Here is a 141,865-nt window from a genome sequence, read left to right as displayed (position 1 = left end):
AAAAAAAAAAAAAGAAAAGAAAAAAGAACAGAAAAGAATAGCTTTTTACCCTTGAATTCCAAAGCAGAGCATTCTCAAAATGAAAAATGCCCCGGCTCTTGTGTGCGTATGCTACTCAGAGATGACTGTTCACATCAGTGTGGCCTGCATTAGACCATCAGATGACTGTTCACATCAGTGTGGCCTGCATTAGACCATCAGACGACTGTTCACATCAGTGTGGCCTGCATTAGACCATCAGATGTCTGTTCACATCAGTGTGGCCTGCATTAGACCATCAGATGACTGTTCACATCAGTGTGGCCTGCATTAGACCATCAGATGTCTGTTCACATCAGTGTGGCCTGCATTAGACCATCAGATGACTGTTCACATCAGTGTGGCCTTCATTAGACCATCAGCAGAAGACTGTACAAACAGCCGAGGCAGAGCAGGATTTGCTGAAGCAGGTCTGTTGCTAGCAGAGGACCCACAGGCATGTAGCCCGCTTGCCATCACTGAATCACTCACACACACACACACACACACACACACACACACACACACACACACACACACACACACACACACACAGACACACACACACACACGATCCTGATGACTCCAGCAGATCCTTAGGTGTTTGGTCCTCCTCTCTTTTTCAACCAGAGAGACACCTCATTCATCTGGAATGTTAGGACCCAACAAAAGACAGTGTGTGTGTGTGTGTGTTAGAGAGAGAGAAAGTTAGAGATAGAGAATTAGAGAGGGAAATAATGGGGAGAGAGAGAGAGAAGGAGAGACAAAGAGAGCGAGAGAGAGTAACAACTTTTTCCCCCCCAAAAGGTGTCAGAAATAAAACTGTCAACCAAGGAAATTGCATGGTTGGAGTTGAGGAGAGAACGACAGGGAGCAGAAGATGCTCGGTTTAGTGGAGACGGGCATCTGCTAAACAAGCAGACGGCGGAAACGCTGAGAAAGGGTAAAAGATAAAGCCCTGACACTTCTCTAATTAAAAGGTGAGGAGGTGGAAGTGCTGGTGGGGAAGGTGGAGCAGAGACAGCCTACCCTAAAATAGGGCCCCATCGACAGCAGGATAACCGTCTGTCAAAGTGTCGGCTAGAAGTCTGTTTTACAATTAGAGCAGAAGCTCTTATGAGGGTGAGAAGCCATGACATGGAGACGAAAGAAAAAAAACAACAACACTTAAAATGTATGAGCCCTCTCTCTTATCACCCCGCTGGCCTCATTCCCACCGTCTGTCTGTCTGTCTCTGTCTGTCTGTCTCTGTCTGTCTGTCTGGGCATCAGCGGTGATCTGTAGCCTGAGAGGCCTGGCCGTAGCTCCTCGCTCTAGCTGGGAGATGACACCGTGGGGGAAGAGGGGGTGGCTGAAGAGGGACCTGTCCTGGCCGTGTACACACAGAGACACCTGCAAACACAACACACACACACACAAGGGTCCAGCAGCAGCCTCAGGCCATTCCACAACTCTGGGCCACTTTCACTAACGAGGGACCATCACTCACCCACTCGGTTCATCCGCAAGCACCCAAACGTGGGAGGTAGGAGTGTGAGAGAGAGAGAGAGAGAGAGAGAGACAGAGAGAGAGAGGGAGGGTTTAAGGGGGTGAAGTGTGTGTGCAAACATGCATTTGAGCCTGTAGGCAGGGGGACCAGCGGAGAAAGGACAGAAACACACACATGCTGAGAGGAATACCAATGTCACGGCCCCCGGCTCATGTCGTTTGACAGACATGTTTACACCTAATATAAAAATGCACCGTCGCCGGCCTGCCAAAACAGAGGGCGTCCAAACTGAAGGATGGCAGCCTAGTTATGTATCCATCTATTTCATCTATCTGCACCGGCACATCCGACGCCAAGTCAAGAGGCTGGACATGCCTCGGTGAGGCAAGAAAAACAAAAAACAAACCCGTTTTCAGACGTGACAGTCTAGAGACCAGAAGAACATAAAATGTCTGACATGCAGTGGGGGAAATAACACCAACATGCAGCAAGTTGTCTGGGCGCTCCACCAGAAGCTGTAGGATTTAACGCAGCATTCTAAAAGCTTATGTTTCATTTAGTCACACACACTAAATACACCTTGCTCAAAATCTGATTAAACCCTCACAACCTTTCAAATGAATCTTTTTTTTGTGTGTGTGTGTGTGTGTGTGTGTGTGTGTGTGTGTGTGAAACCACCCACGGCAAGGTTATGTCAGTGCTATTACTCTCCCTACTCTACAATTAAGAGTAGCACTTGGCAGTTGGGGTTGAAGAGCCCTGCAACTGTTCAAACACAGATTGGCAAACTGTGTATGACAGATGACAATGTGGGAGGCGTGCATGCACACGCGCACACGCGTGCTCGCTGGAAGGCACGCTCGCTCGTGCGCGGGTACACACGCAGACACAAAGCCTTCAAATCACAAGGCTTTAATGAGCAACTCACGCAAATAAGAGAGCTGCCTCCTGTGTTTTATGCGCTTGTCTGTGCCACAATAATGTTATCTTCAAGTTCTCTTCTTTATCAAAGGAGACAACAACGCGCTTCATGCTGTCATGTCAGATACAGCGCTGCCTGAAGAACAAAACAGAGATTGCCGCTTGCACCCCAATGCAGACAGACTGGAAATCTGCACAATGACAACGCCTGACCTTACACATGGACCAGGCGTACACTAGCAGAGAGAGAGACACAGAGAGAGAGAGAGAGAGAGAGAGAGAGAGAGAGAGAGAGCAGGGTGGGTTGGGTTAATGTGAAATCCAGTCTGGTATCTGTGAGTTGTAAATCAGCAGGAGGCCGTGGTACCCCCCCCCGCCCTGAAGGGACACTAGAGTTTCATAAGCACTAATATTTCACATACTGTAGCCGTAGAGCAAATGTGCTAGAGTAAGAAGCCAAGAAGAAACCAACCTGACACATAGCTTGCCCTATGTTGAGGGTCCCCAGAAACGTTTTGACAATATTTCTGTATTGGCTGGTGTTTGGGCGGGGGGTATGCAACCTCAACATAGCTGTTACACACCCACAAACACAAAATACCAGTGGGATATCTCTGCTCAGTCGCAGAGTGGGAAGCGGTTTAATAACAGTCGCACCGAGGCCCATCCTAGAATACGAGTACAGTTGGCTCTCTTGCTGGTTAGTAGTCTAAACTGCGGCTGCCTGGCAGCGTGGAGAGCACCAGCATTGTTCCTGCTGGCAGAGGATGAGGAAATGAAGATGGAGTAGGTTGATTTCATTTGTGAGCAGGTGCATCCATTTTGTGCCCATCGCCACCCCCCCGGCAGCCCCCATCTCGTCTCTTTCAGTCAAACGCTTATCAGAAATTGGACACCCTCCGGTGACAAATTGAACCTGCGATTAAAGGCGGAGAGAGGAAAAGCTTTTTAAAAAGCTGCCGATTTGGATCCGAGGCTGTCCTCACGTAGGAATCGGATGTGGTGTGTTTGCGTGTGTGTGTGTGCGTACACGTGATAGAGCTGACACCGCTGCCCCCCTTCCTCTCATCCTCTCTCTCCAGGTGTTCCCACGGCTCGCGTTTCTGCTCCGAGAGCTTGGCAAACAGATCCTAATCAATGCAGCTGTTCCTCCCGCTAAGGAGGGCAGCGTGCGCACACACGCACGCGCAAACACACACACGCAAACACATCTTGCACAAACCCTGACCGGCTGTAAGATGGAAGTCACTGTAATGCCAGTGTGATTGCCCCTTGGGAGTGTGTGGGTGCATGTGTGTGTGAGAGAGTACTCTGTGTGCATGTGTGTGTGTCTCCCCCATCTTGGCCCTCCGTGCCCCGCCCTGGTCAGGTCAGTGTGGAGTCTGTGGACCCAGGCGGCTGAAGCCAACCCTGGACTCTTAAGAGGGTGGTGCAGCACCACACACTGCGTCAGCCAGCCTGATTTACCAGGGTCACAGCAGCTCCTGTAGGATGGGCTATGGGAGTGCAGAGGCCCTTAAATCATCCTAAAAGGGCTTAACACACACACACACACACAGACACACAGGAACAGCCACCACTGTTGCAGAGATTTATCCACCTGGCCATTAGACTACCCAGCTTCCCACATGTACATAAATACACACAGGCATAAAGGGTAGCGCATCCAAATGTGATGAGAGATGTGTACAAGGTTAGCCAAGACCGTGGCTCATTGTTGGCTACGACGTCGTCCTAGCGCAGCCGCTATGACGAATGGTATCGCAGCCGGGATGCCAAGGTTCATGTATTTACGTGCCTGCCGGGGTGAATACAACCCAATACAATTACATCCCCTGTGCGCATGTAGAGCAGGGAAGGTCAGCCGCTCCACGGCAGCGCTGACATTCAACCCGGCCTCCACAGAGACCCCCCCCCCCCCCCTCTCTCTCTCCAGGCCCGGGAAGAAAGGAGCCCTTTCTCTCTGGGCGAGCAGGGAGAGTGCATAAAGGTGTGTCGCCAGGGGCAAAGAGAGAGAAGGACATTTAGGTCTCCCTTCATCTCCTGTGTGAGCCCGAGCGCCCCCACGCACGCACACACACACCCCAGCAGGCGTCAGCCCCACGGACTGCGCAGCCGGCCACTCTCTCTGAGGGGAGCCAGGCAGGCAAACACGGGGCCGGCATTGCAAACATCTCACCCCTGTGTCTGCATGGGAACATCTGGCCCTCCCAGGCTCTCTGCCGGGCAGGCAGAACACCCACTCCACACCGTCCGTCCATCAAACACAGCCCCCTCTCTCAAATACAGCTCGAGCCTAGCTAAAAGCTCCACTACAAATCGGGAACACTGAATATTTTATGCACTTTACGTACTTCTCTCTCTCACACCTTTCCCTCAGCTGTCTCGTGATTAAAGACTGATGAGGCATGCTCAAAGGTCTATGCAATTGAATGCAACATTAATGCACCCTGCAGCAAATTTCTGGTCATCGACCACCCTCTCCATGCAATAAGGACAGAGGCATCAATCAGGCCGCGATAGCCGACACCAGACATCCAGCCGACGGAGTGGGGGGGGGGGGCTTTGGAGCTCATGATGAATGGATCTCTCTGATAGGCTATACTGTGGCAGCCCGTGTAGGACACATGACCTTTAACAAAGTCCTTAACAGCTCCTCGCAATCACCACGTGAAGCACCCACCCACTCAGCACAGGTGAAGAGGGGGCGCTCAAGCCAGTGTGTGGGTAAACAAAGAACAGTGAATGTTTGTATATGATTCTTTATGTCTTCATTTATGTTAAGATATTTTTTTTCTTTTATATCAGACATTTTGGTAGAGGAATGTTTCATACCTGACATGTTTCGATGGAGAAACTACTTCATCAGCTGATAAAGACGCGTCACACAATTCCATCTGTGTGACACCTCAGAAGAAGACGGAAGTTTCTCTGCGTCAGGTATGAAACATTCTTCTACCAAAATGTCTGATATAAAAGAAAAAAAATGGATCTGAAGAGAACAGTGAATGTGTGTAAAGTCAAAGGCGCACACTGCTGCTGAATGATGTGTGGGCAGGTAGTTTCATCTAAACAAAAGTATCAGAGAGGCCTCTAGCCATCCTGTCAGCATCACTGCTGCCCCTGTCTGCTCTCTTTCTCCACCCTAGGAGGCTGGGAGCAGCCTTCAGGAGGTCTGCTAGTCCTGCTAATTGGGATCTCTAAAGAGCAGACTCATTGGCCCCACATGTCGTACGGGGGGGGGGGGGGGGGGAAGCAGGGATGAGGTAGGTAAATTAATCCTTAGGGTAGGGGTGTGGGTGGCGGTGCTATGCCCTGCTCCTAGTCACACAGGGACAGGAGAGGGAATGATACAGGTGATTTAGTGAGGTCTCAGGCTTTCTGCTTTACACAGACCCTGGCAACAGACACCCATATGAGGCCCACCGATGACAGCTACTAGCGTTTCCTCTCAGTAGCTCTCTCCCAGAGTAGTGATGCTGAAGGACAGCGGCCTGGTTAACGGCGCCATAAGAGAACTGGTGCGAGCAGGAAGGTTTATGATGGGCAACAAAATCTACCAACCCTCTACATACAAAAGTACATTGTTAAATGGCATTTTTACAACATACAATAATGAGGTAATAAATGGAGGACTTAAAAAAAGAAAACCCATCCCAACAGCCAAAGCATTGAAATGATGAATGAGAATTCATTGAGGGAAGGGTACAGGAGGGTCTGCAATTAATTTGCTAATCCGTCCATCTAATTGCATCTCACCTAACAAAGAGAGACGAGAGTGGGACGGGCATTCAGAGCCAATGGAGCATGTTGTTGAGGGTGTGAGTGTGGTTCTTCTTTAGAGCTGGGGAGGCCAGGGGGGCAAGGGCCCTTCGCCCTGAAAGCCTGGCCCAGGTTGAGTTGAATGGGTTCAGACCAGGGCTCTGCTCCACACAGGCAAGACTAATCCCTTTAAAACCACAGAATTTTAACTACCCATGACTGATTAACCCAGGCCTTCAATTCTGCATTCATCTATTAGTTCAATCAACTCTCTTACACTCATATTGAAGTGTGTGGGTGGCAGTGGTGTGTGTATGCGTGTGACAGGGGACTGTAAAACAATCCATTCCGGGGAAGTAAGGAAAAGCCAAAAGGACATGTTTTTGCTTTTTTTTTGCTGCGATTCTCAAAATGCTCTCACCAGAGTTCCTGCAAACCAGCTGTCGCGAGCGATTGGAGGTCGGAGAATTCCTGCCTCTGGAGAATTCCAATAGACAGCGTTGACAGAAAGTCAGCAGTGCCTTGGTGTGTTCGCATACCACAGTGGTATGTTGGTTCTTGCCAGCTTCATGGGAGTAAGGAATTTAAGGCACTCTTCCCTGAGTGTAAAAAAGGTTACCAGGAAGATTAACCCAGCTTCCTTTTATAGCCCCTGACAGGAGGTTAAATCACACATTACAGCGCCTGAACTCCCTTGCAGTAATTAGATCAGGAATATTACCCACTTTTTTCCCTCCAGTGCTGTGCACTTGATCAAAGCCTAATGATGCTGTCTGTGAGTGATGAGCTGGGCTGGCCGAGTCTCCCTACAGGACAGTCTGTCAGCCTCACCTCCTCTAGAACACAGAGGAGCACGGAGCATAGAGGGGGACTAGAGGGGGCTTTAATGCTTGCCACAAAGGACCATCTTAAAGACAATGCATTCCGACCGAAAGCTGTCCAACTTCACATACGCCTAGTTGAAAAGTTCAGATTGGGCCTAGATAAAAACGTCAATCTTTTTAAAAGATCTTTTTGTCCTCCTTGGGGCTAAGGACTCCGTGTCTAGCCTGTTTGTTTGTGGACGCAGTAAGGAGAGATGGTATGCAGTGATGGTGAGGGAGATTACATGCTTTGGAACGTACAGTATCCTTATCTATTCCTCCAAGCCTACCTGGTCCTCCTCCAAGCCTACCTGGTCCTCCTCCAAGCCTACCTGGTCCTCCTCCAAGCCTACCTGGTCCTCCTCCAAGCCTACCTGGTCCTCCTCCAAGCCTACCTGGTCCTCCTCCAAGCCTACCTGGTCCTCCTCCAAGCCTACCTGGTCCTCCTCCAAGCCTACCTGGACCTTTAAGCTCAGTGTAGCTCTCAGAATCACTTGGTGTCTTATGGGCTACTTACTATTAATTACACAAAGCTGACAGGCGGTGCTAGCCACTGACGCAATGAGACCCTGGGACATCAAATAGAGGAAGACTAATGGTTGCCTGTGACCGAGCTGCGGCCCACTGGAGCTTAGGCTCCAAGCGCTTTCAAATTCCAGGCTCCTGCTTCCCCCTCCTCAGTGACATTCTGCTAGAGTGCTTACTTTACTTCTGGGGCCATTTCCTAAAGTGAGTAATACTAAAAGGTTGCGCACCAGCATGATAGTGGTTGACATTTTCCTTCTCTAATTCAATGCTTCCTTTGTTAACAGAGCTCTTTTATGCCACAGCACATGTACGCTACAGGCACATCAACTCTCCCATACACAAAATCTCTCTCTCTCGACTCTCCCTCACGCGCACACACAGCATGTAGGCGGACTTAATGGACAATTTAGTAATTTGCTCCGGAGCTCGACAGGCACAGACAAAGGAGGAAAATGGCAAGAGATACATACGCCAATCATTGATTGCTGAAAGATGCTAGACAAAAGAGCACAAACAAAACCAGGCTGCTTTTCTTCCCCGTGGCATGCCTCAGCTCGAGCACAACCATCGCCCTGACATAAAGGGGGTCACTGAGAAAAGAGACTCTCACAAGGGGTCTGAACCCATCTTAGCCCCATATAGTAGTGGGCTAGTGGCACAACGATATAGAACAGGAAGCAATTGCACAATTCTAAGTAACGTGGAACCATTAATTACTCAATAGATTGGCCTACATTTAGAAAAATCATAGGCTACACAAAGGTAGCCGACATGGTTTGTCTGTAAAATGTAGCTTAACCTAAAAGCAAATCTACTGCACTGAAAGACTAAATGGCTCAATGTGTTCTCGTTGCAGGCCTATGCCCAAACAGCTAACGACTGAAAACAGTTTAGTATTGGACAAGCTAGAGTATTCACCTTTGAACTGTAATTACCGCCAACACCCCCCCCCCCCCATGGACATGCGGACACGTTCCAGGAAATGCAGCCAGCTGAAGAGTACAAATACATGGTAGAGAAGAGACGTAAACAACATAAGCTGAGCCAAGCCCAGCACTCTTGTTTACTGCCTCTCACAGTGCAGTTCACCTCAGTGCTTCAGCTGGCAGTATTTCAGCATGCGGAAGAGAAGGGCTGCAAAAGCCCATGTACAGACGGTTCAGTCTCTGACTAGCTAGGGTGTTAGCACAATGTAGGTGTCAGACTGAAAGCCTGTCTGGAATAGCAATTCAGCTCAGCGCACACTTGAGGTCGAATTAAAAAAGTGACTGTTTACCACAGTTTTCTGACAGTTGTTAATAATAAGGCTAATGGCTTCCCAAATTGCTGCTAGGCTAGAAACCTTTTGGATGCCATCAGTAAAGGAACAAGTCACATTCTGAGCTGGACTCAAAGACCCATTGAATGGCATGCTACAGATTAGCCTGTGAAGGTCCCCGTTTACCCTACCCTTTCAGCCGTTTTCAAAACAGGAAGACTGTCATCTGGTCACTTCTCAAGGCACGGAGACACCATTCACTATAGTCAACAATGGGCTCTAAGAGAACCGGGGAGTTAGGCTGTATAAAGGCCTCCATTCTGAGTGACTCTTTCTCTCTAACACAGCGACGAGTGCATACAGAAAAACACACCCACACACTGAGGCCTTGCGAGGTGGCCGCCTATGATAAACTGAACGGGTCACGGCAAGGTGCCATGACAATGACCACACTCACCTCACTACCTAGCTGTGTCTTTCTCCCTCTGCTTTCTGCTCCCTCCCCACACCAGTACTCAGCACTCAGGGCATGCCTCTGAGCCCCTGACTGCTCAATCAGGCCCACAGAAACACTAGCTCTCTGTCGGCTCAGATAACCGCTTTATCACTTGAGGGAACACAACAGTATGATACACAAATCTCTTTTCTAATCTCTTTCATACTTTTATTATGTCCATGGCTAAGATTACAAAGGGCAAAAAAAAAAGCCACGCTTATTTTTCTTCTCATGACTTTCCACAGCACTTAGTTGAGGACAAAATAGGCTACGTGAAACACTGTGGACTCAAATCTACACGTGATTTTAGTAACAAAAGTTCAATTCATTCGTAGTAGAAGGCCATTGCCATAGTCTCCAATGCTCCCCACCCTAAAATACTTACCAATGGAAAAGGGCAGCCTATTTGAGAAAGCATGCCAAAATGGACACACCAGACTGTCCAAGGACAGAGATTTGTGGTCAAGAAGGCCCAGGCAGGTGAAATTTAACCAAAGCACCTTTCGACCCAACCACGTTGAAGCCTGTATCATATTTCAGTGACTAAGCCCTAGAATCACCTGCTGTTATCCTCAAGTTGTCAGGCTTGTCAGAAAGGCACTCAAACTCAAAGACTAACTCCAGCATCAGGGTCCGCTAGAGAGTTTCAGGTATCGGCCTCATCAAGCCATGGCCACTTATCTCAGGCTAAACGGTTTGAATCCAAAAATATGAAACAGAGCACAACATACCTCTCCTCACACTGTATGTACAACGCCTTTAGCTCACTTCTGTCCACATCACATGATCTTCCCACAGCTTTAATGTACTCGGTCATCCTTTCTGACCCAGAGGACTACATCAAGCTCAGAACCACTCTGGTTCAGTTGCCAGCTTCTGTAGGGTACTTAGCCACAGACCTTGGAAAAACCAATGCCGCAAAAAGGTGCAGACCTGCTAATGGCATATTTTAGGATGAGAATGATGTGCGACTCGCCTGGCAACCTCTCATTACGAGAGCCTGGTGACGGGGGAAGGGGGGGTGGAGTCATAGGCGGGTCACAGCAGCCTTATCTTGTGCCATAAACAGATAAGAGTATCTGCCTGCTCTGCTCCTCTAGGAGGGTGCATTAACAAGCCACATATCCCCAATCCCCAGTGCCTCTGCAGGGAAATCTAGCTACCCACATCGGACAAATGCGGCCATGTTATCCTGGGCTAGTCCTTGCTGCTGTTGCTCTGTTGTTGTTGATCAAATAGGTAAAAGGCAGTAAAGTGGGTCTAGATTCAGCCATGACTCTCAAGCTGAACACAAAGCAACTTCATAAAGCCCTGTGGTTGCAGAGGTGGTACGTGTTGTTTGAACACTCCCTAGCTTTAGTCTGGTTTAGTGTGGAGTTTGACAGGATTTCCAACAGGCTGATTTTAGCTGCTGGCTAAACATACTAAATCTGACAAAATGTTTCAAAAGGTAAAGAGAAATAATTAAAATGATTGCAGCCCAATGTTGAAACTTGACACCATCTATGTGTTCCAAACTAAACACCATGAAACAGCAGAAGCACACAACCTCAGCCCAGCAAGCCAATCCTCTGCTCCGAAAGCCATCCAGGAGCCCGTCATGTCACCAGCGCCTAATCTGGATGTTTCAAATAAAACACATTCTTTAGACCCGACCTAAGCTCTTCAATGTGATTCACAACACTGCCTAGTCACAAACTACACTAAAACACCTGCACACTCTTTGAAAACTCTAGTAGTACGGCTGAGGAGTCACGCTGTGGCCTGCCTGACAGCCAGTCTCTCAGAGTGTGGAGAGGCTGTGTGGGAGAGTGGTTTGACAGCTGCACTGGTGACTGAGGTCTGAGAGGTGGACAGAGCAGACAGAGCGTACCTCAGAGAACTAGCTTCATCCTGCTGTAGCAAGAGAGAGGGGGGAATCTTGTTGTGCAAATGGTGCATGCATAGGCCTTCTCCAAATATGCTAGTTGTGTAAAAGAAGCAGGCCAATGCAAATAAAGTGTGTTATGCACACGAATCCAAAGGCAACACCTGCAAGATACTTAGCCTAACATTCACAACCCCCAGGTTTGAAAGGAAACTGTAAAATGGAGTGTTACGTAGCTGAATTGTTTCCAATTTCCAATTCAAGTTATGCCTCTAAAAGGTGACATTAAACGGCTGGCTTTGAATAAAACAAAACGAGAGGCAGCCAAGTGATTCATTCCCGCACAGAAATGATCACATCATAAAAATATGCTGGTTTGCCAGGCTATTTCACAGTAAACAAGCACGGAATCATAATTGCTACTAATAAATTTATTTTAATTAGTTTGCAGTGAATTAATTCCCAACAATAGCTGAAGCATCAGAAAAGGCTACTTAAGTTCTCTTGTTCTTTCTTTGTACCTTGTGATCTGTTATTTCATAGCCTAGCTCTGGAGTCTCCAAGAAATAAGGTACTGCTTTGATGTAGCCTAATGCAGTTTTATTGCTGCTGTCTTCTGTATATCGAGATTCAATACATTCTGACCTCATTGACAAAGTATTTTGCAAAACAGTCCCATTCCCTTCATCTCTGTAGGGTCAACCATCCTCTGTCATGCCACTGACATAATATTTTGTTGGAGTATCGGTTATTTTTGTTAGGGTCACATATTCACAGAGGACCCAGGCTCAATGGTTTTCCAGATACAACCCACATCTGCATTTTGGTATCATTTTGCCCACAAAGGCACAAACCATTTAATATTGGACATGATGTGCCTTAAGTGGTTTGCCGAAGGAATCCAATCTATTTGTCCTTTGCAAGTAATACTTTCCAGTGGCAGGACAATTAAACATGAACATTAGGAGAGAACTACAGTTCTAAGCCTGCGTGGCTTGCAACAGAAGGCTAATTAGCACATTTAGGTTGCCATGCACTATGCTTTGCACACTTGAGAACAACAGTGCCTTCTCGGGGAGAGCATAATCCACCCTCTCCATAATGAATGCATTGTCACACTGCTTTTTGGAGGACCAATGACTTTAAAAAGACAGAATCTCATTCATAATTTAGGTTAGTCTAATGAACGTGATAATAATTAAACAGAGAATACTTCGCCTTTTTAACACTGTTTTTCACACACTGTTCATTCCACCGATCTAACAAAAAGAAATGGCATCTAGGGTATCATTAGTGGCGTTTATCTGTGGTCCAGCTCACATTAACAAGAGAAAACTGTCTGGGATTAATTCATAGCCACTAATCACGTAATGGCTCTTCATTGTGATGAGAAACATAGCACCCAGACATCAAACTGATCCTTACACTATTCAATAATTGCACCGCGTCGAGCAGCCTGCGTTTCTCGGGAAACGAGGGTCTGAAATGTAATTATCCACCCTTTGGAGAATGTAGGGCACGACAGCAACTGCGCAGTGATGTAAAACTGCACTCGGGCGAACTAATGTCAAGCTCTCGTTTTTGACGGAGTAAGCAGAAGATATCACACAGCAGAACGATTAGATATGTCGTAAATTAAATAACTGCTCTCCCGGTCGGAAAGAGAAATTACACTTTTAGACTTAACCAGGACCTATTGCTAAACAGGACCGGGGTAAGTTACACTAAATATTAAATCATCATGTGATTATTTATGCGTTTTTGACATTTATTGGTGCCCCCCGAAAAGAAAATCACCCTACCACCACCACGACTATTACCATGAAAAATGTCAATGTTGCACCCATGGATAGGCTAATATTCGTTGTAGCAGGAACGACGACACAATAGATAACAGACGATAAAGCAAACAACAATGGCAAGATTGTAACATCAAAGTCATACAGTACTGACCATCCCATAGAACTCAATGCTTCACCACAGGCTTGGATAAAATTTCCGTAAAAACGTAGCTATCAAAATCCCATTTGCTATAAAGGCATGGTACATTTCCCAGGATTGCAGCAGCAGAAACCATCTAAATACCTAACTAACTGACCCAGACCTCAGGTGGCACACAGGCACAAACATCTCCCTCTGTCTCTGAGATGAAGTAGCCTACCAACCACTCGTATGGATGAATACGTTTTTATATCAACCCGGAAGTCACATGTTGGTTCTTCCCCATTGGATCTAGGTCGAATCAGAAGACTGCAAGCAGTTTGCCAATCGAATAGCGAGGAGTCTTAAGAAAAGAGGGGAGCGAGGGACTCCGTGCTCGGGTCAGGCGGCCGGATGAGCATGACGTCTCAGACTAGTCCGTGTTATACGAATATGATAGTGCTCAATACTGAAACCAGATTAATTGGGAGATAGTATCTCTCGGGCAAAGGGAAATAGGACTTCCCAATGCGAAACAAGTTCACAATGCATGTTTTTCAGAAACAAAATTTCACAGTTGTCTCAAAGCTTGATAAGATTTAGACCCACAGCATTCGTTGCTGATGGTAGAGCATTCCAATGCCAGGAGCTCCAGCCCCCATATCGCACATGTCTGTATGGCAACATGGTTGATGGCCTAAGCAGAATACCCACGTGCCATTGCTTCAGAACAATATCAAAGTGTGATTAACTACACACCGGTGTCACGCAAATGTCAACTCCAAAACTGTCATGTCATATGCTCTCCTCCACAAGACACGCCACCACTACTGTACTACACTACCACAGGTAGATGCATCAAGTCATGGCTTGTTTGAAACCAAATTAATGATATCCTTGGCTGGGCTATCAATTCATGGTAAGTGGATTTTTATTAACTCAGACCTGGGCCTAGAAGCTAATTGATGGCATTAGATGCACACAGTTCCCATGCACTGAGATGCTGAGACGTTACAACACTGCAGATAGCAATAGCTAACGCACAGCATCCTTCACGAGATGATCACTGACAGTCTGTGACAAAACGCATACTCGACCCCAAACAACTAATTTGAGAAACAATGCTTCCATTATGGCAAACTAGAAGGCTAGTTCCCTGAATAGTATATGGCTAGCTAATGGCAGCAGGTTAGCTGACTGAAGCAGAGGCAGCTAGCTAGCTAACGTTAGTATGTGATGACTCCTTTGTTGCCGTCTCAGCCTGCCTTAAATGTAACGTAATACCAAATTACATCCTTCCAACAACAGGTATTAAACCTCGCCTCGGTTTGAAATACTTACTCTCCATTTACCTCTGTCAAAGGCATTGCTTAGAACATCGTCATGGTTTGGCTAAAAAGCAAGGACAGATTTCTTTTTGCTGTTATTGCCCCTGCAGGCTGCGTTGCCGAATCACTGCTGCTGTCTGCGGCAGCGACTTACAGCGCATGCGCGAAGGTTGGTTGCGTTCAAGATACCTTCATTGATTCATTTTGTCCAATCAAAAGACACGTTTTAATTTTTGTGGTAATCATACATGTTTAAGTTGATGGCATGGATAATATTAAAGAATGTTGGTCCAAAAAGAGTTCCTCTGAACTTACTAGCTGTTATTGAGAGTGCTAAAATATATGCAGCTATTTTAGTAGGCTATACATAGAACGCCCCCTGTCTCAGGACCCGAGACTAGCCTACCCATTGAGTACGCGCGATTTGAAGGCTGGGTGGGTCCCGGCGGGGAGCGGACGGGTAGGCGGGTGCACTCAAGTTTTCGTCCCCGGCAACAGTCGCCATATGGCCAGATGAAAACTGGTGGCAGGATCAGCCTGTATGGAGGAGTTGAGCCTGGACAACTATGATGAAGCACATGGCAAAATAGAGTCGAACGTTTATTTTCCATGTGTAACAAGTAGCCTAGCTCTGGGGTACATGTAGCCTAGGCTAATTGTGAATGATCAAACGTCTAGCTAAAAGTAGGTCTATCAGTTCCAATATTTGGCTTGCATATTTTAGATAGATTTGTCATTTTCCCCGCAGAACAATATTCGTCGCAACGGCTCCTCGCCTTTCGATTTTAGCAGATTTCTCTATTTCTCCGCCCTCGGCGCTAACGCACGTCGCCGCCGGAATACAAAATGTGCGCACCTCTGATTGGTCTCCATTCATGGAGGTAGTCTTAATTATGTCCATGGATCTTAAGATGTTCCACTCAAAAGAGTAGCTTAGCAGAAAAATATGACTGTATTTAGACTAGATATACACTACTTTGAATCAGTCCCACGAAAAGAAAGGTGGATGGTGGAATATATACTCAGATTTTTAGAACATAAATAGCTTATTATCAATCATTCGATCTACCACAAGAAAATTAATCTATATTATTCCCAATGAGGACAATAATAAAAGTAAATGTATTATCTTATTGACAATATTTTATTTTTATCATAAAAATAACACGCATACGGTTTAATCTCTTCGACAGAGCAGGACATTTTCAAAGAGAATAATCAACATAGACTTCAACCTTGCTAATCCACAGCCTATTCATGTGTGTAGCCATTATATGGTGATTATCTGGGAAACAGCTAGCTATGTATCATTCTTCCTACCTAAAAGATGTGTCCATGAAATTATTACAAAAGAATCTACAGTCAGAACTGTCATTTGTTTTTTTGGGGTTCAATTGTAAGTAGATTGCACTTATATAGCGCTTTTATCTAAAGTGCTCTACAATGGCCTCTCATTCACCCATTCACACGCCAATGGCGGCAGCTGTCATGCAAGGTGCTAGCCTCCTCATTTGGGAGAAATTTGGGGTTGAGTGTCTTTCCCAAGGATACTTTGACATGTGGACAGGAGGAGGCAGGATTTGAACCGCCGATCCTACGATTATTGGATGACCCACTTTATCTCCTGAGCCACAGCCCATATATGTCTGTTGAATAGAGACACATGATTGTCAGAGGTTCAGAACTGTTGGTTATGGACAAGTTGTGACACAACTGCATAGAGGTCCAGGTAGCCCAGTGGGTAGGACATAGAGGTCCAGGTAGCCCAGTGGGTAGGACATAGAGGTCCAGGTAGCCCAGTGGGTAGGACATAGATGTCCAGGTAGCCCAGTGGGTAGGACATAGAGGTCCAGGTAGCCCAGTGGGTAGGACATCTGACCAATGACCAAAAGGTTGCAGATTCGAGACTAGGCATGGCCAAGTGAATTCCCATTAATCATTGTCTACTGTTGTGCCCTTGGTCAAGGCACTTAAGCCCAGCTCTAGCTCATAATTATAGAAGAAGCAAATGCTAAATTACCACAAAATATATTATGGGGGAATAGGAGTGATAGATAATACTTTAAAAAAAAAAAAAGAATAAAAAAAAAAAGAATTTTAATCTGGCATTCTCATAAATCAAAATGTCACTCTGAGGACAAGTGACCAGTAAATTGGGAAGGAATTCATGTGACCAATAGATTCAAAGCTTAGGTTGCAATCTAGACTAGACTGTTACAGTAGTGCCCCTAGACAAATCAAGCCTGCAATCATTATTTCCCACCAGTGAGAATGGGCAGAGCTCTGAAAGCCCAATCACACACAGCGTCTGGGGTTTCAGCGGGTGGGGAAGTAGTAGCCGCAGGCTTCATCAGGCAATAATACAAAGTTAACGACGCAGAATGGTGTCTTTCTCCTTTCCCTGAGAAAATGTCAATACAGGATGTTTAAGAACGGTGTTCCTAATTACAGTTTTAAAATTCTCTGCTGATGTGATTGATGATTTTGAACGGAAGAGTTATTGATCCACTTCACAGACAAGCCACATTGATTGATTCCAAGTCTAGAATGCATAAAAACTTTTTTCTCACCAGTGAGAGAGGGATTTCACCATCAGAGCATCAATGTGGCATAAGCTTGTTTTTCTGGTAAAGCATCCATTGAAGAACGTGTTGGTGAAGGCTTTTAAAGAGGATGTTCCAGCTGTGCAGAATGATGCTACTTACTGCGGTCATCTGTAATGAATTGGATTGAATACTCAAAGCATTGTTAGGCATTTTCCCCACGCTCATGTCTCATAATTTCATCATCTTATTCCATGCCAGCAGCAAGGTTGACAAAGTCACTGGAGCAGCTGCCTGTTACTGCACATCTAATACCAGTCCTACTGCTACAACAGCCCTTGACTAATAGCAGCCAAACAAGCCACACCATGTAAATTTGACGTGACAGCAGTCGCTTACCACCTGGAGTAACCTAGAGAAAAAGAAAAATCCACTGTATATTCAGAAAACATTTTGGTCCCTTAGTCTCTGATTTTCCATGAAAATGAAGGAACATTTAATGCTACACATAACACTGATTTGATACTACACATAACATAGATTCATGTAAGATTCATGAAGATAGAACCAGAGTATAAAGGAAAGATTTATATCACTGTATTTCCACAAGCACTTCAAAAGGCAATATGGGCTACTGTTGATGAATGGTCTGCAGGTACAGCCTTATTGTCCTTTTTTGTAAGGGCCCTTTCTGAAGGCCAAAAGTTAATGCAGTCATAGAAAGTACTGATGCACACTCCCACGTGAAATGGCAATGTGAGAAAAGCCCTGAGGGAGCAAAGGCCTTGAATGAATTTGTGTGTGTGTGTGTGTGTGCGTGAGAGAGAGAGAAAGAGCGAGAGTGGGAGTTCAAACATTACTGATCCTTAAATATCCTTTAGTCTCTGGTTCAATTGGAACTCTGCAGTGAGTGTCTGCTAAAAGCTGTGTTTTTGTTGCTCCTCCTTTTCGACAGTGCTTTCAGAGTTCGATGATGACAGATTGTGAGCTACCTGATATCCTTCATCATCATCCCCAGTGGAGGTGTTTGTTCCGCTCTGAGCGAATCCTAGAGGACTAACAAGCAGCCGGCATGTTTGATGGACTACGGGGAAACATCTGCTCTTCCTAGCATTAGAGAATGAGAACAACCCAGAACACAGTGCCACTCAACTACAAATGCAGAACTTCACTTTGAGATTAACCTTGCAAAGTTGGGTTAAAATCACATTGTTGCTTGCAATCTTGCTATCTGAGCCACTGTATTGTGTTTCTGCAAAATAAAATGTTGCATATTAAGCACAGAGACCCAGAACAGAGACTCAGAACATGTCAACTATAGTGTGTCACTATTGTATATACTGTGTTTGGTGGGTAACATGATGTGGGAAATAATAAAAATAATTGTGAATGTATCTGGTACAGAAGCTTACTATTAGTTGAATAGTTGGCAACTTAGTTTCCCTTTTTACTTTTTATCAATTGTAGATTCAAAAAAAATCTTTTTGCACTTTTTTGTACTTTTTGTACAGTTTATGTACTGCAAACTGAGTGTGCCTTTTTGTGCCTCTTTTGTGCCTTATTGTACTACAGTACCTCCCTTTTCTATGCCTATTGTGCCTTTTTGTTAGGCTGTGTTTTTTGTTTTGTATTATTGTATGTATTTGCTGCAACAAAATAATTTCCCTTCAGGGATAAATAAAGTTGGTATCTATCTATCTATCTGTCTGTCTGTCTGTCTGTCTGTCTGTCTGTGTCTGTCTGTCTGTCTGTCTACTTTTTCAATCATGTCTAACATGTTCTCTTGACTGCTTCACACTGAAATTGTTTACATGTAATACCATCCCGTTCGTGCTCGTGCACCCTGTCAAAGACGTCAGAGCACGTAGACCTCATCATATCACTACCCCTTTAAGGCACTAGAGGGCAGTGGAGCCACAGATGCTACAAAAGCGCTGTATGGACGCTCTTGCAAAGGCAAAACATTCGTTTGTTAAACCAACATGTCTGCGCTCTTTGGACAATGTGAAAGTAAATAAGCACGCGATGTAACCTTGCGAGTTGGATAGTCTCTTAATTTATAGATGTATATCTATCACATTAATGGCTTTACGTGTGTACAGCTCGATTATCAGAAAATCGCTCTGTTTTTCAAGAGTGTCTAGCTCGTCTGTGCCACTCGAAAATGCGTCACCGTTTCTTGGAATGGGTTAGTTGGCTTTTTTATGTGTATTATCTAGGCTACTGTAACAAATCATTCAACAATCATGAATAATTATTAAGCTAACTAGCATCTCTATTTTCTTAACTGTGTAGTCGATCTTCTCCAACCATCACATAATTTAGGACTAGTGCTAGTTTGAACCAGATAACTGTGTTTAATATTAGCCAGAATCAAAACCATTTTGAGGTAGGAACACACATTTTAACATACCCCTATGCCAGCCAACGTTAACCCTGTGAACTTTATAGCTAGTAAGCCTATTGAGCCAAAGCAAAATTATTCCTGCGTCACATAAGACTCGTTAACGTTACCTGCTGCAGCACTGTCAGATTAGTCAGATCGATCTAGATGATGTGTCTCTTTCAGGAGGAGGATGCACTGCCCGCCGTGCATGGAGGAATGACGGGATCGGTTGCCGCTTCACTCCTGTCTGTTTTATTGGATCGGATGCGTTTCTGAGGAGACTATTGAAAAGCAAAGCGACGGAGACAGATGGCAGCCTTGATCACTGTCCAGCCTCAGTTCCGCCCGACATCGGTAATCATCATAACACTGCCTCTGAAAACAACAGGGCCGGGTTACTGAACATGCATTCCAGACATCTCTCACTGGATATCCATTAACAGCTCTTTCATCTAATATACAAGTATGGCGTTTTAACCTATCGTCGTTGCATACTGTTCTGACAACCCTTCCTATTTTTTCAGGTGAGCAAATATCATTGCTGGTGAAAAAACCAAATCAGCCAGCAGACCCAAAGGTTTTAAAGGTTGCCATAATTGGTGCCCCAAATGCAGGGAAGTCCACCTTGTCCAACCAGCTTCTTGGCAGAAAGGTAGTCATCTTCCCCTCACCTGGACTTAAATTAATTCACCGCTATAGGCTACAAGGAGTGACTTTGATGGTAATTCTTTGCTAATGTCAGTTCTGATAACCTGATTCTTAATAGGTGTTTGCTGTTTCCAAGAAAGTACACACAACACGATCGCGTGCCCTTGGTGTCCTCACAGAAGGTGACACACAAATTGTAAGTGTTATTTGCATCGATTCCTGAATTTCATGTTGTCCAGTGTTCAGCTCACATGACGTCACCTCACACAAACCTGTCTTGTATCCATTACATATCTTTCTGTGTGTCTCTCTCTCTCTCTCTCTCTCTCTCTCTCTCTCTCTCTCTCTCTCTCTCTTTCCTCTAGATTCTACTGGACACCCCAGGAATCACCACTCCATCAAAAGTCAAAAGGTGATTTGTTTCCTTTTGTTTGTGGTGAACTGCTTTTGGCATGGCCGGCCAGGACTGTTAATCTACAAGTTGGACATTGACTGTATGTCCTCCACAGGCACCAGCTGGAGAGGTCTCTGCTAGTGGACCCCTGGAACACAGTCAAGGAAGCTGACCTCGGTAAGACATGACCCCCTCAGTGCTCATAACGGTTTTTAGGGAGTGAGTGCTAGACTCATTGAATACCTTTTTATTGTGCCATCATTGTCTATGCAGTGGTTGTGGTAGTGGATGTATCTGACAAGTGGACGTGCAACAAGCTGGACTTTGAGGTGCTGAAATGCCTGGCCCAACACCCAGCCACCCCAGCCATATTGGTCCTCAATAAGGTATTGCTTCCATATCCTAGGATATGCTGACAACCTTTTCTTTTCTTTGACTAGTGATAATTGTGTAATTGACTCCTCCTTCCTTCAGGTTGACTTGCTGAAGAATAAAATCAGGTTGTTGGAGCTCACAGCAGAGCTGACTGCCGGTGTGGTGAATGGGCGTAAGACACCGGTCAGGAGCGTGATCAAGCCTCCCTGGGCTGACAAGCGGCCAGTAAGTGCTGCGAAGACACCGGAGGCTGATGATGAGGAGCCTGATGTGGGCTCTGAAGATGGCGGCGAGGCCCAGTCTGGACTGAGCAGAGAGCAGCTGAGGGCCCTGAGGATCCAGCAGGGCTGGTCTCACTTCAAGGACGTGTTCATGCTCTCTGCAGTGGACGGGGAGGATGTGGAGGCTCTGAAGGTAAGGCTAGCTTTTCAGCAACAACAATAACCAGAAACTGTAGGTTCGTCTGAATGAGTGGTCGATCAGATTTTGTTGTTTGTGTTCATTGGTTCTACAGAGGCACCTGGTTGAGGAGGCAAAGCCGCACCCGTGGCAGTACCACAGCGAGGTCCTTACTGACCAAACTCCTGAGGAGGTCTGCACCAACATCGTTAGGGAGAAACTTCTGGAGTATCTTCCCAAAGAAGTGCCCTACACAATGACACAGGTTGGCTATACACGCATACATTAGACAGTACACCTTTCAACTCGCATACAAATGTGATATATTTTTTGCATTGTGCAATGTGTTACCATCCAACAGCTATCCAGTCAATGGTTTATAGTTGTCATGGCAGTAATACTTACATTTTTAAGGAATATTTAGGAATAGAAAATCATGCAAGATTGTTTATATTTCTTATCTCCCTTTCATTCCAGTCCATTAACCTGTGGGAGGACAGAGAAAATGGGGAACTGGACATAGCAGTGAAACTTTACGTTATGAAAGAAAGTCAGATGGTAAGTGTCTTGTATTTCTCAGTCCAATTTTCAGCATTTCATCAACATACAGCATGTTCCTAGTGTTGTGAAAGTTCTAGCTTTATAACTAACCTACATCGGAGTAAGACGGCGGTGGAAGGAGACCAGAATGAGAGGGAAGCTACAGGCACTTGCGCATGTACAATACTAGTGGGCTCCCATCCTCAGTGGGTGTGGCCTTCCCATGGCCCTAGCAGTGTGTGTATAGATTCTGAGGAGGTGTATTCTGACTGCCCTGCCCCCCACACGTCTATGTGAGATCTCTGTCCCGTCACCCTGATATGCCCAGTCCCACCTGAAGTTGGGAGTGTGCTCTTTGGTGAATATGTGTGTGTTTTTTGGAAGTCTCCATTTTTAATGTCACAGATGAATGTGGACCTCCATCTGCAGTGGTGCCGTGTTCACTGATCACAGATAAACATCAGAACATTGAGTCACTCTGACCTGCATGACCCAGACTACTCTCTCTGGAAGTGTAGAAATGACTTATTTATTTGATAAATAAAGAATAAATTAATTCTTAATCTTTAGGTGTTTAACACCCTATCCTAACATCCCACGATGTTCCCACTTTCAGTGTGTGTCCTAACCTATCTACCTCTGTCAAAATAATTAAAACAGCGGTCTGAGGGAAAGTCTTCTGTGAGTCAAAATAAGGAAGAAAAAGAAGTGTAACAGACTGTGTGGTGCAGCATAGTGGAGTGTCTGTTCTAATTGTTTTGTGGGTTGGATTTGCTATTGTCTGGCTTCTCTGGTCTGACAGATCCAACAGACAGCAATTTTGCTATCTGACATGACAGAGTGCATTAGGATATGGTGTAGCAGTTACAGTTACTCAACATCCCGTACAAAGCTTCTTATGTATTTTCTGTTTTTTATTCTCATGCTAATAGAAAATGGTGATTGGCCAGGCAGGCCACATGGTTGCCCGGATCGCCAAGGAGGCAGGGGAGGACCTGAGCAGTGTGTTCTTGAGGGAGGTCAAACTGAGGGTCTCGGTGAAGTTGAAGAACTGAAGAGAACTGAGAGACGGGGATGATGATGATGATGATGATGATGATGGTCCAGGCCTGCTAGTGAGACGGAAACGGACACCTACGAACCCATCCCTCACAGGTACTCTTGGACAGACCTGAGGCAGAACTGTGCTACAGATTGGAGCTTGGAGAGCTTATTACTCAGCTTGAATGACTCGTGGGGAAGCATTTGACTCACCCACCCACTGCAGCCTCCCTCTCTTATGAACCAGCTCCCAATTACTCCTCCCGTCATTTCATTGACGGGTGATCAGATCCCTGCATAAGCACTGCTCTTAAATGTTTTGTTTTTATTGGTTCTCTGTAACCACATTATTTTTTGAAGAATATGACCTGCTTAAGACAAGCTTTATTTAAACTAATTATTTTGGCGGACGTGTTTTTCAATTTATGTAGATTGTGGTGAGGAATACAATGAGAGCTGTCGAAAGTATGCTGGTTATATCTTTGGATTCCAGAACCTTTCACTTAGAGTAGCTGTAGTCCTCTGCTTACATGGACTGCTGATAATTGAACAGTGACTAGCACAGTCATGTGCTGTCAAATGTCCCTGTTGTGCTATCCAGCCCCTGCTCTTTCCACACGCTCAACCACCCCTAGCCCGTCAGCTGCCCTTAAAGCCTATCTTTTCCCTCGAGCCTCTCCCTCACTCTCTATTCACCTCTTATCTTCTCCTTTTCCCCTGTTTCTCTCGCAAAGCCCAATCCCTGGGGACTGAATTGTCTCTTTAATGGAAGGCAAAATGGAGCACTAACCTGCCTGTAAAAATGGGTCAGATAATGGTGATTAGATTCATTTCTCCTGGCTGTGAGTTTGTTCTGCGGTCACTCTATCCAGGGCATCTTGATGAATAACAAGCCTGCGCCCTGTGGCCTTAAGCAAGGGCAGAGAGAGCTGGGCTAGAACTACAGTAGCACTAGCTAGCGGAGGGCTGGGCTAGAACTAGCACTATCTAGCACTAGCAGAGAGCTTGGCTAGCAGAGAGCTGGGCTAGAACTAGCACTAGCAGAGAGCTGGGCTAGAACTAGCACTAGCTAGCAGAGAGCTGGACTAGAACTAGCACTAACAAGGAGAGAGCTGGACTAGAACTAGCACTAGCTAGCAGAGAGCTGGACTAAAACTAGTGCTAGTGTTAGCACTCTGGATATGTGTCAGCCTCTTAGTACTGCTCCTCCCTACAGCTCCTCCCTACAGCTGCTCTTCATTGATTAGCCAGGCAGTTACAGTCTGAAGATCCCTGTTTAGACAAACCAACTGCAGTCCTAAAATTCATAGCAGCACCTCTAAGAGTGCATACAAATGTGTACAGTACATGTAGCCTACTATTCTATTTGTGATAAATATGGGAAATAAAATTATTTGAAACTATGCTACCCCGGATAAGCGGATGAAGAAGATGGATGGATGAAACTATGCTATGTTTGCTATGTCAACAAAATAGTAAATTGGAAGATTTTGATTTGAGTCTTTATTTTACAGTCTTCTTTAACCACATCTCACTTTGGCAACTTAAGCATTAAAACACAACACTTAATCTTTAAGTACAGCTGGCCAAAACAGAATGAAATGGCATTTCTGGATCATCATTAAAGTGAAAACATTAATTTAAATAAAATGTACAAAATTGTAACAACAGTTGACCTGTTATTTTAAGACGCCCAATAGAAGTTTCCTCATTGTGTTTCCTGATGACTGTGAGCAGAGGCAGTATAACCCTTACCATTACTAAAAACTCAGTAATGGTAACGGTTTGATTGCCCCCCTCTGGCTTCCAATGGTCAGAGGGACCCCCGTCTGAGTCTGCTGATAATGACTGGGGGTGGAATGAAACCCTGGATAGTACATCATCTATACTGTAGTGTCTCTATAACGAACTTACAGTATATGATGATATCCTGGCCAGGGCACCAACATCATGTCTCATATATCACCATCTGGAAAAAATACTCCTGTAGGAACAAGATGGGGAAAGATTGGTGTCAAGTTGCATATGCACAAAGAACCAAAATGGACAGTAATGGATTCCAGTACATTTGAGAAAGCTGTCAGAGAGATTATTCACTGAGGGGTCAAGTTGCTATACACCTAGAATAACACAATAGTCACAGCAAATTGCGTATCAAATACTCCATGAGAACTATGAAATTGAACATTATCCATTGAATTGATTTAAGATACTCAAATAGAATGGTGAAACAACATTGGTTGAATAGGATCTATAAGAAGTGCAGTTAAAAAAGTTTCCAACCTCATGGGACCATCATCAACTGCTGTTCTGGCTACGACCCCTAACCTCCCCTGATTAAACCCGTCAAATTAGGCCGGGTTGATAGCCTCACAGGTTCATACCAACTGGGCTAAGTACTCACCTTTGCGTCTGGGATCCTTTCCTGATCTTAAAGGAAGTGTTAAATAACAGCTTGATGATGCTTTCTTCCAGCATGCTCTGTTTATGGCCTCCATGTCTCCATGCTGTTCACAGCCTCCTGACAGCTTGAGCTGAGGTGCCTCCCCGGCTCACCACTTAAAGGCTCCCAGCTCATTTGCATATGGTGATGACATCAAGATTGGACTTCTTATCATGCTCAAACCCATGTTGGCTTCAACCAATAAGGAGCCTGCCCCCCTATCTGTCTCCAAACAGCAGATGCTTCACATGTTGCTGCTTTGCCCCCATTCAGTCATTCATTCATCCTGCACTTTTGATAAAAGTTATGATCAGAGATATTTTAACACTGATGCAACTTCTTCCTAATTTGGCTTTGGAAACATTCACTGTAATAATATGGCTGCTGTCTAGTGCATTTGAAGATATTGTCCTTAACTACTTGTTGAAAAATTTAATATTCTGACTTTTAAGATAAAACCAGTAATAACACCTATTGGTTCAGAGAGAATAGAAAAGGTCAACAGAAAAAATAATGTCTTGAAAGTGTCCATACTTTGCAGACTGTGTGTTCAATAAACTTAATACGTTAATCAGACTTAATAAGTTAATCATTGGTTAATTCCAACTGTATATGTTTCGTAAAAGTGTCATTGAGTCTTCTTGCTATTATGAAATTGAGTTCTACTGACATTAGATTTATGCAAGAAAATAAAGTAAATGGCTTTCTGGATGATGCACGTGTTTTGGGTGCCAGGGTTTGGGGTAAGGGCCGGGTTATGTGGGGGCGACAACTTAGCTCAGTTTCCATAGAAACAGGCTCCCAGTTTGGGTGGGGGTGGGAGTGCTTGGGCAGAGCGAGCAGATAAAGAGGGAGAGCCTATCTGGGCGTCGCCACAGGGGGGCTTGGTGTCCCTCCAGCTCTTTATCAGTGGTGGAAATAAATGGACATTTCTGTGAATTCTAGATTGCATTCAAAGAAAATGAAATTTCTCTGGCAAGCCAGCTAGATATATCTCAAAATTAATTTGTATCTAATATTTTTTATCTACTGTAAATTTGTATCTGATTTTGTCGTCTTTTATGCTGTAACATTGCAGTTTCCCCTCAGGGATCAATAAAGTACATTACTATTACAACAGTAGATTTTGATCCATGTACTATATAGACCCCACTCCCACATGTTGGGGTACAGACTGTAATATAAAATGTCTCTTTGAATAATTATTTCACACTTTTTTACTATGTTGAATTGTATCACAAGTTATTATTCCAAAATGTGTCCTGAACCACAGATACATTGTATCTTTTTGCACTAAATTTGATGTCATCAAAGAAACCAAGAGGTGTTTGACACTTCAGAACATGTCTGACACAACCAAGCCATCCACACCTCTATCCAGACCAAAGACAGATCGGTGTTCACTGCAGGGGAGACGTGTCATTCTCCACACATCTCTCCACCGACACTGTCTAGGGAGTCCATACAATAAAGGAGCTGGAACAGCTTCCTGTAGTAAGACAAACCTGTGACAAACTGCAGTCAGGGGGTGAGAGCCTGAGATTAGGGGGGTTGAGGTAGGGAAACCCCAGTTATTCATGCCCCCCACCCCGACCCCCACTTCTCACACAAGATGTAGATCTGCCCTAAACTGTGAAGAGGGGTGGAAAGATCAAAGTGGGACTCTGATTGAAGTCCCTGCAGTTCCCACACACCTCTCCCATATGTGAGGGAATGTTGGGGATGCTAGAGTAGACCTGGTCACATCTTAAGTGCAGATGGTAGGATGCCTGGTTGGAGTTTGGAGTAAATCATAACAGCATTGAAGATTCAAGACCATGTTTCTGCATGAGGAGAGGCCACTGTGTGACTACTCATACCCATTTAACCCTCAGCCCAAGAACTATGCTTATTGTCCACAACCAGGTAGGTTTCATTCGACATGACTATAGGCCTTTAGAGATAGACATACTTTTAGTTAATGGTTATCTATCAGTCACCACTCTTCTGTAATGACCTGAGTAATTGCAGACTGGTTTAGTTTAGTTCAATTAAAGTCAATAGCGTTTTTGGAATAAAGAAAACGTTTGCTGTACATAGATTGGAAGGATACGGTTCACCTGGGACAGTCATGGGACGGTGGTGTGGCTGGAAGTGAGACCGAACTGTCATCCCTTCCAGTCCGGGTGTCTCTGCAGGGCCGTGAGCTTTGGGAACAATTCAGAGACTTGGGTACGGAGATGCTCATTACCAAAACGGGAAGGTAATAAATAAATCTACGTGCAATTATTTCTATTTCCGTATTTTATGAGTATGAGTATACACACATGACCCAGTTTAATGTAATAATGAAGCGTCTACATAATTTCGTTGGTCTATATTTTCTTTAGATATGTAAGCTAGCCTAGCCTACTTTATGTTTGTCTGATTGATTGCAATTACTTTAAACAGTAAACAGACAGCGACTAGTCATAATGCCCTGACACTCGAGTAAGCTAGCCGCTAGACTAAAGATAACAGAATACATGTCGTTGTATTACTGCATAGGCGGATGTTTCCGAGTTGCAAAGTCACAGTGACGGGGTTGAACCCTCGGGCGACGTACGTGCTGATGATGGACATGGTCCCTTTTGATGATAACAAGTACAAGGTATCTCGTCCTGCCCCCGTTATATGATCATGTAATCATGACTCTCTCTCTCTCTCTCTCTCTCTCTCTCTCTCTCTCTCTCACACACACACACACACACACACACACACACACACACACACACACACACACACACACACACACACACACACACACAAAGGCCAGCTTGTAGCACCAATAAGAAACGAACTCATCCAACTGTCATGCCTTTGCAGTAGTGGAGATGTAACCATTTGTCTCTCCCCAATGTCCTCTGCAGTGGTCCAAGGATTGTTGGGAGGTGAGTGGTATGAGCGAGCCTCACATGCCCAACCGCTTCTTCGTCCACCCAGACTCACCCTCGCTGGGGGAGAGGTGGATGGAGTACCCAGTCTCCTTCCACAAGCTCAAGCTCACCAACAATACACTCAACTCCAATGGCATGGTAAGACGCGTGACAGAATAGTCCAGAGACTTCAAAAACGATATTGCCCCCTAGACATGGGGTATTTTTCTTTGGGCTAGTGGTGTGTGTGGATTCCCACCTATCTCCATTGTTCTCACATGGAAAGTTTGACACTTTGAACCTCACCTGTTACACAAAGGGTGGATATTATAGGCTACTTAAAGAGACACGGCTGCTTACTGTTTACAGCTTTGATAAAGAATACAAATACACTTCCATGTCTGCAGGTAATTCTCCACTCCATGCATAAGTACCTGCCACGCCTGCATGTAGTCCAGTCCTCGGGCCCCTGCAGTTCCTCGTCAGCAGGCTACCTGCGCTTCATCTTCCCTGAGGCTGCCTTTTTTGCTGTCACTGCCTATCAGAACACTGAGGTAAAGACACCTGCATGGTCTATGTTCTATGAACTCCATGTTTGGTTACAACATTGGTCAATACAGTTTAATCGTTGCTAAAACGAGTGGGATATGTAGGCTACTTCCAGATGTTGTGATATACCTCAGTGAAAGAGTTGGTTTGGCTGCCATCTTGAGGTTGAATATGCACACTGCATTCATTATTTTTCTCCCTGCTCATGCACACTAAATGTACTTTCTCTATTTCCTGACAGATAACAAAGCTTAAGATAGACAACAACCCATTTGCAAAAGGCTTTCGTGTCAATGGGCTGAACACAAAGAGGTGAGTCCTTTGTATTCCAAATGTGAACTCTTTGAACTGTTGTTGAACTCCACAAAATAATCCACTACTGTGACTCTTAATGACATTAACTGCACTTGAATTACTTGATGCACTACACTTCAATAGATGGTCACAGAGGCACTGGGTAGACAAAGAGAAAGAGAGAAAAGTCAAAGAGAAATTTTAATTAATATATGTTCTTCTTCTTCTTCTTATTATTATTATTTGACCATTATGCCCCTAAGAAAAATAATAGATTGACAACTTTCCTTTACAGATTCAGAGAAAAGGATAAAATTATCTCTAACCAACATGTGGATGGACGGCAACAGATTAAATCTTCAAATGGTATTGTTAAAAACACATAATTCATAATTACATTTTATGTCCTAGATACATTTTATGTAAAGTTCTTTCTTTTAGTGCAAAGTAAAACAAAGGCTAAGTTCGAATTTTTGAAAATGAGAAAGAAGGAAAATATCCAGCAGGTGTATTTTCTTTCCTTTCATCAGATCAAGATAACTACATTCTGTCCTTTCCACTCGTTCTCCTCAGCATCCAGACCTGTTGTCACAGACGATGAAGATGACGTCACAGTGTCCAGCTCAGTGGATTCCCAGGAAACAGAGTGTAGGCTCGACAATGCCTCGTCATCGACTGCCCCAAACCCATTCATCTCTGCCTTCATGAACCGGGGGGCCGCAGCCCAGCCCTGTCGCCAGGAGGGGTGGGCCCATGGCCATAGGACTCACAGCTCTTATAGCATGCACCCCGCCAGGGATTACAGCAGGTAGGCAGGTATCACTTCAGTCTTGGATGATGATACCACAACTGACATGCGTCTTATTTCAAGTACGTTATATGACATTGCATGATTTATATATAATTTTTTTTATGTGGATCTTTTCAGCCCTGTGCATTCTGATGCCAGGGTTACAGGCTTTCCAAACATCGCATCTCCTCTCTTGTCACACACCATACTGGGCCAGACACACACAGGGTCTGTTGGCCTCAGAAGACCCCCACTACAGAGCAGCAGAGCAGGGGGACCACCTCGCCACCCAGGCCTTTGTGCTCCAGACCCCCCACAACACCACCTCCCTCCAGACCACCAGGTAGAGCTCCAGCAGCAGCAGCAGACTGAGTTTGACCACCCCCACCCCCTGCCCCCCAAGGTCAGCAGGATGCACCTCTCTGAGAGCGCCCTGCGCTGCCTGGAGAAGACCCCCGTCTCTGACCCTGGCAGCCCCTGGCCCCTCAACGACATCCTGAACAGGATTCACAGCCGGGGAGGGGCCTCAGCCTCCGGGAGCCCTGGGAAAGCGCTCCAGGCCCAGTATGAGAGGCCGGACAGAGAGCTGCGGACCCAGCCCTACCCAGCAGCACTGGAGCCTGCAGGACACTTCCTGCCAGTCCAGAGCATGGGGCTCTTCCAAAACAGCCTGATGGGCTCTGTGGGGCCCCTGAGGGACAGCCATGTGCACCCCAGAGCCCCCTCCTCTCTGGAGTACCCCTATAAGACACCTGTTCCTGACTTCATTTGAGGATCAGAATGGGAAGTGAAGTTCTATGTTAAACTTGAGCTAAACTGGTGTGTTTTGTTATTACAGCCATAAAATACATTCCTTCTTACTGTGTTATACATTGTTCAAATGCATATTCTTTACTGACAGAAAACTACAGTTTGCAATATAAACTGTTATTAATACTCTTTACTCAAGATACAGTATGAAGTACAGAGGCATTTTCAATAAGAAACATTACACTGGAAAGGTGGTACAGTTTAACATTTATTAGAGGGCAGCACAGTAATACTTAGGACAGGAAGATTTGAGTGTCACATGTACACATGCTGAAATATTTATTCTGGATTAAATATTCCAGAATAACAGTCCAAGAGATCCAAAACCAACATATTCACGTAAACACATTAGTTTGAAGATACGTCTCTATGATGTGTGATAAATGTAAATATTTTATATACTCTATATATAGTTAAAGCTAAGAGTAAAGGTATAGGCCTACAATGTTTGGTCTACAACTGTATTCTACATCACTGTTGATTTTCTGAAAGCTGCCTCTAAATGACAGTACACAATCCAATGAATGATGCAAATATGGCACAAAATATAAAGGCCAAAAAAAAGATATTGGATCTGAGTTTCCTGCAGAACTGGCCCTGTATATTCTGAGTGGATATTTCCCTCTTTACAAATTTCCTGTACAACCAACCATATACTAGGGCTTTACAATAGGCCAATTGTACTAAAATGTGATCAAACAACTTTGACAAAACTATGCCAGTGTAACAGTTTGAACCTTCTTTCTGACTGTTTATGGAAGGTCTGCGGGGTGAGTTAGTGCAAAGTGAAAGGGGAGAGTTAGTGCATTCATATCTGAAGTCTATCGGCTATGAGGGGAATGGTTCATCTGTGGCAAATTGATATCAAACATTTTAAGTCACATTACTTTATGTTACCTTCATTAAGCTTTAAATATAAAATTAGTTGATGAACGACGCCAATATAGACCACTGTATCGCCACTGTATTATCTGAGCAGGGGTCATAACCTTAACGACATGCTGATGTCATCTACAGCCATTATGGTACAACACTCAACTGGAGCTTGATACAATAAAAACACAAGAAAATATATATAGATTAAATGGTTGACAATATCCATTAGACCAGATATACCACCAGGTGGTAGATTAGTATAAAAAGGTAGGTTACTCAAACTTGAGGTCAGAGGTTCTGAAAAAGGAAGAGACTGCCATACAAAGCTCATTTTTCCATTCCAAAAGAAAAACCAATGCAAAAATATATGAAAAAACAACGTGTCAATGTTGTTGTCTTTGTGAAAATGTTGTCTTGCAATGAAAACTGGTTGTGTAAGGAATGTGGCACAACTAACAAATAATTGTGACTAATGGCCATCGAGACGTCTAGAACAGAAAATGTTGTGGCGTTACTCTTACTAGAAGACAGCAGCACCTTGTAGAATCCTTTGAGTAAGGAGTCACATGTGGAGGTAAAACCCAAAGTTGAACACCTGACATTACTCTGAACAGTTAAGCTGACATTACATTGTACAACAGTGACCACTGATTGACTACAAAACACCTACATGTCAAATTACATTCTAATAGGACAGGAAAACAGACAAAGGTGAGATGTTAAAGCTCCGTGTTTGACCTCATCTCTGAGATCTGTTGATCAAGGTAATCCATAGATGGTCTGAAACCCTCACAGGACTCCTAGGTCTTTTAAGGCTAATATCAACAATGCATGGCTTTATACAGATACACACACACGCACACACTGCTACTGGTTAGAAGGTGAAATAAGGATATGGGGACAACATTTCTACATCTGCCATTGAGTTGTAACAATAGACAATAGAATAGCCAAGCAATTACTCTTCCTAAGGTGTGGGCACTTAATTAGTGGACAGGCACTGCACATTAGAATGACACAATGGGTGATGAGGAAATACTTCAATTATGTAAAATGCTCAAAAAAATTTCAATATAAAAGAATGGGGCGTAAAAGAGGAAAATAACTGAAGATGGGTGAAGACAGTGGGACATGCAGATGGTCTGGTCCTACAGAGCTAAGGCAACAGGACGATAAATGCGTCTTGACCGTGTACATACAACTCTGGATTCAAGTGTTCTGAATCAAAGGCAGTTGATATAAAGAGTGCATAATGTAGACACATTGGGATCACAGCCAATAAAACGGTTGTTTTCATGCTTGGGCATTAGTCAACTTCTGAAGCAAGGGGATCTGTGGAGAAACAACAACAACAATAATAATAATAATAAATGCATTTTATTTACTTTAAAATACAGAGACAAAGAATAAAATAACTATAATACAACTTTGTTAAAAAAGCAATGTAGAGTAAAATGGGTTAAATCAAGATGCATAAGATTAGGGATACGATATTAAGAGATAAATAAGGTTAAAGATCAAATATTATGACGCCCAAGTCTAAAAAGAGAAGAGAGTGGGTTAGCTGACTTTATAAGGAAAAAAGGAGAGTCGGATGGACAATGAAGATGTCAGATCAAACATGAAGAGAAACATGTTGGTCAGTGTTGTAGTCGAGTCCAGTGTTGTAGTCAAGTCACTAAATCTCAAGTCCGAGTCCAAGTCCCCATTACCTGAGTCCAAGTTGAGTCCCCATTACCCTAGTCCGAGTCCGAGTCATCAAGGTCGAGTCTGAGTCGAGTTCCAAGATACTCTTCCGTGCTCCACTCTGGCACAGTCATAGAGCTGACCTACAAATAAAAAAGGAAAAAAATACACTGACGAGAGTCCTCGTCTCCAACTTCTGAGTCCGAATGCAGACAATGCTTGAGTCCAAGTCCGAGTCATCAGTGCTTAAGTCCAAGTCGAGTCACAAGTCCTGAAAATCAGAACTCAAGTACTACAACACTGTATATTAGAATGATTTTGCTTTCACCGAAGAAGTGGAATGCATGTAACTGCAGTGCATTCATGTGAAACAACCTCTTTACATTCAACTGATTTTCATGGAGTCTAACAGTGCCCCACTCACCTTAGTCAGGTCCACCCCTGTGAGGGCGTTGACGGACACGGGGAGCTCAGCCAATAGGCGGGTCAACTCCCCAGTCACACGGCTGCTGTCCCCGCTCAGGATGACGATCTCATTGGTCCGAGCCAGGGGGGCGGCCACTTTGGCTGCGATCTGTATAAATACAATCATGATATGATCTCAGTAACAGCGGTAAAAACTTTAAACTGTGAGAAGTTTATCATCCCAGTACCACTGATACATGCGTTTGTTTGCGCGTGTGTGTGTGCGCGGCTGCTTCACTGACGTTGGGAAGGGCCTCGAGGACCAGGGCAGTCTTGGCTGCCTCCCCGTACTGCTGGTAGGCCTCAGCTTTCAGCTTCATCCTCTCAGCCTCCGCCTTCCCCACCACCTCTATGGAGCCGGCCTCCGCCTCACCAATGCAACGGATCTTCTCAGCTTCCGCCTGCGCTAGCAGCACCTTCTTAATCCTAGACAAGGGTTCGGAGAGCAAGACGGGAGAAGGGTTGATAAACTCAGACGACAAAAGCTATATTGTGTCCTCATTACTACACATCCACAGTCAACGTCCCACGTTATTTGCACCCAGAACATTCACAGTTTGACTCCTTTGCAGAACACTGCTGGAGCCGCGCAGGCTTCCTCACTTGTGTCCCTCGGCCAGCTGCTGCATCTTGTAGGCTTCGGCCTCGGCGGGCCTCTTCACCGTGGCGATGAGCTCCTTGTCCGTGCGGAGAATTTCCTTCTCCTCGATGGTGATCTGCTTCTTCCTCTGGACCACCTCGATCTCGATCTCCTCCAGACGGATCTTCTGCTGCTCCTTGGCCGCCTGCAGCTCGTAGGCCAGCTGAGCCTCAGCTTTCTGCAGGGGTGGGGAAAGTAGGGGTTGGCGGAAGCTCTTTAACATTTCACAATTAGTGAAGACGCTATCGATGCGACGAATGCTCCCGGTCTGATACCTTTGTGTTGACTTCTTGGTTGAAAGAGGCTTTCTGCATTTCCAGCTCTCGTTTAGAGTCAGCCATCAAGGTGTCTGCTTGGAACTTCGTGTCCATCATCTCTTTCTTACATTCAGCTTCCTGTAGGGGAAGGGAGGTGAACGAGTAGAAGGATGAAGAGGCAGAGTGGCTAAATGTTTTCAATAGTGTGTACGAGTAGCATTACCTTTTCCGTTGTTTCCATCCATCCATCCATCCACTCCCCTTACCCTGATCCCTGCATCTCTCTCAGCCTCGGCTACTCCGATGTCGGCATCTCTCTGTACTGCAGCAGTCTGGGCCTTCCCCAGGGAGCTCAGGTACTCCACTTTATCATAAACATCCTGTCAGGGAAACACCACAACAGTCAGCGTTGTCACTGTGGAGGTATTAAGAGTGAATAGCCTCCAAAGAGCTAAAACAGGAGCTAAATCGTCCCTCCCAGGCCTAACCTTGATTGTGAAGCTGAGGATCTCTATGCCCATGCGGCCTACATCGGGAGACGCCACCTCCCTCACCAGGCTGGCGAACCTGTCTCTGTCCTGGTAGATCTGCTCCACAGTCAGAGTGCCTGGAACACACAGCCTGCATCAGTGTGGAAGATTTTCACCATAACGATGACTTCCTACATTTGTCAACTTGAGGTCAGTCTAAAGCCGGGCTCAGACTACAGGATTTTTGGGCCGATTTATCCCCGATTCACCCCTCCCGACAATCGGAGGAGAAATCTGGTCTGGAACGTTGGTCGGGGCCGATGATCGGCCCAGATTATCTTGTAATGAGAGGGGTTCACAGATCCAATCTTATACCTCCCGATCGGCTCGCAGACCCATCAGAGCGGCCCCGATAATATCAAACGTTTGATATTTAAGATTATTACGTCCCGACTTTACAAGTGAGACAGCGAGACCAGTGATTCGTTGCTCCCTCGGGCACGATAAGATCCTGTAGTGTGTGATGAGCCGTTATTTTCAAATCTTGCTGTGTGTGCTTGTTTGAGATGCGCAAGAAGAATATCTGTTAAGATTCTCCTTATGTGCGTGATGTAACCCGATTTCGAAATTGCTTAGGATCTTAAATATCCTGTAGTGTGAGCCCGGCATAAGGTAAGTGAGTGCTTATTTTTCCTACTCCAACAGTTGTCTCTGTCTGTGTTCATTAATATCCATACCCAGGATAGAGCGTAGGTGGCCCTCCAGCGTCTGCAGGATGACACTCTTGATCTCAACGACAGATTTCCCTAGGAACTGCTCACAAGCATAACCCAGCAACTCATCTTCAGTCATCACCTTCACCTAGAAGGATGGTGGAGGTGTACATCCGTCATCTGGGAGAACACATGCCTTTTCCAACATACTGTGCACACAACCATTTTTTTTAATGTAGAACTGAACTTTAGCAAATAGTTGGTAAATGACATTAATTTTCTTGTTCTATGTGTCTTTTCCAATATCTCCAGTGGAAATGTATCACATCTTTTGGGATCATATTGTGGAAAATCACAAGTGACTTGTCTGAATAAGACTAGACTGCCATGGACTTCACTGATTAGAAGTGAAATGTCGATTGGCCAGGAGGCTGATCTAGGGTGTGGATTAGGCTGGGGATCATTTTACAGTCTCACTCTCCAGTCAAATCCAGTCTGAGTCTCTTTGAAACATCTATCCATACTAGCTAATTAATCCTGACTTTTATCTCAAGACTTATACATCTATGCTTATTAAGGTCGAGTTATAACTAAATTTCACCACATACATAAACATGCATTATAACCATAGTTACAAGATCATGGGGTCTTGTAATAAGTTAGTTGAAGTTAAACTGGGGATAAAATAAGTCAACAGAACGGAGGAGATACTCCTTACTGGCTCTGACCAAGAATTCATCTATAAATGTTATTGACAAAAAAAGAACAGAAAAAGGAATCATTCTACTAGTAAACAAAAGAATGGACGGCCCAGGGGTCTCTGAGCTGTAGAACCATCTGCAGCTGAAAGGAAAGAGAGTGAGCTGGTCCCTGAGGTGAGAGGTCTGGACATAGAGTCCAATACAACATGCAGGGCTAAGGGGAACTGGCAATCATTCCTAGACGACACAGATTATAAATGCCCACAGACAAGACAGACAGGCATCCAACCAGCAGGCCACCTCACAGAGACAGCAGGGGGAGCTGTGGTGAGGCCAGCACTGGAATGTGGGTGCGTGCCATGATGATCCCTCCCCTTTGGACCTTTTCCCACCCATGGCTTCCAATTCCCACCCCCAGTTCCCCACATCGCAAGCACTGTTCCTCTGGCATGCTCTTGACATGTGATCATACCGTACTAAGTCAAAACAGGAAGCTGTGAAGACAGGATATGTGACTTTAATCCACAGATTCCTCTCCTGACTTCAATACTTATTGTAACAAACAATTCCCAGTGATCTCTTCCACACTGGCAGCTGCGATTATATGGATAAAATGGAAGCCTCGTCTTCTTTTACAGCCAGAGAGTAAGGTTGCCAAGAGACAAACTCACTCCACCAGTTTCACAAACACAGGGTTGCCTGTTGGATCTTTTAATTGGGCAAAGAAAAAGAAATATGATCTACATCAGATGGGTGTGTTTAAGGTAAAATGCAGCGCCCAAATACAGCGACAAAATGATTTGCACACAGTCCTATTACCTAGTCCCTTTGTATTAGCCCACATAATAAATAAGTAGTTTACTTCTACTTTAGGCCACATAAATCCTGTTTCCACAGAAACCTGCACAAGGGGCTTGAGAATGGTGCAAACAGACCCGTGATGAGACTCTCTGGTCATGACAGTGTGCTCATTGTGGGCATGCCAGACTGACAGGCTGGGAGAGGAGGGCAACACACTCATGAACATGGGAAGAGAGAATGTAACTGGGATGAGAGAATGTAACTGCTGACAGTGGCACCCTGGTTGTATTCCAGAAAATAAATATCATGCAACTGACAAATGAGAGGTAACATCATCAATGGATCATTTGAAGTAATGGCGATTACAAAAGAAACAGAAAAATGAAGAACAAAAATTAAACTGATATTGAATTGATCTCCATGACATATTATATCTAAAATCAGAGGTAGGTCAAACTTTCAGTGCATACTAACAGTGGAGAGGAAATGTAATTATGATGTTGAAGGCTGAAGAATTTGGCACAGAAGGAGAAGAAACAAAAATTAAATCAACATCAGAACATTGGGAAATTAAAAATACATGGAAGAAATGCATGTTGGGATGCAAAATAAACATGACAGGCTTGACTCAGCTGCCTTGAACCCCTGCCAGGAGGACACCATTCAAAGCAGAATTGTCTACAGGTTGGCAACATTCTCCGCCTTGACATGAGGGTCAATAATTCTCCACAGTGGTTAACAGACATCTTTTAGATTCATTATAGACATTACTACAGTAGGGTAGAAACATTGTTTGAGATCCACTGACCTGCTCATAGCACAGGCTAGACCACTCACATCGCTGAAAGACTTACTCAGAAAGCTATGTGTGTGGATCCCAGGTTGATTCAGCCCAGGAAGATGAGTGTTTACCTTTTGTTAACCATTAATGCTAAGAACAAACAGGTCATGAAGCAAGCGAGGGGGTCACTTCTTCAGGAGAATGATTGACCCTCGGGTATGGCTATAGCACCTTTAATCCCAAGGGGGAGCACAGTGGGTGGGAAAGACAGGGGGAGGAGGAGAGGTGGGGGCTGAAACCCGCCATGAGCTGAAAGAGGCATTCCCAGAAGATGTGGTGAATTACCTGTGCCACACCAGTGACAGTAATAGCTACACCCTCCGCTGTCTCTACATCCTCACACTTGGGCTGCAGGGTCATAATCTCAAGGGTTATCCTGTGGAGAATGTGAAAAATAAAAATAAAAATTGGCATGTTCTGAGGGGAGGCAAATTAAAAGAGGGGCAGAACACAGGAGTGAAGGATAAAACAAAACAACATTCAAGGGCTCCAATGCCAGGACAACAGGGTGTAAAGAATGCTTTTCTGAGAGCACATACGACTGGCTGCATTTCTTTCTTTCTTTTAAAAAAATAAAATAATTAAAATTTGCTTATTTTTTGGGGGTCAAAGCTGGGATATTGCCATGCAAACCTTATTAGCGGCCCTTATTCAAGCATTCGTTTTGGGTACCCTGTTGCCAAAGCCCATAGGAGTGACGCAAAGGTTAGCTGTGTAGCAAAGCACATATAGGGTTAATGACAGCTGACTCTCTCTCCCTTCCACTGCAGAGGGAGAGAAGGACTTGAAGAGGGAAAAACAGAAACGCACATTTGTTATCGTTAGCCTGTTAGTTTGTCCACCTATTCGCCTCTGGCTCTGCTTGGTCTCCACCGTTCCCTACCTGTTTTCTCTACTTTGCTTTAGCGATGCATTACCTGAGCCACCCCTGTCACATCCAATGGGACACCCTCCGAGGTTTCGATATTCTCACAGCGACAGAGGATGGTCATAATCTCCAGAGACAGTCTATGCAGGCAGGTGGGTGGGAATAGGAGAGGCAGGACAGTGAGTAACAGCTGTTAGTGTATCGAGGGGTCAAGGGGATGGGAGAGGGGGTAAAGACACTCGTAAACGGTCAGGAAGAACCAAGACTATCTAGTTTGCTGCGTTCTCATCTGGTAGCACTGCTTGTACAGTCATAGCACCGCTGGTCTAGACTGGAGCCAAAAACCAGGCCCAAGGACACAAAGCCTCAATGCTGGGTTGACCAGCAGCATTATTGGGCCCTCACTCTGAGATTAGGGCCATGTAGAGATTACACAAGAATGTCTGCTCAAACAAGACCCTGTATAATTTCCAGTATGACTTTAAGGCTGATTCTTGGTTAACATAGAGAACATAGCCTGAATTGCCATTTCGTTTCACTTCATTATTCAGTCTGAAAGTGCTCCCATTTAAGCCATTTTCCGAGATGGGCGTTGCCAAAGAGGAGTCCTCAGTCCTCAATTAGTTCATCCCCTAGCATTTGTCATCACATTCAAAGGACCCTGATTGGCCTGGTTGGAATTCCAACCGAGAAATCACTCTGGACGAGAACAATACCAGACCCTGAATCACATTTGGCAAATTACAGTGGGTGTGAGATTCAGGGGCTGGAGCCAGGCTATAGAGAACCTAGAATTATTACTAACTGCCCAAACCTTTCGAAGCCAACAAAGCATACTTTACATGATCCCAATCTATAATACAAATAATAGCAATATTGATCAGTTCTAGTTTAGAGCTGAACCACTCTCTAATGGCGCTCCCAGTATTAGGCTCCATCTTGGAAAGGGAGGTGGCTGAGTGCCGCATCATTCAAGAGTCCTCTCCTCCCGGATATCCCTGGTCTCTGCCTCCCATCTGAGTAAGTGCATCAATGAGTCATCGGGCTTGGACACAAACAGCATTACTGCATCACTACCGGGAACTCAGACCTACCAAGCCTCTTAGTCCCGCCCCTTTCAAGGGTCTTTTATCGCAGCCAACTAACAGCTAGTGGAGACTGAGGGGACTCACACGCTTGCTGCAACAGAGAACAGCCACCCCATTCCTCATATCATCCTCCTCTAAGACATCGTGGAAGGGTAGCATTTTGGGGTGGCAGACTGAAAGAGGCCCATTGCAACAACTATAATCACTTTCTTGAGAGACTCTGCAAGCAGAATATGCCTTGAGACATCCCTTTGCTTGATTTAGATAAGATTAGATTTCAGAGGCGTACGTTCAAACATCCTAGCGACCAGACAAAAGGCTGTTATTTAATAGCCATAGCCCTGGAGTTAAAGGTAGTCAGACACAGACACACTGGGGAAGAGACGGGTGAGATCAACAACACCAGGCATGGCAAGGCAGGTTAGCACAGCACAAACAAAGAGAGAGAGAAATAAGAGGGCAACATACACCAAACACATTCAATAAAACAGGAATAACAATACAAAAGTGGCAATCGTTTCTCTAAAATTCGACTTGAATAAATTACATTAATACGATATATAGGCTAATCTAAGACATAATATATGACCACCATACATTCTATCCTGTTTCCATTTGATATAACTGGTTTGCCAACATCATATTTTGCAGCATCGTATATTTTGATTACTGGCAATAGTAGAGTGTAATGAACTGAACGTGACCTTCTCTAACCTGATGTTTGTGTTTCCAGTGCTGTACTGGCACTTTGTGGGCACACTGAGGCTGCGTTCAAGAGCAGCTGACTGCTGTGACGCAATATGTTTACACGTTCACACGTAAACATTAGCTGCTAATGGCATTGGACAATGTTTAATTCATGCAGGTGAAAATGTGATTGTCCAGAATCCAGCTCAGATATCTGTCAACTGGGTGAGTACAGTATAGTTACACTGAAGTTGATCAATGGGTGTGTAAAAACGGTGAGGGAATATCCAGGATTCACTGCCACCCAAAAGAGAGATTCAGGATTCAGGCCTGAGGCCATGTAGCTTACAGTGCCCTGCCGCCCAGCCGAGGCCTCAGAGTGATAGGGCTTACCTCTGGGTGTCAGAGATGAGCCACCAGGCCCAGGCCCAGCCTCCCACCACGTAGGACTTCTCATCTGAGCCACAGCAGCCACCTGTGGAGGAGCAGATAAAATGCCTGGGTCTATTGACGGCCATACTTTTTTGTCGCTTTTCCACTGCATTAAAAATAGCAATTCAACTCGACTCTCCTCGATTTTTGGGGTTTTCCATGTTATGATAACATCGCTGAACATGTCATTGAATACTATTTTCTCACAGTTTCACCCTTTACGCAAATATTCTGGAGCTCCCATTGACGTTGACGCAGGGGGCGTGGAATAGGCGTGAACAGTGAAATAAAGAAATGTAATGACTCCTTGCAATAGTAGCATAAATGTTATGATGTCAATGTATACTACTGTATTTCCTCACTGTTTCTCTCATTGCACTAATATTCTGGACCTCCCACTGACATTGAAGCAGTGTGGGCATGGCGTGGTCTTGAACGCCTGAACTCCGGAAAAGTGAAAAAAATAAAAGCGAGTAGAGTCAAGTCAAGTTCTTGAAAATGTGGTGGAAAAACAGCATTGGTTTGGTGAACTGAACTAAAATGGGAGGAGTAGATCTTTGTAGTTAGAAAAACTAGGTCATTTAGCTAGTGCTGCAACTGTGCTACAAAATGTGGGCTAAAACGAACCACAAACACCCGCACACCATTTTTTGTGGCATTTACTCAAATCTAAACCTTCAACTTCCTAGAGTAATTCTTCCGATTAAATAATTAGATTAGCCTATATGGTATGAAGGGTATGTCAAACAGATTCAAACTGATGAGAAACCAGAATCAGATAGGCGTGCTTGCACTCACTCCCAGATCAGAGGAAACTGAGTTTATCTGAGGTTGGCACAGACGGAAGAAAATATTCCACTCTGGTGCAGTACAGCCACTGTCATGGTTCAAACTGACTACCACAGAACAGCGCCATGGAGCAAAGCTATACATTTGATATGTTGTTGTAAAGCTCTCAAAGTGTTTATTGTTGAATGTGGAGCCTGCATTACAGTGTCATAAAGTGGACAATCAGTAAAATCAGCTGAAATGCAGTGCTATAGCCAGCATGCAAACATACTCAACGCTCACAGCAGCACTATGGGAGTTTTATCTGGGAACTGACATGTGACATTCTCAGCTGTCAGGACACCCTCTCTTTCTCTCACACGCTCGCTCGCACGCACGCACACACTCAGATAAACACATGCGTATGCGCGCACGCACACACACACACACACACGGAGGGGGCCAGCTTGTCTTTACTGCAAATAATCCCAGACTTGCTATTATCGTGTAACATATTGTGCTATATCTTACTTCAGAGGCATCGAACTCAGTACGGAATTTGTCTATTTTAAACAGTGTTGCCATCACACAAAATCTCAGTGAGTAATCATGTTTGGAAAATATACTAGTGAATAGTGATCATTAGATATTGGAAATAGGCAACTATTCAAACAGCACTCACATATGAAATAGGGCTTTTAATTCAAATAAAAGGTATAATTCTCCTTGCTGCTTTTTATGTTCTTTTATTGTGTGACAAAACCAAAGACAAATGTCCAACCTTGGTTGGCCAGTTGTATCTTATCTTATTATTTGCATGATGCCTAATGCATATTGCAGACCATGCAGGAGAATCCCAGCTGTATAAAGTGAAGGGCTCTTTCTGTCTTTATGTGCCAGTCAGTAAGCATATTGAGACAAATGCCTTTCTGCACCGCTGCAGAAAAGCAAACAACCCAACATTATTATCAATCTACAGTAATCTTCCCATTTTTGAAAAACAAGACAGAAATGAAACTAGGAAAGGGTGTGGAGCTGAATGGACCCAGTGTTTGTAGCAAGCCTATGGTCTTGCCTAATCCATGAGCGAATAGACTGATCTATTGCCACAGCTGCTCTACTTATCTGCTCAGAATATTTCAGATGCAATAGGCCTACTCCAAATACTACAGGCCTCCAGTGGAATGAATTTGAAGAATTCAATTCACCGCACCCATAAAAACACGTCAACTTTGCTTTGTTTGTTACCGTTGACGTGCCATGTGGAACAGAAAAAGCAGTACCAGACAGCCAATAAACAAACAAATTATTAATAAAAAATTGCGAAGTGCAGTGTCATGAATGCATTGACCCCACTTCAGTTCAGTTTAGTTGACCATTTACTAAACTACGGGATATGACATTGCACTGGAATGGAACATGACCAACGTCCTTAGGCCTACAATCTAACATCCAGCATCCCTACAATTTAAACACAGGCCCATATTTTCTCAACTGGCCACAAATGCAGGAGCACTGACAAGATGATATTTAGCATCAGTAGTATGCATGCAATTATAAACGTTTAGTGTAAGGACTAGGTTTGTTGTGGAAATGTTTGTATGTGCAATGTTGATTTGTATGTCTGGATGACATGATTTTAAATAATTTTCATGTGCGGTGGAGATTGGAAATACAGGCCCAGCGGACTGCACGGATATCGCTCGATAACGGCACAACAGGCACCTCGCTCATGATGCTGATTCCTCATGTAGCCTACTGTCTCCCGATGTAGGCCTACAACATGTAATCAGTAACGTTAGGTAGCCTAATACAGTAGGCCATGTGCATGGCCGTGATATCTAAATGCAACTACCGTAGTAATAAACAGATTACAACTACAGTAATCAAAAGATTAAAAGCATGCGGTTAGCAGTCATTACTGTGCAGGCTACGTTAGTACTACGACGGACGATGTTTTCGTACGAAAAATATATATCCTAATGGTTGGAGAGTTAGAGTGAAAAGAGCGGAACGTAGCTTACCTGAAACCACAATGGCTTCGTTTGGTCCAACTGTGTGACAGTTTCCCATTATTATTTGTTTCTGAATCCAGACCAAATCGTAGGTTATTCAAAAGTGTTTCCCAACCGACGACAACCTCGCATCAACAGTTTTCTCTCCAGCAGGCTTCTGCCCCTCCTCCTTTCAATGAGCCAAGTCCCCTAGCCCTGGATTGTCCAAAATGGAGAAGCTTGCTTAACGCATCAGTGGTAGATGGGCGTTGTGGCGTGGGATAGATATCATGGGGGTGGTTTTCGTATTCGTATATATTGTGTCACAACCTCCAAATCTACGAGGTCGATTACTAGTAGGCTACTATTAAGAACAAAAACAAACAACAGTTATTATTCTAAACATATTGCATTAATTCAATGTGTAAGTGGAAATGGAAACGTGGATTCCACGGGCGTACGTTTCATGCACCACCCAACATACGGACAACGGGGCACCTTCCACGGGGGCCGATATGGGCCAAGTGGGGGTTTTTCGCTCCTGAGCCTCCAAATTAACGGGTTGAATGGGCAGCTGCCGGTTGGAGCCGGTGGAGGGCTGTGCGGTGCACTCCCATGTCTGCCGCCTCTGTTTTGACAGGACATGTTTGCAGTGTTCGTTAAGTCGACAGCTTTCTGTAAATAAATCAATGGAGGCTAATTTATTAATTAATTAAACTAATGAGCAAGCGCATTAGACTACCTATGCTTGACTATATACTACCGTATATGACACTTTATGCCAGTCCAAACCATGAATGTATTAAGATAACTGGATACAGCATTGAAAGGTGGGTGCCCATTCATTCCAATGAGTTGCTCACCTGGGGTCAGCTCTATGTTCCCACAGCCCAATGGTCCCACAGCCCATTGGTCCCACATTACTAAGACTTACTAAGGCTGTGGGACCATTGGGCTGTGGGACCATAGAGCTGTGGGACCATAGAGCTCTGGGACCTTTGGGCTGTGTGGGACTATTGGGCTGTGGGATCATAGAGCTGTGGGACCATTGGGCTGTGGGACCATTGGGCTGTGGGACTATTGGGCTGTGGGACCATTGGGCTGTGGGACCATAGAGCTGTGGGACCATAGAGCTCTGGGACCTTTGGGCTGTGGGACTATTGGGCTGTGGGACCATTGGGCTGTGAGACCATTGGGCTATGCACATAGACATGCTCCCGCTCACCCAGCATATGAAACATTTTGAACATTTTGTAACACAACAGATTTCTATGGCGTTTAATTATTCTCAAAACTCTCTGACACTACAGTAGCCTACAGCGGGCGTACTGTAACGACACTCGCCTGTGTCTAAATTTGCACACTGCTCGTTTCAAAAATTAGCTTACACGAAGCAAAAGCCGACTTTTGAGACTTTGGAGGCGGGATGGAATAGACAGTTCCTCCTTTGATTGGTTACACAATAGCTGTGTTCGAAACCGTTCCCTAGTGCACTATATAGTGCGTCCGCCATTTTTTTTTGTAGTGTTCGAATTCTCAATGGTAAATTTAATTCACTATATAGATAGTTAGTAACTAACGGTTTCGAACACAGCTAATGACTGAGGATGAGGATCTCTGCTCCTTTGATAGGCTGTTTGATTTGATCGCTGACACTTGTGAAAGGTATTTTTGATTAAGTGCTATTATAGTTGTTTAATACAAGGCCTGTCTATTTAGGCCTAGTTAAGCTTCAATACTGCTGTACACTTTGTACTTTTCCAGAACACATACAGTAGTACGCATGAAAAGTTGTTATTATCTGTGTTCCAGTAGCAGATAAATTGACTGCCAAGGACACACAACCTCACAATGAAAAGCCTGTCTGTGTTGCAGTAAATGTAACTTAACAGAGAACACCTTAATCACATCGGCTGAATGGAAAACGAAAGTAGTAAGCTCATAGGACAAGCATTAGATAAAAGTTTCAACCAATCAGGTACTCACACATGTAGTCACGCGCCAATGTATTGTGTGGAATAGTATATACAGAACGTTCCGACTTGAGTCGGCGCGCTTGCCCAGATACCCCTTGTGTCTCTGTGTAACCGTCCCTTTGCTGCAATTGTAAGGTAATAAAGTATGTTTCTTTTACTCTACTCTGTTATATTTCGTGTCCTCATTTGACAAGGTTGTGTGATTGTGTTGGTCCTAAGGGAGGAGAACCCTGTGGTAGGCTACTGGTGAATTCAATCTGAAGTGTTATAATAGTACTTTGTGAGTGTCCAAATGTCATAGGTCAACCGAGTCCAGCCACCACACACTGCAGTTGCCTGAGACAGAACCGTTGAGTCTCTCTATGACGTTGGCCTGAGAGAACATCCGTCATTCAGTCATTGGCTATGGTTGCCCCATGGATGTATGGGTTGTCCATACCAGAACCGTTGAGATAGTTGCGACCCATGGTTGCGACACTCCCATAGACTTCTATTTTAATTGTGGAATGCGGAAGTAACGCGTGTCGTGGGGCTACTGTACCTCATGGGCCTAAAGTTCCAAAACACTACTGTATAGTTCCAGAGTGGAAGCCTGGTCATTTTCAGTGTTTCTGGGGCACACTCGCTGGTAAATTGATGAAATTACTTTATTTATTTTTACATTTTTACACATTCGCAAACCTCTATTCAATTTACAAATGGTATTTTATGTAGCCAGCTTTAGCTAGATAATGTTTATCACTCTTTAAATTGGAAGTGCCGTTAACTAACATAAGCAACGCTTGCTAGCTAACATAAGTTACCAGGATGTCAACTGGCCTACATTCATTTAATTAGTCATTTAGCAGACACTTTTATCTAAAGCGACTTACAATAATTGCATTTCAAGAGTTTTGCTATTCTTAGGGTGCTCTGCGGCTTCACTATGATAGTGGCACTACATTTTTTTGGGGGAAATTCTGCTTTCTAAACCTTACCCACACTAACCAAATATACCATACTGTATACAGTAATACAGCGTAAGAATAGCCACTGAATTAGAGTTATTGTTTAAGTTGGCTACTATGGGACAAAATGGTGATGGATGACTTATCATCTTTATGTATTTGTGGGCAATACATGGGATGAGTTCCTTCTTTAACAGGACACCTATCCTGCTGGTTATTTCGAATGCTTTATTGAAATAAAGTTAAGCGTTGAACTAAAAACAACAGACAGTATGTGTATAATTTTCATAACATGTGTGGAACACATGTTCCATAACATTTGTGGAAGCTCCCCACTCAACTGAATGGACCATAACTACAGAGTCATGCAACATAGCATATACTAAATGTAGGGTAAATACAGACAAAAACAAACAAACAGATAAACCACATATGTGTTTGTACTACTAGTACTATATTATTACACAAACTCAGTTGTACAGGGCTAGGTCTCAGATCAGATCAGTTATACAGTTTCAGACATGTTTGCTACAGTAGGTTGATGTATGATAAAATAACATCACAGACACAATCCAACAGCTTGTAAACAACATGATAATCTACGATAGGAGCAAGATTGTGTAAAGCACTCATGTGGGGAGCAAGATCTGTACATGGATTCCCAACAGGTAAACCTACTGTATGTAAATGTGGGCCAGTCAGAGGGGGAAGAGTGTGATTTCAGTATCACCCCTACACAGGACAATGAAGCACTGGTTTCTGCCATGCCTATGACAACATACAAGTATGAGTGTGTGTGTGTGTGTGTGTGTGTGTGTGTTCAGCTCAGTGTACAGGTCACTCCAAAACATTATTCACGTTATGAAAATCCAGTCCAAATTTGAGAATTTCCCTGGACAATGTCAACCATCACTATGTTTTGAACATGTACCGTTGACCTACTATATAACACCAGCAGAGTGTTTATTAATTGATTTTCTTCATTCAAAGTCCTTGATTACACAGGATATGTTCTGAGGCCCCTAGTTGGGCCCGTAAGTAGTGAAGTTAAATACTAAGGTACACATGCAAGCATCAGTCTTCGTCGCTGCTCCACACATCTTCAAAGGCAGAGTTGGACCTGCCACCACCGACCTAGCATACAAAAACACACTTCAATATTCAATTTTAACTCAACTCATACTACACTCAACATCCATTACCCCACTAAACAGATAAAGGATACTTGTTTTTGCACCACTAGGTTGATACTAGGCAATTCAGAACTGTGTGTGTGTGTGTGCCATGCTGTTTAGAGTTGTGACTCTAAATTCACGACAGCATAACAAAGTAATGTTGTCAGTAGAAAGCCACTGGGACCCACCCTCTTACTTACAGTAGCACATGGAACAGTAATGGGATGACTTGAAGCCATGTCTGTCTAATTATGTAGCACCTAATACCATTAGTGCATAATTCATATTAAATGTGATATAGCAACTTACGATGTGTAGGATTAAGAATGATGAAGAGTCTGGTGAAGTGGTGGAGAGGAAGAGATGGAGAGGCTGGTGGAGTGATGGAGAGACTGGTGGAGTGATGGAGAGGAAGAGATGGAGAGGCTGGTGGAGTGATGGAGAGGCTGGGGTCTAGCAAAGCCTGCACAACAGAGACCTCTGCATGTCCTAGGCCCACTGCATACTCTGTAAGGGGCTATACAAAAAAATCATGACCAAAAAAATCACAACCAAAACATTGAATCAAAGTAAAACAAAAAAATTTAATCAAAGTAAAAAAAAAAACAGAAAAAAAAAGATTTAAGCACAGCAAAACTCCCCTTCCCCCAATCCTCTCCCTCCCCAACAAGGAAGATACGAACGATGCCGCTACCGCTGCAAAGCGCTGTTGACGCGAAACCATGGGGGGGTGTGTTTCCTGTTTCCGCTGGAGTGAGGAAACCAATCTCCCCCTCCCTCACATCCTCTCTCCCCTCCCCTCCAATCCTCCCCCGCTCCAATCCTCTCCCAACAATTACACTTTATGGGACCCAAAACCCATCCTCCGAGTCCTTGCAGGTGCATGTTTCAGATGTAGACCCATGGAAGCTTCAATGTCTGTGTCCGTGGCCTTGGAATTAAACCTCTTCACATCAGCTGGAAAGAAGGCACAACAAAATCACATTGTTACAGAGAAATTCTGGTGTTGCACCTCTGCATTTGGTTACGTATTCTCAAGCACTCATTTCATGCTCATTTCATCTTCACTGTTATGAAGCATTTTGGGCTACAATTCTTGTGATGAAAGTTGCTATAGCCTACACAGTTTATTAAAACAAGCCCATAAAAACTGCACAAGCATTGGGCATCACCGATCACAACTGAAAATTATTAACCCCCATCAATGGACCACCGTCTTTTTTTTTGGCAGTGGAGGGGGGGTTCAAGTGAGGACGCCCTGGATGTGTCTGGGAGGGACGGTGGATCGGTTGATCAGATGTGGATGTGCCTGGGAGGGACAGTGGATTAGACCTGGATGTGCCTGGGAGGGATGATGGATCTGGACTGGCCTTGATGGTGGGGTTCGACATGCATGAGGCAATGAGGACAGGTGGAGTCAAAGATGGTTTTGACCCCACTGCCTCATGCATGCCATCATAGAAGCTCCAAGTAGCAGGGGGTTCCTCTCCCTGGTCAGTCCCAGAGCCAGTTGGTGGAGCTCTCAGCCCCTCAAACAAACTGGCATGAGGTCTCTGCAGCATCTAGAAGGCTTTATTCATGTTATGTGAAACAAATTTACCGTGTACTTCTTTAAATTCTCCAATTTTTTGAGGCCTGTTTTGGACTTGCCTGACCCTCCAGGTTCATTCCTTTGATGAAGCTGTTAAGAAATATGTCCGGGAAGATGGTTAAAATGTTATGGTCAGAATAATCGCACAATACACATGAGTATTACTGTGTGGCCCCTCCAATCATCATCTTACCAAGTAGGCCTATTTGTCAAGTCCTAGTAATGGGATACAATCACCCATTCAAAACAATTAATCTTCTTTCAAGGAATCTTAAACATTAAATGGAGGAGTTTATTTTTGGTTACAAAACAGTCTCATTTTAATGTGGGTGAATCTACATTACACACACTTGTTTATGTGTCCATTTTCGACAAATGTCTTTTCTTGTATGTAGTTTATTTTTAGATTGTTATTTCATGGTCGGGTCGTTCAGAACTTCCTTGGAATGACGAAACGATTTACTGCAGTAGCCTACGCCAGGGCTGGACTGGGACAAAAATTAGGCCCTGCCATGTGGCTCAGACCGGCCCACGACAATCGGTCGGACACCGCCCATCAACATCCTGGCAGTCTGTTCAATATGCATATGATGCAAATCTACCATTCATGAAAACCCCTAGAGCGGAGTAAGTGTCATGGACAGATCAAGTATACCAATGCAAGTGTGGACCAGTGTAGGCTACTCACTCACTGTTGACTTACTCCAAGGTGATGAGACGCGGCTGCTGAGCAAACAATACCCATACTCAATACTGTTAAGTAGTTGTTTATAAAAAGCTCTGGTTAAAGTCGTAGGAATCTCACCTTATTAGGCTACAGGAGCATCTTCCTCATGAGGTCACTCTTCTCAGCTACCCTGTCAATGATGGCATGGTGTCAACAGTATCTTCATAGACGTGCACAGTAAGGTGTTTATCTTAAAGTGAATTATAACTACAGTACAAATATATTAAAGTGCACATAACTACAAAAAAATAAAAACATATTACTAGAGAAAATAACAGTTAAACAGCTGAATGCTAAACAGCTGAAAAGAAATTGCAAAAGCATTGCTGAAAATGCATAGGGAATGGGGGAAAATGGGAACTAACAGTCCACAACACAGATTCAAGATGTTAACCTAAAATGTAGTCTATGCCCTACATTTGTAGTTACTAACATCAGAATACACAGACTCTAAGCTGTGGTTAAATTACTTATGTAGCTAGCTACAACAGAAAATATTTTCATTTCATCGTCTCTCACTCCCAGTCAGAAAATGTCAGCTAGCCGCGATGCTAATTTTCGCTATGTTAAACTCCATTAACATATGCTTAAAATGTTAACGATCTAAAAGTCCTATTATCCGTCTGTAGGCTACACTCGCGGCTCACATTCTCCCCGCTACGATCGGCTTGTTGGTGCCTGGAATATTGTGTGCAATATGGCTGAATATTTATCAGATTAGGTAGTATCAATAGTATCATTGTACTGTCCCCGACTAGCTGTGACCCAAGGGGGCGGAGCCTAACCAGCACGCCACTATCCACGCCACGGGCCCCACAACTCAGCCCCTGAGTGGGCTAGAGACACACGGTATTCACTGGTGGAGTCAGGTAGGTGGCCCAGAGAGGGTTACACTGTCCCCAACCAGCTCTGACCTGAGGGGGTGGAGTCTCGCCACCATGCCACTGTCCACGCCATGGACCCCACAATTCAGCCCCTGAGTGGGCTAGAGACGCACGGTCTTCGCCGGTGGGTGCATGGAGATTGCCTGGTCCGTAGTAGTTCTAGCAGTAGCTGTTACATACAGCTGCAGCAGCTAGCCCACCTCACATTTTCTCCAGGAAATGTACTTTTTTTTAGTTTATAATGATGTTGATGAAGTTTAAAACCTTGTTTACACATAGGTTTTGCTGTTTTAAAAGATACATGCAGTGATATGAGGCGCCACCTATTGTTGAGGACCAAATCATTTGTTGACTGATTCTTGATGAGATAATGAATTCCTGATGTGTGGAAAATTATGTCACTAAATCCCACTGTGATTGCTTTTTCAGTCAGTGAACAGGAAGCAGAGCAACCCCTCTCTGTTTGATCCCCTGATAGAAGAACCTCCTAGGTGAGACCACACTACGTTGCTCCGGTAAACCGTATTCAAGCTGTCTCGTCTAATTTGAGCTGTCTTATGAAGTTCCTGTTTTTAACATACTCCCCCCCCCCCCCCCCTCCAGATGTGTAGTGTTCTGATCTACAGTCCCAAGTACAGGTAAGACCCCGGTGGCGCGGGTGCAGACTAACAAGTGTAGGCAGGGAAACATGTATTCAGGGGTGGAGGTGTGTGCTCTCTGAGCACCATTTCTAGTTTTATTTATTGGATGTTAGCAGGACTACACAAAAACTATCAGACCGATTTTCACAAAACTCGGTGGAGGGGTGAAGCATGGGCCAACTAAGAACTCATTACATTTTGGAGCGGATGCGACCCGAGAAGGGCATCACAAAGCCGCCCACACACGGCCGCCCATTCACCTCCATTCATTTGTGGGACTTAAGAAGTGGCAAAATGGCCATATCTCGACATGGGAAGATTACAGAAACAGGGTTTAGGCTGGCATAAACCTCTCAACCTAATAAATATACCAAACATATCCTGCAATACCAAACATATCCTGCTCACACACGTGTGCGCGCAAAAAGCCACTAAATGCATTCATGGGCTGAGGTCTGTGCTCTTTGCGCACCATGTCTAGTTGTTCTGTGTTGGCATGTGGCATAAAGCACAAGCTAGAATTAGCCACTTTACCATTTTACTGAAGTTGCTTGCCTCAGGCAGCAGATGACTGTGCACCAAGGCGGTGATGAGGAACCTGAGTGCCCACAGGGCAAAGCTGCAGCTTCTCTCCCTCTTGGAGGCCTTAGCAGAGGAGTCCTTGAGGACCAAAACAATTCTCTTTCATTTTGAAAGAGAATTGTCCTTTATCAACTCCTTTTGTCCTCCCTTCATCTGCCGTTTTGCTCTGGTTCTCTCTCCTCCCCAGGTTCTATGGAATCTGCTGGGTACTATGGCCTTTTGTGCTCCCAAGCAGCTGTCCTCCTGTCAGCCCAGCATCGTACCCAAGCAGACTGAGGTGTGAAGCCTTTAGCTTAGTGGCCAAGCTTGATATTAAAAGTCACATGATGCAATTGGGGCCAAAAATACTTTTTCCCATAGACATACATAAGTAACGAAACAGCTGGGGAAAGAAACAAAAGAATCTGAGTAGCACTCAAAGCATTATATCTTAGCACTGTCCTGTCTAGTCCTTGCACCCTGTCTATTGCTGCCTATCCATCGGTGTTATGCACCAATTGACCAGAACAAATTCCTATTATGTGTAAAAACCTACCTAGCAATAAAATCTGATTCTGATTTTTTTTATTTTATAAAATAAATAAAAACGACACAACTATGCATAGCAGTATACAGTGCTAGTACAAAATGAAACTAGAAGGGCAGTTTTACGTATGCCCCATGGACTTCCATTGTAGCCCAGTGAGAGCCTGCATAAAAACTGCAGCTATCTCAATACTGGAACGATCAGTGAAATTATGGTCTCCGTGTTTCAGTTTCATGATAGACAGACCACAAATAGGGCTAAATATCCAAAATAGCACACTACCCCTTTAAGATGGTGAGTATGCTCATGTTTATGTAGGCTACCTCCCTGCCAAACTGGTAATGCTCTACTGCCACCCTGAGGCAATTGTCTGCCAATATAATGTAAATGTAAGATATATGTGCCTTACCTCACGTGTCCCCCACCCCAAAAACAACATGGTGTCAGTAAGTAGGCCTATGACAACTCTGTTGGTGATCAAAATTGTCAATCCACTAAAATGCCAAAATATCAAGGAACCATGATCCACGTTCAAGAGTAAACCTAGGTGTGTAATGACAATGAGTGCTGTAATGAGTAAAAGTGTTTTCCCTAAGTTAACCATTCCCCTTTTATCCCACCCTCATCTGTAGTCTAGTGATTGCAAGGATAGCTAAGGCATGCATAACCTTTGGTATACCTGAATGTGGTGAGTGTTTATACTGTATTTGGAACTTGTGTTTGATCATCCCTGTGTATGTACAGTAGGCAGGTAGGTAGGCTACCTGTACTTTATTGATCCCCGTGGGGAAATTACAGTGTTGCTGCAGCAAGAATAGCCTACAAGAAGCACAGTCAAGAATAATTAAATAAATATAGGCTACAGTACATAGGCCAAAGGATCTAAATATAGATGTTTAAACAAAATGTTGTCTAGGATGCCTAGTTAGTGCAAACATGTCTAAGTTGTCTAAGATTCAAATATCTAGATATCAAGTATCCAATATCAAGAGTCTCGGTCGGTAGGTACTGTAGTGTCCTGTACAAGAGCCTTAGCACCCTCAAAGCTGATCATTGTGTCCAGACAGTTAGGGGATGAGTTGAACAATCTGATGGCAGCTGGTAGTACGAAGGTAGCCTGGTATGACCATCCCAATCTAGTGAAACAGAATGTGAGCTCGCGAGAACGGGATGGTCGTACCAGGCTAGTACAAAAGAGCTCTGGAAGCACTCCGTTAAGCACCGGGGCAAAATCGGCCTATAGCCGAAGGCGCTCTTCTGCTTTGTCCATGATGGTCAACAGTTTGGCCAACATTCGCCTCTCCGCCACCACAGTCACCGAGTCCATGCTGACCCCCAGGATAGAGCCTGCCCTCCTGATCAGCTTGTCCATCATGTTGCTGATGCTGCTGCCCCAGAACACAATCGCATAGAAGATGGAACTCGCTACAACAGACCTGTAGAACATGTTCAGCACTGCTCTACATACATTGAAGAACCTGAGCCTCCTCAGGAAGTAGAACCGACTCTGACCCTTCTTGTGGCCTCAGTGTTTCCTGCTGCCTATTCCAGTCTGTGTTCCAGGTGCACTCCTAAGTAGCCTACTTAGGAGCAGCCTACTGTGACTGGATCACATCAACATCAACCTCCCTGGATGAAGACAGGAGTCATCTGATCTTACTGTGCTTACAGTTCACTGGTTGGTTATTAGAGTTATTACAACATAAATTAGTGCTTAATTCTGTTTCAATCCAAGCTAGGTACACACTGTAAGTCTGTGTGTTTGGATTTCAAGGGTGCTTTCCATTAGTTTGACATGTTTTGCTGGAACACATTCAGTCCACAAACTTTACTGTAATAGTGATTTCACAGAATAGTTATACTAGATTGATCTCAAAACACAAGGCAGAGGGATACTATCCAAAGAGATTGCCTCAGTCAGGAGAGACTCACAAGACTACTGAGCTCCTGCATAATCTACTCCTCTGAGGCCGGGTAATCATTAATGATCATAAACCGTGATTATATGACCAAGTTTCATAGTTTAACCATAATTCCCATAGAGTGAGGGCCCAGACAGGCAGCAGAAGAAAATGGACCAGGATCCCAACAGGCCGACATGGAAAAGACAAATAGAGTTCACCCTGGCTGGGATTGGCTTTGCCGTGGGCCTGGGGAATGTTTGGAGGTTCCCTTACCTATGCTACAGGAGTGGAGGAGGTGAGACCAGACTTTAAATAAAAATCATGCAACAAAAAGAAGACTTGATTTCATATTATCGGTTGTAGGCTATTATTGATAGCATATGTCATTTGAATCTAGGGGCTATTACTGAACTATTTTTTTGAGTGAAACCCTAACAAAATAGCAATAACAAAATGATCAAAGATTTTGATAAATAGATCTCTCAATGTTCTTTGAACACCATAATTGTATTTCCTTAACACAACACATGCCAGTTGCCAATGACAATTTTATTTTAGTGAAATGTTGGTCTATTTTGACCAGATGTTTTGTACTATGATCAAAATCCAGCAATGAAATTAAATGCAGGATAAGTCTTATATCAGCTAAAGATTTGAAGATCAGACCTTTAGATGAGTGAGAGGCAACCTTGTAGAACCCGTCACCAGTTTGTGAGAGGTGAGATGGGAATGTTAGGGTACTAATGACTTAAAGTTATAGTTAAATATTAGAGGGGGTATTTACTGGGTGCAGTGAGGATACTGCCATTGAGGTCAAAACAATTGTACAAACAACATTCCTTCATAACTAAAATGGCCATGTGTCCTGGTTGGTGACCTTTCTTGTAAGGTGCGTTCCTGGTCCCCTACCTGCTGATGCTGGTGATTCTGGGGATTCCTCTGCTCTACATGGAACTGACTCTGGGTCAGTACATGAGGAGAGGGCCTGTCCAAGCCATGGCTAAAGTCTGCCCGCTGCTCAAAGGTACACAGGTCTGATATTCAAAGTGATTTATTTCAGTTTGAATGGTGAATGAAGGGAGGAACTTTGAGCATTGGCACCGTAGTTCAATGGTTTTGGAATTAAACGTTTGAAAAATACAAGCAACAAATGATGTTCTGAGCAACTGTTGGCTTGTGAAAAGTTACATGGTGTCATTTACCTTCAGGAGTAGGCATGGCAACTGTTACCATCTCCTTCATCATGTGCACATACTACAACACCGTCATCACCTGGGGCCTGTACTACCTCTTCAGCTCGTTCCAGAGCACACTGCCCTGGCAGAACTGCAACAACACCTGGAACACAGCCAACTGCACTGACCAGGCCTCCAACACCAGCTTACATTCCTCCACTGCCAGCCAGCAGTTCTTCAAGTACGTCTCGCTGGGGGCTAGACTGGATTTACCGGTAGCTTTAGTTTGACACGACAAAAAACAAAAATAGAGTAATAGCAACCAGGCTAGCTGTGGATAGGAGGTCGGGTGAAAGGATGGATCAGTCTGTCTCCAAGAAAACCTGAACTCTGTAACATTTGCAGAAAGATGTACATTGCATATATCTTTGCATATATATATATATATATATATATATATATATATATATATATATATATATTATCAATTATCACATTCAGGAATAGGTCTATCTGTACCGGAGGTCACGCTGACCACCACAGGTAATCAAAAATGCTTTATAAATGCTGTATAAGTTTCATAATACTTCTTATCAATACTTACATCACAACATTTGCCATATGACAGAATCAGTGAGTCATGCTGGGCTTACATTAGCCCAGCCAATGCCAAATAGTGACCATCTTTTTTTCTTAAAAAAAAAATCTGCCTAGATGTCAATGTGTCAATAACATCAGTCAGCTTCCTGACGTGTGAGTTTTGAGAGGTCTCTGAAGATAAACCAGAGCTGGTGTGTGTTGTATTATGTTGTAGTTATAAGATGCTGCAGCGGACAGGCGGAGTGGAGGAGAGTGGAACGCTGCGATGGGAGCTCTTCCTCCTGCTCCTGCTGGCCTGGATCCTGGTCTACCTCTGCATCTTCAAGGGGACCAAGTCAACTGGGAAGGTGAGGAGATAAGGAGAGAGAAAGAAAAAGGAGGGTGTTAGAGAGAGAGAGAGAGAGAGAGAGTTGCCATGAGTTGCTTTGTCTCATAATCATTTGTGCTATACTCAAGTTAATATTTCTGTGTGTGTGTGTGTGTGTGTGTGTGTGTGTGTGTGTGTGTGTGTGTGTGTGTGCGTGCATGGGTGCGTGTGTGCGCGTGCGTGTCCAGGTGGTGTACTTCACAGCACTATTTCCATATGTTATCCTGTTCGCTTTGTTGATAAACAACGTCCAGCTCCCGGGAGCTCTGGAAGGCATCCGCTTCTTCATCATACCTAAGTGGGAGAAGCTGTTGACTATGGAGGTAAGGACGGAAGGACGGACGGATGGACGGATGGACAGAGGAAGGGGTGGGTGGCTGGAGGGTGGAATGACAGGAACGTGGAATGTTGGGTGGAGGGTCAGGAGTAATAAAGCGATCAAGAAGTAGAGGGCTGACCTGGTGAGAAGCTAGAAAGAGTGATATCGGTTGGAAGAGCATTGGTGTTTAATCGGATAAGTAGTGTGTTCCGTGAGTGTAGAGAAATTGGCGGTATGGAAGGATATCCTTGTGTTCCAGGTGTGGGTCAATGCTGCGGCCCAGATCTTCAACTCTATTGGGATAGGCTTTGGCTCCCTCATTGCCATGTCAAGTTACAACTCCTTCAACAACAATATTCTAAAGTGAGCAAATACACATTGTACACTCATTCTGTTGCTCTGATATGCCAATGCAAAAGTGATAAGTGACTAACACTACTAAATGGTAATCATATGTCTTCTGTCCTCCCTCACCACAGAGACACACTGGTTATATCCACAATCAACTCTCTGACCAGCATTCTAGCAGGGTTTGTCATTTTCTCAGCCTTTGGCTACATGTCACATCTTCAGAACATACCTGTCGGTGACCTGGCTGTGGACGGTGAGTTGGCGACCCATTATAAATCACAGGTGTAAAACCCCAAACGCACTGGAAGAGTCAATTGACGCGCTTCATTTGACTCGCCTCATTTGACGTTCCTATGGCGCACTGCAGGCGTCAGCTTCGATAGGGAGCTAATTTAATTTAGATTGATTTGTCCCCATTTGAAGCTCCAAAATGTAAACAAGTTTGGTGTGATCGGCCATTTAAAACGATTGTTGTACTTCAAAACGCTAGCGTCAGACTCTTCCAGTGCGTCTGGGGCTTAATAGATAAATTAAAATAAGTGTATTCTCTGTTCAAGACACTGTCATAGTGCCTGTGTGTTATACAATGATGCAGCTGTCTCCTGTTTGTTTTCTCGGACCCCGCTTCCCCATTGCCTTAAAAAGTTTTATGGCAGGAGATCCCTGCAGGGGTCCCCTCCTCCCAGTTAATCTTTGATCTCTGTAAATGTTCACTTCAGCTGTTGACCCTCAGACCTAGCCTACTCACTGATAATTGGTTAGTTAAGTTTTGAACATGCATGTATGGGTTGTACCCAGTTTTTATAATGCTTTGTTTTGATGATAATCATTGCTCTTGGTAGATTTGACCTCTCGGAGAGCCTAATTTTGCGAACTCGTCAACTATTTGGAATGAAAGTAACCAGCTTGGACTTGCAAAGATGAGCCTTGGCATTCTCGACTACTCTTTTCTTAATTATTAGAATTAATCTATGTGACAGGGAGGGTAAAGTTACAGTAAAGAAGGTTGCAATGATTGTTCTTTGTTGCCCTTGTTTGTGCATCTAGGGCCAGGGCTGGTGTTTGTGGTTTACCCACAAGCTTTTGTGACGATGCCAGTGGCTCCGCTCTGGGCTATCTTGTTTTTCTTCATGCTGCTGTGCCTTGGGCTGGACAGCCAGGTAAGAAACTCACATTCCTTTATTTATTATGTCTGTGATGAGTATGAGTACTAATTGTGCACATGACTCTATCCAACAGCAACTAACTGAAAGGATGGTGTTCTTATTTTTGCCAGTTTGCTATGGTGGAGGTGATGGTGACCAGTCTGATGGATAGCTATGGCGAGTCTCTGATGAAGTACCTGAGACAGAAGGAGCTGTTGGTTCTAGCGGTCTGTAGTGCTGCCTTCCTCCTGGGGATCCCCCATGTCATGCAGGTACTTTGGCCTGAAATCTGAGTAGAGCATGTCAATCACCCAGCAGTGGACTTGGAGTGTCAGATAGTGTACTAGGCTAACAATATACAACCTCGCCGTAGTGATATTCACAGTTTCATATCAGTATTTCCGGAGATTCCAGAGTGACCTATAGGCACTGACCATATTTTGAATATTTTGACCATATTTGGGCAGTGGCTAGTTTCAGTGCGAACTAGAATGGAGAAGTAAGACGCCTCCTTCCCTCCACTAGTCTGGGGGTCCACCTTGGGCAAGTGGTAGTACCCCCTAGCCCCCCTACCTGGGGTAACAGGAAAAAAAAACATGATGGAAGACCAAAGAGGAAGAGAGACCCGGCTCGGAGGAAGCCCGGGGCCCTCGTCTGGAGCCAGGCCCAGACGGAGGGCCTGCCTGCGAGCGCCTGGGCCGTCCCGAAAGAACTACGTGGAAACACCATCTCCTCCGTCCCGTGGACCCACCACCCACGGGAGGAATTGTCGGGGTCGGGTGCGCTGCCAACTAGGTGGCAGTGAAAGCGGTGGGCACCGACGGACCGGACCCGAGCGGCAGAGGCTGGCTCTGGGGACATGGAACGTGACCTCGCTGGGGGGGAAGGAGCGGGAGCTAGTGAGGGAGGTGGAGCGATACCAATTACACCTGGTGGGGCTAACCTCCATGCACAGCACCGGCACCGGCACCGGAACCAAACTCCTGGATAGGGGTTGGACCCTGTTCTTCTCCGGAGTTGCTCACGGTATGAGGCGTAAGGCAGGTGTGGCTATACTAGCTAGCCCCCAGCTGAGCGCCTCTGTGCTGGAGTTCACCCCAGTGGATGAGAGGGTCGCCTCCCTTGAAACTTGGAGGGGCGTAATTGGGAGGCATGGCCACCACGATCTGAACCCGAGTGGTGTTTTGTTGTTGGACTTCTGTGCTAGTCACAGTTTGTCCATAACAAACACCATGTTCGAACACAAGTATGCCCACAAGTACACCTGGCATCAGAACACCTTAGGCCGAAGATCGATGATAGATTTTGTTATTGTATCAGCCGATCTGAGGCCATGTGTTTTGGACACTCGGGTAAAGAGAGGGGCAGAGCTGTCCACTGATCACCATCTGGTGGTGAGCTGGTTTCGATGGCGGGGGAAACCTCTGGACAGACCTGGAAAACCCAAGCGTGTAGTGAGGGTGAACTGGGAACATCTGGAGGAAGAGCCTGTCCGGAGAGATTTCAATTGCCACCTCCGGCAGAGCTTCTCTGGCATCCCTGTGGAGGTTGGGGACATCGAGCATGAGTGGTCGGTGTTCAAAGCCTCCATTGCTGAAGCTGCGGCTGGGAGCTGCGGCCTGAGGGCCATAGGTAGGGCCAAACTGAAGGAGGCCTTCCGGGATATGTTAGCCTGGGGGACTCCAGAAGCAGTTGCAGGGTATCAGGGTATCGGCTGGCCCGGAGGGCTGTGGCTTCGGCCGTGACCAAGGCAAAGCAGCGGGTGTGGGAGGAGTTCGGAGAAACCATGGAGAAGGACTTTCGGTCAGCACCGAAGTGTTTCTGGAAGACCATCAGACACCTCAGAAAGGGAATGCGGGGGACCATCCAAGCTGTATACAGCAGGGATGCGCCTTGTCACCAATCCTGTTTGTGATTTTCATGGACAGGATATCGAGGCGTAGCCGCACAGAGGTGGGTTTGCAGTTCGGTGAGCTGGGGATCACGTCGCTGCTATTTGCAGAGGATGTGGTCCTGATGGCATCATCTGCCTGCGACCTCCAGCACTCTCTGGATAGGTTCGCAACTGAGTGTGAAGCGGCTGGGATGAGAATCAGCACTTCTAAGTCTGAGAATATGGTTCTCCGCAGGAAACCGGTGGTCTGTCTGCTCCGAGTAGGAAATGAGTCCTTACCCCAATTGAAGGAGTTCAAGTATCTGGGGGTCTTGTTCACAAGTGAGGGAACCATGGAGAGGGAGCTTGGCCGGAGAATCGGAGCAGCTCGTGCGGTTCTGCAGTCACTTTACCGCACTGTTGTGAAGAAAAGAGAACTGAGTCAAAAGGCAAAGCTCTCGATCTACCGGTCTATCTTCATCCCCACCCTCACCTATGGTCATGAAGGATGGGTCATGACCGAAAGAACGAGATCATGGATACAAGCGGCCGAAATGAGTTTTCTCCGGAGGGTGGCTGGGGTCTCCCTGAAAGATCGGGTGAGAAGTTCAGTAAACCGGGAGAGACTCAGAGTAGAGCCGCTGCTCCTTTGGGTCGAAAGGAGCCAGTTGACGTGGTTCGGGCATCTAGTGATGATGCTGCCAGGGAAAGGGATGTCTGGGGCCCCCTGCTGGGACTGCTGCCTCTGCGACCCGACCTCGGATAAGCGGAAGAAGATGGATGGATGGATGGACCATATTGCTACCTCATTCTACATCTGTCGCTCTGTGCAGGTGGGGATCTACGTCTTCCAGCTGATGGACCATTACACGGCCATCGTGTCCATCATGTTCCTTGCCTTCTTTGAGGTGGTGGCCACCTGTTGGCTTTATGGTGAGAGCAGTAATTTGTGTGCAAACGTTATGAATGTGTGTTCTTACTGTATACAATTATGGATAAGGAATGTTTTACAACAGACACATCAGATTGGAATTTTCTACTTTTTGTTGTTTTCCTGAAGGTGTGAAACGACTTTCAGACAATGTAGAGGAGATGATGGGAAAGAGACCCAACATCTACTTCAGAGTGTGCTGGGCGGTGTGCTCTCCTCTTCTGGTCACTGTGAGTCATCATATTAACATTCAGCCAGATATGTTCAGCCTCTTGTTGCCAAGTAAGAACAACCTGAATACTTGGTTTTCAACAGGTGATCCTGATTTTCACCATCATCCAGTTTAAACCAGCCCGCTATGAGGACTATATATACCCACCATGGGCTCAAGGGATTGGCTGGGTCATCGCCATGGCATCCATCATCTGGATCCCCCTAGGAGCTATACACACACTGTGGGTTCTGCCGGGCTCCTTCACACAGGTACTGGTTAGTCAGAGGTTGCTCTCTCTGTCTCTCATGGTTTATTGATTTAAATGTCATTGTCTTATGCATTAAATACTCATAAAGCAATAGCAGCCATGACTACTGCTCAGCTGAGCAAAAAAGTTTTCTTATCAAAGTTCATTGTGCAAGTCCAGACAACTAACAAATTACATTGTCTTTTCTCACAGAGATTGAAAGATTCAATAACACCCTTTGCACTCAAAGAGAAGTCAAATGTGCCTTATTACCTGGAGAGGGGAGGAGAGACGTACCCAAACATAGCAATTGTCAGTTCTATGATTGGTCTACCTGAGAAGTCTCCTTCAGACTAACCTCTGACGGCAACCCTCCTGATGGTCTACAGGCCTGTGTCTGGGACCATGACACGCTTGGTGAGGACATATGTTAAGCATGGGCAACGAACCAAACTGTGAACCAGACTGACCTGCTCCAGAGGTTCTTCCTGCTCCAGAGGTTCTTCCTATGAGAACTGTGGATATGACATTCCTATTTGTGCCTCTTGGTCTATTGGCGCCTCTACCATCAACTCTGCTGCCGATTCATCACTGAGTGTGGTGGACTATAGTCCATGGACTTTTATTTCATTCTATACACTTTTGTAAAAACAAATCATGATTGTCCAGAGGAAATGTGCCTCAGACCTACAGCACCACTTTTTAAAAAAACTATGGAGAGGAACAGCAGGCGGACATGACAGAGAAACATATTGCACTGTCAGAGCTTCTGTATGCTTATCTACCAGCATACTGCATACCCGTCTAATAGCTTTGGATAACTGCAGTCTATGATTGGGCAATGACTGAATTAAGATCAGGTTTTTAAAGTTGTGGGGATTTCTGAGAAATCTCATGCTTGCCTTTGGTGTCACCTCTTGGATAACATTGTTCTTGAAAATTCACAATCTTGATACCTGTGCAATCAATGCACAATTATCATTTTGCAGCATTTCCCCCCCTTTCAATCTCTATTTCAATATTTTAAATATTTACGTGACATAATACATTGTGATCGGACAAGGGGGCACTTTCTGTTAATCATAAATGACTGTTGTAAAAGTCAGTATGGACAACGTGTCTTGTTTGGAGTGGCGTCATAAAGCTCTGTCATGTTACAGTATGTCAAGGTCAAGGTCAAATAAATCCTGCGTCCTAAAACTCCAAAGGGGGTCTTATTTTATTTTAACCACAAGAGAATAAGGTGACCCCAACACTAAACAATCCCACCACTCAAGAGCCAGGACACAAGGAACATATCAATTAATTACCAACAATACCAATAAATTCATATTTTTTAATGAGAAATATCTACTTTATCATGCAAGTACACACTTGGGGAGAGTATACATGTGCACTCAGAGTTAGTCACTTCCTCTAGACAAAATCCCAGTGTTTTCTTTATAACCCTCCAAATGGATCCAAAGTGCAAAACGATTTAAATCACATGGGCTATTTTATGGAGTGGTGAAATCCACTTGTCTGCCAGTGAAGGGATTATGGAATCGTACTCGCGGCTGTCCCCTTGTACGTCTGTTGATTGGTTGGTGGTTGATGTGGCTTTTGAAAAACGTATTTGTAAACCTGATACACAATAGGCTAACCCAAAGTGGTTTGTTAAAACATAAAGTTGAGATAGTATAATGGATTGAGCATCAAAAGCTAGGGTACAAAGTATGAAACCACATACAACCTATATAATCAGTTAAAATACTTACAAACTTACAAATAATAAAATAAGTATAATGATTAAATTAACAAACAGTAGTGTTCTCATTTCAAACATATGTAATATGACCTACAAAAAAAGAAGAAAAACATACAGGGGAAAATAAACGTGCAATTAATGGCATACTCTTCTCTCTGAAGTGACGGTCATACATACACATGACCACACAGCACAGGAGCAACCCCTCCTCCCCTTTACTCCTAGTTTGTAGTTGCTTTTTTTTTCTTTTTTTTTTAACAAGGCTGAGCAAGAACACCATGTTGCAGCACTCTGTAGTATTTGGGTAGTGGTTACAGGTGGTCAACCTCTCCATCCTCACACCACAGACAGACCACAGACCTGCGCACAGCTTCCTTCACCCCTCCTCAACCACAGCCAGTTGAACACTAGTTTTCCTTGTCCAGCAGGGGTCGCTAGGGAGACACCGCAGTCTGATGGCTCTGTCTGCTGCTCCTCCTCCAACTGCTTCCTGCTCTTTTGCTATAACACCTGTTCCACGGGCCTCATCTGCACATCTCCGATCTGGACACACACACACACACACACACACTGAAGGGCTGCTCAAGTGTCAAACATTTGTCAAGATACAATGCATGACGACTGATGACAGTGCGGCTATGCAGCCTAGCGCAGCGTTAGCGTCGACTTGGAGAGGCAGGGGGGAAAAGGTAGAGTAAATGTTTACAGAAGCGACAAAGCGCACAGCTCACCTGCACATGAGGAGGTGCGCTGAGGACATATGTGACTGCACTGGCTATGTCTTCTGCTTTTAAACACTGCGGAGAGAGGGAAAATGGGCCATCGCTACACGTCCACTGATGTATTTGAATTTCGAAGTACATCCACCCACAATGCACCCTGGTACAACATACTTTTATACTCTCATACACGGCAGCCGCTTTCTCCGGGTCACTGTTGTGGTGCCGGAAGGCAAACTCAGTCTCCACTATCCCAGGGGATATACACTAGAGGAGGTCACATCAAAACAAGTTAGTCGTCTGTGTTTAGACACACATGCATGCACACAAGACCACACACACACAAACAATAACACTCAGTGAATACTAGGGGTGTAACAATATATCGTGCCACAATATATCACGATACAGAAACGTCACAATACGTATCGTCAAGGTGAAAACAATATTGTGATATATGTTTATTGGCTACACAACGCTGGTAACAAACATCTTTTGTCTAAGCCTATCCATGATATATAACAACGGTTAAAGGAAAATGCTCGTTTTTGACAACCTGGACCTTATTTACGACATATTATAAGAAGTTTGACTCACCCAGATCACTTTTGTGTTGTTCGGAGGCCTGTAGAAGAAATTTAAAATCCAGCGCGAGCCAGTATATCCATGTAATGGCGGCGCACGGGGCATAGGGAATGCAGTTTCTCAAAATCCATTTTCGGCCGCTAAACGGTTGTTTTCATCAATCACATTGCATGAATCGACAGTTGATATTACTCTACGCGAGCCATTCTTTCGGTTTTCAAATACGTGGTCTGTAGCCTCTGTAATATGATCTTTACAAGCCTCTCCCCCACTTGCTCCAGCACGCATGCGCACAGGCCAGCGCGCAGCCTGCTATTCTCCGGCTCACATTCTCTGCGCTACGATCGTAGTTGGTGCCGAGAATATTGTCGTCGTCATTCGTCAGCAACAATCCGATCGTAGCGCAGAGAATGTGAGGGAGCATAGCCAGTGTAAAGATCATATTACAGAGGCTACAGACCACGTATTTGAAAACCGAAAGAATGGCTCGCGTAGAGGAATATCAACTGTCGATTCATGCAATCTGATTGATGAAAACAACCGTTTAGCGGCCGAAAATGGATTTTGAGAAACTGCATTCCCTTTGCCCCGTGCGCCGCCATTACATGGATATACTGGCTCGCGCTGGATTTTAAATTTCTTCTACAGGCCTCCGAACAACACAAAAGTGATCTGGGTGAGTCAAACTTCTTATAATATGTCGTAAATAAGGTCCAGGTTGTCAAAAACGAGCATTTTCCTTTAAAGGAGAATGCTCGTTTTTGACAACCTGGACCTTATTTACGGCATATTATAGCGTAGAGAATGTGAGCCGCGAGTGTAGCCTACAGACGGAGAATAGCCAGTTTGCGCGCTGTGCGCATGCGTGCTGGAGCAAGTGGGGAAGCTATTTCGTTTCTAAAGACGTTTCTAAAGATCATATTACAGAGGCATGTGAAAAACCACAACAAGCCCTCACTCTATGCAAGCACAACTAGCGATTCATAAAGATAGATTGATGAAAACAACCGTTTCGCGGCAGAAAATAGATTTTTTAGAAGCTGCATTCTCAGTGCCCCGTCCGCCGCCATTACATGGATATACTTGGCTCGCGCTGGATTTTAAATTTCTTCTACAGGCCTCCGAATTACACCAAAGTTATCTCGGTGAGTCAAACGTCTTATAATATGCCGTAAATAAGGTCCAGGTTGTCAAAAACGAGCATTCTCCTTTAAGCTCTAAATTCACAAAGTGTAGTGGAGTAGAAATGTGGAGAAATGCACTATTGGTGTGAACAGCAGCGCTACTGTAACGCTTCACACCTGCCCTTAGTGTATCGTATCCTATTGTTATCGTCAACCCAATATCGTGTATCGTATCGTGAGATTAGTGTATCGTTACACTTACACCCCTAGTGAATACTAACTGTGGCTCTGATGTGGGTCTTTGCTTCCCGTAGTTCTTGCCTTAACCCCTCGGTTAGTGCAGTCACAGCATACTTAGTGGCACAGTAGAAGTGCTCGTCTGCACTGGGTACCATTCTGTGTCCACCCATACTAAAACAAGTAGAAAGGGAAGACAGGATAATGGATGCAGAGAGAAAGAGATGGAGGAATGAGGCGTGACAGATTTCATAAGCAAGAAAGCCCATCCCCATATAAACACAACAAACATGTTTTATTTGATCAGTGTGGCTTAGCTAAGTCTATGGGCCTGAATATGCTAGAGCAAAATTGGTCAAATCGGAGCAAAGTTTGTTATACTACAGTAGAATACTCAGTACTATTAGTCTTTATTATCCTCCGGGGGCAATTTTGTTTACAGCGTGTAATAAAAACACTAAGGCTACATTGAAATAAATCTACAGAAATAAAATCACTATGTACTGCGACAAAAAACTGTATATGCGAAAATCCAAAATTGGCCCCCTGGGGATTATTAAAGTTTAGGGATGCACCGATACAGATACTGGTATAGATATGTAAAAATTACTCCCAATGAGCAGGCTAGCACCTTGCATGGCAGCTGCCGCCATTGGTGTGTGAATGTGTGTGTGAATGGGTGAATGAGAGGCCATTGTAAAGCGCTCTGGATGAAAGCGCTATATAAGTGCAGTTCATTTAGCATTTACCACTCGGATGATGATAATCTAATAAAACAATACATTCATGATTCCTCCTGGAGAGGTACTAAGAATTTAAGGAAGGATAAGAACTAACAATTTTTGACCAATTTTGATTCATCAATACCTATTAATATTGATGATGTGACCATCATCAATATTCCTCTCCTTCATAGACTGGTAGGCCTCGCGGGTACAGATGGACAGGGCAAGGACATTCACCTGGAGGGAGGAGAGGTACAGTCAAACACAAGGACCATATGTATGGCAGGCCAGGTAAAAGACAAAATATAGCGTAAATAAATAAATAAATAAATAAATAAATAAAATAGCACTAGAAAAATTATTGCCATCACCAAGGACTTATTAGGCTACAGATGGTGTTTACCTCAACAGTGTTCGACTTCCTTTGCTACATTAATAAAGAGGTGACAATTAAGCTGCTAGAGTTGGTCACGATGTCAACAGCAGAGCCTGACAATCTGTCCTAGCTTGTCACCTATTAGTTACTTCCACAGTGACTTTCAGAGGCGGCAAGTTAAATCCAAAGTATGGCTAGGTAGGGGGAGGTGACTAAACAAGGTCAGTGTGCAGATTACAAAGTCTAAAAATACACTTGTGCGCAAATTCATTCTGGCCACCATGGCAACAGATGGACAGGCGTTAGATACGCTCAGCTCTAGAGGGATAGACTTTTGAGCGGGGGGACTTGAATGGTCAAAACCCCAATGAATCACACTGTAAAAGGAAAGTCAAGCAATGGAGGAGACTAATACTTCCTTCCACAAGTGGGCCTCTGTGCTGTGCCAGACCCTCTTTCATTATCAATGGAACAGCTCGCTGTGAGGGGGAGTGTGTGTGTGTGTGTGTGTGTGTGTGTTTGTGTGCGTGTGTGCAGGCCCACACACACTTGAATTCATGGTACCCTCTGAACTACGCTTCACAGCACCATCTACAAGGACAGAATGACTGTGTGTGTGTGTGTGTGTGTGGCACACTCACGTCTATCATGTTCCTCCAGCCATCGGTCTTGCCGCTGAGCAGGGGCTCATTGTGGGCCAGGCCGGCGTTGTTGATGCACGCGTCCACGCCCTGGTGCAGCGTCTTGATGGCCGAGAACATGGAGAGGATCTCCTCTTCGTTGGACAGGTCACACTTGTAGGGGATCAGTGTGCCGCTGTAGCCCGCACTCTGGCACTCCGCTGCAAGCTTCTGCAAACACACAGGCACAGCGCGCGCACACACACACACACACATCTTAGGAGTCTAGCAAACACAAGAGGAAGTGTAGTTAACTGAGGGGTAGGAGCTGGGATGAGTCCAGGTAAACGTTAAAATCGGCCCAGGCATGTTCGGAGCACCTGGCAAATCCAACACATTCCACTTCACATCCCATGTTTAGGGGATATATTCCATAGGTGTTAAGTAAAGTATTGCAAGAGGACATAAAAAAAAGGATAACTACACTTTAGGAGTTAACCTGCATGAAACAAGTTTCAAGATTTGGAAGGAGGGACAGCTTTACAGCAATTTCATTGACTATTTGGCCTTTAGGTGCGCAGGCATATATTTAATAGCTTTGTATCACACACAAAATGAAAAAGTCAAAAATCAGGGTAGTTCTCAATTTGAACTTGCCATATCTGAGAAGAAAAAAACTACCCATTCACCAATAGATCAAGCTGAAAGGAGATGCAACCGTAAAATCAACCAGCTACTCCATAAAAGGAGGATGGTTAGCGCACCATTCTGTTCTTCCCATGTTGTGCAATCAATAAAATACATTGGATTTAGCCTACTATATTTACATTCTCAGTGTATAGACAGTTAAGACAATGAAGTCTTAAAGGATTAACATGGTAATTCAATATAACACTTTCCAGATATCTTTAGGCAACAACAAAACAAATGTGTTTAACTATTTCAGAATTCATCCATAAAAAATCTTTTAAAATATGTTTTTATAGGTCTGAATCTGCCAGTCAAAAAGTTCACTCACTCAAAACTGGGCGTGATTCATTACAACTGATTGACAGTTCTCTGAGCAAATGACCAACTGGAATCATTATGATTGACAGACGTGTGCCCCGTTACCATAGCTACCACCGCTCCGAGCTAGACAACACGAGCTAGATCGCGCAACAGCCAGATCAATAGCCATTTTTCTAGCTGCTAACCAGGGGCATTTACAAAGTCCTTAATATTATATTAACCCCCAAACATTATAAAGATACACGCTACCTAACAGGCCGTATCCTCGAATTTGCATTAGGCCTATTTGGGAAAAGTACGATAAAAGTATAACGACGACACGTCTCCCCCACGACACCGAGGAAAAGCACCCTGCAGCCGGCCACGCAAGCTTGGAGGCTTGGGCTATTAGACTAACGTTATAGCTTTCAGACAGCTACGAACAGTAGCTATAGACCTAGTTAGTCAAATAATTGCAATTGTGGGTCTTGCCAGAAGACAGATCATTTGCGCTGTGAAACCGACATATAACATCCGCATTGTTCACCAGTCTAACGTTATTTATCTTAGTAGGTGTCCAACAAAGCCAGTTGAACACTGAAACGTTACTGTTCTGGGTTCAACATCTGTCAGTTGTGGTGATGTAAGGAATCGAGCGGAATACCACTGCAATAACTGATTATTGGTCAGATCAATTAAATCATTATAGCTCATTTCACATACAAAGGCAACACAATACATTTTGCAGAAAGGGGCTGGGGATGTAGCCTACATATAGGCTAGCCTACTGGTCCTACTAATGTGGCAGACTGCATGCGTAGCGCAGCGATTCAACATAATGGATGAGTTTGGAGACAGAGGGCCGTGCTCCAAGACTCCGTGAGCGCAGCGGTCAAGGGGTATAGCCTACTCCGGAGTCTGGAGACTAACAGGTCATGCAGTCAATAGATCTCGTTTTGAATGTTATTGTAATGCCCTCTGGTTATAATAGAATATCGCTACTGGAGCTGTTTAATCCCAAAATGCGCAATGCTTCCTGAAGTTGGGTCGGATCGAGGTGCTGGGATGATCAACATTATGTGGAGCAGATGCCACAGTGATGATAAGCCTACACAACTTTCAGAATGTTTTGCAGAATTACAATTATTTGGAGTTGTAAATTATGAAAGGAACATAATAACTTGACTTAATATCTTCACCTCCACCCACCCTGAAATGTAGTCATAATTTTAGCACAGTAGCCTCTATATGCGCATCACAACGCTGCAATACAAGACATTAGGACAAACGATTCAGTACACAGCAGGTGTGTTTGATCAAGTTAAGATCTCAATGTGAGAATAAATAAATGACAAAAACCCGCACGGGTACTGTAGGACTACGTCTTTATTTTCCGAGGTAATTGTTGCGCATACAACATGACATTAAATTAAGACAGGCTACTTTCTCATAAAACAGGGCGGTGTTGTAACATATTTATAATATCATTAGGTGACATTGGCTGCAACCTGCCCTCCAGGACCTGCACACCTCCAGAGCCCTGAAGAGACCTGGACCTCCCGAGTCCCAGTATTGGAAATGTAGTGATCTGGCTACAAGAAAAGGGGGCAAATTATAAAAGCGATTAGTAATAGCATCGTTATTTTGCATATGCAAAACAGCATAAATTACAACAATAGGCTATTTATCAGTAAGTCTACATTATATCGAATTAAGTTTGAGCGAGAAATAATCGGGAGATTCTTGTGGAGACAAACTGACTTATATCCAACTTTGACTTCGTAACGTTGCCTATTGTATTGGCCTATACAACAAAGCACGCTCACAACAGTTATGGTAGGCTATCGCTTCGGAAACCTTACAGCACAGTTTGCACCTGGTGCAAGTAGATTTGATGCCAGGGAAGAGTACAGTATGGTGCACTGTGTTTATACCAGGGAAGAGTACAGTATGGTGCACTGTGTTTATACCAGGGAAGAGTACAGTATGGTGCACTGTGTTTATGCCAGGGAAGAGTACAGTATGGTGCACTGTGTTTCTGCCATTGCACTGGAGGGCTAACGTTACCAAAAGCAAATGCATTGAGAGCTAACGTTAGCATGCTAGCTAATTAACACAGCTAGCTGACATTCCAAACATTAGGCTAGCTAACATCAACATGCTGGATAAAGACAAATAGCTAGCTGGATCAGACAGCTTTTTAAAAACTGTTGCCAATTACAGCTAACGTTATGGTTCGTTTATCTAACATTAGCTAGGTTGGCTACTCAGACACGGAGATCATGGTAAAAACTTCCCAATATGTATGACAACCACAAATACAATTAGGCCTATAAAACGTAAAAATTATATAAAATTAAGAGACTGCAACTATTCAATTATTCTCAAGATGAGAAAGGGTTCAGAGCTGCCTTACCATGTTGGATAGATGGTGAAAAGGCGCAAAGACAGCAGGTGCGCGAGCCAGACAGGTTTCTGTTGGAGGCGGTGTAGGGGAGTGGAGGCGGGATTTTCAAACTTTAGGGTGACGTCAACAAAGGGAAAAACGTCACGAATTCGGAGTATTTTTACCCCGAGTCAAATTGGACTGAAAATGTTACGCTTCCAGTTTCTCAAAAACGACAAAACGGATATATTTAATGTTTTTATTGTGTTTCTTCAATGTCCTATTGTGCAAATAGCACGTTCAAACTCAAAAAAAGTGAAAATTACCATGTTAATCCTTTAAAAGTATTCAAAAATATTGCCAACAATTGCTGACATCACACTGACTTCCCTGCTGAGCTGACCAAATTACCATTATGATTGGCGTAAGGTAGTAGCCTAAAGGCAGAGGTACTGTTAGCTAAGGATCTAAAACCCTGACCCTAATATTGATGTGTGGCCTTTGACCCTGCTCCTCTATTACGCTCCAGTCTGTGGCAGGCCGCCTAACCACATGACCAGGTCGGCTAGAACGCCAGGACTGGGGCCCGGATGTGACTGGACACAGACCCCCTTACTGGGCACAGCTGTACCCATCACATGGGGTCTCAAACTGGACTGCTCTATACTGTAGCGGGAATGTTACCGTTTTTACATTAGTGTAAAGAAGTGGGTAAACTGTGGGTCCATGGATAAAGAAGTGGGTAAACTGTGGGTCCATGGATAAAGAAGTGGGTAAACTGTGGGTCCATGGATAAAGAAGTGGGTAAACTGTGGGTCCATGGATAAAGATAAAGAAGTGGGTACTCAGGGGTTACATTGGGATTTGTTATGTGGGAAGGCCCTGTGTTAGTGGGGTTGGCAAGGATGCGCATGGGTGTGGGCAGTGGCAGCAGTGATGGTGCCCTAAATATAAAATAACCAGCCTTTAATGATCTATCATTGAAATTAAAGTATTCTTGATTAAATACAATTCTTACACTTTGCTTCTCATCCCTATGCTGTGCTGTTCCTCCTTTCATAGTCCCCCAATTAATAAACTTTTACCTGGTAAATACATGTTAAGTATAGCCTAATATATAATGGGTAATTACTGAGACATACTGTAGGTAGAATTTCAAAACAGGAGTATTTCAAATGTTATTATTATTATTGCACATTAATTCAATAACTGTTAGCACCACCAGGTAACCACATTTTTACATAACTTCTATAACATCCAGTGAAAAACACAAATGACAAATCACAGTGCTCATATTTATTAAAATGCTTTGAATTGTATTAATTATAACTCAGGAATCTGGGAGTGAGACCAAGAACAGGAGGAGCAGAAAACAAAACACAGAGTTGCATACACAGAGAAACATAACAGTAAGCACAAGTCTAGTATATCAATGGGACTTGTAATTTGTCACTTAATTGGTCACCCAGTTTCTGCAATCAGTTTAGAGGCTTTGCAAGCTGACAAATTGCTCAATTGCTTCACATTTGGGTTGGGGCCTGGAGGTCAGACATGTGAATGTTAGCTAGCTACAGAATATATTTGTTGAGTTCTACTGTGCATAGCACAACACAGAGCACAAACTGGAGTATGAACTCCACCAGGCTATCGGTGACTTGCATGGAAATTAAATTAATGTCATTTCCAAGAGCTGACACTGACCATAGAGCGACTGGATGCGATTTAAATCATCACGGGGCAGAACAAAGGTTCTGGGCTCTCTGGCGCCTGTGTAGAATTTATTTAATTTTATTTAACCTTTATTTATACAGGTAAAAAAACACATTGAGTTCAGAGGACTCATTTACAAGTGTGACCTGTTCACAATCATTCAGCACTCGTTACACTAAGTTACAAACAGGACAGAATTACAATAAAACATACAGGACTATGTGTAACAATAACAACAATAAAAGTGGGAAGTCTAAAAGTGCAAAGTGCAGTGCAGAATGGATACATGAGAGCGCCAGGGTCTTGGGAGTGGGACAGGCCTATGGAGTGACCAAACTCATGAGCAGCAACCATAAACAGGTTGAATCCTGCAATGACAAAAGACATGACTACAGCTCTGCTATCTGAGAGGAGAGAGATTTTTTCTTTCATAATATATGTTCCTCAATGTAAACAATGGAAAATTAGAGGGTGAGTTGCTTGAATACAGAAGATAAAATGTTTCCATATTTCTGATCATGGCGTGAGTGGCTCACCTCGAAGGTCTTCGTCACAGCCGAAGGTGAAGGTCCCGTCCTCGTCAAAGTGGGCATCTCCTCTGATGCCAGGGGAAGGGGGGAAGGCGTGGGCCAGGGTGCCGTTAGGGCCATCGAAGGGGTAGCGATCACCGTGGTCTACAGACAGGAGAAAACATACTGTAGTGTGAGCTCTCAGCAATGTGAATAAATACATAAAATATGGATATCTAGTTTCCAGCATTATCTTGTCACTGATGTACTAAGCTTGTGCACTTATGGGTGTCAATTATTGCAAGTTAGAGGCTAGAATTGAATCAAGATTCTAATACCACAATTCTCAACTTGTCAGAGTGGTTTACAGTAGGGCAGGCGCTGGCATGCCATTGATTGTACAGTAGATGCGTCTTAAAGACTGGTGAAGTTGGTTATGTAACCACACTGATGTGGGTGCCCCTGTTCCAAGCCTCTAACCAAGGGATTACTGTCAATGACTGCATACCTGTAGTGTACACTGATGGGGGGAATGTAAGCAGGGAACCCTCTATGTTTATTTGCTGTACTACCCTGACACTCAAACAAAAACATCTGTAAATTATGGACTGTGCATGCCCAGTGTAAATCCTTCATGAACATAATGTATTGGTCACACATAGTTTTGCAGCTAGCCGCTAGTAGCACCGACAAAACAAAAGCTTGACCGGCACGGTGGGTTCCTACAGTACACTCTTTTCAACAAATTCAGAATCCTGGGCACTAAGCACCAGCAAGGGGCACATTAAAAACACACAATGAACTTGAGTCAGACACAGTACAGTATGTTAATCAATGGTGATACTGTACCTCCTGGTGCGAAGGAGATCATCAGGTCAGCGATGCCGCTGTACATGCGTGTGAATGTTAGAGGTGTGACCTTGGCCCACACCTGGAGAGCTTGCTCTATGGAGTAGTCCACCTCAGATTGAGACATGTCTGGGGTGTAGTTCTCAATCCTGCAGGACACCAAGCATGAGTCAACAGGAGAAATAGATTCACATTGTACACCACTTGAGATTTCTTATAGACAAATAGAAGTTTGAGAAAATATTTCTCCTGAAGGGTTGAGACCACCTGTTGAATACTTGATGATAACAAGCTTCCACAGCTTGTCCCTCACCTTTACACTGTATGCCATTTTTAGATACTGTAGCATGTCACGACAATCAAACATTATTGGCCTTCATTCTCTCACCTGTAGGTGAGTTGGTTGGTCTTCCACTTGTCGCCGAAGGTGGAGTTGGCAGACACTTCAGGCACGCCACAGCGTGGCTTCTTCATCATGTCAATGGTCTCCGAGTCCAGAGAGCCAGTGACCTGGAGTCCGAAGAACCTCTGCATCTCACTCACTTTCAGGCTCAGCTGGCTCACCCCACGTCTGACAGTGGGACTCTGATGCTCCGTCAGGTTGAAGAACCTCTTCAGGTAACTCTAAAGCAGACACAGGGCAAGGATTATATAACAATTATGCATATCAAGATAATGAACACTTCTGTATGATGTGCAGCTTGAGACAGAAATGGAATGTTTCACTTCATATTTCCAAGCTACATCTTTCATCACAGAAGTTCCATATCTCGTCCTCCAATAGAGGTGATGTGACTCAAAGCAGCATACACATTTAAGATTCAATCAAAAACAGTAATTTGTACATTTCTAAGATAGAAATCTTCTTTCTAGAAGTGTTAGAGAGCTTACATTTGCGAGATCCTCATCTTGTTTAGTAGATGGCGACAGCGGCATAGAGTTCACTGCCACTGCCAGGCTGACTAGTATGCACAGATTGAAAGTCTTCATGATGCTTCCTCCTTGAGTGTGTCTTTCTGTTGTGTGAAGACGGACGACTTATATACACTTAAGCCGAGGGAGTTGAGCAACAGTACACTGAGTCATGGGCAAAAAAAAACAGGAAGCATCGGAAGGTGAAGTTTTCCATAACACCCGGGCGGGATCTGATTGGCAAATCACAGTACAGTTTGAATTGTAATTGCATTATAATTAATACAGGTACATGTATTACCTTTATTTATTACAGAGCTCTGACATACAGTACAACCAAAAGTTACAACAACAACAACAACATCACCAATACCACCAATAACAACAACAAAAATAATAATAACAACAATAAAAAGTACATATTGTACATAATTACAATGTACTGTATGGGCCCCTCTGAAAAGCAGGTTAATCCATTGGATTCTATCTATTAAAAGACAGTGAGAGAACATTAAATGAAAGCAGGTCTAACGAGATTAGTGATTATCTTTAGAAAGAAAAGTGTAATCACAAATCACATCACACATTTGTCTTTTTCTCTCAGTTGGCATTTTTTTTGTAACTGCTGCTGGGCTCAATTCATTGAAGTAGCCTATAGCCTACATGTAGTACCTCATTTATACTTGACACATGTACTTTGTCCTGCATTATCATTTACATGTTATACACAATATATTTATTATAAACATTTAATGAAAAAGTGAATATCGGATTAAAGTGTTAACAGGTGGCCTGAGCACAGACAGAGTCATGGTGCGTTGGCATCATTACTCATTGCCAAGGATTAATAATTCCACAGAATCAACCTTGTTCTGTCATCAAGTGTGTCACTGGTTGAAGCCAGTGATTATTTTGTTAAGCATTAGAAGCTGAATAATGTACATGGGGATTAGCCCAAAGTAATTTTCTTTGCGTCAGCAGATCCTCCACCCCCACCCCTATACTGATGGATAAAGGCTAGACCACAAGATTCCTTTTATTATGGCTCCAATACTATGCTCAATACAGATACAGATACAGAACTGAGGTGTACTGACAATTGTGTTGTAAGTGGTTATGTTACAGTATATACACTAGATATCCTGATCCTCTGGGTATAGTGATACTATACTTTAGATTTCATTCTGGAATCATACTCAATAAGATAAGATGAACTGTAAATTTGGGCGTTACAGCAGTGAGAATGTACAGAATAGATCAGAGGAAAGAATATACATCAGAGTAAAGAATACACATAGCACAGTACAAAAAAGATATAGAATGTATAAAATAAGGAATATATCATACAATCTGTATAAATATGTATATGTGAAGTGACATAAAGCGTAAGGTGACATGGAGGGACGGGCCTTGGACAAGGGACACTCAGGCACTGTTATAGGTGGGATGGGCCTGTGGTTGAAGGTACTGGGAATGGGAGAGGTTGTCCAAAATGGACTTCAGTTTGTCACTCATCCTCCTCTCCACCAGAGCCTCAAGACTCCAGAGTTGTTGCCCCACAACAGAGCTGAGGGCCTCAGTGTTGTCCAACCAGTCCAGTTTGTTGTTTCATTGCCCTCCCAGGAACTTGTATGAGTTCACCATCTCAATTTCCTGCCTCTGGATGGTATTAGGAGTTGGCTCATCACTGACCCATTTTCTACAAACACATTTCTACATGTGGTTAACAGTAAAATAGGTGAGCACCGCAGTGTTCCGAGTGCAAATGCCAGAGGACTTGAAATAGACATTATATAGCATGAACCCCTGGTGAGAGACAAGGTTCAGGGATGACAGCCAGAATCCCGCTTCCTTGCCCTGCCCTCATTCCCCTGAGGGGTTGGCACAGATTTAAAAAAAAACAAAAAAAACTCCCTGGGTGGGAGAAGGGCAGGGAGACAGGGTAGGCTCCAATCAGGGCCAGGCGGCATCATGGGCACTGGGCCACCACTGACAAACAGAGCAGTGAAGCAGTCCGACTTGGTGTGAATGGGAGGCCAACCTTTTGTGAGAAGGAAGGAATGAATGAACCATCAGTGGACTATCGGCCTGGGAATAGAATAACAGAGCTGGCCAAGATCAGGGGGCAGTGACAGGAAGTATGTGTGGGCTGGCACATATGATATGAGATATGAGTTCACACACTGGGTATACTGTGGCATGTGATGCAGCCAGACCTGGGAATGCACAATGTTAAAGTGGCTCAATGTAGTTTACCTTAAAAATAACAGCTTCAAAATAATTTTGATGGTACACTGTAATAGGCAGAATGTTGCCTCTTTCGTTCCCATCCCTCCCCCTGAATGCTGCTTCTTGAAATAAGTTTGGTGTAGCGGTAGGCATGTAACGCTGCCTCGCGATGGAGTTAAAAATCGTTTTTTTGTGTCACGATTCAAATCGGTGCAGATGAAAGGGCATTGCGATTACCTTTTTTGAAAAGCAGAGGGCACCAACTACTTTTGACTTCACTGCGTGGAGCGTCTGCGTAATGCGTCACTTATTTCTGACAACTACTGTAGATGATATGACAGCGGCAAACGTGGATGTATCGAGTGAGTTCGAAATCGAGGATGCACCCACAAGTTTCAAGTCAGATGTGTGGATGCATTTTGGCTTCCCTGTTTTCAGAAATGAAAAAATCGTGAGAAAATCGCATAGTGAGTTGAGTGAATCGTTACATGCCTATGTAGCGGGCCGCTATTTTCGCAGAAAAATCCTTTAACGCTTGGCATTACTTCACACACCAACTTCTGCTGGCTATTGCGATGATGATAATAGCGCAAATTCTTAAATCACATTACCATACACATTAGGGCTGCACAATTAATCGTGAATTAATTGAAATCGCGATTATGACCTCTGCGATTAACTAATCGCAAAAGACCCTTCGATCATTGAACGACCCGCTCTACCAACTGAGCTACAGCCGCCCCAAGAAAGGGATCAACGTCTGTGATTTGGTAGCATTTTGGTTATTATATTTAATATTATATATTTAATATTAATTGCAATTATTAATCGCAATTAGCATTTTGAAGCAAATAATCGCAATTATCTTTTGTCATAATCGTGCAGCCCTAATACACATCATGGTGGAGAAAAAAGACCAACAAGGAACATCACTGAAAAAGTCAAGACCAGAAAAAGAAGAGAAAGAGGCCAAGCCAGAAGCCAAACTAGAGTTAATATTGGATTGGCTTTCACTTGCTGGCGGGAGCTTCGCACAGTGAAAGGCTGCAAGACTGACGCAGACCTGGCCTCTTTGCTGTTGAACTGAACTGAAGTACTGTACTAGTGTTAGCTAGCCTAATATTAGCTGGCTTGCTGTGTCTTATGTTAAAATTGCTTGATGTTTGGCTGTTAGCTGTGAATATATGAGGATAGAGATGCAACAGTGTGAACATTTCATATCACGATTAGTGACCAAAATTATCAGTTATCAGTATTATCGCAGTATTGTAAAATGTGCTGAAAATGTTCTACAACTACCGATACACACACTGTAATAATTTCACCAAGTTTTATATTGAAAACCACAAATAAAATTAGTAGCACTATGCACTTTTTTGCATTAACATTAAAATAATACGTCTTTGAGACTTTTGCTAGCTTTGGTTGATGCTGGACAGTATTTACAGTGAGTTTTACAAAAGTGGGGCATCAAGCACGGTTTTAATGATAAAATTATCACGATAAATTTAATCAAATTTAATCACGGTTTATCATTTTACCGGTTATCGTTACATCCCTATATGAGGATGCATGTAATCTAGCTAGCTTGGGGTACCATGTTCCCTAGCTGCTAACTGGTAGGGTAGTAACCTTTTAGACTGATTGCTAGCGAGTTAGCAAGCTGACGAAGTGTAATGAAAGGCTATGAGACTGACGCCGACCTGGCCTCTTTTGTAATGTAGCTAGCCTAATGTTAGCGGGCTAGCTATCTCTTATGTTAGAATTACTTGATGTGTGGATGTGTTAGCTGTGAATGTCTGAGGATGCATGCTAGTGACTACATCATGTGTACTGATGTTTGCTTGCTATTGTAACTTAGTTGAGTTAGAGTTGGCGATTTTGTGGAATTGAGTTAGTTTTGTTAGATAACTTATCATTGCAGCACTAGTTGGCTAGCTACACGATAGGATTGTCAGGAGCATTGTGTAGCATTGTATGACTAGTTGGCTAGCCACACAGATTGTCAGGAGCCATGAAGTGCAGCATTGTATGACTAGTTGGCTAGCCACACGTTAGGATTGTCAGGAGCCATGAAGTGCAGCATTGTATGATTTGTAGCTACAGTATACCGCATTTGGAGATGGATGCATGCCAGAGTGTGTGTGTACTGTTGCAAGTTGGGCCAATGAGGCTGTCAGTAGACTGACATTAGCTGTGGCAATCACATACATTATTATATCTAGGAATAGCTATATGATATATCAACTATACAAGCTACAAACTATCAACTGTTCTCTGTTGTCTAATGTAGGTGTTTGGGGACCGGTTGCACCTTGTAAACAAATACAGGTGTGCAGTTGTACTGAACACGCATAGTACAGTATTTACCATTTTACCACAGTTGTGCAAAAGTGAACCTGTAGGGGACACCAAAAAGCAGAAATATCACATCCTATGTTGGGCTGCTTTAAAGGAGAATTCCACCCTAGAACAACATTCGGCTCAACAATTAGGACACCCAAAAACAGAAGAAAAATGTGGTTTCCTTGACTATAGTTGCTTCATGTAAACAAAGCATGTTCACAAAGTCTGCACTTTTGGGGATTTGCTGCGTTAAAACAGGTCGACAATTCCCCGGGAGCAAAATAACTACAACAAAAAAAACATCTAGGAGGACGGGGACTCAAGTGCACCATGCTAACCATCTATTTCTAGCCTACCCTATGAAGTTAGTTCCTCAAAACGAAAAATATGCAATCGCACATACACAAAATATGACAACTGACGCACAGATGTTTCATTTACCTGAGTTCTTTGGATTTTTTGTGGTGTTCCGGCAACCAATGGAAACTCACTCCCGCTGATGCAGGTAAATCCTTGATTCCACAAATTGCACAGTATTATGGCATTGTCGGTGATTCTCTTCAATAGCAAATATAGCTAGATACAGGGTCTGACAAATGTTCTGAGTGACAAATAGGGATGGGAGAAAAAATGTATTCTGTTACAAATCTCGATTTTTGTGTGTGAGGATTTTCAAATCGCCATGCTGCCCGAAAATCGTTTTTTTTTGTTATAAAAAAAACAACCAAAAAACAACTTCCTGCTAGAACGGAACGCTTCGCGTAGTAGCTAGGTTGCTAGGTTACGGTTATTATTCAGTCAGAAGAAGCAGCAAAAATGTCGGACGACAATGAGAAGATTCATGCTTCGCCTCCACAATTCAAATCGCACATCTGGAAGAAATTCGGCCAAGCTGAAATGTTCAAGCTGAAATAAAACTTGAAAAGCAAAGTGAATTTGACTTGTTTAAAGGTATGATTCAACTGGTTTCCATGGTCCAGTGTAAAAAAATAAAAAAAGGCAATAAATCGTCATATCGAATCGCAATATTACAGAATTGCAAGTGCCACAAACATCGCAATATAAATCAAATTGGCACCCAAGTATCGGGATAAAATCGAATCGGGAGGTCCCTGCCAATCTCCGTCCCTAGTGACAAATGTTCACTCGAGAGATAATGATGGCTACCGCTGTTGAGCTGCCGAATTCTGACTCCATTCGCCTTCTCCCGATAGCTCAGTTTCACGCAATGCATGCTGGTCAGTTGAGTCTTTCAAAATAACAGCGTCTGTCTGTAAGCACCACATTGTTTATTGAACTTATTAATAAAAATAATGTCATTTTCTGGTTTGGTTTAAGTTCATTGTAAACAAGACACATTACATGTGTTTAGAGGCTACAAAATCACAGACTTGAACTCTCCTTTAAGACACAAACATACTCAATACAATACTGGACATAGTCCTTACACACAGCCCCACCATAAAAGTAGTTAAACGATAGCTTGTGAATTAGACCATTGCTGAATTCCTAAGGTCAGACCAACAGAATAAAACACATGAAATGTTGTCCCAATAATCAATTAGCAAAACCCACAGGATAAGGCATGTTTTTTTCTACATTTATCTACACTAATTTCTATACTAATCTGTCTGTGTCCCTCTCGGCTGCCTAGCTACAAACACCAGGGCTAATGCTGCTATAGGTCAGTGTCATGCGCACGCACCCACACACACAAAGGAAGAGGCATGCAGGCCGACACGCACAGACACATTCATGCTCTGCAACCCCTGCAGGGGGTCTGTTATGTAAGGTCATCAATGTAGGCACCATCACTGACGGTCCCTCCTCTACAGAATCACATTTCATCAACCAGCCATTCATTTGAAACTGGGCTCAGTGGACCATCTTATTAAAACTGCTCATATACTGGAGTTTTAGGACGAAGAATTTCCCTCCGAAAGATAGGCTCAGTAATGTGATGTGGGATAGCAGGCTTTTTAATATGGCTACTCGTGTCAAGAGCCGCCTACGATCACAACTCAGTAATGGATCGAGCCATGTGCAGGGAGTGCTCTGGAATGAGATTTGTCTCAGGTTAACTTGACTCTGAGACAACACAGGGATTGTATTATGGGCTACTGTGTCTCTCTTCTCACCATCTGAGAAGTATTTTCCTACACTGCCAGGGAGTTAAGACTCTAAAAAGAAAAGAAAAGGTTTTTTGCCATAAGCACAATCTATTTTAGGATTTAGTCTCTACACCTCCCCTCCTTCCAGTCTCATCTCTTCTATGCACCTGAAACCCACATTGCAATTGGGCCTGTCACGTAGCATTTCTATCCTCATTACTCATTACCAAGACTGTGGTGCTGCTCTCGCAAAAAAAGAGAGCAAAAGAGAGAGAGAGAGAGACAGGAGGGAGTAGGAAGAAGGAAAGAAAATAACGAGCCAATTACAGGATTAGAATGTAAGGAATAGAATTAAGATACGAATGAAGCCAGTGTGTGCATGTGTGTGTTTGTGAGAGATACAGACAGAAAAAATGAATATATCCTATATCCTTCTTAGCTAGCTATGCTACTGTTACTGTACTGTACTGGAATGTCTTACTGCAAATCAAACATACCAGTAACTAGGGGTGTAACAATATATCGTGCCACAATATATCGCGATACAGAAACGTCACAATACGTATCGTCAAGGTGAAAACAATATAGTGATATGTTAATTCATTATTTATTCAGTGAACGCTGGCTACACAACGCTGGTAACAAACGTCTTTTGTCTAAGCCTATCCATGATATTACAACAGTTAAGCTCTAAATTCACAAAGTGTAGTGGAGTAGAAATGTGGAGAAATGCACTATTGGTGTGAACAGCAGCGCTACTGCAACGCTTCACACCTGCCCTTAGTGTATCGTATCGTATTGTTATCGTCAACCAGATATCGTGTATCGTAGCGTATCGTGAGATTAGTGTATCGTTACACCCCTACCGGTAACCCAGCTGTGTTAGCTAGCTATGATGACGGCCTGAGGTCAATTCTTCTTTGAAATGTCCTCACTAGAAAAGTGCAGAAAGTTGCTTGTTGTAGCTATTTTATTCCTGAATGTTGTACCACTTTTTTCTTCTAACTTTCACTCACATTTTTTGTGGTTTGCTTCTAGTCGGGGCTGGGCCTCCTATGGTGAAAGTGACAGCGTAACTAAATTAAATTAAGTTGCAAAAAAAAAAAAAAAGTTCCACGAGCTCTCTGGTGCTCATGACGGATTATATTTGGCTGCATTCCACACAAAACCAAGCGTTTATTCACTTGGATACAGTATATTATTCAATCTGATATTGGTTCGGTGGTTTGGTTTTAGGCCACTAACTGTAAATTGTATTACCAATTCTAAATTTGGGTGGGACCAACGATGAGTAACCTAGTCAAAGAGTCACATGTGGCTCTGGAGCCACAGGTTCCCGAGCCCTGATCGAGGCTACCCCTCAGCCAATCCTACCCCTCAGCCAATCCTACCCCTCAGCCAATCCTAACCCCTCAGCCAATCCTAACCCCTCAGCCAATCCTAACCCCTCAGCCAATCCTAACCCCTCAGCCAATCCTAACCCCTCAGCCAATCCTAACCCCTCAGCCAATCCTAACCCCTCAGCCAATCCTAACCCCTCAGCCAATCCTAACCCCTCAGCCAATCCTACCCCTCAGCCAATCCTACCCCTCAGCCAATCCTACCCCTCAGCCAATCCTACCCCTCAGCCAATCCTACCCCTCAGCCAATCCTAACCCCTCAGCCAATCCTACCCCTCAGCCAATCCTAACCCCTCAGCCAATCCTACCCCTCAGCCAATCCTACCCCTCAGCCAATCCTACCCCTCAGCCAATCCTTACCCCTCAGCCAATCCTACCCCTCAGCCAATCCTAACCCCTCAGCCAATCCTAACCCCTCAGCCAATCCTAACCCCTCAGCCAATCCTAACCCCTCAGCCAATCCTAACCCCTCAGCCAATCCTAACCCCTCAGCCAATCCTAACCCCTCAGCCAATCCTAACCCCTCAGCCAATCCTACCCCTCAGCCAATCCTTACCCCTCAGCCAATCCTAACCCCTCAGCCAATCCTAACCCCTCAGCCAATCCTAACCCCTCAGCCAATCCTACCCCTCAGCCAATCCTAACCCCTCAGCCAATCCTAACCCCTCAGCCAATCCTAACCCCTCAGCCAATCCTAACCCCTCAGCCAATCCTAACCCCTCAGCCAATCCTAACCCCTCAGCCAATCCTACCCCTCAGCCAATCCTAACCCCTCAGCCAATCCTAACCCCTCAGCCAATCCTAACCCCTCAGCCAATCCTAACCCCTCAGCCAATCCTAACCCCTCAGCCAATCCTAACCCCTCAGCCAATCCTACCGCTCAGCCAATCCTACCGCTCAGCCAACCCTAACCCCTCAGCCAATCCTAACCCCTCAGCCAATCCTACCCCTCAGCCAATCCTATCCAAAGTGCAAAACAAAGAAACTTACTGTAGTTGAGCCTTTAGAGAAGACCCTGAGAAGCACTATCAGTTTAGTTAACTGGTCAAGGCTGATGGTAGGCTCTATAATAAGATTACAGCAGAGGAAGCACAACCCAGAGGGTGGGAAGTGCATTATCATCTCCATTTAACACCATCAGAAACAGTTGCCAGAGAGGTACAAAGGTTGGTAACCAGGAGTTTTTTATGGCACTACCTACCCATGGATAATCAAGAAAGGGCGTGAGAGAGAGTCATCAACTAGTTGTTAGGCCAGGCTACACTGTCAGATAAACCCTACACTGTAACACACCTACACTGTAACACACCCAGTTTCTGACACACTCACACATGTATGTGCCCATGCACGCACGCACACACGCACGCAGCCTGGAAACTAACAAACAAGCTAAGCCATGTAATTGCAAGGCATAAAAAACTAAATATTGTACAATTGAATGTGTTGACAAGTAAAACCCCACTGGCTGTGTGGCTTTGTGCCAACAGCCATCAGACTGTATAAGAGTGCCCGACAGCTCCCCCTTCCCTCCTCTTCCATTCTCTAACCCAGAGCCCCCCCCCCACACACACACACACACACATACGTACGTTATTTGTAGTATTATTATCATGTTTATTATTATTATTATTTTTAATTATCATTAATATTGCATAGTTGGCTTTTTCTGCTTCTTTTGTATTTGCCCCCTCTCCCTCCTCCGTCACTCTACTGCTGTAACACCTGAATTTCACCCCCTGGGGATTAATAAAGTCTTATCTAATCTTATATTCGGCATGTGAGGCTAGCAGACAGTGCCTTTTGTAACTCGGGTGGGGTAAGGACAGTGCAGCAGCCAAGTGTTGTGTAAGACTGGGGCAACCAGTATGGTGGGATTTCATTTTACCTGCTGACACAGAGGAGAGACACAGCTAAGGGTAAAGCTTTACTATAAATAAGGGAGGCAGGAAAGTCCAACAGTCTGCCCCAGGTTCTCCTGTGATTGTGCGGTCCAACTCCTGGTGAGGGGACTGATTTGGAGCAGCTATTTCGAAAGATGTGTTGGTGGCCCTGGTAGGTGAAGAGAGGTGAAGAACCTCTCCAGAGGACCAGTGTGACCACGTGCCTCCTTCGGCCTTGTGTGACATGTTATTTTAGCAGCTGACAAGGGGTTACCGGGTGTCAAACATGTGGGCCACTCCTCTGCCTATCACTTCAAGCAACTGGACCCGGGGACAAAAACTAGGACTAAAGTTGTCACCAAGAGTCTGAGGGACAGCGGGGGAAAGGGAGGAGTCTAGAAAAAAACTAACCAAATGAATGTTTATATAACACAGGCCATATCCTTTTATGGAGCTCAGCATACATACTTATCGAAATGCAGGTCAAAGAAAGGTCAAAATTATCTAGTGAAGCCTATATGAGATCCACCACTATGTCAGGCATCAGTAAGTTAGTAGAGTGCTTGCTATAAGAGTCCCAACAGTGCTGGATTCCCTCTGGAGCATGGCCGTGCCATGTACTAACCCTTAACAAGCAACACGCAGTAAATGGAGGGTAAGGTCTTCTTCACACATGAATGAGACTCAGTCAGTACTGAATAATAAACTAAAGGTATGGCTGCTTGTATGGAATCTTTGAGCAGGAGGAAGGAAAGGGGAGAAGGACAGTAAAATGTAAATTGGGGCTTAACTCTGGTCGGGTAGGACTGACTTAATCTACCATGCCTGGGCTTGGCTACTAATGCCTGGATATGAAAACCACGCCCCCCTAATTGGCATATAAGGAGCGAGCAAACAAAGAATAAATAAATGTGGAAATAAATGTGGAAAAGAATACATAAATAAATAAATGAATAAATAAATGAATATGGAAATAAATGCAAGAAATAATGAATCAAATATACATTTATATCCAATTTAATGTATTTATTTACACATTACTGCATGCATTTATTCATTCATTTATTTATTTTTGTGCATATTTATTCATTCATTTATTTATTGGTCATTTGTTGAGTCATTTATTTATTTATGTATTTATTTTTAATTTTGACAGGTTTGGTCCTCCATAGTAGTCTCATTTAACTGACGAGTAATCCTAGAGGACCACAAAAGCTTTTTATCCGTGTTCATATCTACTCAATACTTTTAGTAGCACAATGACTTCAGTACACTGCCTCTAAGCATTTCGCCTTACAGTATATGGAGCACATTGATTTAGCCTCTCTTATGCAGAGTAATCCAATTAGCAGGCCTATATTCCTCAATCCTCAAGCCATATTCCCGTTCTCTTCCTGAAACGATGCACTCAGTGAACCCATGTAGCTCCCATCTGTGTGTTCGTGAGAGGGCATGATTCAGTGTGCCCGCTGGACAGCTTTCTCCCAACCACAGACATCCATTTGTTTACTGCCTCTGGCCTGATGCCTTTTAGCACTAAGGTGCTTCTCTAAGTGGATGTTTCTTTTCAGTAAAGAAAGCCCAGATAAACTGCTCCGTCTGCTGAAGCCAGCACAGTGCTGTATGAGAGGCTGCTGCTTCCTGATGGTCAGACACAGACTACAACACACAAAGACACAGCCTGCCAGCCGAGTACTGCAGAGGCAGCTCAGTCCACAGCATGAAAACAGCTCTCCTGCTGCGCGACAGCAGGACAGGAAGACAGTCCCCTTCTCCCCCTCCATCTTTCAGCAAGGTGCCCAGAAGGACCAAAAGATGACTAGCACCGGAACTGTTACTGTACCAGACCCAAGTGACCTGGGTTCTGAGTGTGGGCAGCCAATTGCTGCCAGAGCATGTTTGCTCGGCTGTGATTGTGGCTGGTCAGCTCGACGCCGAGCTGCAGGGTGAGATCCTAGTGGGTGGGCAGGGTTTGTAAAGCGCCGCTGCAGTGTGTCGCTGGTACAGATCTGCTGCATCAGGGTTTGATTGAAAAAGTGAAGATGAGGTGAAACAAAATCGTTGGCATATTTGTACTACTCAGCAGGTTAAATTGGTTCTGAGTGTTAATCCAGACCGGTGATGTGCTGGTGTATGGTGCGAGATAGATGCTTAGCAAGCATGGGGGCTTTGGAGGAAGTTTCACTTTACACTGGGCGTGAGGGAGAGTGTTGTGTGAAAGTATCTTGGGAACAGTTTCCATGGGAAAATCGGTAACTGAACGGGTTCAGCAATGTCAACTCAGGGCGAAGCTAGACAATCAAAAGTCAGTGGGAAAGTGCCAATGGGTCAGAGAACGGTCGATGAATAAGTAATGAGTAGATGAGTCTGGGAGAGAATTGACTCATCAAATAGAATACCTGCAGTGCAGGTATGCGGCATCCCACACGCAGTGCAAGCATCTTTCTGATTTAATGATCTCTTCCCAAAAGCTAAAGCTAACACAATGCATGTCTGCCCATGTTGGAACTTAACTGATTATTAAAAGAGAGATAGAAAGGAGAGAGTGAGAGAAATATAAAGTCAGAGGGAGAGACTAAGGCCCTGTTTACACAACAACAAATTTTCCAAAACTGTAAAGTTTTTCTTTTGAGTTTCACAAAATTTCCGCGTTCACACAACAGTATTGTGATAATGATCCATGTTCACACGGATCCACAAAAATGATTGAAAATGCTGTAGTAGGCTATGCATGCCAGGCCAGCAGGCAACAGGCTTTGGACATGGCCTACGAAGGTTTTCCTTCCATCTAGGCTCGAGCCATTCACAAAGTTGTCCCACTAAATGCTTGTTCTCCCAGGTCTTTGCCACAAATATTTTTTGCCTTCAGTTTGCATGTAGCCTAATACATGTTTCTCTGCTGATCACAGCTAGGGCATAAAAGTGCAGCAAATCTTTGCTGGAGGAGAGTTAATGATTATATATTATTATGAAGAGTTTAGTTGCGAGATATCCATTTTAAGAAATTTTTTTGATATTTGACATTACTGTTAAAGAAATCAAATTCATTCACATCCTTTATTAACACCGCTTCCGCCAGGTTTTCACACACCTGTCAGACCACTGTGTAAAATGTAGGCCTGTCGTTATTTCACAATAGTAAGCACTGTCTTAACACATTTAGATTTTGTTATATTGTATATATACACAATATAACAAATATTATATATGTATAATAATAATAATAATATTATTATATATTATATAGAACTGTTATATATAAAAAAGGATCCTTAAAAGCACACAGATATGATGTAAACCTAAAAATGACATGTCTTTTAGCCATATCGACTGCCTTGGGCTTCATGGCCTAGCTGATTTGTAGGTTATGCTATAAAAATGTGCCATTTTGTTACCAGGCTATTCTATTCAATTGTATTAAATCATGTTTAGAGACAAATCTTTTTTGTCACTAGATTAATTGGCCAAATATTTTGTTTGTCCTCCTTTTATTTGTATTATCTAGGCCTATAGTTATTTGTTTTCTTTCATTATCTAGCTACACTGAGCTGTGAGCGGTAAAGTAGAATATCCCTCATATTCTTCTATTCGCGCATGCCTATTGGGCACGAAGTGGGGCCGTGTTGTCACTGTTTTCACAAGAATTACGTATTGCCAGTTTACACGACAACGATAAGGGTGGTGTTATTGAATCATTTCACTCTGGAACCAGGTTTCAAAAGTTTGCGGTTTCAGGCCCCCAAAACGCTGTTGTCATGTAAACAAAAAGCCACACCGCAACAAAAGTTTGCAGTTTTATGCAGGGATCGTTGTTGTGTAAACAGGGCCTAAGGAAGAGAGACAAAGAGATTGCAAGACAGAGCGTGAAGTCACCTCTCACTGGCCTGACACACTTCAAAGCCTTGCTTGGTGAAAACGACTCACTGTAAGAGAACTGGGCACTGGCTAGATTCCCAGAACTACCAAAAAGGGGGGTGGGGGTGGCATGTCACTCCAGTGGCACCATAGTGACAGTCTCTCACAGATACAATGGGTGGCAAGGCAGGCACTACAGCATGGTTGACTGGGCCCAGTCTACCACCACAGGAATGCAGAACCAGAAAGGTAGGCTAACTCTCTCTTTTCGAGTCAAAGCCAAGTCTTTGAAACATGACTGAGCACTTGGCACCCACCAGAGCAGACACTTACTGTAACCTAAACCTGGGAAGCATCCCACTATCTCTGTCTGCTTGACCCAGTACAGGGCATCCACATTGTCATGTATATTTCTGAGGAAAAATACAATTTGCCATTGATGATTCTGGTGAATGTCTTTGTGGGACATGAGATCCTTTTTACCAGTAACTCTGCGACCAAAATAGTAAATGGATTTACCTTCCGGAATTTCTAAGGCCATTATGAGTAGACAGGAGTTTAGGATAGGCCTACATCATTGTGAGACACATAATGCTATTGTAAAATCTCTAATGTAGGACAGCCAATCCCTTCCCAAAGGGGCAGGAACTCATTTCCTAAAGCTTTGTTGACAGATTTATATTAACACAAAAGAACAAGTTCCATATTTATGGGGCCTCATGATGTTGTAAGAGGCTAAATAAAGTTGGCTGTCATGTGAAATGCATTCTGCTGTGGTGATTTATAGACACATGTTCCATGGCGTAAAAGCCAGTAGATTTCTACCCATTAACACCTCGCAGTCAACTCCAGACTTCTAATGCTGCCACTAAGCTAGGCCTACATGCCACTCCATTATGGAATAGCCACCTCCTCACTACTCCACATCCTGTCTTTCTCAAGCAGAACAAAGCCAAAAACACTTCTCAAAACACTGACAATTTTTGGCAAACATTACTGAAGGGGGGCTGTAGAACACAAACCCGATAATTAACTACTAACCAGCCCAACTTAAGTGAAGCTCGGCGTGTAGGCTACTTGCAGAAAGGCTGGTGGAGACATGCTTCTGTGATAGTAAACATTACTGAAATAAATAATGACACAAAGATGAGACAGTATGCTGCTCTGATGAAAATGGGTGGGAGGAGGTTGCCCATTGGACGTTCTTGACTAATGAAAAAACACCAATTGTGCCCCCTCCCTCTACTCCCCCCACCTGCCCTGCCCAGCCCCCATTCAAGCCAAGGTCAGAGGAATATTCGTGTCTAATTATTTCACACTAGATCCAGGGATGACACCATGATCCTCCTGCAGGATCTGCATCATATCACCCACCACTCACATTTTCTAGGAACCGGCTGAGCACAAAGTACAGCCACTCTTAGACTCTTAGATTAAATGACAGACACCGCCTCACCCCTGGGTTACCCCTCCTCCCCCTAGAACCACTCATTACAACCCCACTGACATCAGTCTCCTCTACCGTCAGACCATGACGAGCCCAGCCTACATATGTGTACGTGCAACTAAAAAAAGGCTCCAAAATAGGTTAAAAGCAAGTTCAAGTTCAACAAGTTCAACAATCAGCTGGCAGTATTGGCCTCAGTCATAACCTAACTCATCTAGGCTGGTGTGGCACTGACATGTACCATCCATGACTGCATAGGCCTAGACTCTAGTCTATAATAATAATAATAATCATAATAATAATAATCATCATCATCATCATCATAATTATATTTGCACCTTCAAGAAGAACAATCAATAAAACCACAGGACCATAGGCTAGGTGTGACAATAGGACAGTAAACATGTACTACAGCAGGTTGGTAGTCAAGTAGGTAGGGTGATACTCTGAAAAGAGTACAGATTCTTCACTGAGACTTCCTAGGAGTGGATTGGAATCTGACTGCCTTGCTTGCTGCTGTTTCTTGGGAGGTGCAATGCCATTCCCTTCCTCCCTCCATTCCTGCAGGCAGCCCATGGCGACTACACAGCTCCCTCTACCCCCCCCCCCCCCAGAGACACTGCTGTCACACTCCCTCTCTAACTAATTCAAGCTTCTGTAATACAGGAAATGCCTTGAAATAAGAGCACTGAGAGATATGGTTTCATGAGCACTATAGGCTGTATGTCTTGTCTGCTATCACTCCGGGGATATGTACTCATCAGATCACCTTATTTTCCGGTGTAGAAAAGAGCACCAGGGGGAAGTTGAGAACAATTGCATGGTGATGGACAGTTTTACAATCCCCACTTTCAGAGTACGCCTAGTTTGGCACTGCTACAGCAGTCCCTAGTGAGCATAGAAGAGGGCTACAATGCCAGCCTTGTCCCCCTTGCTCAAACACAGATAACTCTCAGAGGCCTCATTCAGTCTGTCCCAGAGAACACATTGAAAGCCAATTGCTCCTCCAACCTCCACCCAATCTAAAAGATCCTTCACCCGGCTGGCCAAATATTTGGCAAAAGGGAGCTGGCTTGTGGTGTAAAGTGTCATACACTCATTATACATTAAAGATCATCTGAGAAGAGGCAGTGCGTTTCAATTTTAACTATGATGATTGTTTACTACGAACATTCTCCGGTAGAACCGTGAGCAACGAAGAACTCCGAACTTTAAGTGGACTGGGGCTTCCTTATCAGTAAAGTTAGGACTAGTTTGAGACGTGCTGTAATCTTTAAAGGATGAGGGCTAAGTGTCTTGCAAAAGTCAAGGACAGCGCCTTTAAAGCTAGTGCAGTTAACGATTTACAGGAGGCCAGTTAATAAATGGTTGGAGGGCTAAATCAATTGCACAATCCAGATATGAGCGACACAGTAATAATAGCCCGCACAGGGTGTTCAGATGTTTTGCAAAATATCAACTGAATGTATATCTTTGTGGACGGTTGTTGCCAAAAAATACATGTTAAATAAAGAAAACAGTGCAAGAGACATTATGGGACACGCAAATGAGTAGACTAACTGATTCAGGAGAAAAAAATTATTAGTTTATATTTAATATTTGTGAATATATTTATTCTTGCTCTGTATGCGGATTAAATTATTTTTTATTATTTTGTACCATACATTTACTTTAGGCTATCAATCAAACGAACTAGCTAGACTGCATGAATAGCATCCATGTAATCACAGTATTATCTAATGGCTACCAATAGCTGGCTAACAAGACAGCTAATCTGGTAGCCTGCTAACTAGCAAGCTAGCTACATCTTGCAAATTGGTCTGCGGCACACTTTCATCAACCAGAGTAACTAACGTTACCTAGTTCACAGATATCATCTGCAACAGTTTTGTCACTTTTGCTAAGTTTAATATTTTCTTACCTCTATCTTGTCAACATTCCTGGCACACCCGACAACCTTCATGCCTTGTTGGACAAGTGCGCGTGCAACAGCCGCTCCGATCCCCACCGAGGCTCCCGTCACCAGAGCCACTCTGCCTTTCCAGCGCTCCATCTCAGAGGATTAGAAATCTAGATTCAACTAGACTTTCACAATACTATTGCAGTGAACGACACGTTTCGTTTACTTGCTACGGTATGTCTGTTCAAACTAGTCAAACAGTGTTATGGGGCGTGCTGTAACACCATCCAACCCTCCCTAATCCTGCTTTCGCAGCATCCCGGAAAAAAACACTACACGGAAGCCCAATCCCTGCGCTCGGGATTAAATATTAAATGGCAACCGTTGGGTTATGTGTTTGGTTGCCATCACCTCCCAGTCAGTTTACAGAAATCTCGCTAGTTGATGCAACTTTTCCTGGCCCTCGCTTCGGATAACATTTCTTGATTTCAATACCCTATCGATTTTCTCTGTTCAAGAATGTGGGTTTATTCACTTGTATCTCCAATGTTCATAGAAAAAGGTAATCAATAGGCCCATAGGCCTTATTTATGCATCTAAAAATCGCTGATTAAATTGTGTAAAATGAAGGTGTAGACCACAATCCACATTGCCATCTAAATTTACAATCTATACATTAGTACGCTATAACTGAAAATGGGCTATCATATACCGCCATCTACTGGCGGTTTATAAAACAGCATTGTGAAAGGCATGCCATCATTGCAGAGCACACCCCTCAACCTCCTGGCATGAGACAAGGATTTTGTAGCATACAAACACAAGACAACCTTGTAATGCATATTAATAAATATTCTTTATTTAGTAAATTTTGCACATTGCGCTCTTAACATTACATCCAAATCTCATTATAAATGGATGTTTATTCTCTGTAAAATCTTTATATTCAGATAATTTCTGTACACATTTATTGGTACAACCTTTGCCACTAAAATGAAGTATCGCATGAAGTGAAAGAAAATGGAAAATGCAATAAAACAAAATATAAGACTACCAACATCTAACCCTAATGTCACAGCTTGCAAGCTTGATTATCAATTCCACTGTGCTCTGCACCAGCAGCCCTACATGAGTCCAGGAAAAACAGCTGGGTTTGGTCAGGGGCGACAGGAGGGTGGGGCAAGAGGTGGACAGGAAAGTATGAGAGAGTGAGTGAGACACCGAAAGGCTGACAGAAAAATTAAGAATCACATTTACTTCAAACAAAGGAAGAAACAATTGAACAAGACACCAAATATACTTCCGTTTTTTTTTTCTCTTCAAAGGCGACACAGCAGTGGTAATGTGTTTTCCCGTATAAAGATTGAATGTGTGCTAATATGAACTAATTGACGCTGGTGGTGGCAAACCACTTTCTCCCACAGACTGATTGGCTCTGCTCGGTGGAGAGGCAGTAGTTGGTGAATTTATCTTTTAGGTGCTTTCGGTACTGATCGCGGTTGTTGTAGAAGGACTTGTTGGTCTCCACGAATGCCTGGATTTCATCCTGTGTGAGACAGTTCTCTTCATCGGAAGTCACTTCAGAGTCATTCTGTTTCAATATAAAAGCAAGAGATTCGATGAACCACACACTCTACATCCGGGTTTCCAGAAATATCTGTCTGGGAAAATGGCGCGAAGCCACATACTACATACTTACATCAAAGCAAAGAAAATAAATATTGAAGACACATACTATATACTACTTGCCGCAAAGCAGACAAACATTGCTACCATATTACAGTATACAGATCAATAGTGGAGAAGGTAAGGTAAAAACAATAAAACACTGATTACATTGTAGCTAGATTTGAAATTTGAAAACATTTCACTGACCATAAGTTCCATAAGGCTCATGGCACTGGAATCCCCTTGACCACACATATCCTCTGGGGGCCCAAGGTAATGGCTCATGTTCTTTTGAAGTTCTGCCCATGGTAACTGCAGTGCAATGCTGGCAAATGTATCACAGCACAAGGTGGCGCACGTCTCTTTGGTTCTGCATGTGTGTGACGATGATGAGGGAACACTGTGACCTTTCTTGTTCCCCTCTGCCACGCAACCCTCTGCCTTTTCACCCTGCCAACAAGCAAAAGGCATTTTATGCTTCACCCATTTCAGAGATGCAGTCAGAAAAATGGCACTGCCCACTGTGACCTCCCTTCTCACCTGATCACTGCATAAGCCCTTGCTCTTCCTTTTCTTCTTTTTATTCTTGCCCTTGCTGTTTTCCTCAGAGTTGGCCCAGCATTCAACACAGCTGTCCACGCCGTCCTCCTCCTTGTCCTCAGCACAGTGATGGCCACATGTGAAGTCTCCTGCCGGGGACAGATGCCAAGGAAAATGGGGACCAGATGAGGTCAAAGGACATTATTGATGGATGTGAGGCACATCCCGTGCCCACTGATGGAGCGGTTCTGAACTGACCTGCTTCGTCGTGGTTGCAGATCCCCTCAGTGCACGCCACGTCAGAGCCCTCCCGGGAGCCTGTTTCACTGCCCTCCATGCTGGAGGAGTAGCCACAGTCACTCCCATTGCCGTGGGGAGACAACCCTGGGAGGAGCACACCGAAAACAGACCTAAGTTCACCTGTCAAACGTGTTCATAACTTGGAAATGAAGGCACTGGTACAAAGGATCTTACCCTGAATGTGAGGATTGGTCTTGAGTGTCGGTTGATAGTCAGAATTACCTTTCTTAACTTTCGGGGAGCCCAGGATGGCGTTGTCTGAACAGCTGCAGGAAGTGCTTTCGTTGGTGACAATAACTTCAACACAGCCGGCTTCCTCCTGGCTGCCACAGGCCTTGCAGCCTCCCTCCACAGGTGGTAATGAATCCTGCAGGACAACAGAGAATGGACCAGAGTTACACATGACATGAGCACGAACAAGCACTAGCAAGCATTGCTACCATTTGAAAGTGGGCACTGCTGAATGCTGATATTTGAAAATGATATACAGTTGAAAATAGCTGCTTGCTATCTTGTTGAAAGCCACAATGGCAACATGTCACATGTCATTAGCTGGAAGATAATATCAAAAGGTCATGAGGAAATGTGCCAAAGGGTTTCTCTCTCACATCCCGTCATACAACCAAAGCACTTCCTGCAGAGCGAGAGAGAGATGGAGAGAGAGGGAGAGGTGGGGGGTGGAGGATTACCTCATCCAGATTCTCCTCCTTGCCCTCTGCCTCCTGCTCCGACATGTCAAAACCACACTTGTTTTTACGCCTGTTCTTGCGCTTCTGCCTCTTCTTTTCCTGCTTTAGCTCCTTCGCCCTCTCCTCTTCAGACAGTTCCTCACACAGCTGCTCAAGCCGGCTTATTCCTTGCACCTTCTCCACTGCCATCTGGATCATAAATTGTATGTGGAACACATTAAGCTCCAAGATCCATCAACATAATTTAATCATGTACCCATGTCAGATGACAGTCACGCACGAAACAAACCTCAAAGCTTTTGCGTAGTGCATCGATGCCCAGGTAGAAGAGCATCTGCCAAGTCTGCTCCTCTGCCCTGAGTTTCTGCCAGATTCGGTGCAGCCGCTCATAGAGGTGGATCCCCAGGCAGGTTAGGACCTCCTCTTGTGCAATGTCAATGGTCTTTGCATGCCGTTCCCTACGTCTAACAGAAGACAATATGTCAGATACCTCCATCTGATCTACAATATGACCATGTAAACAAATGGTGAACGGCATACAAACATTTGGAAGTACCACAGTATATGATAACCCATTCTAGTGGTTTACTTACTCATAGCCTCCAGCAAACTCAGGCTCGGCCCGGCCTAGGAGGTGGGCGATGAAGTCAGTCTCACAACACACATGGACGTGATGCTCGTGTGGGCAGCAGCGGAGACCCTCATACAAGGCAGCACAGTAGCCCTTCTCTTTACTGCAGTCCAGCTCTCCCACCAATATGTTGTATGCCCTTAGTACCTTGTTCTTACAGTCGGTGCAAAACCTGTGCAGCAAAAGTGACATTACATTATAGTTATTTAGCAGACACTTTTATTCAAAGTGACTTCAAGTAATTGCATTCATGGATATGGGTTAGGGTGGTGATAAGGTGATTCTAAAACGCCAATCTATAAAACATGGATTTGTTAAAGGGAGACACAAAGCACACTGAAGGACAACACAGACAGTGTTACCTGTGTTTGCGTAGGTATGTCTCCAGGGTCTCCAAGAGACAGGCACTGTCAATGAGGACCACCTCATCCCTGCACTCTTGAGACATGAGCTCCCACACATCCATCCAGCTTCCCCTGTGAGTACACACCCATGCTCTCCATTATGACTGCCTTCACCCGAAAACACACACTCAAGAAACAAACTTTTACAATCAAGGTGTTCAATGTAGGAGTTAACATCAAATGGTATCTGTACCAGCCCTTATACAATGAGTCTCAAGAAAGCACACATTAAAATATTACATGCAGTAACAGCTAAATGATGTACGTGGCAATCTCAGAAAAGAAAACTCATAGCAATGAACTCAAATATTTCACGGCTGGCATAAGCAAGTATTCTGAGATATTTCTTCAAATCTTTCTCAGTGAACAAACTGTTCTTCCTACCTGCAGGTTAACTGAAACAGTCCAAAGTGAAACTCGATGCTACATCTGTTGTCTGTCTTGACTCCTCCATTGTTTTTCTCTAAACCTACCGCTTTCTCTGAGCTTCCTTTTCTATAGATTAATTAAGACATCTCAGACACATTTGACACATACATTTTTAATGGTCAGGCCTAGATGAGAATGCTTCAAGTGTCAAGAACTGAATAAACAGGATTTACAACTTTCTTCTCTACAATAGTCTGATCTTGTAAATAATATGGGATATAACAGTGCAAGATGATACAGAAGAAAAAAGTGAACGTGACTCACCCTAAAGGCTTGGGTTTGTGCGTGTCTAAGGAGTGCAACTGGCATCGTTTGTTCTTTTTGCTTTTTGGAATGGCATCAATCATGTCATTCAACTTTGACCTATAGAGCAATCAAGCACAAGAGCAGTACCCACAGTTACTGCATGATCTAAACATTGATTGTGACAAGAAGCAATGATACCTAATTGCCTATTGATATTCAGTGACTATCCTTAAAATATGTTGTAGATTTGACTTTCAGAAATTGGTAATGACAGAAGAGAAAGCTGACTGTAAAGAGTATGTATGCTAAGATGTCTTACCCGTGGACATAGAAGAGGGTGTAGAGCTTCTTGGCGTCAGACAGGCAAGCCTTGGTGACAGAGAGCACTCCGGTTGGTTTCACCGTGAGGGGCTCCAGCGCCGGGTTGCCAGACTCCACCAACTGTGAGAAGAGGCGCTCCACGCTCCGCCTGCAGCCCACACACGGCACCAGCTGGGACAGCGCACTGAACACCTCCCTGGATGTCACCATCATGGCGATGTTCAGGTCCTGCTGCTTCAGTATGCTGTGATACTGTGGCGAGAAGCAGACACTCCCTGTTACAACACTGTCAACATGCTGAAGAGATGAAGGTGTGTGCCTACCCGCAAAGTATCCTGTTCTATAGTCTCAAATCTAGGATGTACCCCATTCTCTAACATTAGGGAGCACTTACATGAACAAATTGTTTCAGCTGAGAGCTGTTTATCTGGTGACTGTTGAGGTTCATCACACTGTCAGAAAATTCCATCACCATCTGAAAATGGAGAACAGGAGAGGACACATGAATGGTCTGAAATCTGCACATGGCAATATACTGTAGCACTGATTGCATGACAAAGACAACGCGTCTTTAGATCGCCTACATTGCAACAACAATGAGCAATTTGCACGTCCCGTTGGCTTATAGTTTGTAAGTATGAATTAAGGGTGGGCTAGTACAAGTACGATAGATACTAGCATGATGAGTTTGGAAGTATAAATTGAGAATTGGCTAGTACAAATACAATAGATACTAGCATGATAGTGAATACCCCTTTATCGAATTGACACAAAGAGCTTTATAGTCTGAATAACAAGACAGTCAAACTAGCAAGACAACATCGCTAGTTGCAAGCCGGTTGGAGGACAGGCTAGCAAACGCTAGCTACTTCATAGGCCTTGCTATTCAGCTAGCCACCTGGAGCTTTTGACCCGGGTGAACACTCATTTCAAAGCGGATAATCTAATACGAAGCCTAGCAAATGTTGCGGCCTATACATGGGACAGAAACATAACTAGCAATTTCTTACCGTGAGAGTGTCGTCAATGTAAAGGGGGATCTGCCTGGCGAGGAAAGGGAAGTCTTCCTCCCCGTCCCTGCACACCGCAACCAGACGCGCCATGTCTCCCAGCTCTGTGGTGTGATCGTAGTGTGATCGCAGTGTGGTAGATAGCAGTGTTACTGCCTGCACACAAGAGGGGACACATTGAGCAAATCCGGTGGCATTCGCAGTTTCACCAATGGCTAGGCTAACGCTTATGGTGCATTCGTTTATAACTGGGAGGTGGCAAATTGCGACTTGCTACTAGGAATTATTAAATAAAACACCGCATGAACTCGCACTTCCTCGTCGCAAATTCGGATATGTTTCTCAGCCCCCAGTTGCTCGAATGCACTAGATATAACTAGGTAACTGTGATATAATGGTATATAGATATAACTAGGTAACTGTGATATAATGGTATATAGCTCGAATGCACACAGGTCGGAGGTAGGTAGTTTGCCACTTGCGACTTGCCACCTCCGACCACAAACGAACACACCATTACATCGCGGGTCATTTCAAGTGTCCCAGACGAGCTGGCAGGCAACTTTCGGTGAACCGATACCTAGTTAGTTACAAAAGAGACGTATATTCGGGTGAACCATAAAGATGTGTGCAATACTGATGATCTACTCGGCATCACGTTGATATGTAGCAGCTGGTCTCTATGACCTATTTATCGTGGCTAACGTTAGCTATCTAAGGTTAGCTTAGCTAGCTGTGCACCTCCCCGACGATAAATTGCCAACTAACGTTAGCTAAGCTGAACATGTTAGCTTGCTAGCTAATTCGTTTGGCTAACAAACTAAGCTAATGAGATAACAATGTAAAACTAACTCAAACATGACTGTCAAAACTTTGCTTACACTATATGCATAAACTGGCAATCTGTAGTGAAATATGTGTCGAGTGACACTTGCACAATAGCTTAGCTAGCTGCTGTCAGCGGGTTGAGGAAATTAGAATATAAATTGTGGCCTCAAAACGCCGTGGACTTCCAGGATAGCTAACGCTAGCTAGCTAGCTCACCTTATAGATACGATTTCGAGACACGACGCTTGTGCTAGCTAATTGCAGAAGTTACGTGAATAGACTGACACTGTTAGAAAGACGTAAACAATTGTCGTATTTTACCTACCCGATTTGAAAGTTGCCTTTTTATACGAAAACAAACAAGTGCGACAGAGGAGGAGCTAAGAAGTGGCGGAGTCTTCTCTCGCTAGCTGGATAGCCTGGCCAACCCGACCTTTGACCTCAAGACGTAGCTTGACGCTCTACCTCGAAACGGTCATGAGCACTAGGGGTCGCAGTTGAGACGTCGAATCAATGATTTGCTCACAGAAAACGCGAATAAAATCACTTTAATTCCCAAACATATTTTATTCAGAAATTATGTAATGCATTGCCACGTGACAGATATTTGCATAGCATGCCTTGTAAAAGTTTGCAATACCTCGCCAAGAAACATTTTCAATAAGATGGAACAGTGTCCAGGGGACCGGATGTTATTTATGCCTCAATCTTACAAATTGTATGTTTTATGCTCAAAACCTAAAGTGTGTATAGGAATGAAAGGCATACAGGCTGAACATATCCCATTTGACAAAAGAGTTACCAAAATTTTACTGTTACTTTACAGAGATGTAAAATGAATATTACAAAACTATTCATAAACATGTATGAAAGCAAAACACACACTGCAAAGTTATCACTGCTACTGAATGTGTCCACTACTATGTTAGTCAATCCTGTCATTATATTTGCAAGCATGAAAAATAACAATTGGTTGCGATTGACAGCTTGAATGAGGCAAAGTCCATCCATTATTTTGCTTTTATCCTCAGGTGAAGAAAGGTCCTTTTTTTGTGGATTCCATGATGATGAAACCAGGCAACAGCTTGATGCAATTTTCAAAAACACTAACACCATATCAGCAGTAGCTAGACAGGACAAAAAAAACAAAGACTGTGCAATAGTCCATAGGCAGAATGGTGCATTGGCCATTCTCCGAGACACTGGCTCAATGAATATCTGACATATGTACAAAGTAATATACAGTACACAACTTCCCAGCAATAGATGACCGATCAATCTGAACCAGTCTTTTACTTGTGTTCTTGGCCGCATCATATGGAGTCCAATCTGGACACCAGCCATGTAGATGGCTATGTAGCCCACAACAGAGAATATGCCTTCCTTGTTGGCTTGTAGAAACCCTGTCCTGTCACTGTTGTGGATAATGAAAGATTTCAGTCCAGAACATTCAAGGGTAATCTGGTAAAGACCACCAATAAGAAGGGCCACGAGCCATGACCAACTGAGAGGGAATAGAGCCAAGAGCACAGAGGCCACCACTCTGACTATAGCTAGTGTGAAGAAGAAGTTCCAGTGCACACCATATTCTGATACATGCTCATGGTAGCCAGTCATTTTGACACTCAGTAACCTTACCACACCAAGAATAACCAGGGGCCAAACAGACAAGAGCTGTTTAATAACATGAGCAAACTTGGATCCGTAAACCTCCTTCCCCCTTGCTTCTGGACAGACCAGCGCATTTGCAAGGACATAGGCTCCCACACCAAAGTCCATGATCCCTGTCCCATAGGTCTCTGTTTTGGCATAACGCCTAGGGAACACGCTGAAGTCGACTGCTAGAATGCTTATGGCTGTCTTCACATTGACAAGCACCCGAAAGACGGTTACAAAGGGAACTTGGTTGCACTGAACATGGCTCTGCAGGAATCTCTTGATGGCATCTTGGAAGTGTTCAACAGCAGGAGGGCTTCTGTGACGGTAAATCTGAATAAACACACCCATTGCAACAACTGCTAAGCTCATGATAACTAGGGGAAGAATGTCACTCAGAATGGTGCATGACAGAACGAGGGGTAGTATAAGCATGCAGAAGTCCAGAAAGAGGTGGGCGATCCAGGGAAGCGGCAGTATTCCCTTGCTCTGATGATACAGGATCAAAATTAGTCCTCTACTGATAAGGCACAGTGGTGCAAGAAAGGAGCCCAGCACAACCTCTTTAAGGTTGGTCCCATTTAGATTGCTAACAAATGCCTCTTTCAATTCCCGCTGTGACATTGCCTGCAAAAGAAATTGACATTTTAATGACAAGGTCTTCAATCCGAATGTTCAATCATGGGTAGACGTAGCTATGTTAACATCATCAAATAGTGGTTCATTTAAATATTTAATTACAAACCTTAGTGGTCATCAAACATTCATATTTGTAGCTCTGATTTGAGATGAAATCTATTATCACAAAATGTAATCATCATAGATACCTAGAACTGTATTATATCTATGGTCATCATAATTGAATGCAGTGCATTTGCCAGGCTGCTAGCAAATTAGCCCCATATGTGACGCTATATATATGCCGCTTCGTCACCTTGAAAATGATGTCCGATTCTTTGACAGACGTTTTCAATGCAACTGCTTCTTCTTCAGTATTTCTCGCGTTACTAGCAGACTCGGCTAACGAGTTTAACGAGTTTTCTAACACAAGAAAATCTGAAGAAGCAGTTGCATTGAAAATGTTAGTCACAGTCTGTCAAATAATCCGATTTAAACGATTGTTTCACCCCGGCCTATCATTTTGACACCCCGTGTTGTTATAGACATCCGTAGGAACATGTGGATACCTTCACGTTTGAGATACGACGTCGGGTAATAGGTTAGAAGTCCCCCGGAACACCGTTTTCCCCCGTTCTCCTATGGGAAGGAGGTGGGATGATATCATATTAGCGAAGCGGCAATATAGCGTCACATATGGGGCTACTAGCAAACTAACGTTTACACCTTGTTAAATCGTGTTACGTTCGTTTCTTTATTACCCACCGCAGGTTTCTTCTTCAGATAAAAGACAAAAGTCAAACTGGTCACTACATTCAGAGAGAAAGCGTTGCCCAGGATCTGCGTGTAAACATATATTGTGATTATTTTTTCAAACCTGTATGTCCTGTAGTTTCGTTTCCGCGTTCTACAAAGGGGCGTTCCTGTGTTCTACGTCACGACAAAGGCGTGCAGTTGTAGCCAATGACATTTCGGTCATTTTTAACAGCTCATGTTTCAAGTGTAGCTCCCAGGCGTCGAGGCTGCGTTTTGTCCTTGTCTGTGGAATTTATGGCAGAGCAAAGGGAGTATTGATTGGATTATCTGTCAAATGGCGGCTGAACTTGGAGAGCATGGATTTTAAATTCTTCACTCTAAATAACTGATCAACGGGATTATTTTGTTGTAACAAGAAGACTCGTCTGACAGAACAGTCAGTGCCAGTTTTTCCACAGTTCGCTTCCAAGGGCGGGACTTGTGCCAAATCCATGAATTTTGACAAGAGCCAACGCACAGGATATGAACATGGGGAAAAGGTATGGAAAGCCGACGAGGGCATCGAAACACTTCTGCTCACGAGATGACAGCAAAACAGTAGTATACATAGCTAGTTGATTTATATTATTAATTGCGTCGAGGATCTTTTCTGGTCAGGTAACTTTACTAACTTAGCTAAATTAGCAGCATGCATTTTTCTGGGGTGGAGTGAGATGAGACATAAACTACAGTCATTTCCAATATTATTTGTTATTCACTTAAGTTATATCCTCCATTGGTTAATCTTTTTATGCTTTTTGGGCATGCGTTCTCAGCATAATAACACAGCAACATCAACAGCAGCAGCAACAACAACAACAACAGCAACAACAATAATAATAATAATGGATGGTGTTGTCCTCTGTAAACCAGGTGCAGGGCCAGCGTGTGTGTCTAAATTTTACCAATGATGTGCACTAAAATGACAAAAAGACTATAGGCACTAAATAAGTTATCTTATATGTCATATGATGCCCCATTTGATTGACAGGTAGTTTTGAACACTAGACAGTATATGCATGAGACCTCACCTCTCTGACAACACTACACTGCTGTAATACTTACATTTTTCTGTTAATGTACAAACACTATCTCCAGTGTCATATAGGGTACCTACTACCTTATGTCTAACTCATTTCTCTGGGTTTTAGGCACAGGTGAAAGGATTCCGAAAGAAGGTCCATTCCCATCGCCTGTCCCTCAATGACTCGTTGGAGGGAGAGATCAAGGCCTTTCTAATAGATGAGGGTCAGCTGCACACCTATGATGATCTTACCAAAGTCAACCCAGTGACCCCAATGACAGGTAAGCCTATTAAAAAGTCACTCTATGGCAGGGGTACTCAAATACAAATCCTAAAGGTCCACCATTTTTTCCTCCAATAATCCAAAGGTCTGTCTTATAATACAAATCACCATTTCCCCACAACACCCCCTCCCAACCAATTCACTAAGGCTAAAACTAAAGTCAGGCTAACTACTAGCTAGCTAACTGCAGACGGAATTAACATTAGCTGTGCTGTCAACTCATCTGCGCTGTCAACTCACATGATCCCAGTGTTGCCAGATCGGATTGACAACTTCCCAACCGCCCAATGTCATCAAAGGTAGCCCACATGGACGGAAAACCTCAAAATCTGGCAACACTGCCAACGCCGACCCCGCAAAGCAGAAGACCTGCCTGAGGTGCTCCTTGCAGTGGAGAAAGCAGATGATTTTTACTCGTTGCATCGTGACAATGTCTTGGAAATAATACTATGAAAAGTAGAATCTGCTCAGTTGTGCTTCGGTCCGGTTCTGAGTCTGGTTCCGAGTCTGGACATTGAGGAGGGATGCTCTTTGGGGTATTTTTATGATTCTGGATGGTTGTAAATTCCACTTATGAGTGACTAAAATTGGATGTGGCTTATTAATAAATCTTTCATTCCTCTGTGTTTTTTTTCTCCCAGTGCTAAAATGCCTCCAGGCCAGGTACACTGCAAAGGTTTTCTACACCCATGCAGGCTGCACTCTGGTGGCACTCAATCCCTTCCAACCCTTCCCAGGCCTCTACTCCCTGGATGTGATGAAGGAATACCACTGTGCTCCTCAGCCCCAGGTATGCAGAACAACCGCTGGTCTCTTCCCCAAGAAAGGCTGGTAAGGACTAAGGAGTCTGTAGGGGTCATTGCATGCAATGAAACTGATATTGATTGTTTTCTCTGTATAGGAATTCAAACCCCACATCTTCATTGTGGCAGAAGAGGCCTACAGAAATGTGCAGGGCCAAGTGGAGCCGACAAACCAGTCCCTGGTGGTCAGTGGTGAGAGTGGCGCAGGAAAGGTAAATTGCCTTATTATAAAAATGATCAAGTACAGTAGATGAACGTCTAGCTGGAACGTTTCGTTCTGTGAAATTCCACTGTACCTTACAAGTTATGCTTTTCTCATAGACATGGACCTCGCGATGCTTGATGAAATATTATGCCACTGTGGCAGCCTCTTCCTCTGTGGAGAAGAGAAACGACACAGTGGAGAGGATTGAGAAGAGGGTCTTGGACTCCAATCCTATCATGGAGGCTTTCGGTGAGGCAAATGGCTATTAAAGAGTCCAGTTGACATGCTGTTTGTTGCTGTGGACAGTTGCTCATTCCACATTTTTATCACTCATCCTTATCCAGGCAATGCCTGTACGCTACGAAACAACAACAGTAGCCGATTTGGAAAATACATCCAGCTCCAACTGAACAGGTACTTCTGGTTATCCTTGTCCCCCACTCCACTTTTATGCTGACATTTCAATTGTTTGCTTTTACTGTAGACACTTATTAAACAAGATTTAATGAGCCAGTTGAAGCACTGTTGTTATCATGCCTGTAACACCGGTGCACACGTCTTTGTCATGCAGGTCCCAGCTGTTAGTGGGGGCCTCAGTCCAAACATACCTGCTGGAGAAGACCAGGGTGGCTTGCCAACCTGCCAGTGAGAGGAACTTCCACATATTTTACCAGGCAAGTTATTGACACATATTTCAAATTACAGGCATTAACCTAAATCACTATAATAACACGATGGATGTTCACAATGGATGTTTTTCAGATGATGAAAGGAGCCACAGAGGAACAAAGGAAGGAGTGGAGGATGTCACATGACCAAAGTTTTTCTTGGCTTCCAAATGCCGAAAAGATATTGGAGGGTTAGTCCAGGCTTTTCATGCTCTGTATCCAGTGGATTTGCATGTTGTAAAATACTGAGCGTTTGTATTGATTTTTGGGGTCTCTTGCTCATATGTTGCTCTTCTCCTTTATTGTTGTGCAGAAGATTGTTTTCAAGAGACTGTAGAGGCGATGGTGCACCTTGGCATCAATGCGGAGAGGAGGGGACAAATATTTAGGGTAAATCACCTACATGAAGACATTTGTAAGCATAGTCTCCACGTAAGTGCTTACAAACCCACCACTATCCTCCTCTCTTGTGGGTTTTGCAATACAGATATTAGCTGGTCTTCTTCAGTTGGGGAATGTGAATTTCTGCTCAACGGATGAATCGCAACCATGTGATCTTGAGGAGCAATCGAAAGGTATATAAACTTATTTATGTTTACAATACACTTCACATGGCATCGTGTGATATAACACTTGGGACACCTTTTATTCTGTAACTTCATCTATTCTTCTGTGTTTGATAGACTTTCTCCAGAGGACAGCTTCCCTGCTGCGCGTCCCAGCAGAGGCGCTCCAGACATGTTTGAGGGTGAGGACCCTGATGGCTGGGAAGCAGAGCGCCCTCTTCAAGCCCTGCTCCCTGTCAGAGTGTAGCGTGAGGAGAGACTGCCTTGCCAAGGTCATCTATGCCCAGTGAGTAAAGAGAGACGGAGGCAAAAGCCTTGTTTAGAGAAATCTCTACTGGTCTGTTAGCTGGGCTGAGGTCCAGCCCTGCTGTGCCATGATGGAAAGTTCCTCTCCCTCATTCACCCTCTTCGTATGTGTACGGTAATTACAATAAATGTTTTGGGCACAATTTGAAATAAAACATTATAGAGGGTTGAAAATGAAAAATAGACAGATTTTCATGTGAGAGAAAATTGCTGTCCTGTGATTATTTCATGAATAAAATGTTTTACCTCTTCCACTTTCTACTTCTCTTCAGGTTGTTTGAATGGTTGGTTACATTCATCAACGACAGTATCTGTGCAGACAACTCCACTTGGTGCAATTTCATAGGTACATTTCATCATCTGATTATCATTCACTAATTTTGAACACACATCCGTTGGGTTAAACTCATGGTGTCCTCTCTGTAATCTCTAGGTCTGCTGGATGTCTATGGGTTTGAGTGCTTCCAACACAACAACCTGGAGCAGCTTTGCATCAACTATGCCAATGAGAAATTACAGCAGCACTTTGTGGCCCATTACCTCAAAGCTCAGCAGGTAGTTTTTTGTTCAGTCAAACTGTTTATTCCAAGTGGAAAGAGGTCACAAATTTCACATGTAGTCTTAACTTCTCCGAAATTGATGTAGGAACTCTGAATGGGCCTCAAGCTAGTTAGCACCTTTGGCCTCAGTAAATAAATGAAAGTAAACTAATCAGCAAACCCCCCTAGGAGGAGTACGTGTTGGAAGGATTGGAGTGGTCCTTCGTCAAATACCAAGACAACCAGGGCTGTTTGGATCTGATAGAGGGAAGCCCTACAGGCGTTTTCTCCCTCCTCAATGAGGTCTGTTTGTTATTATAACTACAAAACAAGAAAATCAAACAAAAAGTACAAAGTCGGTTCTTTAGTTTCCTTGTCAGTACAGTAATACTGTTATCTATTCACTTTACCTGTATCATGTCTATGGTTGTCTTTTTGTCGATTCAGGAATGCCGTCTCAACCGGGCCTCAGACGCCAGGCAGTTCAGGGGTCGTCTGGAGAAGGAGCTCTCTGATAATGCCAACATGAGCTGGGACAAGTTCAGCAAGCAGCCACACTTCACTGTAGCCCACTATGCTGGGAAAGTCAACTACCAGATCGAGGGCATGATGGAGAAGAACAAGGTATGGTGGAAAACGTATGGTAGGTGCTAAGTACCATCCGTAGTTGTAGAGCAACAACATAGTTGTTAATAGCTAGACATGCTCAAGGGTTCTGTATGCGAAACTCACTCACTCTTGTTCCCTACCTGTAGGACCCAGTCCCTCCAGAGCTTATCTACCTGCTTCAGCAATCGGAGAATCCTCTGCTCCAAAAGCTGTTTTCTGACACCGACACAGAGAACGAAGACACCAGGGGACTTAGCAAAGTGGTCACGGTGGTATCTAAGTTCAAGGTGAGAGTTAACTGAATGGTTTCATCATGTTGTTATCTTAATTATATTGGTCCCTTGAATCCCTCCTAGCCATCTGGTCCTGAGCTCGCACTTACTGTGTTAATGTCTCGCTGTAGAATTCTCTGGAGAGTCTGATGAAGATCCTGCACACCACCACTCCTCATTACACCCGCTGCATCAAACCTAACTCAGACTGCAGGCCGCTAACCTTCAAAAAAGAGGAGGTAGGTCAGAACGCTTTAGCACCTTGTACTTAACAGATGGTTTATCGTAGTCCACCAAATTTATCCAAATAATAACACAATGATGTCAAGACTCTTAACTGCTCTTAACTACTTATTGAAGTCTGAGGCAGATATAGCACAGAACATTTGTCATCATGATGGCCAACATTTTACATTTCATTATGGTCTTACTGTTGGTTATTTTCATTCTGCTCTCTTCGTGAATTATTAATTAGGTTATTATGCAACTGGAGGCCTGTGGAATTGTGGAAACTATACACATCAGTGCAGCAGGCTTTCCAATAAGGTAATGTTTCTTTGTTAAGGAGCTGTGAATCTTTTAATTTGATTTCGACAGCCACTTGTAATTTCCGTTTTTTTTCTTCTTCTAATGCAGAATTCCCTACACAAGCTTTCTACGACGTTATGGACTGATTTCGAAATCTAAAATCTTTCCCCAAGGGGCCAGAGATAATGGTAGGTTTGATGACAAAAGTGGAGATACTTATTATGGGCTATTATCGTAATATTGAGGGGTTAGTTTTGTTTTCACAACCGGGTGAATACCATTTTCAAATGTGTACTTTTCTCTATTCCCTGCTCTGCTGATTCACCCTTTCCACTTCTCCTGCTACAGTAACTCTCCTCTCAGTACATTTGATCTTCTCCCCTCCCCTCCTCTCTTTGCTATGGAGACCTGAAAGACCAGAATTTTCTAATAACCTTTTCAACTCTTATAGAATCTGTCAGGTAAATGCATGTTTATGTGGTTTCCATGTAATCTCTGTTGCATGGCATGCTGTACTTTCATTTCCCATCATTACTTGATGCAGTTAATGTACTTGAAATGTTCTTATCTTATTTGTAGTTGTTTTAGTGGGATGAGACATTGTTGACCAACCATACTGTTTTTGCATGCTCCACTTAAAACCTAGGACTGTGAGTATGCGGAATGATGTTATCAAGTGTATACCTGGGCATTCAATCACTGTGGTTTGGCATGTACTGTAACACAATCTTGTCAACATTAATTTAACCTTGAACCTCAACCAAGCTTCCTCACCATTTATTCAGCCTTGAATCTAAATGTTTATACATGTCTTACGTTTAAGATCTGTGTGCCCTGCGTGATGTTTGTGTACCGTGCTTAGGGCAGCTCCCAGTCTGTCTCTGACCCCACCCCCCTCTGATCCAGGCTTGGAGGCTGACAACAAGGACGCTCTTGGCTCAACTGTGGCGGATGTTCTCAGAGGGGTGTTAAAAGGTCACTCCATTGACCCCTTGCACCCTCTTAACAGTGAGACCCGCAGCTCCCTGGTGCACTGTGGGAGGACCAAAGTGTTTCTGACACAGGCCATGGTCAGTGATGAATACACATTCCTCAGCAAGAGAATATCTATACACTTATATATAATATATATATATATATATATATATGTATAATTATGGGGCTTTGTGTTTGTCTGTTGAATGGAGGTCCAGGTGCCCTGATCCTAAGTTGTTCCAGACATGAGCAGGCAGTGTGAGGTTAAGCAAGTCTGGGCCAAGGTCTAATCCCCAGCGTTGATCTGCTCTGATCTCTCCCACAGCTGGAGCTCTTGGAGGACCACAGGAACAGGGTGCTCTCCCAGAAGGTCTTCTCTATCCAGTGCTGCTGGCGCAGGTACTGCCAGCGCAGGCGTCATGCCCAGAGACGAGCCGCCACCCTGATCCAAGCAGGTAAAGCCCTAAATCCCCTGGGTGTGAGTCAGTGTACATGGCTCAGTGGCCCAGCTCCAGCCTCTGTGTCTGTCAGCCATGACCTGCTTGTTTGGCCAATAGCCACTGACTGGTTCCCCCTGAGCATAGACGGGACATGATTGAGTTGTCACTTCTTATTATCCTTCTAGAAAGAACAGATCAATTTAAGATCACCTGAACCAAGGTTATTATAGTTAACGAAAACGAAACAACGAAAACTAAGGTGTGGAAAAAACATTTTCGTTAACAGAAATGAAAATAAAAATGAGGCTTTACAAAAATATGATAACTGAAACTGTATTGTGTGTTAACAAAACTAACTAAAATAAAATTATAGAGAAAGTTATTTTTGTGTGTGTGGCGTCACGCACCAAAGATAGCAAATGTCAGGTTGTCAATTCCTCTGTCCCGTTGTTGACCTGCATTTTTATGTTGCCACCACAAGAGGCAGTGGTCCCAGTACACCAAAATAAAAAGACTATGACATTGCACAGTATCAAGTTCTGCGGTAATATAGTGGATAGGGCATCCGCCTCCCATGCCAAAGGTCAGGGGTTCAAGCCCTGGTGTGGAAGATTTTTTGTCACTGGATGTTATAGAAGCTATGTAAAAATGTGGTTACCTGGTGGTGCTATGTCAGTTATTGAATGTATGTGCAGTAATTGAACATTTGAAATACTCCTGTTTTGAATTTATACCTACAGTATAGGTGTCTCAGTAATTACCCAGTATATATTAGGCTATACTTTGCATGTATTTACCAGGTAAATGTTTAGTAGTTGGGGGACTATGAAAGGAAGGGTTACCCAAAAAATGTTCAGAGTAATTTCATTTAGCAATATAAATCCATGAGCCTAGGGCCAATGGGCCTAGGATATAGACAGTAAACTACCAGTGGAATGGTGGTAGAGCAATAGCGGGAGCATTTTGGATTACTAGCGGACCACTGTCCCTGACGCTAATAATCTGCCAGAGGTCCGCTTGCCATTCGATGTGCAAATGTCCAGGAACCCGCCAGCGGATTCGGCCCGAGGTCCGCCAGCTCATCCATCGGGGACCCGCTGTAGGTCCGCTAGCCTTGTATTACATTCCGCCGGAGGTCCGCCAACTCGTCCATCAGGAACCCGCTGTAGGTCCGCTAGCCTTGTGTTATCTGGGTTTATCCCTTACCTTCGTCCAGAAATAGAAGTTGAACCAATTGCAGCAACACGTTACAGGAATCATCAGTGTAACTGCTTTATCCACTGACCGCTACCATTAATGTTATGGAAGCTGCTGCTAGTTGTTGTGAGCTCATGAGCTAACTGGCTATCCCGCTCTTATTGTGCTGGATTAGAATTGGAAGCATTGGAACTGATTTGTCCAGGCGACAAGACCTATCATAATTTATCAGACATTATTTCATGCCATTTCCATTCACAGCTTTTCAGTGGCATGACTAGCTTCCGTCCAACCAGTCTTGAACAGAAACAAGCCAGCCTCGCACATAAGCCAGGCTGGACCTGGTTCATTTCATACATAAGCCTAGTATTTTGGGTGGATATGAAATCTATCCTCCAAATCTTTTAGCTGTGCCCTCGCAAAGCATTTTCAAAAAAATAAACTAGCAAACCCGCTTTAAAAACGAATTAAAACCAAACTGAAATTGAAAACAAAAAGTTAAAACGATATAAAAATAAAAACGAATGAAAAAAAGCGAAACTATTATAACCTTGACCTGAACACCTTGGCCATAATTAGGAGTAGGATCAGTATATATGTGTATATACCCCCCTTTCTTTCTGTGAATTGCATTGTTTTGCTTTTGTATTTGAAATGATGTGCTATATAATTAACGTTTGACTTGTTTTGATAATTTTACCATCTGCATCTGATGATGCTAATGAAGGATGTTCTCACTGGTGACATCGCTGATTAAATTATTTACTCAGGATTGAATGTTGTTCAATAAGAACGTTGTACAAGACAACATTGCACCTGTTAATGACTGCAAGCCCCATGAACACTAGTCAATTGCCCTGCATCTTACACAGTGGATGTTGAACAAGCTTTTCGGAGGTCTGTGTTGGCTCATTGGCTCTGTTCTGGTCATTCCCTGCAGCGGTGCGGTCCTGGCTGGTCAGGAGGACAGTCGAGAGGTGGCAGAGAGCAGCAAGAACCATCCAGACCTCCTGGAGGCAGTGGAGGGTGAGGATCCTTATCAGGGTTTGACTGGATATTAACAGCCGTTCTTTCCTGTCTGTGGCGAGTTGTGCATGACTGTTCTGTTTTGATATGGCAGGCGCTAATGGACGCCCTGGCTGAGGCGGAGCTGGATGATGCTGAAGACATCCAGGAGGAGGTGGATCTGACAGTGTTGGATCCCATCCTCAAGGAGAGGGGCTCAGTTAAGCTTCCCAGCTTCCAGGAGCCTGTCATGGTGCGAGGCTGGCCCATGGGCCTGGCCCTAGCCTCCGCCCCTACCATTACTGTGTCCATGACTGCCACAGGCTTCCAGAAGATGATGTCTGTGATGGCACTCCTCAGCATGCCCCTCCATAGGGGGGAGTACAGGGTGGAGACTAACCAGTTCAAACAGGGCGTGGCCTCCATCAGAGCTCAGCCCAGGGTAAGACCACACCCATTTCCTCACAGTGGAGTAAAAACTAATGCCATACACAGTACATTCACTAAACATATTACCCGAATTGTATGTACATTATACAGTTGTTTTTGATACCTCCACACAATCTCATTAGGGATTTTGTTTCCTTTCAAGGGCTCTGTGAAGCTCCGCTACCAGCGATCGCCACTGCTCTACGCTGACATGCAGCCAGCTCAGATGTGTGATGCAGTGACAGGTTTTAACCAGATTCTGCTAGAAAAGACCTGACTGTAGTGTGTTCTATAATTTATTTTCTATGTTCCTGCTTTATACTCAACACTTTAAATGAGCTGCCTCAATCATAGCACCTTTTAAGATGTAAAAAATTACCTCCTTGGGATCATTGTTTAAAATCTCAGGCGAAGTGCCAAGTGCCTTTCTCTAAACCTGGAGTTAACTCAAGAATGTACTAAAGGGTTTTTTATTCATGAGTACTGTAGGAATTTGTTGCTTCAGGGCATATTATGTCTTTGCAATAGTAAAGACTGTCTTTAATGTCAGACTGCTGCATTATTGAACCAAGTTATCTTTTCATTAAGTGTAGGTCACCATGTTCTTTTGTATGTATTGTCAGTTGACTGACAAATCTAAATGCCTGGAGTAAAGGAAAGCTGGACATTTACAAAAAGACACTTTTGAAATGTAATGATATTTATGAAAATGTAATGGTCTTTACTGGAGACGTCACACTAGTGTTTTGCATGCAAGGGAAATGAACTCTCAACTTCTTCTGGAATTGTGTATCTGACATTTCACATATTTAACAATAACAAAAGATTAGAACAAGCTTTATAATCTTCAACTTGATACTGCTGCTGACCAAATGACAACTCTGTGCTCATCTTTATTTGAGGAAAAAAAAACATTTGTGCCACAATGCTTGGAATGCCATGACGTAACTTGATTGTGGGCTATTTATACTTGTGTACCACTACAGTAGTTTGTGATGTCTGTTGAAAATTTATTTTTGCATTTAAGTTGTGCATATCTAGGATTTGTGATAAGGGTACATTCAATCACAAATCCGGAGTAAATGTTTTATTTTAAGAAACATTACCTTTAAAGCTAGCTGTACCATCACAACTTTTATAGATGGGTGTGTACTGTATGTGCAAACTGTCTTTGTAATGGTTCCATGTTTAAAATAAATATTTTGCAACCTGATATTTGAGCTCTTATTTGTAAGTGCACTTTACAGAGGCGATAGACTGAACCAAAGGTTTTATTTGGTCTAAAAGTAAAATTATTACAAAATATATGATCACTTGACTCAATGTGGGTCATACAGTAGGTGGACAGCCTGTAAAAGGAATCCAAAAGTGAAAGAAAAAAACAATCCTAAGAATGACAGTCCCATCTGAATATGCACTGCAGCACTTCTGCATCATAGAAGTCACTCTTGATATTACTGCATTTGGTTAACAATACTTAAATTTCTCTCCACAACTGTCAAGCACTGGTCAGAAAACTCCACAAAAAGTGGCTCCTGCATAGCAGCTTTCATTGCTTCTGCTTTGCAGTCTGCTGCATCAATGGCGCGAATCAGCTGGCGGAGGTGGGGGTTACGAAGGAGATCTCTGAGCTCCTCTGATTCACCTGTAGTGAATGGTTACACACAAAAATGACATTTTAACACGTTTTCACTAATACACTTTTTCAGGCTAATGTACTGGACTGCATGTATGGCAACATGACTAAAGGTAAAATGGGGAATGTGAGGCCATAACATCAATGCATTAGTTTCAGGTTTCAACCTAAAAGTACTTAAGACAAACCCATTTTGTACCTAATAGTTGAAGCCTCTCAAGTGAGACTTTATCTGTGTGATCATCTTCATCCAGGAGATCTTCAGCTGTCCATGTCTCTGCTAGAAATGAACACCATAGACCATGTGGTTATTTGGCCAACAAACATGTTTGTGACACATACAGGTGTTGCCTGATATAGAAAAAATGATATCATAACCTACCGTCATTATTATAAGCTCTCTGTAAATCATGAGTTTGGGGCTGCAGGGTCGGTTTTGAGGGTAGGCAGGTATCTGGGGGAAGGGAGGATCGTCAAAGATGCCGTGATGGATAAATAGATAAGAAATAGATTGTACCGTTTCTATCAGAATCCGTACAAGGCGTCTTACCCTTGTGCGTCTTGTAACAATTGAGCGAGCAACTGTAGGAAACAAGATAGTTTATTGTGATGGTAAACAGAGAGCTGCTGCAAGATATAGAGCTACACAATCTAGCGAAAAGTTAGCTATGGCTAGCTAGTTGGATGTTTTTATGTAATCATACAATCAGTCCAACCAATACTCACTATCGGATTTTACAGGCTGGACATCGATATTTGGGTGTCCGGTCACTACACACATTACAGATTTGCATCTTAATTGTCTGTAATATTATCGCTGTTGATGTTCGCAAAATGACAATCTCTAGTTGCCTCAATAAATCCACGCGTCCCCAAACGTGAAAATATGCACGTGCATCCAGGAAACTAAGAACCAACGTAGAGACAAGAGGGGTGGTTTATGGCAGCATGTGTTTTAGTGACCCCTACAGGCCAGGGGGAAAATTGCCTTTACATTTGGCCTGCATCAAAACATTGTCCATATGTTCAAAAACGTGTAAACACAATCTTCTTTGTAATAAACAGACACAATCAACAGTTATGATTTTATTTTATAAAGCAATAACTGAACAGTAACGTTATCAAAACGAATAGACCCGAAGTAGCCTATAGAGTACATCCATTCAACCCAAACTACTCGTGCACAGTACACAGTGCACACTGGTTTAACTGGAGAGCTCCTAGGACCTCCAGTGATGTGGAATAGGAGCGTTCTCGAGACCAAGGCGTGTTCCTTTTGCCATTCACCAAGTCCGTTCGCTGGGTACGTCAGGATCATGTTACATGATCACATATCAGGTTCATCTTGACGCCGGTTGGATATCAGCGTTGCATAATTTTCCAAAATCTGCAAGAAAACATCACGAACGATGCACGGAATACATTAGACCATAGTTTAATGTCAACAAGAGCTGCAATTTTCTTCTGTTGAAAAATGGCAGCTGTACAACAAGAACAACAACAGCAACAACAATTGAGAGATAACGAGATAATGTTCACTGTTACGTGTCAGATGTTGAAACCTGCTGAAAACATATTTAACAAAAAATGCAATTGTGACAGACAACACCAGCACTCGCTCATTACCGGCAATAAGTCTTTCAAGATGAAGAGCTTTTGGTTCCTTTGCGTTTCAATTCGCTGTTGTGATATTTTTCAGCAATCTTTCGCTCGTGCCCAGCAGGACTATGGCGATTGGTGTTCAATCCAATTTCTCTCTTCGTTCTTCCTTTTCCACCAGCGTGACAGGAATACTCGGTTAAATTGTAGTAATCGTATTTGTCATAGTGGACTTCCTCAAAATGGGAAAATACTTCGATCTCTGTAGCCATGGCTTGGGAGATGATATCTGCTCTACTGTATGTCTGCAGCACAAGTAAACAACAACGATGTGTCGTCCACTGTTTATATTCATGAAAGTCACATGACCAGAGACCAATCTCTGATTTATCCTCAGTGAAGGACGCTGGGTTGAGTTGTGAGCGGACCACGACATACATAGCCTACTAACAAATTTACATATATCAACACTGTGGAATTAAAACGGACTAAATTCTGTCAAATGCTATCCACATTTAATCAACATTACAACAACCTACTTAAACTGACGGCCACAAGCGTAGTAGCTGACACCGCCACAAAGAGGCAGTATAGACTCGCCGATCTCTAAATGTAGTGGCGTTTTGTTTACTTAACCCAAATGTTAACTTCATTCCAAAGCCACATTGATGCACCATCAAAGACTTGTTTTACGCAGGCAAAGAAAAGTTCAATTTCCAAACGGATTCAATTTGGTAAAAAATAAATAAATAAAACACATCATAAACAATAACAACAACAACAATGTCCTCCCAACCAGCAGCAGTTGCATACTTACCCCAATTACCAGCCTTATATTACCTTAGATTCATGAGCAGTTTATTCGCCATGTAGGCCTAGCCTATATGGTTTACGCATGGGCTACTAGGAATTTGACTAGGGTAATGGCATACACTGAATGAGACGACATAGGACAGGGTGCAAGACAGGACAGTGCAAATACATGGCAGTGCACAAGTACATACAAAATACAGTGCAAATACAATTGTTGAAAAAAGATACAATATTACCAATAAAGGCACAAATGCAAATTACACAATAGAGCTACAGAAGGGAGGGTGGTGAGTGTGTGTGTGTGTGTGTGTGTGTGTGTGTGCAGAGTCTAGTGTGATAGATCAGCGATGTTTTATACAATGTGTGCAATGTGTGTCGTGTGCAAGTGAAGGGGTAGCAGTGCCCCCCACTGACTACCCCTTCCATCACTTGCACACGACCTCTGATTGTATCCCAACCGGACACACATTGGACACATTGTCAGTCGTGGGGGGACACAAGCTTTGTTGAGTCTGATGGCCGTGTGAAAGAAGCTGTTTTTGTGGCGCGGGGTCCCGGTCCCGATGGACCGCAGTCTCCGGCCAGAGGGGAGTGGTTCAAAGAGGCCGTGACCAGGAGGGGAGGGGTCGGCCACAATCTTTCTGGACCGTTTTAGAGCCCTGGAGACGTGCAGGTTCTGTAGGGATGTCAGTTTACAACCGATCACCGTCTCAGTGGAGCAGATGATGCGCCGCAGTCTGGCCTTGTCTTTATCTGTTGCATCTGAGTGAGATATGTGCCCCTAGTGCTCAAATCAAATCAAACTTTATTTGTATAGCGCAATAACTATTGATGATAATAATAATAATCAAATACAAATATAATACACATTTCCTAGTAAAAACTACCTGGTAATAAAACTGATTCTAATTCTGATTCCCTTTCCTGGGGATTCAGTTTATCTTATCTTATCTTATCTTATCTTATCTTATCTTATCTTATCTTATCTTATCTTATCTTATCTTATCTTATCTTATCTTATCTTAAGTAAGTGCTCAAATATAATTTTAAAGTCGAAATAAAGCATGTTTTCCTGCATGAAAAAATGTAGTCTGACAGGAGGTGCGAGACTGGTGACATTTCAGTGACACGCCCCTGTCGGTGTGGGGCGTTCTGACGCTTTTCCACGTCGCCGCTCTCGTTGTGCTCAATGGTAAGAGCCTGCGTGTCTCGAGCAAGGCCGGAGAAAGATGGCGGCGCCCGTCCTGAGAGTGTCCACCCCTCGATGGGAGAGAATAGCCAGACTCCTTGTTTGCCTATTGGGCATTATATTGTCCTTGTATGCCTTTCACGTGGAAACGGAAAAGGCTAGGGACTCCAACTATCGGGCCATGTGCGACGTGAGCAATTCGATCAGCTGTTCTAAAGTCTTCTCCTCAAGGTAATGTAATGAACTAGAGAGGCTCTGAATGGGACTGGGTGGCATCATTGTGGGAAGGGCTGCGCGGGCTGAGCTGTCAAAATGTTTGAGCAAGCGCACCTATTTCTGATAGCTTGCCAACTAGCTGTACAATATTTCCCCAAATGCGAATAATTATTGGTGGCAGTAACACGAGAGTCCAGACAGCTAGTCAGCTAGCACGAGCTAATAGTGTCTAAGGTGTAAAGCAAGCTTTGCTTTTTGTTACTAGCAAGCTAGCTAACATTGGCTATGGGAGGAGGGAGCTAGTATGCTATTGCTAGCAAAACCGCTAACTTAGTGTGCTAGCTGTATCTAGTTGTTTGATGACTTAAGTTGACAACCTACAATTGCACTTTATTTACACATGGGTACATGACCGATCAAGTAAGATGGCTAAACCTCTCTGACTATATATAAAGAAATAGTAGTGCTAGCTAGCTAGGATATGCTCAAAGCTAGCTGTTAGCCATACAGCTAGCTAGTCTAGCCGTATTGCCTGAAGCCAACACACAGAGCAAGCTAACCACATTAACCCCACTGTAGTGAAAATAAACAGTCTACTTCTGAGAGATAAGGGTAAATAACTATGGTTCCTAAAGTTTAACATGGAAGATTTAAAAGGCTGCTCTTTTTATACTGCTCGCTTCATCTAACGTTATGCTTTATTATGCCTTGCTAGAATAAGCCAGTTTATCGGTCTGAATTTGTTATGATGTGCCACCTCATAGGTTAGTCACTTAGTGATCTAGTTTGCTAATGTAAATCCCTGATGGCAATATTTTTCTAGATATTGTGGCCGGAGACATGAGACATGAGAACAACATTCATACAGGCACAGTTGGGCAGCACATGATGGGCAGTGATGAATGTCATCATATGAGGCCTTGGATGGTTTTGAATAACACATATGCAAAAAACAACAACAAGATTAGCTTGACCTTAAATACATCATTGTTAGTCTCAACAAGGAGAGCTTTTTAAGGTAGGGATCAGATGGAGATGCCCCAGGTCTCTGGCTGTGCTTGTGACCGTAGAGGGAAGTAGGCTAGTCTCTGTACTGTAGCTGGAAGACCAGAACAGTTAATAGTCTTAACTGTGGAACATTCAGCCTTCAAAAAAATTATTGTCGATGCCTTTGTATCATCAGGGCTTTAGGTAACATAATTTCCCCCTTCTAGGATCTGAGAGTTAAGTTATCTATATTACAGGTTCCCAACCTACTACTTCAACAAATGGCCCTTATCACGGTCACACAAAATTATCAAATGGTATCAAGATATGTGTGCATAAGTAACATACTTGTTTATTCTCTCTTCTCCTAGCTTCCAGCACAGACCTAGCCTTAATCTGATGCATGTCTGAAACTTTGAAATCTACTTAACTAGATTGTTCATTCTTTGCTTGCCTCTCGGTCTAGCTTAATGGGATATTCAGGGTCACTTCAGATACACACACTGCATCACACAAGCTTAAGCAAGGTCACTGGGGTACATTTTTGTAATAATAAAATTATGTAGGGCCTAAAGCGTTGTATGCTCAAAGTCCACAGTAAACAATGCAATGGCATGATCCTGTGGAGGCAGGGAGGAGATCCGTCAGACCAGCACCAGTGGTTGCAACACTACAACCCGTAGGCCCGGGCTACTTGATTATCTAGTCGTTGGGACATACAATATATGACCTGTGGAATTCAGGCTTGACAAAGGGCAGTGGTTTATTGAATCCAGCTGGACCTATGTATTGAGTGATAGCCTACATAGAACTTACAAGAGATTCACTTATATGAGACATCCTCAGTCATTGTCCTGGATGATGTGCATTGCTCTTTGTTTTTCCTTGTGTAGGTGGGGCCGAGGATTTGGACTGTTGGGCTCGATCTTTGGAAACGACAGTGCAATGAACCAGCCAAACAGTGTCTATGGAATTCTATTTTACGTTTTTCAACTGTTACTAGGTAAGATTTGAACTAGGCCTATTCATATGTGGCATGTCTCACTGAATCACCGAGGGCTGTTTGTGCTGATATACATGACCCCTCTGACATGCCCCTGTATCCCTCTCCTATATTTGACTGTCCCTGCCTCAGATGAGGCCTGCTGTGGAGGAGTTGGCCTATATTAGTACAACTCTCCATGTGTGCCAGATGGCCATGTCCATCACCACACAGGCCTGAAATTAGAGGTCTAAGTTGAAGGCACTCATACCTGTATATCATATTTAGTTCCCACCAACTAGCTACTTTTTATGCCTTTGATATTTAGTCTATATTATATATGGTATATTATATGGTCAAATTATTTTGGTGAGGAATTTCCTTTTTAAGGCTCACGGTGAACTCATAGCTTCCCCACACAACCCCAATGTCTTTGCTGACTCAGTTATACAACTTTGATCTGTTTGCATCACAGAGTCCCTTTTACTCATATCCTTTACTTTCAGTCTGATTACCTCTGCCCCAGCGACAGCGCAGGGCGAGAGGTAATATTTTTTTGGTGGCGTTTGTTCGATTTCTTGTTTGTTTGTTCGTCTGTTAGCAGGATTACACAAAAACGACTTGACCGATTTTCATGAAACCTCATGAAAAGGTATAGCATTATCCAACTTAGTACCCATTACATTTTGGAGTGATCCGAATCACAGACCAGGATTACGCAAAAACTACCAGACTGATTTTCATGAAACTCAATGGAGCGGTGTAACATGGGGCAACTTAGAACCTATAAAATTTTGGAGTGGATCTGAATCGTGGGCTGGGTCCACGAGTCAGCCAAACATGGCCGGCCATTCACCTCCATTAGAGACCAGATTTACACTAAAAGTACCATACTTATTTTTGTGAAACTTGGTGGAGGGGTGTAGCATATGTCAGCAAACAACCCATTAGATTATGGTATGGATCCGAATCACGTGATGGGTCCACGAGCCGGCCAAACACGGCCTTGCCGGCCATTCATCTCAATTAAATTTTTGGACCAGGATTACACAAAAACTACCGGACCGCTTTTCATGAAACTTGGTGGAGGGGTGTAGCATGGGTCAATTTAGAACTAATTAATTTTCAAGTATTCTGAATCACGGAGTGGGTCCACGAGCCACCCAAACATTGTTGGCCATTCACCTCCATTCATTTTTTAGACTTGGGGAGAGAAAAATTCCCCCCATTCATTGTCAATAGGGGGAATTGAAATGGCCATATCTCACCATGGGAAGGTCACAGTGACATGGGGTTTGGATTGACATAAAGTTCTTGACCTAACGACCCCCTTGCCCAGTATTCTATGTTCCCCTTGCCCAGTATTCTATGTTCCCCTTGCCCAGTATTCTATGTTCCCCTTGTCTAGTATTCCATGTTCCCCATGCCCAGTATTCTATGTTTGTCCCTCTCCTCTAATGTAATTTCAGCACTATGAATAGAATCATGCACCAGGAACGTGTCTGTTGAATGTCCTACTGTAGAACACCTGTCCTTCTTTAACCAGAGTCCTGTAAATCGTCTGTGTGCCACCATTAGTGCAGAGTTACCACAGAGGCACATAGCACAGAGGCTACCAGAGATGCAGGTGGCGGCTCTATCCCTCCTATGTAGGTGCTTGTTTTGAAGCTTTGATGTAAAGGTCAAATGCAGTTTACTGTGACCAGCTGTCCAAGGTCTGCTTATCTCAGCAGGCAACGCATTTAAACGCATTAAAGGACAATGCTCGTTTTTGACAACCTGGACCTTATTTACGACATATTATAAGACGTTTGACTCACCGAGATCACTTTGGTGTAGTTCGGAGGCCTGTAGAAGAAATGTAAAATCCAGCGCGAGCCAGTATATCCATGTAATGGCGGTGATCGGGGCAACGAGAATGCAGCTTCTAAAAATCTATTTTCTGCTGCGAAACAGTTGTTTTCATCAATCTGTCTTCATGAATCGCTAGTTGTGCTTACATAGAGCATAACTGTTGTGGTTTTCACATGCCATGATCTTTAGAAATGTCTTTCGAAACGAAATAGCTTCCTCACTTGCTCCAGCACTAATGCGCACAGCGCGCAATCGTTGCTCCAGCACGCTGTGCGCATGCGTGCTGGAGCAAGTGAGGAAGCTATTTCGTGTCTAACGACGTTTCTAAAGATCATATTACAGAGGCATGGGAAATACCACAACAGGCCTATGCTCTCTATGTAAGCACAACTAGCGATTCATGAAGACAGATTGATGAAAACAACCGTTTCGCGGCAGAAAATAGATTTTTAGAAGCTGCATTCTCGTTGCCCCGATCACCGCCATTACATGGATATACTGGCTCGCGCTGGATTTTACATTTCTTCTACAGGCCTCCGAACTACACCAAAGTGATCTCGGTGAGTCAAACGTCTTATAATATGTCGTAAATAAGGTCCAGGTTGTCAAAAACGAGCATTGTCCTTTAAGAAGACTCCTCAATAAAGTACCTGGGATCTTTTTTTTGTGTGTGTGTGTTTTCACACATCAGTCTCTAATCTGTGCTTCTTTCATTGCAGGAATTACAGTCAGTGCAATGGCTGCCCTCATCCTCATGACGACGTCCATCTTATCAGTGGTGGGCTCGCTTTACCTGGGTTACATCCTTTACTTTGTCCTAAAGGACTTCTGCATCATCTGTATCACCACATATGCACTGAACTTCATTCTCTTTATCCTCAACTACAAGCGACTGGTTTACTTGAATGAGGCCTGGAAGCTGCAGCTCCAAGACAAGCAGGACTAAGGTGTAGAGGGCAAGAAAATTATAACAAACAAAAAAGAAATGTGACCTCTGAACTTTGGACTTGCCACCAGGAGACCTTGCTTCTAAACAATGTTTATTCTGCTGTGTGTTAAAAAAAGAAGACAACCTATGGTTGGGGCCAGACATCCAAATGTTCATTGCATACACGGAAGGATTTATTCATGGGAAAAAGGTTTCGGTTTTCGGTATTTTTCGGTTTATTATTTTGATTATTTTTTTTACATTTATTTTCCCCCTTCAGGAATGAGTTTTGGAGGAAAATACATTCAACACAAGCAAGCAGAGATATACATCTTTGTGGAGGACACTCCTCTCCTGAACAAAAAGGATTAGAAAATGGAAGACATCTGGAACTTGAAGGTGTTTACTTGAAATAGTTAGGAAGGTCCTGTTCCTGTGCATTGGAGCTGTTATAGAACCAGAGCGGAACTAAATAATGGGTCTCAGAAATAGAAATGCATGATCAAGAGGATATTGCACAGTCTGCAAATATGATTCCATTTGGAGGTTGGGAAGAATTAACACCATAAAGAATTGTTTTTGTTATGTTTACACTTTACAGCAGGTTTCTTTGTTTTGAAGAGGACCACTAAGATGAGAAGATCGGAGAACGTGAGGAATTGTGTGTAGATCAGTCAGATTATTGTTTCTTTTTTTGCAATTCTGTAAATAGCTGCTGAGCAATATTCCAGGCTAGATTGTGATTTAGTGGTGGTATAGACTTTTAAGTAAAAAAAAACAAACTTAAAAAAAACACCAACAAAATGGTATATAAAAAAAGAAAATAAGGAACAAAACAGTAATTGAAGTCATCATCTGGGTGAACAAGTCTGAAGATGTGTTTGCAGTCTGTGTGACATCTTACGTCCTGCAAACCAGCGAGGCATGCCGCTCAGTTGTGTGGAGTTCCTTGTCAGTGCTCACTGATCATCTCCTTGTCAGCGGTCAAAAGGCACCTGAGAAGTCCTCGAGAGCAGGTTCCCTTCCTCTGCCAAGACTACTCCATAGCAGCACCCTCACTCTCTTTTTTATGTGTGAAAAGCATTCCTGACCACAACATCCTACAAGTGGATCCATGAAGACTTATGTGCCTAGAAGAGATGTGAAGTGAATTACCTTTTGTTTTTGGGAGGGATGTATGTAATTTATCACCACTCTTGCTCATTGTCTCACCATTGTTATTAATCCATTGCTTTTTATAATCACTGAATTGTGTGATGCTTAACTAAGATTCCAGTTACATGTCTAGCCCATAGAGATGGGTCTCTTGTCTAACCCCTCTCCACCAAAGTCTAAACGACGGAGTGCAGGCTGCCAAACAAGGATTGTCAATCACCTCAAAGGGTAGAGCATCCCGTTACGGTAGAAGCATAGAAAATGTTAACAGAAAGTAACCATGATGAACTTTGAAGGCATTTCTGCAGACTATTGGTTTTGCTTGAGTAATGCAGGTTCACTTTCTGTCTCGGTGGTCTCTCGGTGGTATACCTTGCCACAGCCTTTCAGTATTGCCCAAGGTGTAAAACAACCTGGGCAAGCTAGAGCTCCAGCTCTAAGGGGAGCAAATTAAAGATAGTTAATCCGCTTAATCAATTCAAACCCCACTGATGTTTGTGAGGTGTCTCACTTTTCAGATGATACATTTTCTAACTCCAACAAGCACATGTTGGCCATTGTACGATCTGATACCAGTTTAGAGTAACACTGAACATTTGTACAAGTTGGTTAATTAATTTCTGCTGCTGCTGGACAAAGTCTATGTCCCTGTGTGTGTCTTGTCATGGAATGCAATTTGTTCACGGGAAAAAGGCTGCTGCTCACCATGACAGAGGTTCAAACTGACTTTTGATGATATGCTTCCTGTTTCAAGTATAAATTCATCCATTTGGAATGGCAGTGGGGAATAAGTACATTGTATATTTGTCTGTTACGGGGATAAAAGTAGTATACTGTATTTTTGAGAGTATAAGGTACATGGTAATGTTCTCACTGTTCATTATTTTAGACAGTATTTCCTATGGAACTTATCAAAATTGTATACATGTCAAACTCACTGAGATTATTATTGACCATTTTGTCATGATCACATCTGGAAAAGGCCTGTACTTTCACATATAAGGCAAAACACCTGGGTTCACTTAAAAGGAGACTGGTTTTTATTTGCAAAAGTAGATCAATGTTGAGAAGTTGCTAAGTTAGCAATACAGTTACTTAAAATGAGCCATGTTCATAGGTCAGAATTATTGAGTCCATGTTACTGTTTGATGGTTTGTGTGACTAAAGCAATAGTTGCTCAGGTACTAGTTCCAGAGAGGTGGGCAGTGGGTGTTTGGCATGTGGAGATTGACCCCCCATAAGTCAAAGCTCTCAGAAGCTTGTGAAAGTGTTTCTAACAGGTGATTCATATAAGATGGAACAATTATATTGATAAATCTACCTTTATGTAAGGCCCCTCAACTAATCAGTGTCCTGTTCATAACTATAGAATCCGACCCCAAGGTATAAAACTGCCATGGTTGTTGCATCACCAATGCCATCAAACGTGCCTTCTGTTTGATCACTGGGCCTTGAGCCAATGAAGAGCAACAGTAAAGCTTTGACATTGAAGAATGAAGAACAGTAATTGGCACTCCTACTAGCCTTCCTTGGGACATATTCTGATAATTGAAAACCCCCCTAAGATGTACAGAGCAGTACTTCATAAAAACGATCCACTACAATGTTCTGTCTTGTATAAGTGGTCATTCATGTTTCCTTATATTCTCCCTATTTTCCAAACTTCCATTACACATTTTCACCTTTAATTTTTCTTAAGAGCTAGGTCACGTTTTATTTGCTATAAAAAAATGTTTTGTCACAACCACAAGATTGTAAAGTTTTTTTTTTTTTCTTTGTCTGACTAGAGATTTTATTTCACTCCTAATGTCATGTGAATGGGCTCTCCATGGTCAGTGATGTCCTTTAGCTGTATACTAGAATATTCTAGTAGAGAAAGGACTGACGTGTTAGGAATAAATGTGTCAGCGTAAAATTTATCTTAAATCAAGTTTCTTTGGGAAGAAAACTGTTTAGTTTTGCGTCTGTATTTGCCAAATATAAGTTTTAAAATGCTGTATTTTCTTACGTGGAAAAGTGTTACAGGAATGGTAGGAGGGTGCAGAAAAACAATCGGATGAAATGCAGCTTACTTTGTGGGAAACTGTTGCAAAAGTTAACACTACAGTGGACATTTTAAATTGTGTCATTGTCGTGTGGAAATGGTCTACCATTAAAACATTCCCTCTGAAGCAAGCTGTCTACCTTGTTCTGTTCATCTGAGCAGGATATGTAGATGGATAGATCTACTTTATTGGTCCCCAGGGAGAAATTGTTGTTAAAGCAATAAGGACAATAAAGAGGCCCAATCGGGATTAAGCACAAATTTACAGTAATCAAAATGTACAAAAAGGATGTACAATATATTAAAAAAAAAAATATATATACAAGACTGCAATACAATTAAGATCAGTAAACAAGTGTATACTCATAAATAACTTAGGTTGCCTGGATTGTGCAAGAAATATGCCTAAAATGTGCTACAGTGTTAAGTATGTCCATGTTGATAACTAAATGAAGGATGTGTTATGTCAAACAATGATGTATGCATAGTTCACTTGCATTTTGTATGCAAAGAGTAGAATATCCTACCTTAATTAAGCACATAGTAAGCTCTGGAAACAAATGCATTATATTTAAAATACTCTTTATTGATGATTTGTGTTAACAATTTTTTTCATATACAAATCATGTTTCCCGCTTGACATCATTCTAGCACAACACACACTCATTGCAAGTTCGCACAACGCATTCAAGATCAATGTATTGTTCTGTAAAAGCTCAGACCTGCTGGCTACTGCTAGCAATGGGCGTAGGACCTCACAAGGCCAGTGCACCCTGTATTTATCAGAAAAAGTGTCTGCAAAGGATGACAGACAGACAAGATCCATTTTCATCTCCACAAGACCAGATGATGAAAGAAAAATACAGAATTTAACAGATGTAGACAACATGAAGTCTGGCAATGGGATGGGATATCAACAGTATAAGATCATGATAAAATGGTAAAAAAGGAAATAACTGATTAGGAACAAGGGGTAATATTTTCATATGAATGAAGGGAATTATATCTGTGGTTCTCTAGTCTAGAGGCAATATGACACCAAATGGAATGTTTGGAATGCCCTACAGATAAAGACCAACTTGGACTAGTGGCAAACAAAGGAATGCATGGTGTCTCATATGCATGCCAAGCCCCGGAAACTAAACAAATCACTTTTGTCGTCTACACATGCCATGTCAAAGGAGGATCCATGAGTCATCCACTTGACATACATAATGATGACTACAAATAAGGCCAAAGGTAGATTCTGTTGATTCTGTGAAGTTCATTCAGATGTTGGATATATGTTCTTCTTCAACACATTTCCCATTTACATTGATCTAATGCAGCATTTCGGATCCATGTTGTCAACACATGCATAGCATCGTGAACATAAAAACAGGGACAATCCCTAAAGTTACAAAGCAGAAAGCTCACTCAATCAATATCACGCTGACTGTGCAGTGCTGTTTATGTGGCTGTCATAAGGCACTGCACTGAGAGGCGGTTTGTGCTGTTAAGCAACCATCTTCGACCCCTCGCCCCCAGCCCCAGGTGTCACAGCAGGCAGGGGAACTTGGCCCAGTAGGGGAGTTGGCCAGTCTCGTTGGCCAGCCTCCAGTACCTCTCCTTCAGCAGGAAGGCCCCAGCCTTGGGCTGTCTTTGGCGGCTGAAGATGCCCTTCTTGTTCCCCACGACGCGGGTGACCGCTGTAGAAAGAAGAGTGTTGAGGTATTGGCATGTCATGTACATTAGGTCAAGTAGAATTTGACTTGGGGTGAAATTAGATCAACTGTAGCCACCATTGCCCCATCAACTAGATCAGACTTAAACCTCTTTTGGGATTGTTAGTCAAAGATCATTGGCTGGGTTTTAAATATCTGAGTGTCATGACATTCTGATCTGTTGCTGTTCTGGTCTTAGGAATTCCAAAACACTGGGGGGAGTGGCTGAATGTCAGAATGAACTAGGGCTGCGAGCAGCAGTGAGCAGGCCCTCGCACCCCACGTGTGTCGGGGTGCAGCGCCGTTAAAGGGTGTGCTATTTCGGTGTCCAGTACTGAGAGAAACTTCCTGTCACCAGTAGGTGGCGCTCTAAGCGTAACTCAATACCGACGCATAGATGTGTTCAGGACGGTACCTTGATGAAGCGTGAGAAATGTTGTGTAAATTGGATAATGTATGTAGGAGTTATGAGGATGTCCTGTAAGCAGTAGGTGGTGCTATAAGTATGACTCAATGCTGACGCACAGATGTGTTCAGGATGCAACCTTCATCAAGCGTGAGAAATGCTGTGTAAATTGGATAATGTATGTAGGAGTTATGAGGATGTCCTGTAAGCAGTCGGTGGTGCTATAAGTATGACTCAATGCTGACGCACAGATGTGTTCAGGATGCAACCTTCATCAAGCGTGAGCAATTTGGTGTAAATCGGATAATGTATGTAGGAGTTATGAGGACTTCCTGTAAGCAGTAGGTGGCGCTATAAGTATGACTCAATGCTGACACACAGATGTGTTCAGGATGCGACCTTCATCAACCCTGAGCAATTTGGAGTAAATCGGATAATGTATGTAGGAGTTATGAGGACTTCCTGTTTCACCAGTAGGTGGTGCTTTAAGTGTGACTCAATACCGACACATAGATATGTTCAGAAAGCGACCTTCATGAAGCGTCAGCAATTTGGTGCAAATCGGATAATGTATGTAGGAGTTTTGAGGACTTCCTGTTTCACCAATAGGTGGCGCTATAAGTATGACGCAATACTGACACATAGATGTGTTCAGGACAGAACCTTCATGAAGCGTGTGAAATATTGGACAAATCGGATAATGTATGTAGGAGTTGAGGACTTCCTGTTTTATGGTGAAATGTAAAAATTTGGCGGGGTGCCACGGCAAGGCTGTTTGGTGAAAACTCAAATTTTTTTGATAACTTTTGATCACAAAGGTCTTAAGATGAAGCTGACCAAATATGAAGTTGATCGGATGAAATCTGTAGGAGGAGTTTGTTAAAGTACGAGGCATGGAAATGATAAAAACAAGGAAAAAATGGCACATTAAGAGCAAAATGGCTGGCTTCCTGTTGGATGTTGGGTATAGCTCCAAGAGACATTGTAGTGTGTCTCGATGAACTACATATGCCCACCGAATTTCGTTTGCCTACATCAAACTGAAAGGTGGGGCTCGCCATTTTAAATTTTCCAGGGGGCGCCGTTTTGCCACGAAATATCAAAAAATTTTGATATTCCATTTTCATCGATGTTTAGGCCGCCAAAAAGGCATTTTTTTGGGGAGAAGAAGAAGGTAGGAGAAGGAGAATAATAATAATCCTTACAATTTCAATAGGGCCTGGCACCGCCAGTGCTCGGGCCCTAATTATGTTGTCGCCACGCCCACTCCTGCTTTGCTTGCACAACACTGGACTCTTATCAAGCACTGGGCTGGCACAGACTCAACATGCACTCACCACACCAATAAATCATTCCCTTCTCTGCTCCATTTGCATAGACTTTGGTATTGTGGTGAGTTATGTATGGTGAGTAGAAAATTAAGTGAAGAATATTGACAGTGAAACTGACATTCCTATAAACTCTAGCCCCTTTCGGGACTGTAGGAATGGCCGTTGGACGAGCTACCGCTCTCCGTATCTACGGTCCCTTGTCCCCCCATAGAAAAGCTGTCCTAAAAAGTCTCTCCCATTCCTCTAACAAGTGGCGTTTCTCAACAAAGTATCGCAGAGAAATTTCAAAGATACTCACTCATTCAGGAGGGTTTCACATACCTAGAGGTGGGTTTAGAACACTTGGAATTGCTAATAAACATGTTTAATATATCTTATTCGACGTCTGGAAAACTGCTTTGCGAAAAATGGTCTTCTGCGTTTGTTTTTGGTCTTTCGCCATGCAATCACTGCACTCACTAGCGCTAAGTTGCAGTGCAACAATAAATGTGATTAAAACAGGTGTTTCAGCTCCATGCTTGTCGCTGAAGATTTCAGAAGATGGGCAGACATTATGTGAAGCTTATAAAATGTTGAAGCCTAGATGTAGCAATTGCAGAGAACAAATAAAAATGAAATTCAAAGGATATTTCAGAAAATCTCTCATTCTGCACCATCATCCTGCACCATCAGTGGGGGGCGAGGCAGACACCTTCTCGTGGTGCCCCCCAGTCGGTAGCTGGGATTAACCACCGCAAGCAAAGTCTGCCAACTGAGGGCCACCACCCGGGCTGGCGTTCGGCTGCCACAGGCGGGGAGGATAGCCGGCGGAGCTTTCTGGAACTCAGAATTCTACACCTGGCCTGTACCACCAAGGCCCTCGTCATCCTCCTCCAGGAGACCCACTGTGTAACAGCAGATAAACTAACTAACTATAAATTTTGCTCTAGCTGGGTTTATCCTAAGCAGGAAGCATGGCCTTGCTAAGTTCATCCATCAAAGGTTGAACTGGACTCTCGCCGCCCAATCCCCGACTGGCTCGGAGATTGAGTGGTTGTGCGTGGACATTGCCGGCTTTAAAATTGTCAACGTCTACAAGCCTCCGCCCTTGTGAATCACACCAGCGCATCTCCCAGTCTTCCCCCACCCCTGTCTCTATGCTGGCGACTTCAACTGCCAGCATGAAGATTGGGGGTACAGCACCAATACCCCAGCTGGCAGCTAACAACAGCCTGGCCCTGTTGTACGATCCCAAAGGAGCAGCCAGCTTTGTCTCCGGTCGTTGGAAAACTGGAACGAATCCTGACCTGGCATTCGCGAGTGTTAGCGCTCATAACCAGCTCCCTGATAGACACGTGCTAGGAAAGTTCTCACGGTCCCAACATCAACCATCGCTGATAACCAAGCCATGGACCTCCGCCCGAGCCAGCCGGTGAAGCGATGGAACTTCCGAAAGGCCAACTGGAAATGCTACCGCCTCCTTACCCATAGATCCACAAGGTGCCTGATCTCTGGCTTTAACCTGCTGCCCTCCAGCATGTAAGAGCGTTCCTCTCTTCCTGGTGGCGCCAACTCAAGATCCCAAAAATCTGGAGAGCCCTAGTTGTTGTGATCCCTAAGCCGAACAAGCCTGAAGGGGACCCCAAGCGTTACCGCCCCATCTCTCTGCTATGTCTCCCCTTCAACATCCTCAAGTGTCTCATCTAGTCACTTTGATGACTCAAGACATAGAGGACAGCTTTTCAGCCAAAAAGAAGGCCAGAGCAGTCTTTATAGACCTGGTGGCTGCCTACGACAACGTATGGCACCGCGGCCTCACCTGCAAGCTGCTCCGCCTGCTTCCGGAAAGGCACATGGTCAGCATGATCATGGAGCTTGTCCGAAACCGCAGCTCTATCCTCACCACTGGTAGCGGACACCTTAAAGACAGCGTCCCCCAGGGATCTGTCCTGGCCCCCCTCCTTTATAACATCTACACCTACGACCTGCCAATCACAGTCTCCAGGAAGTAACATGACCTTGCGCTGGTGTACTCCACTGGAGACTGGCAGGCACTAGCGGCATACCTCCGGAAATGGAGATTGAAGCTCAGCGAGGTAAAGGGCGGCCTTCCACCTTAACAACAAGGAAGCCAAACGTGAGCTCTGAATACACATAGATGGAACACTCCTGCCATGCGGCGCCGAACCAACCATCTCGGCGTGACAGTGGACAGGTCGCTCACGTTCCGCCGACACCTCGAGTCACTGCACAAGAAGTTAACAGCTCGTGTGGCATTGATGAGGCAACTGGTTTGATCAGGCTGGGGCACTGGTGCAAAAGCAGCACGTACGGCAGCCCTAGCCCTGGTCTACTCGACCAGTGAATACTGCGCACCGGTGTGGTGTCACAGTGCTCACAACCCTCATCGATCCGCCTATCAACGAGCCTGGGGGGGGGGGGAGGACCGCACCTAGTAACCCAAACGATGAAGAAGTCCGACCACAACTGGAAGTCTTTTTCCGAATTTGTCCCCAACATTACCATCCTTTCTATTCCGAAATTGTGTTCATGTCATCAAAACACAAAGCTAAAAAGTAGAAAAAGAAGCATTTGCGTAACCCCCGAAAAAAAACAATAGAAGTTCTCCAGCAGCAAAAAAGAGCACAAACTATCTAAATGCGCTTGTTTATTGTTGCACTGCAACCTCCTGCCAGCGTTGGCGTTAGCGAGTGCAGTGACTACAGGGCACAACACCAATAACAAATGCAGAAGAAGACAGACCATTTTTCAAAAAGCAGTTTTCCAGAGGTCGAATAAGATATATTAAACATGTTTATTAGCAATTCTGAGAGTTCTAAACCCACCGCCAGGTATGGTGAAACCCTTCTGACTGCGTGAGTATCTGTGAAATTTCTCTGCGACACTTTGTTGAGAAGCGCCACTTGTTAGAAGAGCGGGAGTTACTTTGCAGGACAGGTATGGGGGGACAAGGGACTATAGATATGGAGAGCCGTAGCTCGTCCAACGGCCGTTCCTACAGTCCCCGAAAGAGGCTATATAAACTCCAGTCCTACATGCTGACTCCTCCTTACTTTGCGCTGTCATGAAGTCCGCAAAGTTCCAGATGAGCTCGCCGATGACATACTCCTTTCTCTTCTGGTCAAACACGTTGTGGTAGTTCTGCAAGACTTCCTTCTGGTACTCTTCAGTAAACATCATGGGAGGATCCTTCAGGGAACAATGTAGTCTCATTCACACATGCTGAATGGGTGTTCTGCTCTCTACACCTTGGCATTCGCAAACTTTTCAGCATGTTCCCTAACTGTTTCCGGACGCTAAGCATCAAAGCATGACCTTGAAATGTTTCTACGTAAGTGTCTATGTACGTTCATACACGTGCAGTGGGTCATGCGTACGGATTTGCTAGCCTCACCGTATGTAGCCCTGGGACCACGTCGGCTCCATATTCACTCTGGATTATGGGTTTCTGGTACTTCCTGTACCAGTTCTCAAACTGGGTCTTGAGTTGGATGGGAATGATCTCAAAGTGACCAGGGTCATGGTACCAGGAGAAGTAGCTGTTCACACAAATTACATCCACGTACGGAGCCTAGGTAGAGAGAAGTACAGATGTGACAATTACTGGTCTTTGTCATAGAAATTGTTATCCTCAGCCTTGTCCCAGTTTCACTCTACCTCCCTCAACCTTTCACATGCAAAACCCCTGGCTGTGCTAACCTAATTTACAACAGGATGACATCTTCAGGAGGTCGACACACTCCACTTTCAGTCTGGCCTAGAGTGACCTTCCATTGTTCTATTGTCCCTACCTGAAACCTATTCAAAATGTACCGCGCTTTCTAATATCACCTGTGTGAACTCTTGACCACTGTTGATGATGTCTGCCATTTAATATGACGTGTACAGATGGGTTAGCCAATCACATCTCTGGAAGCATCACATCCGTGTATTGCTTGAATATAAGACCGCCGAACACCAGTTTCACTTCTGTCGGATGAACCACTCACATGCGTTATCCTGAAGTCCTTGCGCTCGTATGTTTTCCTAATAAACCAGACTTAACCTCTTTGAGCGAACCTTGGCAAATCCTTTACTTTCGATCAGATTTCGACATTTTCAGGACATTTTCGCGGTTTTAATGTATGGGGCTGCATTCAACTTTGTTTAAGCTTAGCAAACTGAATACCAGGGAAACATTTTTCTAAGATGTATCAGTGACAGTAAGTGGGGCCCTGCCCTGTGAGCCAGGGAATAGAGTCAACCTCAGGGCATAGGTATGCACCCCAAATACCTCTACATTTCGATGAGAGCTTTAGAATCCTGCACAGTCAAATGGAGGGAATAAACTAACTCTGTAGGACTCCCTAAAAGATAATGAGGTGAATGGAGGGAAGAAACTCACGCCTAGGTCCCTGGCATAGTCACTGCATGTCACAAAGGTGACAGGTCGAGTGGGGTCCAGAGATTTGGTAAGCGCTATTACAGTCCTGAAAAGTAAGAAAAAAAGAGAACAAGAAGAGAGGAAGGGTAGAGGCAGCATTGGAAGGAAAATGGAAAAGGTATGTTATGGTTCAAATGATTGAAATGTTGCAACAGATGTGACCCTCAAACATGACAGTGCCGAAGTGTGAGCTTTTACATCTTGGTGTGTGATATGCTTCTCATTCTCAGTTTGGCTCAATGTTAGATTGGTATCTGAAATGTAATAGCTGGGTATTGTAAGCGGACATTCCTGCAGTGTGTTTGTCCCTCCCAGCCTGAGCCTTGAAGTGATGGTGCTCTACCAGTTCCTGCCCTCTGAACGGGAGGGCCCATTACCTCTTAGACTACATTCCACAGATCATATCACCAGAGCAGGCTCTGACATACACACGCAAGGACTCGCCCACACGGGCATAGAAACAGGGGCGGACTTACCCATTAGGCAAAGTTTTTTTTTATTTTTTACTTAAAGCTAATAATAATTTCTTTCTAAAAATCCATATGCTAAATAACGTCAGAATGCCTAATTCATGAGTGTCTCAGTCAGGTATCTCCCTCCCAGTCACTACAATGGACTATTCCATTACTGCACATCTGTGGACATGATTCAGACACTCTCTGCGTAATACAGTATTTCAAAACTGAAGCAGATAAGCTAATGTTACTCCAGCAATGCTAACAAAAGGAGGAAGCAGGAGTAAACTTAGAAAAACAGTAAAAAAACAACAACAAACCTATCAGCTTTTTCACGGCAGCTACAGTACTTACAAATCTAACAAATGGCAACAAGAAGCGCTAGTACTGTGAGCAAATACTAGTACTAGTAGCGAAGAGGCGCTATCTGCAACCTTACAGGAGAATCCTCCTTCGACTGGAGATGGTAATGTAGCTAATGAAGATGGTAATAACAGATAATAAATAACTAGTGAGTAGCAGTCACCCTACTAACCATTGTCAGGTGAGTTTCTTGCCCCAGCATTAATTCAAGACAAGCTAAGTCACTGCCAAGCCCGATGATTCATAATCAGTAACTAGTTAGCTAGCTAAGTTAGCTTAATATGAGGTGATTAACGTTATGTGAGACAAGTAGGCTCACTAGCTAATGTATCTAACTCTACTCAAAGTAGTCAACGGTTATCTTACTTACATCTTATAATTATCAGCAGCATTGCTATCTTTAGTAGATGGGCTAGCATCAGTGTAATGCTATCCAACCAGACAGTAAAAATACCAGTAGAGCTGTTAAATAAGGATTGAAAAGGGTGGAGAACAAGGGAGGTTTAGGGCCCCATGTCTGTTTGCCCTGGGCCCCAAAATGACTAAATCCGCCCCTGCATAGAAACGCACACACATGCGCAAACACACACAATTAGGTTTTTGTTGACAAATGTTTTCCTATTGTTCATAAAATACCTGTACCCCTGGAATACTTTGAAATGTGCAGCCTACAATGCTCCACAACAGTTCAAAGTAAGAAGCAATGGGGTAGAATCACTTGAACTTACTTGAAATAGTATCCAGCAGGGGGCATCTCAGCAGCTGGCTCATTAGCTACGGACCACATGACCACAGAGGCATGGTTCTTGTCCCTCCTCACTAGCTCCTCCATGACCGCCAGGTGGTGGGACAGGGAGGCGTTCCCAAAACTACGACTAGTGGAAGACAGATACATTGTCACCTCATCAATCACTGACTCAGCTAATGATTGGTCTGATCAATGCTTTTGATAGTTATATGTCCCATAAAGATGATGAATATAGAGATGGGACCGATCCGATCCAGCATCGGGCTCCAATCCAGACTTGGTTCATGGATCGGGTATCGGTATTCATTCATTCAATCATAGGCTACAATTCACATTTCCCTCAGTCCAGTGTCTAGTTCACCAAACTAGCCTACCATTCAGACTGTTTGCTTATGCTTGCATACATTTGGTGTGAAAGCAAACCTTATGCTGAAAAAAGATTAAAATAGTTTGTAAAGAACATTCGTGAGTGAAAGTCTGGAGTTACATGCATTTCTCAAGTTGGTTACACTAGACCGTGGCGGAGGATTTCCAATAGCAAATGCGCCTATTTGGCAATATTTTGGATTTAAACCCAATGCTAATAGGGGACCTGATAACAGTAATGAGGCAATCTGTAAACTAGAGCCATTTCTCCCTCTCCTTGTCGTGTCATAGTGAAATATGACACCGTTGCTCTCTACTGAGGCTGAGACCCACTGTTGCACATGCGGTTGAGTGACAGGAGAGCAGAGCAGACAGGGGGTCTCATCCCAAGCTTATATTTTAGGCTACAATTTACTTTTTCTTTGATGAAAGTGGGCACTGATATGAGAAAATGAATATATAGACTAAGTAGGATTCAAGGATTCTTTCATTGTTAGGCCTACATCCAATAAACAAGTAGCCATATGTTGGATAAAATTGATGAGTAAAATTATTATGTTTTGGCTCCTCAAAAACAAGATACAAAATATCCTAATAATAATAACAACAGTTCAATGCAGTAGTAGCAATATACTAAGAATATGGTGTGTGCAAAGTGTATAAAATGTATGTTAATCATAATAATTATTCAAGAAAAAAGACAGCTGATATCGGTATCGGATCGGTATCGGCAGATATCCAAGTTCTGGTATCGGAATCGGATCGGAGCTGAAAAAAAGTGGATTGGTGCATTCTAAAGATGTTGAATATAAGTTCATAGGCCGATACAGGAAAGCACAGCTGCGCATTTTTGGGGGAAACACACACACTGTGTTCTGTCACTACTGGTGTTCTGTCCTCACACACTGACACCTGAGTGACCTCTCCAGGTGTCAAGGATGACACTCACATGTCTTTGATCCCAACCCCAGGGCACTCGTCGATCACCACGATGCCATGGCGGTCACACATCTGCATAATCTCCTCGGCGTAGGGGTAGTGGCTGGTGCGGAACGAGTTAGCCCCCAGCCACTTCAGCAGGTTAAAGTCTTTCACTATCAGTGGCCAGTCCAGACCCTTACCACGGATCTGACAAACAATTGGGGAAGAGATTAATAACTTATTTACATACTGAATGGTTCAGAATGCTGGTGTAGTTTTACTGCCCCCTAGTGATACTCACATCAGAGTCCTCATGTTTGTTGACTCCATGGAAATAGAAGGGCTTGTTGTTGATGAAGAACTGGGTGCTGGTGACCTGTACAGTGCGGATGCCAACAGGCAGTGTATACACATCCTTGTATATTGGACCCTCGCCAGCAGTCATGTGAACCTGTGGGTGAGGACATCATAACGCTTGATCATAATGCTCATCTGTTACTGCTTATAAAGAGACTATAGCTATAAAATACATTACTTTGAACCCAGAACGAAAGTACAACCACACACATTCATATAAATCAGATGACATACTTTATTGAATATCAGGTGACTACAACAGACCATACTCAAGCTGTCATGTACAATGAAATGCTTACTTGAGAGCTTCTCCTCTCATGTTCGTTGCGAGTCAGATGTCATTATCAAGGCGTGGTGCATAATACAAATTCAAATTAACTTACTTACCTCCATAGAATACAGATAGCCTGGATTATCATGCATTAGATATGGCCACCACAGATTGACATCCACAACTTTGAGGACCCCAGACGGTCCGGTGGAGGAGGCCACACAGTGGCCATCTTTATCTAAAAGAGTGACGTTTACTGTGGGGTTGGGACTGCCCAAGGCTGACACCTGATAGTTGACCACACCTACAGCACAGAGGAGACAAACATCACAATGGTATCCATGTGATATAACTGATGTAAAGCATGTAACAGTTTAAGATGAGTAGTAGTAGTTTCTGCAATTGAAGGATCTTTACTCTCACCAGTATTGAGCTTACACTCACCAGTATTGAGCTTACACTCACCAGTATTATCAGAGAAGCTTGTCACCACTGTGATGTCATCCACATATGCCTTGGGAGTTGTATATAGCAACACTGGACGATGAATTCCAGCATAGTTGAAGAAGTCAAAGTTTGTGTTCTGTACAAAGTAGCCAGCGGGGTACCTGTTCAACAAGTTCAACAAAAAACAATATATTATGTGATCAAATCATAAGATAAGACATTAATTTAAATTTTGAAGTGTGAGTCAATATTATGGTAAATTGGATAAATCTCTATGTCATTACTTGGAGGGGTCGTTCATGTGTTGGATGGTCCCTGGAGGGAGTGTCTGCAGGGTCAGGGTGTTGTTGACAGCGATGGTGATCCGACAGGGTCCACCTGGCTCTTTACGGATCACATCACCTATCTCTGCCTCAAACGGAAGATGGCCGCCCTCATGTTCTGTTACCTTCACCCCATTGATCCACTGGCAGCCAAAAGAGAGGGAGACTGCAATTACACCACCGTGGCTGCAGCCAGCCAGTGATACTTCTTCTTAACATGAAAATAATCAAATTAAGTTGTCCTACAAAGGGGATACTATACTCACGACAACAGAGTAGTAGTGTGCACTTCCCACTCGCAACACTATTCTTGTATCCTTATCAGTAAACCATCGTGCAGGTACCACCACCTCTCGATCATACCACACCCACCCCACGAAGTCCCTCAGCCTGATGTCCTGAGTGATGTCATTGTAACTGGCAGGGACCGGCATGTCAATCACAGGGCCAGTCTGGACAGACACAGAAACACAAAGATGGAAAATAGAAAGAACGGGTAAACTGTTTGAATTGTGGCATAGAATTATCTTATTCTCCATAAACCTCTCTTAACCCCTATGCATTTTATAATCGTCATGATATGTGTAGGTACATATGTAGATGCAACATAATCAAAGTGTAGACCCCTTGCGCATACGTTGCTAGCTTCATAGGTCAACAACTCCCTATGCAGCTGGACTATATACTATCCCGCCTTTGAAAATAACAGTAGCTAAGCAACTTTTATTTAGATTACTTTTGCAACCTGAACATGCCTTTGGGCAGGATTATAGCATAGCAGTTTGTTAGCTAGAGTAGAAATGTTTATGTTATGTTATTAAATGTTTACCTTTGCGAGGGGACGTTTGTACCATGCCTGTTCAAAGCCCAAGTTCCTGTTGGCTGAGAAATCGGCTCTGAAGTTCCACACCCCGTTCAGCTCTTTGATCTCGCGTGAAGAGGACTCTCGAGGAAAGAGCATGCCACCGTCCAACACATGAACAACATTCCATAGTGTAGACAGCAATACAATATTGCGTAGTGAAAACATTCCTTGACACCCCATCCTCAGCTGTCATCTACGAACCATGAAGCCCTCAGAGTCAAGCGAAGTGAACGCACACTGTTAGTTAGCATACACTTCTTCCTCTTTGGGTTTAACGGCTTCTTCTTTTTGGGGTTTCCAAGCTTGCACCACCACCATCGGTCAGCGTACACGGTCACGTGACAAAAAATATCACATGACCAGGTCATGTGATAATTATTTTGCCTCTGATTTAACCCATAGGACAAATGGTGCGTTCGTTTGTGGTCGGAGATGGCAAGTCGCAAAATACCTACCTCCGACCTGTGTGCATTCGAGCTATATACCATTATATCACAGTTACCTAGTTATATCTAGTGCATTCGAGCAACTGGGGGCTGAGAAACATATCCGAATTTGCGACGAGGAAGTGCGAGTTCATGCGGTGTTTTATTTAATCATTCCTAGTAGCAAGTCGCAAATTGCCACCTCCCAGTTATAAACGAATGCACCAATAAACTAGATTGAACCAGCGTCAACGGTTCTGGATTGAACGTCCACACTATTTATATATATATATATATATATATATATATATATATATATATATATATATATATATATATATATATATAAAAAGGTGATCTGACTGGCCAACCTCTGAGTGAAATGTAGCCTACCAATATTTCTTCTCTTACTATAGCCAGATATAGGCATATTTTTGTTCAAAAACTTTCTGGGGGAGGACCAGAAACACCCCCTTTCTTGGTGTCCCACTCACATTTATTTTGCTTCAGATGCCTGTATGTAATAATCATTTTGATGAGATTTTGTCAGGTGGACAGTACTTCTTTAGGGTCTTTTTGAGGATGTTGTGGGTCTTTTGTTGCCCCCCTAAGACCAAACAGGGCCGAGCTGGGGTTCTCATTATCAATTTGTTATCAATTTGTGATGGCCCAAGGTATAGGCTAACAAGAAATAACAGTGGAAACAAAGGTAGGCTAGCAGAAAACATCCTGAGGGCTGGTCCTGGCTCCCGGCCTATTGTAATTGTCCTGGACATTTGAACAGACTTCCTGAAAGCAATAAACCAGTAGGTGCTTGCATGACAAATGTGAATAAAATAGAATAAAATAAAAAAGAACTCTGACCCCCATAACCATTTTTTATTTATTTAAATATGTTGTTTTCCATAACCTCTTGGTGCAGGGTAGTCTGTGATCCAGGCCACCATGTCATGGTCTACCTGCATGGCTGGGAGCTTGCTGCTAGCTGGAGGGGCAGGATGGTGTTGAATGCACTGGAAAAGTAAAAAAGCACATATCTCATTGTGATTCCTGGCCTCTCCAGGTGTGAGTAAGCTCTGTGGAGCAGGTAGACGATGGCATCATCCATGCTGATTCGGGCCTGGTACGTGAACTGCTGGGCATCCAGGAAGTCACTCACCATGGGCCTAAGGTGCTGCAGAACCAGTCTCTCGAAGACCTTCATGACATGTGATGTCAGTGCCACTGGCCTGTAGTCATTGAGAACACTGAGACGTCCTTTTTTGGGCAGTACTGGCTAGTGACCAGCAGTCCTCTATGAACTAGTGACTAGTCTACCAGTCCTCTATGTAATAGTGACTAGTCTACCAGTCCTCTATGTAATAGTGACTAGTCTACCAGGCCTCTATGTAATAGTGACTAGTCTACCAGGCCTCTATGTAATAGTGACTAGTCTACCAGGCCTCTATGTAATAGTGACTAGTCTACCAGGCCTCTATGTAATAGTGACTAGTCTACCAGTCCTCTATGTAATAGTGACTAGTCTACCAGGCCTCTATGTAATAGTGACTAGTCTACCAGGCCTCTATAGTGTCTAGTCTACCAGTCCTCTATGTAATAGTGACTAGTCTACCAGGCCTCTATGTAATAGTGACTAGTCTATCAGGCCTGTATGTACTATAGTGGCTAGACTACCAGGCCTCTATGTAATCTATATAATAATCATTTTGATGAGACTTTGTCAGGTGGACAGTACTTTCTTTTTCTTTTTGAGGATGTTCTGGGTGGAAAATAGAGTTGCAGCAAGCCCCAGAATCTTATTTTCCAGCAACATTTCACTGTGACTGTACACCGTACATTGCATGTGACAAATGATAGGAATCTTGAATCCCCTGTGTGTCTGGATACTCTCCGCCAAATTTCATACTTGTATGACTATTTATGCTGTTGTAGTACCCCAATACTTGCATTTACGTAATTTTGTAATACGTTTTTTTGGGGGGCCCCTGAGACCAAAGGGGCCGAATGGAGGTGCTCGTTATCAACTTGTGATGGCCCAAAGTATAGGCTATAAGAAATAACAGTGAAAAAAGGTAGCAGAAAGCATCCTGAGGGTTGGTCCTCAGGTCCTATTATGATAACTATCTAAACAAGCATCTTATTTTAAAAAAAGCCAATAAACAAACATGAAACATGAAAGAAGGTCTGGCTTACATGCCACTAGGTGGAGCCAGCCAACAGCAACTGAGATTTGAAGCAGGCCATTATGGATAATGCATTCAGAACTTTAGAACATATGCTTTCTCAGAATCACCAATAATCGTGTGACTGTTGGATTAATAAGCATAAATGAGGGTTTTTGCCTACAGCTTATTTGCCTACATACAGTAGAACTGTGGGGATTTGTTTTCAGGTGCGCT

General features: G+C 43.7%; 13 protein-coding genes across 17 annotated transcripts in view; 5 read left to right on the top strand and 8 right to left on the bottom strand.

Annotated features, from left to right (window-relative positions):
• fam222ba (family with sequence similarity 222 member Ba) overlaps positions 1–17,083 on the bottom strand; it is a 31,577-nt gene extending 14,494 nt beyond the window's left edge. The window contains exon 1 of the mRNA XM_084449593.1: positions 17,021–17,083. The gene's annotated coding sequence lies outside the window, so the exon portion shown is untranslated. The remainder of the gene's footprint in view (positions 1–17,020) is intronic.
• Positions 17,084–18,996: 1,913 nt separating this feature from the next.
• eral1 (Era-like 12S mitochondrial rRNA chaperone 1) lies at positions 18,997–25,855 on the top strand. The gene is made up of 11 exons (XM_084449324.1): positions 18,997–19,181; positions 19,563–19,733; positions 19,904–20,031; positions 20,146–20,223; positions 20,393–20,439; positions 20,537–20,598; positions 20,695–20,807; positions 20,896–21,210; positions 21,311–21,460; positions 21,673–21,753; positions 22,668–25,855. The coding sequence occupies exons 1-11, from the start codon at positions 19,076–19,078 to the stop codon at positions 22,788–22,790; spliced, it is 1,374 nt and encodes a 457-aa protein (XP_084305450.1). The 5' UTR covers positions 18,997–19,075; the 3' UTR covers positions 22,791–25,855.
• A 1,181-nt stretch (positions 25,856–27,036) lies between these two features.
• tbx16l (T-box transcription factor 16, like) lies at positions 27,037–30,093 on the top strand (the record flags this gene model as incomplete). The annotated part of the gene is made up of 7 exons (XM_084450191.1): positions 27,037–27,124; positions 27,299–27,461; positions 27,746–27,848; positions 28,108–28,272; positions 28,521–28,667; positions 28,904–28,974; positions 29,964–30,093. 7 exons carry the CDS (start codon positions 27,037–27,039, stop codon positions 30,091–30,093), a joined length of 867 nt encoding a protein of 288 aa, XP_084306317.1.
• A 659-nt stretch (positions 30,094–30,752) lies between these two features.
• Positions 30,753–44,045, bottom strand: LOC311318381 (flotillin-2a). The gene is made up of 11 exons (XM_084449703.1): positions 43,874–44,045; positions 41,043–41,124; positions 38,292–38,382; positions 35,688–35,811; positions 34,969–35,087; positions 34,747–34,860; positions 34,499–34,618; positions 34,187–34,401; positions 33,826–34,009; positions 33,543–33,692; positions 30,753–32,764 (listed from the first exon to the last, which is right to left on the bottom strand). The coding sequence occupies exons 1-11, from the start codon at positions 43,920–43,922 to the stop codon at positions 32,726–32,728; spliced, it is 1,287 nt and encodes a 428-aa protein (XP_084305829.1). The 5' UTR covers positions 43,923–44,045; the 3' UTR covers positions 30,753–32,725.
• Positions 44,046–54,964: 10,919 nt separating this feature from the next.
• On the top strand, positions 54,965–63,148 carry LOC311318757 (sodium- and chloride-dependent GABA transporter ine; the record flags this gene model as incomplete). Its single annotated transcript, XM_084450190.1, has 13 exons — positions 54,965–55,091; positions 55,686–55,820; positions 56,005–56,212; positions 56,786–56,918; positions 57,127–57,261; positions 57,517–57,620; positions 57,737–57,861; positions 58,656–58,768; positions 58,885–59,025; positions 61,460–61,559; positions 61,687–61,787; positions 61,873–62,040; positions 62,232–63,148. 13 exons carry the CDS (start codon positions 54,965–54,967, stop codon positions 62,373–62,375), a joined length of 1,734 nt encoding a protein of 577 aa, XP_084306316.1. The 3' UTR covers positions 62,376–63,148.
• A 226-nt stretch (positions 63,149–63,374) lies between these two features.
• Positions 63,375–92,976, bottom strand: dhrs11a (dehydrogenase/reductase 11a). Its single transcript, XM_084450478.1, has 7 exons — positions 92,697–92,976; positions 68,173–68,382; positions 67,298–67,392; positions 66,475–66,604; positions 64,659–64,751; positions 64,497–64,562; positions 63,375–64,308 (listed from the first exon to the last, which is right to left on the bottom strand). Exons 1-7 carry the CDS (start codon positions 92,826–92,828, stop codon positions 64,267–64,269), a joined length of 768 nt encoding a protein of 255 aa, XP_084306604.1. The 5' UTR covers positions 92,829–92,976; the 3' UTR covers positions 63,375–64,266.
• Positions 72,046–75,585, bottom strand: LOC311318440 (collagenase 3-like; the record flags this gene model as incomplete). The annotated part of the gene is made up of 6 exons (XM_084449791.1): positions 72,046–72,152; positions 73,513–73,626; positions 73,792–73,911; positions 74,596–74,744; positions 74,984–75,219; positions 75,487–75,585. 6 exons carry the CDS (start codon positions 75,583–75,585, stop codon positions 72,046–72,048), a joined length of 825 nt encoding a protein of 274 aa, XP_084305917.1.
• A 966-nt stretch (positions 92,977–93,942) lies between the features above and the next one.
• On the bottom strand, positions 93,943–100,164 carry ggnbp2 (gametogenetin binding protein 2). 4 transcript variants are annotated; one of them, XM_084449428.1, is made up of 14 exons: positions 100,067–100,164; positions 98,914–99,069; positions 98,298–98,378; positions 97,902–98,155; positions 97,601–97,699; positions 96,866–96,979; positions 96,466–96,675; positions 96,162–96,336; positions 95,873–96,061; positions 95,358–95,550; positions 95,142–95,267; positions 94,884–95,032; positions 94,551–94,793; positions 93,943–94,266 (listed from the first exon to the last, which is right to left on the bottom strand). In XM_084449428.1, exons 2-14 carry the CDS (start codon positions 99,004–99,006, stop codon positions 94,060–94,062), a joined length of 2,133 nt encoding a protein of 710 aa, XP_084305554.1. In that variant the 5' UTR covers positions 99,007–99,069; positions 100,067–100,164; the 3' UTR covers positions 93,943–94,059. The 4 variants fall into 4 exon arrangements, with proteins under 4 accessions (XP_084305554.1, XP_084305556.1, XP_084305555.1 ...); XM_084449430.1 differs by having other exon boundaries at positions 94,551–94,784; XM_084449429.1 differs by having other exon boundaries at positions 94,884–95,029.
• A 203-nt stretch (positions 100,165–100,367) lies between these two features.
• On the bottom strand, positions 100,368–102,912 carry pigw (phosphatidylinositol glycan anchor biosynthesis, class W). 2 transcript variants are annotated; one of them, XM_084450002.1, is made up of 3 exons: positions 102,781–102,912; positions 102,585–102,654; positions 100,368–102,024 (listed from the first exon to the last, which is right to left on the bottom strand). In XM_084450002.1, exon 3 carries the CDS (start codon positions 102,019–102,021, stop codon positions 100,540–100,542), a length of 1,482 nt encoding a protein of 493 aa, XP_084306128.1. In that variant the 5' UTR covers positions 102,022–102,024; positions 102,585–102,654; positions 102,781–102,912; the 3' UTR covers positions 100,368–100,539. The 2 variants fall into 2 exon arrangements, with proteins under 2 accessions (XP_084306128.1, XP_084306129.1); XM_084450003.1 differs by lacking the exon at positions 102,585–102,654 and having other exon boundaries at positions 102,781–102,906.
• Positions 102,913–103,178: 266 nt separating this feature from the next.
• myo19 (myosin XIX) lies at positions 103,179–113,025 on the top strand. Its single transcript, XM_084449404.1, has 24 exons — positions 103,179–103,310; positions 103,962–104,115; positions 104,759–104,907; positions 105,019–105,132; positions 105,242–105,374; positions 105,470–105,539; positions 105,697–105,799; positions 105,888–105,984; positions 106,107–106,183; positions 106,281–106,368; positions 106,477–106,645; positions 106,938–107,011; positions 107,099–107,220; positions 107,394–107,507; positions 107,652–107,828; positions 107,960–108,100; positions 108,217–108,324; positions 108,561–108,631; positions 108,722–108,801; positions 109,520–109,683; positions 109,914–110,043; positions 112,166–112,251; positions 112,346–112,672; positions 112,823–113,025. The coding sequence occupies exons 1-24, from the start codon at positions 103,263–103,265 to the stop codon at positions 112,934–112,936; spliced, it is 2,910 nt and encodes a 969-aa protein (XP_084305530.1). The 5' UTR covers positions 103,179–103,262; the 3' UTR covers positions 112,937–113,025.
• Positions 113,026–113,923: 898 nt separating this feature from the next.
• znhit3 (zinc finger, HIT-type containing 3) lies at positions 113,924–115,156 on the bottom strand. Its single transcript, XM_084450496.1, has 5 exons — positions 115,022–115,156; positions 114,846–114,877; positions 114,678–114,749; positions 114,495–114,575; positions 113,924–114,304 (listed from the first exon to the last, which is right to left on the bottom strand). The coding sequence occupies exons 1-5, from the start codon at positions 115,087–115,089 to the stop codon at positions 114,114–114,116; spliced, it is 444 nt and encodes a 147-aa protein (XP_084306622.1). The 5' UTR covers positions 115,090–115,156; the 3' UTR covers positions 113,924–114,113.
• Positions 115,157–117,928: 2,772 nt separating this feature from the next.
• vkorc1l1 (vitamin K epoxide reductase complex, subunit 1-like 1) lies at positions 117,929–122,926 on the top strand. Its single transcript, XM_084450529.1, has 3 exons — positions 117,929–118,127; positions 119,993–120,102; positions 122,655–122,926. Exons 1-3 carry the CDS (start codon positions 117,937–117,939, stop codon positions 122,879–122,881), a joined length of 528 nt encoding a protein of 175 aa, XP_084306655.1. The 5' UTR covers positions 117,929–117,936; the 3' UTR covers positions 122,882–122,926.
• A 3,723-nt stretch (positions 122,927–126,649) lies between these two features.
• gusb (glucuronidase, beta) lies at positions 126,650–139,356 on the bottom strand. The gene is made up of 12 exons (XM_084449623.1): positions 139,006–139,356; positions 138,443–138,628; positions 138,138–138,319; positions 137,872–138,014; positions 137,523–137,710; positions 137,080–137,229; positions 136,807–136,985; positions 135,472–135,618; positions 133,887–133,971; positions 132,897–133,073; positions 132,556–132,691; positions 126,650–127,750 (listed from the first exon to the last, which is right to left on the bottom strand). Exons 1-12 carry the CDS (start codon positions 139,219–139,221, stop codon positions 127,599–127,601), a joined length of 1,941 nt encoding a protein of 646 aa, XP_084305749.1. The 5' UTR covers positions 139,222–139,356; the 3' UTR covers positions 126,650–127,598.
• Between the last annotated feature and the right edge of the window lie 2,509 nt (positions 139,357–141,865).

This window comes from Borostomias antarcticus, assembly GCF_949987555.1.
Source record: "Borostomias antarcticus genome assembly, chromosome: 15".
NCBI classification, from domain to species: domain Eukaryota; kingdom Metazoa; phylum Chordata; class Actinopteri; order Stomiiformes; family Stomiidae; genus Borostomias; species Borostomias antarcticus.
This window is presented reverse-complemented; position numbering and strand designations above follow the sequence as displayed.

Bases quoted from the DNA above. Each gene is read 5' to 3' on its own strand.
- eral1 (XM_084449324.1), top strand. From the start codon at position 19,076: ATGGCTTTACGTGTGTACAGCTCGATTATCAGAAAATCGCTCTGTTTT. The intron at 20,224-20,392 runs GTAAGTGTTATT...TCTTTCCTCTAG, and splicing joins CAGAAGGTGACACACAAATT to ATTCTACTGGACACCCCAGG. The intron at 20,599-20,694 runs GTAAGACATGAC...TTGTCTATGCAG, and splicing joins AGTCAAGGAAGCTGACCTCG to TGGTTGTGGTAGTGGATGTA.
- LOC311318381 (XM_084449703.1), bottom strand. From the start codon at position 43,922: ATGGGAAACTGTCACACAGTTGGACCAAACGAAGCCATTGTGGTTTCA. The intron at 35,812-38,291 runs GTAATTCACCAC...CCATCCTTCTAG, and splicing joins CTGTCACTGGTGTGGCACAG to GTGAAGGTGATGACTGAAGA. The intron at 34,402-34,498 runs GTATCAGACCGG...CCACCCCTGCAG, and splicing joins ACCAAGAAGTCAACACAAAG to AAAGCTGAGGCTCAGCTGGC.
- dhrs11a (XM_084450478.1), bottom strand. From the start codon at position 92,828: ATGGAGCGCTGGAAAGGCAGAGTGGCTCTGGTGACGGGAGCCTCGGTG. The intron at 64,752-66,474 runs GTTAGTATTCAC...GACCTCCTCTAG, and splicing joins AGACCCACATCAGAGCCACA to TGTATATCCCCTGGGATAGT. The intron at 64,309-64,496 runs GTGAGCTGTGCG...GTGTGTGTCCAG, and splicing joins GCGCACCTCCTCATGTGCAG to ATCGGAGATGTGCAGATGAG.
- ggnbp2 (XM_084449428.1), bottom strand. From the start codon at position 99,006: ATGGCGCGTCTGGTTGCGGTGTGCAGGGACGGGGAGGAAGACTTCCCT. The intron at 98,156-98,297 runs GTAAGTGCTCCC...TTCTCGCCACAG, and splicing joins AGCTGAAACAATTTGTTCAT to TATCACAGCATACTGAAGCA. The intron at 97,700-97,901 runs GTAAGACATCTT...ATTGCTCTATAG, and splicing joins ACCCTCTTCTATGTCCACGG to GTCAAAGTTGAATGACATGA.
- pigw (XM_084450002.1), bottom strand. From the start codon at position 102,021: ATGTCACAGCGGGAATTGAAAGAGGCATTTGTTAGCAATCTAAATGGG.
- myo19 (XM_084449404.1), top strand. From the start codon at position 103,263: ATGAATTTTGACAAGAGCCAACGCACAGGATATGAACATGGGGAAAAG. The intron at 107,221-107,393 runs GTAGTTTTTTGT...AAACCCCCCTAG, and splicing joins ATTACCTCAAAGCTCAGCAG to GAGGAGTACGTGTTGGAAGG. The intron at 108,632-108,721 runs GTAATGTTTCTT...CTTCTAATGCAG, and splicing joins GCAGCAGGCTTTCCAATAAG to AATTCCCTACACAAGCTTTC.
- znhit3 (XM_084450496.1), bottom strand. From the start codon at position 115,089: ATGCAAATCTGTAATGTGTGTAGTGACCGGACACCCAAATATCGATGT. The intron at 114,878-115,021 runs GTGAGTATTGGT...TGTTTCCTACAG, and splicing joins CCAGCCTGTAAAATCCGATA to TTGCTCGCTCAATTGTTACA. The intron at 114,750-114,845 runs GTAAGACGCCTT...CCCTTCCCCCAG, and splicing joins TTGTTACAAGACGCACAAGG to ATACCTGCCTACCCTCAAAA.
- vkorc1l1 (XM_084450529.1), top strand. From the start codon at position 117,937: ATGGCGGCGCCCGTCCTGAGAGTGTCCACCCCTCGATGGGAGAGAATA. The intron at 118,128-119,992 runs GTAATGTAATGA...TTCCTTGTGTAG, and splicing joins TCTAAAGTCTTCTCCTCAAG to GTGGGGCCGAGGATTTGGAC. The intron at 120,103-122,654 runs GTAAGATTTGAA...CTTTCATTGCAG, and splicing joins CGTTTTTCAACTGTTACTAG to GAATTACAGTCAGTGCAATG.
- gusb (XM_084449623.1), bottom strand. From the start codon at position 139,221: ATGGGGTGTCAAGGAATGTTTTCACTACGCAATATTGTATTGCTGTCT. The intron at 138,320-138,442 runs GTGAGTATAGTA...TTTGGCTGCCAG, and splicing joins CACACTACTACTCTGTTGTC to TGGATCAATGGGGTGAAGGT. The intron at 127,751-132,555 runs GTAAGGAGGAGT...TTCTTTCTACAG, and splicing joins GGACTTCATGACAGCGCAAA to CGGTCACCCGCGTCGTGGGG.